Raw genomic sequence first — 140560 nt, forward strand, 5'->3', positions numbered from 1 at the left:
AATAATGGCCCTTGGGACACAACTAGGCAAAACAAACATTGCTGCTTGGGCTAGCAAAGAAGAGGAGGATAAGGATGCATCGACTTCACTGAAAAATAAAACAGCTGAACCTAGTAGGAATGTTGTTGAAGCACGAGCAGCAGCATGGGAGGAGGCTGAGAAGGCCAAGTATATGGCCAGGTCTTTATTTATTCAGTTTTTGGTTTCGGTTATATAAACTCTATTGCTGTTGGATATAAAATCATTAATATTTCTTTATTAGCTTATGGTTTGAGGATAGCTGGTATGACATGACAATCAACTGGTTAGGAGTTTAATCCTAGTTGGTTCTGTGGATTTGTTTCTTATATGTCAGAAGTGTATTTTGTTTTTTATTTTTCACCCAAAATTTTCTCTGAAAGAAGTGTGTGATGTTATACACACAGGTTTAGGCGTGAGGAGATGAAAATTCAAGCATGGGAAAATCATCAGAAAGCAAAAACAGAAGCCAAGATGAGGAAAATTGAGGTATTTACGGTCTGTTATTACTGCAACTTTTTTTTTCTACATGAATCTTTTACTTAGCTTTTTGGGGTAACATTATGGATGTTATCCTTTAATCTTCACTAGTTCCGAATGGAACTACAAAACCTTTTCCTAGGGCCTGCTACATAGATGATACGACAATATTGTAAACCATGTCTACAGATAAGTTATTTAAATCTAAGTCCTTTATGCTATTAATAGTTTGTCTTGATTCTTCTCTACTGTATGAATAAGCTTTAGTAAAATTTCAATGAGTGGTTGGAGTCTTGGAGATGCCATGTGCTGTTGTTCTCTGTTTGGTTAAGGGAGCCTTTGAATTTTGATTGTCCAAACATCAAAATCTCAAGGGCTCTTGCATGCGAGGGCATGTTAAAAATAAAGGACATAACAAGTACATTAGAACCGGAAAATAAAGATGTTAGTGTTTTAGAGCAATGGCTACACATCATGTAATAAAAACAATACTCTGGTTGCAGGTAGAGGTTGAAAGAATAAGGAGCAAAGCACATGATAAGCTCATGAATAAACTAGCAACTGTAAGGCACAAGGCTGAGGAAAAGCGAGCATCGGCGGAAGCCAATAGAAATCGTGAAGCTGCGAAAACTGAAGAACAAGCATCATATATACGAAGAACCGGCCATGTTCCTTCCTCATATTTACCCTTTTCTTGCTGCAGATGGTGCTCTTAAAAGAAAGCAAGCACAGAGTTTCATTGTTCTGTTGGTATGCAATGTGTTTTTGCTGCTTACTTCTAAGCATGTTAATTATGCCTCTTGTATTACCCTCATGGGGTAAGATGACACAATGGTTTTCTTGTTGATATACCTACTTTTTATTTTCCATATTTCTTCTAAAACTAGCTCATAGTAAAGATATAGCTTCCAAAAAATGTTCTGATCATAATCCTGAATATTTAATAAAGTAAAAGTTAAATGTGATCAACTATAGTCTAGTAGTTAAGAATTGTTCATAAACAACCTTCATAAAAATACCAGATTTGATTCTCTACTATATAGAGGTATAGACTAGCAATGAAGAGAGTCTTTAGGAGTGTATCTATTCGAGGAAAGTTAAATCATTCTTTAAATAAGGCACCCACTCTCATTATAGACCTTCCAAAAAAGGAGTCATATATCGTGTTTATGTAAATATTCGTTAGTGGTTTATTAATAGGATGTGGGGTTTATAACTTTATATGATCAGGCCTGCGATATATATAAGTTTTTTTGGCACATAAATTTATATAAGTTGGTATAAATTTAACAAAAATAATCATCAGTTTAGATTGCGTGTAGATACACATTTTTCCTATTCTTGAATAGCGCAAAAACCATTATGACAAACGATTTTTCTCCCTCAATCAAATTATGACAAACGATTCTTCTCCCTCAATCAAAACTGCAAGTCTGCAACACTCAAAATTTAAACAAGCATCAAAATCTCTCAAAATCGTCACGAAAAGTGAATTCAAAAATAATTACGAGAAAATGAAATAAGATGAGGAGGAGGAAGATGAAGAGTTTTGAATTATGCAGAACTTATCAGTACAAAAATACCGAAAATTCTTAAACAAAACACATAAATATCTTAGTTTTACACCGAAATTTGTTACAAATACACAAAAATGTTTCTTTTAATGCTGCATTTTTTTCTTCTTCTTTTTATATTTATTTCTTTGTTTCTTTTAGTTGAATGAATGTAAGTTCATCCTCTTCCAAATAATTTTGCAGTATTATGTGTTTTTTCTTTTTTTCTGCTTAATCTTGTTGTTTTTATTCTTATTGATAAAGTAAAACAAGAAGAAACTTGAGAAGGTAAAATAAGAAGGAAAAGATGAATAAGAAAAAAAAGATGGTGATAATGATTAAAAAAAAAGAAGAAGAAGCAGAAGATGAGGAGGAGGAAGATGAAGAGTCTTGAATGATGCAGAACTTATCAGTACAAAAACACCGAAAATTCTTAAATAATACACATAAATATCTTAGTTTACACCGAAATTTGATACACAAAAATATTTTCTTTGATGCTGTATTTTTTTCTTATTTCTTTCTTTTTTTTTAGTTGAATGAATGTAGGTTCATCATCTTCCAAGTAATTTTGTAGTATTATGTGTTTCTTCTTCTTTTTTGTTTGATTTTTTTGTTTTTATTCTTGTTATGAGAATAAAACAAGAAGAAACTTGAGAATGTAAAATAAGAAGGAAAAGATGAATAAGGAAAAAAAGAAAATGGTGATGATGATGAAAAAAAAGAAGAAGAAACCGCAGAAGATGAGGAGAAGTGAGAAGAAAAGTTTTGAATTATGCAGAACTTATCAGTACACATACACCGAAAATTCTTAACAATACACAAAAATATCTTATTTTTATACCGAAATTTGCTACAAATACACAAAAATATTTTCTTTAATGCAGAAATCCTACATTAAATTCAATTTAAACCATCAACGATGAACAACAACTTTCACAAACAAAAACAACATTATTCACCTACAGAATCATAAACTACTACGAAAAGATTAACTAGAATCGAACCACACATCAGCCACTTGATTGAATTCAAAACAATAATCCACTTTGCTCTGATTCAATTGACTATTTGAACTTGAATCATTCATTATCTTCAATAACGAGATAAAAGGGCAACCCGGTGCACAAGCGTCCCGCGTTTAACGCAGGGTCCGGGAAAGGGCCGCAACCAAGGTTGTAATGTACGCAGCCTAACCTGATAATTATATCAGTGGCTGTTTCCACGGCTTGAACCCGTGACCTTGAGGTCACGTGGAGACAACTCATCCGCTGCTCCGAGGCTCCCCTTCAATAACGAGATAACTGTTCAAAACTGATTTCATAGCTTAATTTAAAAAACGTAGAAAACAAAGAAAAAGAACGCAAAGAACGAACGAAAAGAAACACAAAGAACATAGAGATGAAAGAGAACGTAGATCGAAAACACTGAAAAAAATCGAAAACGGAAATGAAATCCTTTCAAAAAGGACCGTTATATATTCGTGCGTTAATTGAAAAGTTTGTTAGATAGTGACATGTGAAGTAAATTATGTTAAAAAAACTTGTATAAATTTATATCAAAAAATAACTTGGACACAAAAAATATTTGTTATGTGATACATTGTTGATCTAATTAGATCTAATTAACAATATTATGAAACCATGTAATAAACACCCAAATCTTGCAAATATTTTTAACATAGAAGTACCTACATAGTGGATAAAGTATTTACTTATAAGTGATACTATTTGAATAAAATCTTAAGCATTATTATTAACTTTTTTTTAAGGGGTTAAAAAGGAAACTTTGGAATTGAATATGTATTCAATTCTACTGCGTATATTGACTAAAATTTCTCTTTTTTCTACAAGACAGTTCAGCATAATAAAGTCAAATGACAGATAAATAGAACAAAATATAAAATAACAAAAATACAAAAAAATAATAAAAAGAATTCATATCATTTTATTCTTTGTAATTCTGAATTGATTTGTTGATAATTTCTTTCATTTTTATTTTCTTGTTTTAAATAATTTTTCTATTTCTTTTAATCCAAACAATTTTGGATAATTACAAAAAAGTACACCAAACATTTCTTGTGTACCTCTTTTTTATTGTGAACTCTTTTTTAACTCTCAAAATGTTTCTTTAATATTTTTGAGAAGGGCCATAGTATGTGAAAAATCAAATAACTATTCGCACCACACGTAAATTCGCATTCAAAAAATAAGTAGTGAATATATTTTACATTTTTTTTACATAAAGCACAAACATTATCCTGCTTATTAACAACTCTGTTTATCAAGACAAACCAAGCAAGCAACTCTATTTTTAAAGGAACTAAATCTTTTCAAATAGTTATAGTGAAACTATAACTTGTGACCTCTTTCGAGAGTGTTTTTACTTGCATAAAAGAGCTAGTAGTTTAATTAATCTTAAAGTATCATGTAATTGATTCACTAATTCTAACTCCTGGTGGTGTAACTCTCATCTTTATTGAAAATTCTAAAATCCACTCTAACACATTCCAAAATCTACAATTTCCTATAATAGATCTTTTTTTATTTAAAACAGAAAAGAGTCTCCAAAAACAATCTTTCAAAACCTCATATTATAATCGACATTTTTCCCGAATTGAATCCTTCTTCCATCATCTATCTTTATAGACAATCTAATAATCATCTTATCTCTCACATGTTATTTCTTAATCTAACAAATATCATTTTAAAGATCTTCTCTAATTAATAATGTCTAATTGAATAACATCTCAATAAAATTCAAATTGTTACAAGAGTATTTCATATTTTTTCATAATGAATAATTTTTTTATTTTAAATAAAGTCATAGTACTAGAGTTTAAAAACAAAAAAATCTTGTCACCTACTTAATTAATATATTTATAGATTTATATAGAAAAAAAATCTATTTCACATAATCATTTTATCAATATATAGATTTTCCTAGAGCAGAATGTATAGTTTGGTTTAAAGAACATTACAACGATAGTAGTTAAATTTTTTATTTAATTTAGACTAAATCTGACCATTTTTTAATTTAAATTTTTTATGATTGTATTTAATTTATTTTTTTATTTTTTTAGGTAAAACCTCATTTTTCTCATCCTTGAATTCAGACAGTTAAATCGGAATTGAATTTTTATTAGGAAACGAGATGCCATGGCTTTTACGATAAGTTGACCAAGTTAATAAAATTAACTTAGATGAGTTAGATCCGTTATATCAACCCTCTTATTATTATTGGATTTTTTTATTTAAATTAAATATAGTATTTATCGAAATAAATAAACGTTGAAAAATTTACCAAAATACATCGTTAATCACATCTCAAATACAGAAGGTTTTTAGTTAAAATGACCACATCTCGAGTGTGCTAACCCCGTACTGTGATATGGCATTTGCGAATCATATCTCGGATGCAACCGTGATATGAACATAAGCATATATCGAATATACTGCATCTAAGATATGTGTGTTTTCTGATTTGAACCAGTGTATCTGAGATACGCGCGATGTTACGGGCCCATTTTTTATATATAACATTAGAATATTTTCGTAAAAGAAGCATATATCAAAATGGATAAACAAGTAGAGTCATACACGAGTAATGCACTAAAAAGAATCATACATGTGATGGAGGTCTAAAAACATAAGTAATGAACAAAAGACATAGTAATAATGGTAACTAACGTCGTCCGGCGGCAGGATCCAAATAGTGTCCAATCCCACATCCACGAGGACGAGACACCCTGGGAGGACGGTATGGACAAGGACGAACAACTGGCTAGCTGGCAGTGGGTGGTGGCCGCTAGTGTGGTGGTGGAGGAGGAGCTGCTACAATCATGAGAGGAAGCGTAAGAGGTGGTGGCCAGACAGAATCGGACAGAGGTGGCTGTGGTGGCAAGAATAGAGTCTAATAGTATGGTGACATAGCAGAACCAGACTGGTGCGGTAGTGGAGGAGGAGTCAGATAACACCCTAGAGGAGTTGAACCAAGCCGGGTGGATACACCACTCGATGTCCCAGGTATGTCGGTATCGTCTCTCTAGTGGCGATAACAGCTGGTCAAGTCATCCATCGCATCACCAGTCGCCCCAATGATTTGGAACATATCATCGATGTTTATCTCAACATTGGATCCAATGTCGAACTAGGGCTGGCCTGGTCCCAAGCGGTGTCATCAGCCGGGTGGTGACTGGGGATGGAGGTACCCAGCATAAGCCTCGTCGCCACGTCAGCCTCATGGTCAGCAAAGAATGCATCGGACGGCTGCCCTGCATGTGCATCGAGAATGTAAACCTCAGGGATATCCTCCTGTCGTGCGTACTCAGCCTCCTCGTCTAACAACCGCTAGTCTCCGTCACCATGTTAAGGATCCCCACCGTCCCTACGGGTGCGCTGACCGCGTGCCTGCCATGCCAGTCTTCAGATATCATCGCGAGGTCGCCTCCTCGCCCGTCGCCTCCGATCTGGGGCATCCCGTGGTAACTGTATCTCATCTCTGTGACTAGAGGCTGCAGGAAGGATATCAGCTGGTGGAGCTGCTGCTCTGGGATCAGCCAGGATGTCATCACCGAAGAGATGTCACCACCTGCTTCCCTCCCTCCGGCTGTGGTGGCGGCCTGACGCTCAATAAATCCTCAACCCACTCCTATGTCGGGTGCCCGTGCCACTACTGGAAGTCTCTGGTACAACCCCCAACAAGCTCTCCAGCAGTGCGCAGTTCAATGTGGTATGCAACATCCTGGAGTGTAATGCTGGCCTCACCCCACGGAAGGTGCAACGTATGGGTCTCCGGCCTCCACAGCTCGACAAATGCAGAGATTAAAAAATTGTCAAACATAAAATCCTTCAACTCTACTGCATGCCTAAATCCAGCCTCCCTTATATAGGCAAACAGGATGGGCGGCGGAAAACCGAGTGTCACACGGTGTGGCGAAAGTAACCATGGTCTCTGCAATTCCCAAAATAGATAACTAGCGCATATTAATTACATCTAAACCATTAATTGTCTCTAAACATTACTAAAACTTATAACACACCTACATAAGCATTTACATTAAATTTAACAGATATACACATTCTAAGTCACTAAAGACTAAGAATCTAAACCTATTAGAAAATAACTAAAAATCTACAAAATTAAACCTATTATTAACTAACAATTAAAAAGATTAAACTACTAATCTCAAAGTTCAACGCTCCAGCTACATGCCAAGTGTTATTCAGTCTATTGATGTCTCATTCGCGGACATATTGTCGGAAAGCCATATCTCGTGAAGGAGCTCGCTTTCGCACGTCCAAAAACTCAAAAATTTGGAAAAACTTTCTCTAATCCACGTTCTTCCTGAATGTTGTGCCTTATATACGTCAACGGGCGTATCTCGGATGCTGTGCCACCGTCTTGGATCATCGCTATAATCTCGAATGTACTAGTCCAAATAAAAAAATACACGTATCTCGAATACAGTGTATCCAATATATACCTATGTTCAAATCACGGTTACATTCGAAATATAATTCAGACGCTGTATCACAGCACGAAATCAATTCACTTGAGATGTAGCCTTTTGGCCAAAAATCCGCTGTATCTAAAATCTGACTGACGATGTATTTTAATAAATTTTTTAACGTTTATTTATTTCGATAAATACTATATTTATTTAATTTAAATAAAAAAATTCTTATTATTTCATGTAATTTTTATATTTCCTGATTTCTCTTTCATTCACAAATTCTAGGCTATCCTTGCAATTTGGTCAAATTATATTAAATTGAATGTACTATCGTGTCTTCAAAAATGCTGAAAGCGTGGAGTGAATACCAACCGTTAGTTTGGGACTTCAGGTCATCAAATTTACATTGTAATTTATAACGAAACACTTACCTTACGAGGGGACAAATTTCCTACATGAAAAACAACCCCTTTTTTTTTTGGCTTAGCTAATATCATGATAAATTTATTATTAATAAAAAATATTTATTAAAAATATAAAAAATTGAATTTTTTTATATATTTATTTTATTTTTATTAAATAAAATATTTAAAATTTGTTATTAATAATAAATTTATTATGTATCTTAAAATATATATTAGTTAATTTTTTAATAATAATTTATTTTATTTAATATTTATTAATTTTAATAATAATTAATAAATATTAAAAAAATAACTTTTGAATATTTTTAATTTTTTAATATTATATATATATATATATATATATATATATATATATATATATATATATATATATATACTGTGGATTTTAGTATAGTAATATTAAAAAAAATTAGTTAAAATTTATTTTATTTAATATTTATTTATTATATGATGCATTAAATAAAATAAAAAAGAATAAGTTTGGCTGTCTTTTACTAAAAAGTTGTTTCTTAAAACTTTTCGATGTTTGGTGTGTTTATACTATAATAATTATTGACTTATTATGATGATGGAAGTGTTATTAAAATTAAAATTATATCTTTTATATTTTGATCATTTTTTTAGCAATATTTTTTAAAAAATATTGTTAAATAATAAAAAATATTATTTTAATTTTAATAATATTTTTTAAAATATTATAATCACCATGGTACAAATATACTAAAATGATTATATATAATAAATTACCAAATCAATTATTTTATATTTATATATATTTATACATATTGGTCTATATATTTTTTAATTAAATAATTAATAACTAAAATGATCAAATTTATAATAGAAAATAATCAAATTTAGTTTATAATAGGATAATAATTTTTTTTTATAAAATATCAAATACATATTTTTATATATAATAATTAATTTGAGGCTAATTTTTAGTATATACAAATTTGATTATATATACTCTGTACTCAAGAAGAATGAGAGAAGGAAAAACGGGAGCAGAGTATTTGAGGGTGAAACATGGTGAAAAAAATGACTATGTCATCAGAAGAGATAAGGGAAAGAGCATGTGAGGGTTTGTATCAAGTGTGAAAGAGGGATCAAGTAAGGGCAACCCTAGTTCTAGGTGACAAGGTTATTGGTTCTTTGATAGCCTTGGGGATAGACCAGTTGAGGCTTTAGATAAGGATTCCATGACAGTGGTCACCGAAAAATAAGAGGTTAGAGACATCATTTCTGAACTATACAAGAAGGCAATTGTGATTAAGGTTATTGGAAAAAAACTTTATTAGTTACCCGGCCATGGTTCACAAACTAAAAGGGGTATGGAGGATCACTGGCGGATATGAGATCTTGCATGTCGGTTTTGGGTACTTTCTCGTTAAATTTGATCGCATGGACGATCGAGAGAAGGTTTTACTAAGGGGTCATGGATGATCTTCGGTCACTATATTGCGATCAAGTCGTGGCCACCGGATTTTAAACCTTGTGAGGACACTTTTGGGGAGACTATGATTTGGATTCGAATAGCTGGTTTGAGCATATGGTACTACCAGAATAAAGACATGATGAGAATTGCTTCAGCGGAGACCAGTCAGGGGTGGATTTGGCTACTAAGTCGGCGGAGCAGAAAAAATTTGCTTGGGCTTGCGCATAAATTAATCTTGGTCTTTCAATGGTCCGGAATGTGATTGTCGATGAGTTTGAAAATAAGATGGAGTATAAATGTTTACACTTTATTTGTGACAAGTGCAATTATTTCGGGCATCTAACAAGCAACTGAAGAGTGACTCCGATAGAGTCGGAAGAGATGGATTGAAAGGGAACATCAGTGATCGAGATAGCAACTTAGGTGGTGCAGCCACAGGAAGCTTTGAAGGAGAAAATTTTTAAATTTGGATGCAATCCCAAATATTCAGTGATAGTTGCGGATATTGGGGAGGAATTGGCTGGTACGTTGCATGAGAAGGAAGTGTGGTCCTAACATTTGGGATATGAGGCTAGTTGGACCAAAATCAGCGATAAAGGAAAAGAGAAATTGGGCCAATCAAACAAAGCCCAACAAACCTCTAAAGGCAAAATGTTGTTGCACTCAAATCAGAAATTGAGCTAGAACCGTGACTTTGGGCCGCGCATGATAGGAGCTGGATCAGGGGTGAAGACTGGATCGGTTGGCAGATCTCTTTCTTCCTTTCAAGCATGCACGGTGTCTTCCAAACAGTAAGGGGTGAAGGGCAAAGCTGTCTCCATTGCGGTGCCGACTTTCACTACCATTATAAAAAATGAGCACAAGAGGTTGCGCCCTTCTTCTTTACAGAATTCGCCGTTGACTTCAGACTGCCTTGGCGACGCCAGCAAGCACCAAATCAGCAAATTAAAAGGATTGCTGGTGGAGGGACACAGACAAACCAGACAACAACTGGGTAAGAACAAGCAAGTCTCAGCGGGATATGATGGTAGAACTTCGTCTAAAATGGTTATTTAGAAAGATTTAGATTTTTAAGGATTTTATAATTTGATTTTTCCAGTTATTAAGAAAAGGTTACGTTTTGGAGTTTGATTTATTTAGAAAAGAATGAATTATGTTTTGAATCTGAATTATTGAAGAAAGTAATAAGAGACATGATGAGAATGAGTGTGAGAATGAAGATTGATTTTTTAGTATAATTTTTGAATAATTGAATGATAATGAGAATGAATGTGAAAATGAAATTGAATTTGATTGAGATACTTGGGTAGTAGCAAGGATTGGGGTTCGTCCCGCTTGCTCCAGGACAATGCTTGAGATTTGATAAAAATGATGATTGATTAAGACTGAATGAATGTATGTTTGAGATACCTGGACAGTAGCAAAGATTGTGGTTCGTTCCGCTTGTTTTAGGTCAGTGATTGTGACGCCTGGGTAGTAGTAGCAGTAGTGGATTATTCCACTTGCTTCAGGTTAAGCTTTTAAACACCCACCTGGGTAGTAGCGGTAGTAGTGGTTCTTCCACACTCTCTGGGTTAAGCGGATAGTAGCAAGGGGTTGTAGCTCAAACTTACTTGCTCTGCAATGGGTGTTTCTGTCCATGGTTAGCTAGCAGGACGTGTCGGGTTGGCTATATAATCGATAGATGATATCATCAGTCGTAGGACAGGCATGCATCATATGCATTTATATGTTTTGTTTGAGTTTGAATTTGTTTTGATTTGCCTAATTATTTATCTATTATTAACTGGTAATTGTAATACTTGCTATAACTGCTCCTTAAATATGTTTGTCTTGTATTGTTTGTGTCTATGTTTGGTTCTGTTTTGAGATTGAGTATTGGTAAATGAATTGATGCCTTAGATAATAGTGTGGTTAATTATGTTTGGGCTGGAGGCCGAGGTTGATTAAATTAGTGGTAAGTATTGGTTAAATTTTTTTTTTACTTGAATTTTTTTTAAGAGAAATATGAATTTTAGATTTGAATAATAAATTGATAATCACTATGTTTTGAAAATAGTTTTTAATTACAATATCTTCTTACGATAACTCTTAAAAATCCTCTATTGAGAACTCTTTTGTGGATGGTGTTCTCACCCCCTATAGACTTCTCTTTTCAGGAAATGGACAAAGAAGCTTAGGAAGAATTTTTTTAGTTTAGCTTATGCGATATGGATGTATTAGTTTAGTTATTATTCTTTCCTCGCCATTAATATTATAATTTTGTAAGAGGGATAGGAGTTGTATGATTTGTATGTATATAATATGTATAAGTTACTTGAGTAAAAAGTTTTGTTTATGCACATGCTTGTTTGTTTTGAGTTAAAGGCTCATAGCTTATTATTATATATATGGAAGTTGTCGTAATATTCTCGCTATCAGAGTGACGCAACCAAAAGCGTGACATTCTGATAGCAAGGATGTTACACTTCTGAAAAATCTGGTATGTGATTCTCTAAATAATAGCGAGAAGTTGTGGGTGCATGTTCTGAAGCATAAACATCTCAGGAATTAGTCTGGTATGAGCAAAAACAGTAGAAATTCTTCATCGGCTACCCGGAAGAACATTGTTAGTACCTATGAGCATCTCAAGGAAGTGCTTCATTAGAATATTAGGGATGTTCACAAATCAGTTTGGTATGATGAGTGAACTTCTTTTGGTAAGCTTTACAATCTTGTTCCTTATGTGCATATTTTCGAATCAGATTTCATAGTGGTTGACTTGTGGAAAAGGATATCTTAGGAGGTTGATAGTTTTGCCACGCCTATTCCGCATGAGATTAAGCAGTTTATTTGTGGTTTGAGATATCCTAGTTTGATTGAGTTGGAGCCACAGTGGGAGTGGTGGTCTGCAGCAACAAAAAAGTATAGTGCAAGGGAGGTTTATAGATGGTTATTAGAGAAAACCTTGAATTGGAATGCCAATAGCAACTAAACTAGTTGTGGAATACTAACATTCTAGAGAAGTTCAAATCTACTATGTGGCTTGGCTTACATGATGCTCTATCGACTGAGACCTTTCAATTCAAGCGTCATTTAACTTCTTCAGATATGTGTAAGAGATGTAACAAGATGCAAGAAACAATGGAACATTGTCTTAGAGACTGTGAACTATCAAAGGCAATTTGGCATATGTTGGATCCTAGTATCTTGGACTTGACGACAGGTACTGCTCTTGAAGAGTGGTTTCGGAAGGCCTTGGCTGACAATGAGGCATCTTTTGGTGCAGGACTTTGGTGGTATGGAGACATAGGTGCAATGACATATTCAATGTTGATAACCCTTGGACAGACCACAAAGTTTTTGCCCTAGCCATAATTATCGCCAAGGACTTATAGGTTTACAGGAATCGAAACAATGTCTTTAGGTCTCTTTAAAATCACCTGTGGGCAGGCAACAGTTTTAAAGTTAATTGTGATGCAAGCTTGTATCTGGATTTAAATATAGTGGGGTTCGGGTGTATTATTAAAGATTCTAAGGGAGGTTGGATCTCGGGCTGCTCTGGAAGCATTCTCCCCCGGTCTATCATCATATGTGAATTATTTGTTGCTTGGAGGGGGTTAATTTTAGCTTGGAATTGCGGTTTGAGGGATATTATATGTGAAACGGATTGCCTTGATATTCTACCCATCATGCATGATCTTACAAGTGGGTATTCATTTGAAGTAACATATTTGGTTCACAAGATTCAGGAACTTTTATCTCGTCCTTGGCTTGTTTACGTTGAGTGAGTGTCCCGGGAAGCAAATAGAGCTGCGGATTGGATGGCTAGATATGGTGCTAAGAGTAACTCTAATAATGTTATTTGGTCTGAGTCTTGTGTTGATTCCAATAAATCATCCACTCGGATATAGAATAGTATTTGCTTTATTTCTTTGCATGTTTATACACAAAAAAATTGATTATATATATTTCGAATTTTAATGTGTCAAACTTGTTTGATTGACAAAGTGCAACTGCTTTGGCTTGGTCAAACAAATTGCGAATAGGAACTTAACAAAATTTGGTTTCAAACTAAAAAATGTAGCATAAACCCGAAACGGAACTGAAACTTCTTACTTTTTACTCAGAGTTTACTTTCTAATTTTCACACTCTCTTCACGGGTAAATAGTCATTTCTGATTATGAAAGATGAAAAATTGAAACTAAAGTTATACCCATATAAGATATATTTTGTTTGATAAAAATGACCAATCTTTAAATTTTTGTTGATAATTTCATAAATACCTTTCTTCTTTCATCTTCTTTTTTCATTTTCCTTCCACAACCACCACCACTTCTACTACTCCAGAAATCCTAATTTATCTTTTCATCAGAATGCCAATCTTAATCTCAATTTTTGACCAATTCCTCAATTTCTCTTAACCACTACTTCACTAATCTTTCCTTCTTCGAATTCAATTCAAAGCCTAAAGTGATCAATCTTGAATCCGACCTCAAAGCACCCAAAACCCTGCCTTAAAATAACCTCCAAATCAAGACGAACAAGGCTCATCGCCTTAATAAAAAACTGTCGTTGCAAATCTTGCTTCTGAGGCTGTGGAACTGTTCGTCCAGTAGCAACAACAACAATAACAACCGGAGCCAGAGAATAAGAGAATAAGCGCTAAAGAGGCGTTCGTGGAAAATCGTGACCCAAACTCGATACCCAACTCAGTCCCCAGCTCAAAAACTCTCGTCCCTTCCGGCTCCGTCGCCGATGAAGAAGACGCCGATGGAACCATGAACGAATTCCTGTCCCGATTCATGTGGATGATGCGGAAGAAGGTTCGAGAATCGTATCCTAATTCCGACAAGGAAACCATTGAAACCATGCTCCTCGTGATCATCGACAGCGTTGCGAAGCCAATGGTTCTTGTAGACGAAGAGCCAGGTGGTAGTGGCTGAGACAGAACTGTAGCGGCTAACGAAGGCGTCGTCGGAAATGATTTAGGAACATTTGAATGAGCTCTTGAACTTCGATGATCTTCCATTCAAGGTAACAAAAAAGAGAGTGAGTAAGTGAGTAAGCGGGGGAAGATATGGTTGGAAGGGAAGGGTGGAGAAGGAAATGGAGCAGTGGTGGTATTGGAGTTGGTGATGGTTGAAGGGGATAGAAGGGTAAGGGGAATGGTGGTGGTGGAAGGGAGTTGTGGTGGCGGAGAAAGGTGAAGGGTAGAGGCACAGGAGGAGGGAGCGACAGTTATATTGTAGGGTTAGGAATTGAGTTTGGAGATGAAGGAAGATGAAAGATGAGGATATTTATGAAATTATCAACAAAAATTTAAAAATTAATTATTTTTATTAAATAAAATGTATCTTATATGAATATAATTTTAGTTTTAATTTTTTATAGTCAATATTATCAGCGTCTGAATCTTTTATGGTCATAAATAACTATTTACTTATTTCTCCACTTCTCCACTATTAGAGTATTAGTAGTTTAGTGTTACTATTTTATTTTATTTTATTTTGTAATTTTATATATAAAAAAATAAATAAAAGAAGTAAAAACACCAATAAATTAGCTCTAGAGGAGAGAGAGAAAATCAACCAGCCAATAGAAAAAAAGGTAAGTGTTCCGTTACACCTTTTTGTTGAGAACATCGAAATCGAATCATTAACCCCCAACTGAAACAAAATCGTAAAAAATATAAGAGAGAAACACAATCCATAATAATAAAAGCAGATACAACTGTACAAACTACAAAGGGGTAACAACTAATAACAAAACTACAAAAGCACAAACATAGACACAAACACAAACCCAAGACGCAAACCAAACCAGGCCAAACCCATACCTCACCACTTTAGCTTAAAGCCCATCACATTCTCTCTCTCTCTCTCTCTTCCTCTCTCTCTGTTTCAGTGTTTCTTTCTCTCTCTCTCTAGTTCCTTCTCTCTCCACCCCAATTTTGTGTGGCGGCTCTCTCTCTAGTTCTCTTTGTGAGATTTGGATTGGATCCGTCTCTTCGCTCGAAAGAGTATCCGAATCTACCTCCTTTTCTCGTATTCGGTTCGATCTCTTCACTTTCTTCCCACGATCTCTGTTGGGGTGCTTTGCGACCCTCAAATTCAGCCACCACCACCGCGATGGTTGCTCAACACCCTCAGCCTCAGCCTCAGCCACAGCCACAGCCACAGCCACAGCCACAGCAACCTCCTTCGTCTGCACAAGACGAGGCTTTGAAGAGGAACACCGATTGCGTCTACTTTCTCGCATCTCCTTTGACATGCAAAAAGGTCCTCTTTCACACCCCTTCCTTTTAATTTCTAATTCAAAACTAGAGGGAAAGAAAAAGAAAAGGAAAAGAATTTTTTTTGTTTACCTTCTTCTCTCACTGGGAACAGGTTCCTCTTCTCCAAATTCTGCCTTTTTAGGGTTTCAGATTCGTGCAGTGTTTAGCGATTTTTATTTTCTTATGAATCTCGATAAAAAAAAAAGGAGTCTTTAAATTTTGTTACTTTATTGGAAATTTGTTTGGGAAATTCCCAAAAGTCGTTATTGTTGTTGGCAGGTATAAAGAATTCTGTTATGTTATGTTACATGTTTGAGAAAATAAATTCTGTTAATTTTTTTCTCTTTTTTTCTTAAAAAAAAATATCAGATTAGATGAATTGTGGGGATCCAGGTGGAAAGGTATAAGAAACATATACGATTGGTTCAAATAAAACTTTGCTGTTTTAGTTTCCTCTGGCCTTTGTGACAATATATGGGATTATGTTCTGATAGCATTTGAAAGCAAGCATTTATTAGCTTAGTGGTTGAACCTTTTAATTAAAGTAAAAGTATGAAACACAATTACCTGGCAGTGACAAGAGTACATGTGAGTCATGATGATAGATTAGTCTGCAAAAGTGTCCTGTTAGTAAGGTTGTTGTTCACTGGAGTAGCTGGGCTTTGCCTTTTGAGATATTTTTGAAGTTGTTATCGTTAATTCCGTTAGTCAAAGTAATTAATTGCCCACGCTTATGATTATTTGGTTAAATCCTTATTTGTATTTGTGCAAATTATGACTTTTATTGGAATGTCTGCGTGACTGTGATCTTTTTATGCTTTATCTTATGTTAACAGACAAAGTAGCAGTTATCTAGAATCCATGATTTTGATTTGCTATTTTCTTCATTTGAACAGGGAAATGAATGTGAGTACCGCCATAGTGAGTATGCTCGGGTAAATCCTAGAGATTGCTGGTATTGGTTGAATGGAAATTGCTTGAACCCCAAATGTGCTTTCCGTCATCCGGTGAGTGTCTATGTAGACAATCATATAATGCTTGTTAATATATGTGCTATTTTCATTTTTCTCTGTTATTTTTTTTTTATTATGCTTCTGATAACTCTTTTGTTTTGACGTGCAGCCACTTGATGGCTTGTTAGGTTCACCGGCAGCCACTGCTGCTGGGCCATCTGTTCCCTCGTCACAGATTGCAGCGACACCTGCAGCACCTGCAGGGCCTTATAATTCTACTAAACAAGCTGTCCCTTGTATTTTCTTTCAGAAGGGTCTTTGCTTAAAAGGTGACAGATGTGCTTTCTTGCATGGACCAAATCCTACTGCTGGTAACAAAGCTGTTAATCAGGTCCCAGTGTCTAACCAGGGAACTGAGACTCCAAATCTTAAGAAGCCATTTGGCAGCAGAGATAAAAATGCACAAGAAAGGAGAAGCTCCCAAGGAAACATTCCAAAATTAGTTGGAGGTCTTGAAATTAAACCTTCCCCAAAGGTCGAAACTGCTCCACAAAGAAATAATTTTGAATTGCTGAAGGAGAAGCATGTGGCACCACCACCTGCAGGATTTGATGATGAGGCTTCAAGATTTAAAATGAGAAGTATTTCCCCAGTGGCTAACGGGCCTACTGCTGCCCGTTCAAATCGACTGCATCAAGTCCGTATGCCAGATGATAATAGTTTCCACAATGGTAAGGACAGTGATGAATTCCTCAGAGAATCCTCTCCTGGATTTGATGTTCTTGTAGCTGACGAGCTTAGAAATTCTGATTACTATCATGGGGAAGATGAATTTGGTAATGCAAGAGGTCCAGATGAAAGGAACTTGGACTCTTTGAATGATTATGACTTGGGGCATTCTGCTGATTATGGTTTAGCGCGTGATATTGATCAAGAAAGATTTCGTGTTCCTCAATCCTACGACTCATATGATCACATGCAGGAGCCATACGCTTGGGAGCAGCATAGAAAGGCCCCAGGCCATTTAGAAAGAAGGTCTCACCGCAGATCTGATAGTCCTGACAATGTAGAGGTCTCAGATCTCCGACATCGTTTATCTAAGCGCAGGAGGGTTAACGGTTTGAAATCTGTTGTCTCTAATGACTTTGACAGCCATGGTGATCAACAAAGTCACCACTCTAGGAAGGATTCGCATCAGTTACCTTTGAATGATCGCTTCCGAGGCAGAATAAAACTTCCAGCAAGTGGTGCCGACGATAACCCAGAGAGGGAATCAGACAGAGGAAGAATTAGGAGCAGATTATCAACTGGAAGGTTGCCAACCCCGCACCAAGGAAGGCTCCAAGACAGAATTAGAGGAAGGGTGCAGGATGATGAGAGGAGAAATTTCAGGGAACGATCAATAGGGAGAGAAGTAATGGGGGACAGAAGTGATTTTTCCGGACCCAAAAGCCTTGCTGAACTTAAGAATGGGAGGAGCTCTGATTATAAGGAGCATCAATCACTGGGAAAGAGGAAGAGTCTAAGGGAACAGTCACAATCAGAAGGTGATTTTCAGTTTGATGGTCCAAAACCTCTGAGTGAAATTCTGAAGGAGAAGAGAAGAGTTGGAGCTGGTGTATCCTCACAGAGTGAAATTGTTCATAGCTCTGATGATACAGCTGTCACAAACATGCAAAATGGAGCATTGCCTGAGGCCAAGGAAGGTGCCAAGAACCACTCACTAATTAATGAAGAAGAAACCAAGCTTCAGGACACTGATACAGCTGGAAGGGAGATAGATAATAATGAGGGGAATCGTGATCAGTCGTATGAGGATGGAATGATCTATGATGAAGCCGCAGAGGAACAGGAGTATGAAGGCGATGATCAGAGGGATGGAGAGTATGATTATGAGCAAGTTGACGAGGGGGAATATGATTATGAACAAGTTGATGAGGGAGAAAATCCAGAGCAAGAATACATGGAGGATGAAGATGGGGATGACTTTGCTAAGAAGATTGGTGTGATGACTACATAATTATGGAAATGCTGAGGAACTGATGGAAAATCTGCACTTTGATATGAATATGGTTCTGGTGGATCTCAACTTATCTAGGTCTCTCCCTCTCTGACTGAGCAGCATTTCTGCTTAATATTTGCTTGTAGAAGTGGGGTATCATTATCGTTTTTGTTTTGGTTTTTCTTCCTTGTATTCATCATTAATCTTTTTTTTTTTTCTATTTTTTCACTGTGTTATCATCTGATTGAGTGGACACTTCTATTTAAGCAGTGGGCATTTTGCTTATGCTCTCTGCATACAAGTGTCATGCAGAGTGCAAGCCTGTAACTTAGAAAGTTAATAATAATATTCGAATTCACGCCACAGTTTTTCCTGTATCTTTGTTGTATTGTTACACATAGTGCTGTTACGACCTGGACCTGGGAGAGAAACCCGAAGCGGGTAACAAAGCAAAAAATGTGAGTCAGCTGTAATACATTGCAGCCAAGATTGAAGCTTATTTTAGCGGATACAAGCCCCTTAAGATCTTCAAATTGATTTGTTAATTGGGATAATCCATGCGATTAGACCTTGGTCCACAGTATTCGGCCCTAACCAACTCAGAAATGGGTCTAAAACGTCCTATTAAAGGGTACTTTGGGGTTTGGAATACCAACGCATGGATGAGGGTCTAGCTCTTAACTATTTCTCCCGGGTTTGATACTCAATGGAAAATGGAATTGGAGTTTGCTTGGGAGGATCCCCACTTTGTACCTCTGCAATACCCGAAGGAGTAGTCATTGGACTTCCGACCTGATAGATACCTAGTACAAACCAAAACAAAAAAAGAAGGGTACTTAGGAATTCACCAAAAAAAAAAGATGCACCTATGATCCATTGGCAGTATAAAATATCCAACTAGACTCACAATATGACTTTAAGCTGTGAAGGTTAAAGCTCACCAGTCACCAGTAATGAGAGTTTTTTTATTGAATGAAAATCCAACAGTATTATCGTATAAATCCTGTTACGCTAATCTTGGAATTTGTCAGCAAAAATATATATTCAATTTGAACAGCTAATCTTGGAATTTGTCAGCAAAAATATATATTCAATTTGAACAGAGATTACGTTTTATCAAATATACAAAAATCATGGACCACTCACTCAACTCTCTTTAGAATACACAAAGCTGCCTCTAGTAAGTAATTTGTTTGTTGTAGATGGGTTACGTGCTTTCCCCGTGGACGGTGCTGTATACGAAGGTATAGAGGTTCAGTTAGAAAAAGAACAACCTAAGATGAGTTTGATTAGGAAAACACACTTATTTATGCACCAATAATTTTCGAACTAAGTGTGGCAGCAACTTTAACCTCGATTTCTGTTAGTGTCCACTAAGTAACCAATAACATTTATCCACATTGTTTCGTAACAATTAGAACCGAATCTTATTCATGACATATAACATAACTCGTAGGATTTTCAAACCTACCATTCCTAGGTTAACCAAGTCAAACCAAACATTTAAGTTTGGACTGGTTGATCTTCGATATTAATACTAATTGAAGATGGAATCATAGGCCATGTTCCAATTTCACTGGAACACAGTGATTCCTCGTCAAGCTATGGCCTCAGGATCACGCGACCAAGAGCATGCTTCCAATTCATGGCATCATCAAATTCCGGCAAAATATGAATCCCGGTATGAATTCTTCGATCTCCTTTTGTTCTTATACACACAGAAATCCTTCTGTTCCATATGGTATGAAATATGTTGAATGTTGAGATTCTTGTGGCTACTATTAATCATTCAAACATGTATAGTAATTTCGAAAAGGAAATCTTCATTATGCTCACGCCTTGTTAAGCCCTTGCCCAAAGTAAGATTAAACTTTCATACAAGTAAGGAAAGAAAGGTTGACTAAAAAATCAGAGGAACAATTAATTTCAACAACTGGAGGCAGTTACAAGACTTGAACTCTATTATACAATACATCAGCGTTCCCTTCTCCCCAAATGGTTGCTCATTAATGTTAAATCTCCGAACCTCAACGAGCAACCAAATTCACCTAGAGACAACAAATATCACATATGTAACACAGCTCAACACGTTCACCGACCCATAAAATGTCACTTCAAAATCTACAAACCTCATGGGAGAACTATAAAGTACATGATATTAGCTTTGTCATTCAACATAGAAAAGATTGAACGCCCTCAGGAAGTTATCCTTCTAGTGTGAGAAACATCCAGAGAGCCACTAATGATGGCCTGACTAGGTTTTATCCGTATTTTCAAACTTTTCAACGAATTGGGTGGTACTGTGTGATACCACGCTTGGGTGGCAACTTCCTCAAAATGAAAAGGACCAAGGAAGAAGGTAATATTTCCACCAACTGCAGCAAAATTGTGAAAAAGACAAAGGGGTGTTAGTTGAAAGACCAATATTACAAATACCCGTTCAATAGATTAAAACCCTACGAGACCAAGTTTCCCATTTTTCACAAGTATTTCAAAAGCATGGGGAAAACTGCAATCATTAATACAAACGGGCATCAGGGTAACAATCAATGCTCTCAATAAATAAAAATAAAAAATAGAGGGGAAGGGGAGGGGGAGGGGGGGGGGGATCAGTCTTTTGTGGATTATCTGCTTTCAAAAATCAAATGGGATTTTTGGCGAAATTGCAATTACTTTATTTTGCCCCTTGCCAATTAGGTTTATTTGAAAACAATCTTCCCACGAGTGAGCTCAAAACTCGGGTAGATTAACCAGAAATGCATCAGTCTGACAAACTCAGGCAGGAAATATGTCCAACCTTTCAAAAAATGAGCTCAAAACAAGAGTGTCCAGAGGCATAAAAAATGGATCCACATATATAGTGAGTTGCAAGCACAAAAACAAGGAATAATTAGAAACATGGCAATTTAAGGACCACAATGAAATATAAACATACTAACCAGGTAATAGATGAAGTTTAGGATGGGATGGTACAGGACATCAAGGTCAGCATCTTCGTCAAATGCATCAAAGCACATCTAACACAATAAAAAAAAAGTTATCAAAGCCAATTTGAAGATGAAATCAACAAGGTACATAAAAGAAAAAAAAAAAGGAACTGACCATAACACATCTGACAAGGAAACATGAAAAACATATTGTGGTCACATAGCCAACCTGCATTAGAAAGATCAGGTAGATTAAAATCCTGGAGAATGGAGAGAGGGATGGAGGAAAGGGAAGAGCTTAGTGGATCTAGGAAAATTTTCATTGAAAAACTGCATACCTCTTGCAGCTTCTTCCGTCGACCTTTGGATTCAACAGGAAAGCGTTGCAGCATCAAGAATAGTCTGTCAAAGAACAAAATCAGAAATAGGATACAAAAACTGGATGGAAAACAAGAAAATTTAAAGTTGTATACACACAATGCAAATACACAGATGATGTGTAAAATATAATCCATGATAAGTGTCTTATTTGGGCAAAATAACTTTTTATGGTTAATTTTCTTCTAAATCCCTTCTTCCTGTTCATTTTCCAAACAATCAAATCTTCATCCTCAACAAAACCATTGGGAAATTGAAAGCCCCTCTATAGTTAAACATTTTTATTAGAACAACATCTGTTGTGAAACTTAGTTTTAGTCTCAACATCTGAATCCATTTATCACTTATTTCTGTATTGCAAAGCAACTACTTCCTGAAGGAACAATTGTATGCGTTAATTAGCAAAGGGCATCCAACTTCATAGCTTTGGTCAAAGAAAGGAAGAAGTTTCTGAAGCAGATCCTTTATTTCTTTTTATTTAGGTTAATGTCCAGTTTATCCAGTGTTTTGGCATATTTGGTTGGGAAAAAGGCACTCATATTAACAGGTTAAACGGCCAGTTTTCTTTTGAAAACATCAGTTATAATGATCCCAAAATCCTTACCACGTCACATCCAGTTGAAAATTGGAACAAATGGTTTACCTTCCACCATAGAGAAGAAAGCCAAGGGCTGCAAACAATGAGACTCCTGTTGCAAAATATATGCACCCAAGAATATTAAATCATGATCGATAAAATACTAAATTTTATTCTTTTTGGAGGTGGAGAACTCTTAACAACTAACCTGCAAAGAACACCTTAGACAGGATGAGCAGCACCCTAATAGGTTTCCACCATAATAACAACCATAAAGCAAGCTGAAACACAAGAAGGGGGAAGAGTTATCAGTAGCTTCAGAACCTAGTCAACCTGAGAGTAGCACCTATTTAAAACCTCAAATCAATGTTGATCGAGCATCAAAACTGATGACACAAAGTTCAAAACATTTAAATCTCAAAGGTTATTAATTTTAAACCTTTCAGTTGCAAAGATTTACGTGCATTACTGTTAGATAGTTCAACTAGCCGACTTACAACACATTTTAACTACAGCCATCCCTAATGCCATTCATCCATAGGGCTAAACTCCTAATTTTCCTCCAATGATTTTTATAAGAGAGAGAAATAATGGGGGCGAGGAATAACAGGTAACTTGAGGGATGGCGAGCTTATATTTTGTCAAACAGGAGTCGGCACATTTTTTTATCTATTGAGAAAAAGTTTGGGACAGGTCACGCTGAGGATAGGGCAGACTGACCAATCTTAACAGCTAAAACTGTAGCTTTCATGTCAATTCTATTCTTTACTTCCACTGAGAAATAGAAGCAGAAAAAGGAATAGGGCCGTATAAAACCATGGCCCTCCTATAATAAAAGCCAAACCTAGTGCACTGAGCAGATAGAAAATCTTGAGCAAGAGTTTTCACCTGAATAACATAAACTACAGCATTAATTGAATAGAAACTTGGTCTGAGTCCATCAGTAGATACTGCACGTGCCTACAAAACATTCATCAAAGCAGGTAAACACCAATCAGGTCATTGAAATAGCAAAACACAACGCCATTTAAAAAGGGCAATCAACGTCAAATCAAACTTGCCTGGTAATAAATTTCCGCCCAGAAGAGAACTAAAAGTGCATAAGTTGTGAAGAAAGCAAGACTTGGCATGTCTAGTAAGATATGTTGAACAATCTATACACCAAAAGCCTGACCCATTATTAGATGCTATAATTATGAGAATTCACATTATGTGATTATGAAAACAGCTGAAATAATTCATTCACCTCTGGCTGAAACTTCTGCACATTCCGACGGAAGACGAAAACTAAACATCGAACTGCAGAACCAGAAAATAGCATGCATTAGCCCACATAATAAAAACTAATCAAACTAAAAAGAGAAAAGAGATTTTCAGAATTGAATGATACAAACCCCCATTCACCAAAAAATTGAGAAAGTGAAAGACCTTCTGCGTCGTCCATCCATATTCCGGCACCCTCAATTGTATCCGAACGAGTTGAACCTAATAATTACAAACAAAACAAAAAAAGTAACTACGATAATTAATAAATAATTTAATAAATCTTATATCTGAAGGAAAACCCTAACCTAACCGATCAAAAATCGAGGAACCAAAAAGGAATAGGTTGTTTCGTGCGCGTGTGTGTATGAGAGAGAGAGAGAGAGAGAGAGAGAGAGAGAGAGAGGAATACCAGCGCGACGGCGCCTACGATGCCGTAGAGGACGGCGAGGATGTGGAATATACGATCCTGCCAGACAGAGGATGCGTTGATGTCGTGCCACCAGTTCGACGACGACGACAACGACGATTTGGTCAGGTTAAGGGCGGCGGCCACCGAGAACACCGCCGTGGTCGCCACCTCCGCCGGCACGCCTCTGGCCACCATCGGGACGGAATAGAATCTTCTGTACGCGGAATCGGAAGGGGCGCTGGATTCAATCTCTTTTCTATGATGAATGAAGAAGAAACCAGAATGGCACAACCTAATCAAATTATTCAAATTGTATTTTTCTTTTTCTTTTTTGTTTTTTAATAATTGATTTTTATTTTGCTTTGTGGACAGAGCCGGCGGGAGCCGAGAGGGAAATAAAGGGAGAGGGCGCACCTATGATGGATTGGTTTTGGTGGTGACCGGAGGTAGCCGGTTTGAGGTCACTGTTCCCTATGTAAGAGAAACCGATATCCTAGCATAGCGGTGCCCACACGTAATCATTTATGCAACTCTCGCCATTTGCTATTATTATTGTTATTTTTGGGTATATTATTACTAGTATTATTTTATTTTATTTATTTTATAATGACAAACACGTGGTTATCCTGTACCCAGTTTTATTTTTGTTTGCTTTATCTACCTGTCTATGTATAAAAATAAAACAAAATTGAAAATGCTACACGTATAATTTTTTTATTTTTTAAATGAAGATTGGATAATGACTTTTTTCCCCCTAAAAAGTGAAACTTGATCAACTAGATTTTGGGCAAGTTGAAGGTAATCATGAAAGGAATTACGCATGTAATGTAATCGTGCTTAAACCCATGATTGTTGAAATGTGGTCAATTGTTGAACTTGTATGAATGGAAAATTTTATCATTAGAAAGGTAGACTCCCAAAAATGACTCGAACAGAAATTAAAAACAGTGATATGAGTATGACTGATTTGGTAAGGCAAAAAGGTATAATTTGCCGAGCAAGAAGATCAACTGAAAGCTATAGTTTAGATTTTAGAATCTCATGAGACATTAAATGAGCTTGTCCAAATTTCCTCATCTGCATAACTGCATTGGTTATGCGATTCAAATCAAATTGATTATTTAGCTTGAATAGTGACTCAAACAATTAATCTTCATGGATAGCATAGTCAGAATATATTGATAGATAAAGAGTCATTACAAACTAGTACTATTTTAAGCATTTATTATTTGAATAAATTCAATAGTGTATCAGAAATTATTTTCAATATGAACAATATTTACGCAGTTATATTCTATCATGGTGTGTTATGCCATAATATAGAATTATAATATTGTCTGAGTCAACACGCATGTAATGTGTTATCTGCAGTGGAAACATCAGCGAAGCGAAATATATATCGAGTTAACTTCAACACAGAATCAGCATGTTGCAGTAGGTGGTGTAGAGATTTCTTCTACACAACTTTTTTAAAATTTTCTTTGTTTTTTGGCCAACACGATTGATGTGTGTTGTCAGTGTTGGTATGCAGGGACCATGGCTACTCTGGAAACACGCAACGTAACAAAAGATGGCTTTAAAATCCTCCCACCCAAGCTCCCTCCTCAGTCGTTACAACTCCACGCTGTGAAGAGAGTTGAGAAAGGGTTGAGTTTAGAGAGTTTAAAAAGTGAAGAGTCCAGCGTTTTATTGAGCGTATTTAATGTATTTAGCGTGATTATACGTCGAAAATAGAATATATTATCAACTATTTGGGCCAATATAATTTTATAAGTTTATTATTTTCTCTAATTTAGAATTTATTGTTTAGTTAATATCTTGGTTAATATTATTATTAGCAATACTAGTATTAATTATTTGATTTACTTTTTTTTAGATTTTCTGTGATTATTTTTTTATTTTTTGTTATAATTATTTTAATTTTTGTTATTATTTTAATAATTAATTATTAATAAATTTGTTTTTTAGATATGCTGTAATTTTTTTATTTTCTATTATAATATAATATTTTAAATTTCTTTTAATTATTAAAATTAAAAAATAATATACATATAAAAAAGAACATTTTTGAAATTCTCTGTAGTAATTTTTTATTTTATATTTTAAGATTATTATGTTATTTTAATTTTTAATCATTAAAATTAATAAATAATATAAATATTAATAAAAAGGTTCGAATTTTTTATAATTATTTTTATTTTATTCTCTGTTAATATTTTATTCTAATTTACATTTGTGTGTACTAAAAATAATAAAAAATATAAATATTTCGAGAGTTATTTGAAACTGGTTGTATTTGGGCCTGACCGTGAGGTTCAGGCTCCTATGCCGTAAGCATATGCCCATAAGACTTGAGGGAGCTCGTCTGCCCAAGCTCCATGGCACCTTGTAGTCGGCATTTCAGCTCCGCCAATACGACTTCATTTGCAGCTTCTGCTTGTCTATTAGCTTTAGGGTGTTCTACCGACATGAACTGTTGCTTAATTTTGAGGCTTGCCACTAAATTTTTAAAGGTTGAGTCAGTAAACTGAGTTTCATTGTCCGTGGTAATGTAATGTGGAACTCAAAACCGGGTAACTATTGAGAAACTTCCGACTTCTTTGAGTTGTGATGGTTGCCAAGGGTTTTGCCTCAATCTACTTGGTGAAATAATCAATCCCAACTATGAGGTACTTTACCTGCCCAGGTGCCTGTGGAAATGGACCAAAGAGGTCTAGACCTCATTTTGCAAACGACCACGGTAAAATGACGCTGATGAGTTCTTCGGGAGGTGCTACGTGGAAATTGGCATGCTTTTAACAAGGTGGACACTTTTTAACGAAGTCGGTCGCCTCCCTTTGCAAGGTTGGCCAAAAGAAGCCGGCTCGGATCAGTTTATTGGCTTGCGATTGTGCTCCTAAATGATTTCCACATATGTCATTATGAACTTCTTCTAAGACCCCCTTAGTCTTAGAAATCGGGACACACTTCAATAGATGTGTGGATACTCTTCTTTTGTAGAGAACATTGTGAACCAACGTATAGTTTTGTGATTTCCTTATGAGCTTCCTTGCTTCCCTTTCTTCTTCAAGAATGATATCAAATTTAAGATATTCGATTATGGGGGTCATATATCCTAAACTTTGATTGGATATGGCAATTGTGCCTGACTTGTCGTCTTCCTTTACTACTGAAGGTGTGTGGAGAGTTTTTTGGATCAGGCTTCTATTGTTGCCCCTAACTTGGTGCTGGCTGGTTTGGAGAGGGCTTCAGCTCATATGTTGGATTCTCGAGCCATATGTCTAACCTCTATCTCTGAGAATTGAGCTAAATGTTCCTGTGCTTCTTCCAAATATTTCTTCATGTTGGGATCTTTAGCCTGATAAGTCTCGTTAACTTGGGAGGTTATTATTTGAGAATCACTAAACACGATCAATCTTTTTGTCTCGAATTCTTTGGCCAGCTTTAAGCCAGCAAATAGGGCTTCGTATTCTGCTTGATTGTTAGAAGCAAAAAACTCAAACTTTAATGAGAGTTCAACCCGAGTTCCTTCTTCATTCTCTAGAATCACTCCTGCTCTGCTTCTAGCTTTATTGGATGATCCATCTACATATAAATTCTAGGTTGTAGGACTTCCCTGTGCTTCAGTATATTCTACCACAAAATCGAACAAATACTGGAATTTGATTATTGTCCGAGTTTCATACCTTTATTTGAATTCGACAGTTCTATTGCCCATTGTAACATCCTTCCTGCAATGCCAGTCTTCTATAGAATATGTCTCATGGGTTAGTTAGTTCAAAATTTTATAGTGTGAGCATGAAAATAAGGTCAGAGCCTTCTGAAAGTGATAACAAGGGAATATAAAAACTTTTCTATCTTTTGATAGTTTAGTTCTGTCCCTGCAGTACTTTGCTGACAAAGTAGATAAGTTGTTGTCTGTGTTCATCTTCTCAGACTAATGCCAAGGCTATAGCCCAGCTTGCAACTGCTCGATAGAGGATGAGCTCTTCCCCTAGAACAGGTCGGGTAAGTATTAGAGGTTTGCTCAAAAAAAATTTAAAGTTTTAGAAGGCTTGTTCGCATTCCTGAATCCATTCAAATTGGTTCCCTTTTTTGAGTATTGAGAACAAAGGTAAAGACTTCAAGGATGATCCTGCCAAGAATCTAGATAAATCTGTCAACCTTCCATTTAGTTGTTGGACTTCTTTGAGGCAAGTTAGGCTTTTCATCTCCAATATTATTGTGCATTTGTCCGGGTTGACCTCAATACCCCTTTGAGTGAGTATAAAGCCTAAGAAATTCTCAGTCTCTACCACAAATGTGCACTTTGAAAGATTTAATCTCATCTCGTGTTTTCTTATTGTGGTAAATACTTCAGCTAAGTCGGACAAGAGGTTGAGGTCGTCTCTGGTCTTTAGAAGCATGTTGTCCATATATACTTCCATCAATTTTTCAAGGTGAGATGAAAACACCTTGTTTATCAATCATTGATATGTGGCCCCAACATTTCTCAATCCAAAAGGAATTACCATGGTTCTGAAAATCGGACTGGCCAATCAGACCGGCACAACTGCAAACCGATGGCATAAACGGTCCGATCAGATAGACAAAACCATCAAAAATGAAAACTAGTGGAAAATTAGTGAACCGACTGGAAATCGGCTAGTTGGACTAGACAAAAAACCGGACTGATCGGAAAAAAATGACGTCATTTTTTTGCTTATTCCAACCAACCCTAGTTGCACATCTCACTCTTCACTCTTCCCATCTCACTCTTTCACTGAAGTTGCAAACCTCTGAATCACTTTCCCTTCTCCAACCCTAGCTGCTGTCGCCGCCGGTCCGTCGATCCACTCTCCTTCCTCAATCCTCACAGCTCATGCCACAAATTAGAAGACGCCCATAGGCCAAAGTTCTGTGCTCCTACTCGGGTCTCTCACTCTCACTCTCTACCGCCGTCGCTCTCGCTTGGAGGAAGACATGTCGCTATGCTCGCACAGAGGAAGACACGTCGCCGTCGCGCTCACATAGAGGAAGAATCATCGCAAGCGCCGTTGTTTCTTCCTCCTCTCGGTCAAGTCGTCATCCACTTCTCAAGTGCGCTGCTGTCTACTTCTCAGCCATCCTACTCGCCGCGATCCTTGTCGTCCATGACCCTCAGTCACGCTGCATCCTCTATCTTAGATTTTGTAGCTTTCTTCTTTTAATTTCTTTGTGTGTTTTGGTAATTTCTGATGTGTTAAATTTATTTCTCTGCTTGGTTCTGCTATGCTGCTATTTTGTGTGTGTTGTAATTTTATTATTTTAATTTATTGATTATTGAATGTTTTGTGATTATTGCTTAACTTTGGTTCTTCTATGCTGTTGTTTTGTGTATCACTGTGTTACTGATTGTTCTTGATTTTGTGTTGCTATGCTGTTACTGTTGTTTGTTTTATTTTTTTGCTAATTGTTCTTGATTTCTGAATGTAAAATTATTAATTTTGTGTTGTTATGCTACTATTGTTGTTTTGTTAGGGTGATTATTTGTTACTATTTTTTAATTTTTGTTGCTGATTTTTCTTGACATTAAAGTTTGTGAAGTTGTTGAAGACTTGAAGCTTGACTTTTTGGTAATGGGTAATAGAGGCATAGGTTCCATTCAGAGGTATTAACTTTACTATTTATTGAAAATCTTCATGCTTAACACTGTTTTGTTTTCAACGAGAACAAATTACTGATAAACATGTTGATTGTAGGGTATTGCTGAGGAATGTTACAAATTATGTAACTACAAATGCAACTTGTCCTATAACAATTGTCAAAGACTCTGTCCCTTCTATCACTTGATCATGTTGTTGTCCTCTGTTGATAGTGTTTTTAGTTTATATAAATAAATAAATTTTGTGCTGAAAATGCACAGACATGATTCAGTGTGTCTTGTTAGAGCCAGAATTTTGTTCCTAGTATGATGTGCAATGTCTTTAGTTTATTATTATAAAGTGACCACCATTCACATGAATTACTATCTAAGGTTCTCAATTATCCCCTTATTAAAGTTATTATAATTTTTTGGTTTCAGGACATTCTCTTGTCTTGTTTACTATTTAACTTTTGGGTTTGTATTTTGATAAGATCATGTAGCTTTAGTTGATGATATTTCATGTACTATTTTAAATTTGGAAGATATTTTAAGATTTATATTAGGCTATAATTGTATATTAGGATGTTTATTTAAAATTTTTTATTATTTTATTCTAAAACGATTTTTCGGTTGAACCACGGTTAGACTGGTTGGATCAGTAAACCAATGAACCAGTTACTAGAGCGGTTCGATGACTGATCCGGTTCTCAAAACCTTAGACATTACTGCATAATAATAGTTAGCTTTTGGAGTGATGAAAGAGGTATTCTCTTAATCCAATTTATACATCGAAATTTGATTGTATCCCGAATATGCATCTATGAAGGAAGATATCTATATTCTGAAGCTAAGTCAACCAAGGCATCAATGTTGGAAAGAGGATATGGATCATTAGGACAAGCTTTATTGAGATCGGTATAATCAACACATATTCTCCATTTTCCATTTTGCTTTTTTCACATGGACCACATTGGCCAATCACAAAGAGTATTTTACCTCCTAACGCTGGGACGTCGCTTGGGTCACCAATCTTACCGAGATTAACAACCCCACTATGGTGAAATTAGCCAAGAACCCACTTTGGTTAGCTAAGCCAAGGATGCACCTCTTACTCTCGGAGAGCCTAGAAGAAAATAAGCACACAACTTATTTAATATATATAACTCAATCAATTCAACTCATAAGCAAAAGCGGTACATATGCATATTTATAGGAGGAACCTTCATGACTTGGGCGATGTGGGACCAACTCATAAAACAATATAATAATATATACTAAACTAGACTACTTTAGTTAACGACACAAACATAAGGATACATGCTCCTGCATCATTCTCCCTGGGTTGGAAAGGGCTCCTGCATTATCCTCCCTGGGTTGAAAAAGGCTCATATTGTATTGGCAAAAGATTCCATTGGTTAGTGCATTTTGGTCTTGAAAGATGTGAAACGACACAGCTCAGCTTGATTCTTTTGACTATCTACATGTCGTAATGAAGTTAATACGATTTTCTTGCAATCTTTGATAAAAGATTATGTATTTTTGAACCCATCATGAATAGCTCGACGATAATATTGCCAAGAATGTCCTAATAGGAAGCGACATGCGTCCATCGGGATGACGTCACACCACACTTTATCCTTGTATTTGCTTCCCATAGAAAATTGGACTAAACATCGCTTTGCGACTTTAACTTCATTCTCCTTTTTTAACCAATGCAACTTGTAAGGATGAGGATGTAACTCGGTTGGAAGTTTTAATTTGTCTACTATATAATTTGAGACAACATTCTCACAACTTTCGCTGTCTATGATGACCTTGTAAACCTTCTTTTCAATAGTGCATCTTGTGTGAAAGATATTGTGGCGTTGCCAACTCTTGTTTTCTATTACCCTTACAGTATTCAAGCTTCGACAAACTACTAAAACTTCTCCACAATCGGTCGAAACTTCTTCAATAGCAAAGTCAACCTCACCTTCCTCCTCTTGCTCTTGAATTGGTTCTTCATTAACCTCTTCCTCGAGAAGAGTGATAACCCTTTTGTTTGGATAATCAGTAGCAATATGCCCAAAACCTTGACATTTGAAACATTTTTTACCTGATGATCCACGTTGCTTGTTGCTTTTAAAAGATCCTGTCTTCATTTCTTGTTGAACATCAAGGATGACTTCTTTGTCCTTCGGCAATTGAGTGTTATTCCTTTGTGTTCTTTGCTTTCCAATCTTTAATAGCAGGCTAATAACATCATCTAAGGTCCAATACAGTTGCAGTTGAACGGTATTAGAAATTCTTGTATTCAGTCCTCCAAGATAACGAGCAATTATTTGTTCTTCAGGCTCTTAAACATCACATTTCATAAGCAACTCTTCAAAGTCCATTGTATATTCTTCTATAGATAATGACTCTTGCCTCAAATTATGAAATTTGATGAAGGTGTCTTGCCTGTAATGTTTAGGAAGGAACTTGCGCTTGAGCTCACGGCGCATTTTATCCCATGTTTTGATCTTTCTTTTTCCTTCTCTTTCTCGCTGACGCTTTAGATTCTCCCACCATACTGACGTATGCTTCTTCAACTTGATTGCTACAAGCTTCACGCGCTTGTCATCTGGAATGTCTTTTAACTCGAACACTTTTTTCACTGTGTAAAGCCAGTCGATGAAATCATTAGGTTGGAGCCTCCCTTCAAACTCAGAAATATCAATTTTGATTCTTAAGTCTTTAACTTTCGTGTTGTTGTATCGTGCTCTTCATGTGGACAAATATTCAGACGAAGAAGAATAATGAAATGAATTTTCGTTATCATTTTTGCTAGAAGAACCGTCATCACTCTACTTGCCATGATTCTTTTGAAAAGCTTCATATTTTTTAAGTTGCTCTTGCAACTCCTTAGCTTGACAGCGTAATCACTCTGCTTTGGAGCCATCTTTTACAATTATACAATGAGACTGATGCTTGAATGTTGATGTTGTGATGATGATGAGAATGCACCAATGATGATAATGATGGAAATGAATAAAGATAATCACTAACAGAAAAGGCACGAAAAGAAGAGAAAAGAATGATATTACCCAAAACATCGCAGCAGACAATTTGTACTGACGACGACTTGTACCAATAGCGAGAGAACCGCATAAAGACCGTACCCACGAATGAAACAAAATTTTACTGGAGTAAGTCGAGGACCGACCTTGCTCTGATACCAAACTGACGCCAGGACATCGCTTGGGTCACCAATCTTGGCGAGGTTAATAACCCCATTATGGTATATATATAATTCAAATCATAAGCAAAAGGGGTACATATGCATATTTATACTAGTAGGAGAGGAGGAACCTATCAAGGCATTATAGGCTAATGCCACGTTGAATACAATATAATCGACGCTTAAGGTTCTAGATTTCAGTCCCTTACCAAAAGTAGCATATAACGAGATGAAACCAAGAGGCCAGATTGGCGTATCTCCTAACCCAAAAATGTTATCTGGATAAGCCTTCAGTTCCTTTTCTTCTAACCCGAGTTTATCAAAAAGGGGTTTGAATAACATGTCGGTCGAGCTCCCCTAATCCACCAAAGTTCTATGGAGGTTTGCATTAGCAAGGATCATTATGATTACTACGGGGTCATCGTGACCAGGTGTCACCCCTTGAGCATCTTCTTTAGAAAATGAGATTGTGGGTAAGTCAGGAACTCAGCAATCTTCCCTGACTCGATATACTTCCTTAAGATGCTTTTTACTTGAGGACTTAGTAATTTTCCCTCTTGCAAATCCTCCATTTACCATGTGTATGTGTCTATCAGAGGTTGATGATGGCCAATCTTGTCGTCCTCCATCTTCATCACCTCTCTTCTTTTTCCCTGGGTCGTCTGACCTTTTAGTGAGATATCCTTCTAGCCGACCTTTTAGTCATCTTCTTTTTTCAGATCATAACAATCATTGGTAGAATGCCCATATAATTTGTGATACTCGCAGTATTCTGTCCGACTTTCAGCCTTTTTGTGTTTAATGGGACAGGGAGGTGAAAGTTATTCAGTGTGACAGATCTCCATATAGATATCAACAAGAGAGACTCAGAGTGGAGTGTAGTTGTGGTATCTTCGAGGTTTTTCTGAGTTGTATTCCTATTTTTTCTTTGTCTCTTTAACCTTATCCCGAGCTTGATAGGAGGTTTGGCCTTGGGATTGGATCTCTAAGTCAAGAGTTCTCCTCCATGTTGATATACTTCTCTACCCGCTCTTGTACTTTATATAAAGAGGTCGGATGCTACTTTAATATGGATTGAGAAAATAGCCTTTCTCTAAGACCATTAACTTACCCCATTATTACTTCTTCGGGAGGTAAATTCTGTATTTCTAAACAGACTTTGTTGAACCTCTTTATATAAGCTCAGAGAGTCTCTTCGACTTCTTGTTTCATCCCTACGAGACTTGGAACATGTTTGACTTTGTCCTTCTAAATTGAAAATTGGGTGAGAAACTTCATTGTCAAGTCATCAAAGCAAGTTACTGACCTAGGTGGTAAGCTATCAAACCACTTCATTGCTACTTTGGTTAATGTTGTCGGAAAAGCCTTGCAATGAGTCGCATCGGATGCGTCGGCCAAATACATCCTACTTTTGGAATCGCTGAGATGATGTCTTGGGACGGTCGTGCCATCATAGATATCTATGTCGGGGCTTTTAAAATTTTCTGGAACCCTAGCCCGCATGATCTATTCTATGAATGGATCTTCTCCCCCAAAAGGGCTTTCTTCTCGTTCAGCGATGTTAGTCCGATTTCATAGATCAGCTTTTAATTTTAAAAGATTTTTCTCGAGTTTCCTTCTGTGTCATACCTCCCTTGGCAGATTTCTTTCGACTTCTCTTTGTCGGTCGATCTCTTGTTCAAGTTATTCCAACCGGCCTTGATGTCTGTGTACGAGTCCCATGATCTTGGTTGTGTGTGAGGACTCTTCGTCCTCAGGTGGATGTACTTCTGACTATGGTCGTCAGGTGTGAGGATTTCATGATGTTCCTTTCCAATTAGGATTACTTGTTCCTTCTTGTCATGAAAGTATCATAAGGGCGCGGTCATCGTTACGAGGCTCTGGTTCAAATTTGAATGTAGTGTGTCTGTCTTCAAATTGTTCGTCCGCCATGGTTGGATGTAAATTTTCAGCTTTCTAGCAACGACGCCAATGTTCTGAGAATTAAATGAAACTAGGTTGTATTTGGACCTGAACGTGAGATTTAGACTCCTTCTTTGACAACATCCAACTTTTATAGGAGCCGAGGTGCTGCCGTCCGAGTTCCTCGTGAGGAGGTGAAGATGATACCTGTAAGAGACTTCGATGCTTAAGTTAGCAAGGGTTCAAAGCAGGTTTTTTAGCAGATTGAGCTTGAAGGATACCTGAGGGTATCAGTATAGTTATAGTAGAATAGATAACCACCTTTTAGAGTAGTTCTACCTTTTGAGGGAGGATAACCGTTCTCTTTTGTTAGGAAAGTTATTGAGATCTTCCTTCTAGATAAGTGAGAGATATCTTAGGAGTTAGTTACTTATTCACATAAGTAGAGTTGAACTGCCATCATCGCTCCCGACTTCTATAAGGTCGAGTAGGTGTAGTAGTTGGATCTCTTGAGTGAGCTTCTATTTATTTTGGGCTTGGCTATGTTTTTTGGGTTAGGGTATGAACAATTAATATAAAAAATATTGTTTGAATTTATTATAATTATATTTTATTTTTGTTTTAATATTATTTTTGTTTTATTTTAATTTGTAATTATTAAAACTAATATTTTTATAAATATTAATAAAGATTTGAATTTTTTGTAATTATTTTTTATTTTATTTTCTGTTAAAATATTATTACTTTATTTTAATTGCCATTTATTAAAATTAATAATAATACAAATATAAAAATTAAAATTTTTTGAATTTATATATTTTTTATTTTCTATTTTAATATGATTAATTTATTTATTATAATTATTAAAATTAATTAATAATATAAAATTTAATATTAATTATTTTTTGTATTTTGATTATACCAAGTTTACCGGACCTTTTGCCCCCGTAAACTTGATCTACCGAAGATGTAGCATTCTGCGATTGATCAGGTCTTACAAACAACAAAATTCTACCACATCTCAAGAATTAGGAAGATCAGAGGGCATTCCACGTTGCTAGATGCTCTTATTGGTAGAAGTCGAATACTCACACCTTCGCATTGCTAGTCGGTGAGGTTACGATGACACTAAAAAATGTGGCACATATATATGTCCTAGGTTCTCCATATCAGAAACAGACAGCCTATAGACCCTTGGAAGTCTGTTAAGTGTATGTTAGATGTCACATCTTCTGTCGGTTAGGTACCACCCTCTTCGCAGATAAATTGACGATTTATACTCACATGAAGTATCTACCACATCTTCAAAATTTTGAGTAGATTCGCATTTATAGTTGGGGTCAGCAACTTTTGCACATCTTTACAAGTCACTATGTTATACATCATGGTACGATTGCAAAGCAATAGATGGTCCATTTAATCTGTTGTTTATTTAGGCGCGAGAGTGAATGTCGTGGCTTGCACTCATTCCAAAACAGTAGCTCGCACCAACTTGCTTCCGATTTGCACATCTTTACAAGTTACTATGTTATACATCATGGGACAATTGCAAAGAGATAGATGGTCCACTTAATCTGTTGTTTATTTGGGCGCGAAATTGAATGTCGTAGCTTGCACTCATTCCAAAATAGCAGCTTGCACCAACTTACTTCCCATGCTTGCCACATGTCCATCACACTTCATGCGTGCTGAGTCAGCACATTACCTACCTGTGTGTTCAGCCTACAATACCTACAAACTCTACCTGTGTGTTCAGCCTACAATACCTACAAACTCTAACATCCACTTACCTGTATATACACCAAAAATGTCTATTTCCAACAAAAATCTACATATCTTTTTTGTATAGAAAAAAATGAACCACAATGTACACCTAAGTTGAAATGTTCAATAAAATTTAAGAGAGTTTAAATTTATCTTATTTAAAATTTATTAATTATTACTAAAATAATTATGTATTTTTAGTTGTAATAAATATGTAATTATGAATTTTACCGTACATGTTATATAAAATTTGTTTAGCTACTGTCGTAAAAGGTTATACGCTTTCCTTATCACAAAAAACAAATCGTACAGTTTTGGAATAATCATTTAAGTTAATTCAACCTCTCATTTAAAATTAAACTTTTAATTAACAAATAGTTAAATAAGTATAACTATAACGTCTATAATATATGGAATTCAATCTATTTACAACTCACTCGCATGTGTCACGTGGTCATAATAATATTTTTCTATCCATACAAACTAGCTGATTCTTTTACTCATGTTGTTGCCTCTCTGGCTGTACAGCTTTTCGTCCAAGACTTATCAATAATTTCTTATTCTTAATGAATGGATGTCTCAATCTTCACCCCTTATTCCTGTTTTGAGGATGGCCATTCTATGTTACATAGATGATATATTGTAAGGGTGGCGTGCAAGTCTCCCCCCCCCCCCCCCCTTTTTTCTCTTTTTTTTTTTTTCTCTCTATTTCATAAAGCCATGAAAACCTATCACGCGACACTCGATGCTTATCCCAAAGATGTATATGACAAAGTGTGAAAGGAATTTCTTATCTATCATATATCTTATCAGATAGGAGTATGCTATGGAGAGAAGAGTGTCCAAAGGTACATTGTTGTTTGCAAACGGAGCCAGACCTTAAATCCTGGGGTACTATAATTGAGCCAATCCAAGGTCCAGCCAGATACATGAAGTAGAACTGAAAATCATGCACCACCATTGTGACATTAGAGTAGATAATGACATATAATCAAACATTGAAGAAAAAGAAAATTCAATTACCAAAGAAGCTAGTCAGAATCTTCGTCTTCTGAAGCAGGCATTCTTCGGAAGCGGGCATATGGCCTAAAATTTGTATGTACACTTTTGTCTGGCACCATTGATCTCTTCTGCTTAAGCGAAAAACCACAACCAGAAACTGAATCATACAAGATCCCCATGGCCATTTGCTTTCTATTGTTAGCATTTTCCTCTGCAAACCTGCAAAAGAAAAAATATGTTGATTGAAAATCAACTAGCCAACAATCAATTCCGATACCTACTTTCCACAAGATTATCTAAGCAATACCAAGATAAAAGTACAAAAACATGCAAGTTGCCCACTATTATGATCAGCTAGGGTAGCCCCTAGAATATTATTTAATAAGCAACATATTTGATTGATATTGCCATGCGAAAACATTATTTAGCTTTCCCATCACTGTATGAATAGATTTCATGCATACTGGAAAACAAAAAGCAATAAATAAATTGAGGTAAAATCCAAATAAAGAAAATATTGAGCAAAAATTTTCCATTCCTCTTAAGATGCCATGTGTGCTTATTTATTGCTTTTGATGTCTTACTAAGTATTAAACTTTCAGAATGAACTAGCTAGCGATCGTCTTTCTATGGAATACAAGACCAAATCATCCGAGGAGGGGGAAAAAAGGGAAAAAGAGATGAGCCAAAAACAAAAAAAAAATCCTTCAGAAATTTACTTTAGTCTCAAACTTTTGCACACATGTAAACTTAAAAAAAGAACAAATTGAAATATATAATGCTGAAAATTTGAAAAAGGAGAATTGGCAAAATTGTACATTCATTGAGAAAGATGTGTAACCAATAATAGTCATACCGTTGTCGGATTTCTTTAAAAGCTTCTTTAGTGGCATATGGCAGCCCTGTCTTTGGATCACGGTACCTGCATTATTCCAGGGAGAATTCTTTAGCAACATGAGGAATGTAGTGGCAAAAGGCTCAGAAAAATATTTCTAGTGACCTACTGATAATGCATGACAATTACAGCAGTGGTTACGTTCACATTTTCCCAGTTGAGTTTGGCATAATGGAATTAGAAAATCCAAGCAATAATCAGCTAGGGTTTAACAAGAAAGTATAATGCTTGCTGGAGGGAATTCAAGTTTCCAGGAGAGAAGGAAACTGAAGAAGAATACACCAGAAGTTCAGAAGATGAAGAAAACGTAACCTAGGGCATAACACCTGAGATTTTATTACAACAAACAAACTGGAAGAAAGCAATTTGGTGTAATTCATAGAACTGATCATTCCATGTAAAAAACACACTGATGAGCTTTCAGAAGACCATCTCGTCTTATACTAAATCAATTTTTCAAGTTAAACAACAAATCCTATTAGAGGGAGAAAAACACACCCAGGGACTTTATAGATGAACCCACAGACAAGCAAGGGTAAAACCTAAAACAATGTCCAGTAGATGTCGTATGAAGAACCACTATACTTGCAGTTCCAAATGGCACACATATGCTTCTGTCATCCCCACCAGGATAGTAAAGAAATAACATAGTAACCATCAAACTCGGAAATGAGGTCTTACTTGGCAGGCAAACCAGTAATTGCACAAAGAGGTTGCTCTGGATCTGAAAACAAATATAAATAGAATCATATAGATAAAAGGATACCTTCGAAATAACAGTATTTTGGCAATGTTTGTTTATCAGAATAGATATTAAAAAATAAAAATAAAAAAGAAAGAGAAAAACAAACAAACAAACAACGAAACTTATGTGAACCCCCCCCCCCCCTCTTCCTTTCCTCTTCCTTTTTCCCCCCTCTACACCCAAAAGATGAGACAAATTCCTTGCTAAACAAAACAATTCAGATGCAACTCCAAGCAATTCAATCTTAGCATTAACTATTACTAATCCAGTGAAACAATATCCCCAACAAAAGGAATGCACCAAGACCCATCATAACGAATATGTCCTCAACAACAATTTCTAAGGGAAACAGCTTATGTAAACTTATTTAACAAAAAATGAACTGAACTGTCAAACTCATGTAATCTTTTACTGTTAGCATATAAGGAACTCACATTGTACAGGTGTCGTGGCAATATCAGAGTGAAATGAGGATCCCTTAATGAACTCTAAATATGTATAACCTGAAAAATTAACAGATTACTATATGAAGTGAAACGCGTATAAAATGCAGTGTCCAAGGTGGAAGTTGTTATGCATTGAATCATTCTTACCATCCTTTGAAATGTATCGTATCTGTGGTCCATTATAGACAGTTTTATGCACAATTGCTTTTCTCTTAACTTCTTCCTCCCTAGCTAAAACACGCTCCAAATTTCTCAGGTTCATAATTTCTGCAAAGTAAAAAATTACAATTGAGAATTGTGCTGGGCCTTTAGAAGGTCAAGATAGAAAACTAACATTAAAACAACCAATATATGTTAAATGATATAATCTCGACCTGTTTGAGCAGCTTCTAAAAGCATTTCCTCTTGTGTCATTCTCTTCTCCTCACCTTCCTTCTTTTTTTTGACTGTCTGTGGCTGGAAAATGAATAGCAATTCAAACCAAGAACATATAAGCACAAGCCTCACTGCCTTGGAGTCAATATTATAGGCCAGGTAATACCCCTAATACAGATTACAGAATTTGCGAAATATAATTGCCAGACCATTGAGCATAACGTACAATGTTTACACCATAAATTAATCGAATTTCTCTTGGAAACTATCCTAGTATTACTAGGCTCTAAAGTGAAAAAATGCCACAGCATGCCTGAAACTATAATTGAAAAGGAGAAAACAAATACCAAACAAAAAACAGGGAACGCATTGATTAATAAGAAGCACAATTGCCAACCTTCATGGATGCTTGCAGAGCACGTATGGCATCTCTCTCTGCCTGCCGAACAATCACGGCAGTTCTAGTGGACTTCCTGATTATCTTTTCCCCTCCATCATCGCGTGTATCATGGTGTTCCTCAGGAACTGGCTCCTTGTCTGGTTTATCATCATCATCATCGTCATTGTCCTCATCGTCATCATCATCATCATCATTGGGAGAACGTTCCAACTTAGACAAAACCTTCTGCTTCTTTTTACTCTTCTTCGGCTTTGGCAACTTCTTCCCGGGAAATATTAGCCGCTTCTTTTTATGTACCCTAAAAATGCGAATATTTGGGGTTAAAAGACCTTTAGAATTTCAAAATGCTATTGTTTAAAAGAACCCTAATCATGATGAGAAACAGGACAGAACCTTTCATCAGCAATATCATTATCAGGCTGATCATCAGGTTCAGATTCCTACGAATGAGCAACAGCTGGGTGAGAACAAAAGTCATTGCAGAAAGCGTTAGCTCCTAATTCTAAACTGAGAGTTCCTACTTCCTAACAATTTATAGAACCACAATCGTTGAAATTAAGTGAGTGAGTGTGTGTGTGTGTGTGTGTGTGTGTGTGTGTGTGTGTGAGAGAGAGAGAGAGAGAGGCATACCTCGTCATTGAAGTCGCTATCGAATTCGTCGGCAACCTCAGCTTCCTCGACGTAGTTGTCGTCTTCCTCTTCGTCTTTGAGGGCGTCCTGGTTCCAGAAGAGATCGTCCTGCTGAATCTCGTCGTCGAGAAGCTTCGTCATCCTCTTGCCTCTGGTGGCGCGTGACGCACGATCCAGAAGCACAACCGGTGGCGCCGGCTCCGAGCTCTCCATGGCTCGCCGGAGACGGAAGGGACTCGATGGCTGGGGGTTCGCAACACTTCTCTGGTAATTCGGGGATTGGGACTCGAATCAAAATGGCACGCTCAAGTCTGCTAAACCTGTCCTAGTACTAGTAGTGGAGCTCCACAACTTTTTTTTTGGGTCGGTATTATTGGTTGAAGTTTGAACCGGTGGATTGCAGGCTTGGAGCCTCACAAACATGTTGGGCTTTGGGCCCGTTCAATTTACCAAAAGTTTACTCAAATACTGTGGTTGCCAAAAACATAACTGAAAATTTGTGGCTGAGGACAGTTGCAACCAAAGGTTAGGTAATAGGTACAGTCACTACAGTGCTAAAAGAAAATGATATCCTATTTAAAATTTTAATTAGTTCTTAACTTGTTAAATTGAAGAATATTGTAGACAAAAATAAAATATATTCTAGTTGATATGTAAATACATGTTATTTAGTTAAATAGTTAAATATATTAAATTATCTACTGAATTTCAAATATTATTTTCATACAAAGATATTTTCATTTGAATATTTTTTATTAGGATTTCTTTGTCAGAATTTATTTTTATTATGGAAAAGCAAGTGGTGTTTTGGGAGAATATTGGAGGCTGGGGTGATTTACCGGATGGTGGGATAGCCAGTCAACACGCAGCGGCGTGGTGATCCTGCAGCAGACCAACGTGTCACCACCACGCAGGGGCGTGGTGACGCGACAACCAACGAGGCTTCTGACACCACGCAGGGGCGTGGTGGAGCTGGCGGACTTCGTGTCACCACCACGCGGGGGCGAGGTGACGCGGCGACCATGCATGCGTCTGACACCACGCAGGGGCGAGGTGCAGCTGGCGTCGCGGAGTTCCAAGGCTCCTTCACCTCGGGGGGGCGTGCTGCAGGTGCTGGCATGCAGGGGACAGGTTCCCCGGTAAACAGCAAAGCGTGGCCTCTTCAAGCTCTATATAAAGAGCATTCCCCTCCCTCCATCATTCATATACAAGAGAGTTTCGAAGTTACTTTGTGAGAGAGCTCCGAAAGGGTATTAGTGAGAGGGAAGAAGGGGTTGTAGAAGAAGGGGTTGCTGTTAGTGGATAGAGTGAAAAAATAAGAGTCAATAAAAAAATATTATTTTGTATTTATTTTGAAAAATGGTTCGTAATTATAATGCTCGGGAGGATCATATAATAAATTATTTGGATCATTCTATATATGTAAGTTGGTAAATTATATTTTTGTTGTATATTTTATCTGTTATTTTTTGTTATTTAATATGTTAAATAATAATTTATTGTTAATTTTAAATTAATTTTCTAATATAAAAATACTAAAATAAAATATTATATTATACAATACAATACTATACTATAATATACTATACTATACGATATAGTAAAAATTTTTTTAAAAAATATATTTCTCTACGATATAAATATAAACTCTAATAAAATAAAAAAATATATATGCTGTAAGTAAATAAATAAATATGTATATTTTGAACATATTCAAAAGTTTAACATGTAAATGTGGTAATGTTAAAGTAATAAATAAATATTAAAAATATATATAAGTTGTTATTTATAATATTAAAATATTAGAAAAAATATTTTAATTATGTTAATAGTACTGCAATCTACGTTAATAATTTTAATAAATAAAATATTAAAATAAATAAATATGTAAATAATATTATTAATTGAAGTGATTACATGCATTTTATAAATAGATATGGTAATATTTGTTTATTAATAAATGAATAGTTATAACTAATATAACAAATATATTTTTGTTGATGCAGCCTTACAGAAATTTGTTGGTGCGTAAATTGGATCCGCCACAGAGTTGGAATCCGAGGGTCGAAAACTACTTACGCGCCACTGGATTCTACCACGTATCTAGGATTGGGATGATAAGAGGATTTCACCCGTTGTTAGCTGCTCTGGTTGAAAGGTGGAGGCCGGAGACTCACACTTTTGTGTTGCCGGTGTGTGAGGTTACAGTGACATTGGAAGATGTTGCACATATATTTGGGTTACCAATTGATGGAGAGCCTGTAAGTGGATGGACTGATAGTAGTAGTGATTTCGTTCAGAGTCAGAGCATGGCAATATTCGGACGTCAACCGGTGCTCAGTCGTAATTCGAAATCCTATATAAAGCTTGGTTGGGTTCGAAGTATCAGAGATGAAGAGCCGTTGGATACTGAAGAGTCCATAATGAGATACGTGAGATGTCAGATTTTCTGTCTGTTAGGGTCGACCCTATTCACAGATAAGTCGACCGCATACGCCCATGCGAAGTATCTACCGTTGCTTCGCGATTTCGACCGGATCCATACTTATAGTTGGGGTTCAGCATGTCTTGCACATCTTTACAGAGCACTATGCCGTGCATCACGATATGATACGAAGGAGATGGATGGCCCTCTTAATCTGTTGTTTGTTTGGGCGTGGGAGCGAATGCCGTGTATTGCGCCTGTACCGAGACATATCCTTCCACCTGCTGAGATACCAGTTGCCATGAGGTAAATATTTATGGTTCTTGTCAGAGATTATATTCATTATGCATGTTTCAATTAGGGGTATTAACGTAAATACACATGTTTCAGGTGGAGTCATTCGGAACGGAGCGCAGCATGGTTAGAAAAGACCATTGAGACATTTAGGCATAACATAGACTACATGCAGGAGGTAAATATTTATGGTTCTAATGAATCCTAGTTCCATACATTACTGTTAGGGTTTTGACATTGGAATTATCTGTGGCAGTTTGAGTGGCGGCCGTACGAAGGAATGATCGTACCCGGCGAGTTACATGTACATCTTGATGTGTGTGATATCGTTGCTCCGTTGTTGTCATTCGAGTGTATCGAGTGGCACCCTGCGAACCGAGTTATGCGTCAGTTTGGGTTCGCACAGCCCCCCCCCCCCCCCCCCGCGAACACCAAGGGTCATTCCACTGGAGCAGCATTGCATGGCTCTTCGCGGAGTGCAGCTTCATGACTGGACAGTTTTGCATGGGGGTTGGATAGAGGAGTGGGGCAATAGGCGAAACGCTCGACTGCGGGATCTGCACCCCCTTCCGACCTGGGATTTCATACCCACACCGGAGTATCGGGATTGGTACATGCGCTCATACGGACATATGCTGAGATTGACGGCGTATGTTCCTCAGCCAGCTGCACCGCAGCCACCTGCACCTCAGGTCCCACCTCAGTTTGCAGTGTTTGAGCCAGCTCCTTATTATGTACCACAGCCACCACAGCCACCACAGCCACAGGACCAGAGTGCGTCCAGCCACCACTCTCATCACTCTCATCACAGCCACCATTCCCAGCACTCTCAGCCGATGTTGACGATTCCAGTCGGTCATGATTGGTTTGACTTCTCCATGGGCGGTCACGGAGATCAGCAACTACAAAATTGGGCCAATGCTAGTTTGGGTGGTTGGTCAGATTTTAGTGCTATGCATTCACCGTCAGCCTCAGCTGATCCACGTGGGGCATCGGTCGGTATGAGCCATGGTTTGCAGCGTCCTGCTTCCGACCACACGTCAGAGGGTGCATCTTGTGATAGTGGGTTCCTTCGGCGGACATACACACTTGTTGACGAGTTCAACCCCGGTCCATCCGCTCCAGCAGAGGCAGGTGGGTCGGCAGTGCCGGCAGAGGCGGGTGGGTCGGCACCTGGGGATGAGGCAGGTGGGTCGGCCGCTGCAGGTATGGGTGGCGCAGCTCTCGGTCACCCATATGACCTACGGACGGAGCGAAATCCACCCGATAGGTATACTCCGTCAAAGCCAGGTCTAAGCATGATGGGTAAGGCACTGAGTTGGATGGGCCGTAAGAAGTGAGCATCGGGTTGGGGTTTTTAGATTTCATACTAGGGTATCAATGTAATACGTATTTAATGTTCTGTATGTTGGCCAATGTTATTAGTAGTTAAAAATTTGTATGTTTGCTTCAGTAAGGCAGTAAATGTTAACATTATCATGGTCTTAAACATCAATGGATAACCTCAAATTTAAAATTACAAATACGACTAAGACAAAAAAGAAAATCTATTATAAAAATGCAAATTCAAAGATACAATCACACTGAAAATAAAAGTCATTCCCCCCCACCACTTGATCCAGCACGCTGAGGACATCGACTCCGACTATGTCCTTGAGCACCACAGAGACGGCATATCCGAGGACCACGCATGTCGCGTGAGTCCATTTCGTTCAAGTATCTGGTCAATTTTGGGCGACCTTTCGACGTTCGCCTCAAGGCGGGATTAGCGACCAATGTGGGTCCCTCATACGCAGGCCATGTCTCGGCATCACCTAACGGTGAGAACTCGAATCTATATACCTTACGGACCTCTGTCATCTTGTACACGTCATGCATATACATGTGCCAATCGATTCGCTGGTTAGCACAGCAAGCAATAACATGGCGACATGGTATTCGTTCCACCTGAAAGTGCCCACAATCACACGTACGTCGAGCAAGATCGACGACTAACACCTTTCCGCTAGTCATTTCGCGCACCTCAAATACTTCATTCCGTCTGTCAAAACGGTGCACAACTATATTCCCAGCCTGTTGCATACTTGCCTCTATCCGCTGTTGTGCGAATACGGAGTAAGTATATCCAGCATGTTTGCGTTCGTGAGACTCAGCACTCTTCCGTGTGAAAAGTTCATTCAACCGATAATACGTTGCTCGGACTAGCGCCAACACAGGTAGATTACGGGCACCCTTCAACACTGAGTTAATGCACTCGACAAGGTTCGTCGTCATATGGCCCCATCGATGTCCCTCGTCGAATGCCAATACCCAATGTCTAAGTCCAATGGCATCGCACCACCTGGCGTATGCCTCGCCTCGCTCTTCCAACCTCTTATAGTTGATGTTATACTCCTCCATCGTTCTTGAATACCCAATATTGACCACAAGCTTTTGCAAGTGAGGGACTTTGAATGCTCGTAGGAAGTTGCTACCGATGTGCCTTATACAAAACATCCACCATGCTCTTGGAGGTTGCCAGTCACCTCCGGAATGATTTACTGCTGCTCGAATTGACTCATGCCGGTCCGAGATCATACCCACACCATCTTTTCTGACAACATGCATTCGCAGATTCCTTAGAAAGAAGTGCCACGCATCAGCTGTCTCCCCTTCCACCAAGGCAAAAGCTATAGGCACAATGTTTTGGTTCCCATCCTGTGCAACAGCTACCAGAAGTGTACCTTTGTACTTTCCATATATGTGTGTTCCATCTACCTGAACTAGGGGCTTGCAATGCCTGAATGCCCTAACGCATGGATTGAAACTCCAAAATACGCGATGAAGTATTTTTACCCCTTGCGCCTCTTCATTCCCATTGTAGAGTGGGCGTGTTTCTATCTGGACAACTGACACAGGCATCTTCTGAACCATAACCGAGAGCCACCACGGCAAGGCTTGGTAACTCTCCTCCCAATCACCGAAAACTTTCGCTATGGACTTCTGCTTTGCCAACCAAGCCTTTCGGTAACTGATGGTATAGTTGAACCTTGACTGGACTTCGGCTATTATAGTTTTCACCTTTATGGATGGATCAGTCTCGACCAATGGCCTTATAGCCTCAGCAACTGTGTCCGAGTCCAACTTGGAATGATCCTGTGAAATCACTCCCATCGTGCACGTGTGCCTACCGTTGTATCTGCGTATCTCCCAACACCCTTTTTTTCGTATCAAGCTGGCTCGGATAAGCCAGTCGCACCCGCGCCCATACATCTTGCACTTTGCATAGAACGTCTGTGGCTCAGACTCATACACGTCGTAGTCAACTCCTCTAGCAATAGTGTAACTTCTAATTGCTGCCACGACCGACTTTCTAGAACTGTATTCCACTCCAATCCGGAACTCTCCGTCCTCGGGATCAGCAACGCCTACAGAAAGTGCCCATTATCGTTTGTTAATCAATCCAAAGTATATATTAAAGATAACAAATTATTCGGTCATCACGTACCTATGTTTGAATATTCCGGAAACTCCGGTGCATGCATGGCGTCGAGATCCAACTCACGCATAAAAGGTGGCACGTTCATCGGTTGACTGATCGATGGGTGAACCACTACATTATCAGCTGCTGTCTCAACTCCCACATCACCATCCTCGTCTTCGTCGCCGGCTTCATAAGTGGCTTCGAAGTCCTCTTCGCTGTCACTATTCATTTCCTCGTACACTGCAGCTCTATCATCCTCCACCTCTAAGTCATTTTGAATCCCTTCCGCCACTTCGGTTTCAAACTCAACATACAGCTCAATATGTGGCTGTCGCATCTGAGTCTGCCGGTGAATTTGAAACATATTATGCATAGTCACTTCGTCAGTGATTGGCATGGTATCAAACTGTATTAGGCCACCAAAAACTACAATCGGATTACGGTACAGAATTCTGCTGACTCTCATTATCGTACCGTTCTCCATGCTTTGACAGAGACCATTCCGAAGTTCCATAAACGTCATGGTACATGGAACCACAAACGAAAATGGATTCTGGCACACAAACCTCACTCCCTCATGAGTATTACGTATTATCTCACCGTCGCGATACACTACCAAGTTTGCAGTACCCTCCATTACCCCAGAAACACCCTCAAAGAACACTCACACACTTCCTTAGAATGAAAATGAATCCGTGCACTGCCTTATATAGAGAGTAGCATTCACCACGCCCCCACGTTTTGATTGCGCCAGGCGAATCACGTTCTGCCACGTGTCACGACGCTCCCACATGATACGACATCACGCCCCCCGTGATGCATAGGTGGACCAACCACGTGCCGCCACGTCAGCAACACGCCCCCACGTGATGCCTACGTGGCATTTTCTTCCAACGCCACGTCATCAACACGCCCCCACGTGATACTTGCGTGGCCCATTCACCTTTCGCCACGTCATCACCACGCCCCCACGTGCTAGGTTAGCACGCCCCCACGTGCTGCCACCGTGTCCCAATCATCCTGCGCCACGTCAACTCACCTTACACTTGTCGCAGCCACCACGCCCCTGCGTGTTGAACTTGAATCCATCATTGGGTAAAACACCCTATTCCCCCATTTCTAACCAAAACTCCACTTTACTTCCCATATTAAAATTTTTGAGCCTTTCTTTGTTTGGTTTTTAATTAAATAATATATGGATAAAAATACACATGAATAAGTTTGGGATAGATAAAAATACATATCAAAGTTCATAAATATTAAAATACATTTAATAAATTGATTTTGATAAATAAAAATACACACTAGTTTTACAAATCTACTAAGGGAATATTGCTTTTGTCTATGAAAAATAATTTTTAGGATGTACTCTGATATTTATGATCTTTTGAGTGTATTTTTATTCACTTTAAATTTTTTTATGTTTATTTTTGTCTATTTACTTTTATTTAAAATATGTATTTGATAGATATTTTAAATTTTAATGCATTATAAATTTAAATAATTTTTAAATACTAAAATTACAAATTAATTATATATAACAATATTGTAATTAATTGTTTGTATAAAATACTTTTTGATCTAGTGTAACAAATTAAATTCATGTTTATGTCTTGGTTAACTTCTTAGAATATATTTTTTTGATTGTCCACAATATCTTTTAATAGATTAAAAGTTAGTTTATTATAGATCTAAATAAAATTTAAGTATTTGTTATTGGTCAATAATTATTATATACACAATCCAATGTTTGAATTTATAATACTTATTTGAATGGACGAGTGAGTTAATTATTTAGTCAATTTAAATTAATTTATTCTTAGAATATATATTTTATCAAATTAAAATTGACATTAAACTAATATCACGTGAAATATAAAAAATAGTTAATTGTTTAATAATTGTTAGTTAAACTTTTCATTTTACAGATTACAGAGCTTTTGAAATATGGTCTTACAGTATAGTTAAGCAAAACCCATAATTTTTTATTAGTACAGAACCCATCATATTATATATCAATCCTTTCAAAAAGAATCTTTAGAAACGTGAAAACAAATTTAAAAATAGAAAGAAATACTAAAATAACGGGGGAAAAGAAAATCAATTGTAAACAAAATCAACGGCCACTAAAACCAACTATTAAAATAAAATATATATTAAAATATAAAATATAAATTAAATTATATATATTTATGAATAAATTATAAATATAAAGTAATTAATTTTATAATTAAATATAAAAATGGTCCTTAAGAACTTCAAAAGTCGTCTCTCAAGTTGTAAGTGCCCCATGTTTCTCTCTGAACTTAGCAATGTTAGTTCGTTGTCGTCCCTGAAATACTTTGTGATGACGAAAAGATGACATGAACGGACGGAGGCCACATTGAAAACCATGTTGGACTGCAAAAACGATGTCGTTTCATTTTTGGTGTAACGACTCAACTTCTAGTACGTCATGATCAATGCTAGCTGCCAGACGTTACTACACAACTTTTTCTAGAGACTCTAGACCTTATATTAAAAATATACCTATGAGTCTGGAACACTAGTCGAGATCACGTATCAGATATATAGATACCACGAAATAAGTAATGGTTAAATAGATAATATCCACATGAAACATAGAAAATACAGAAAACATAGTAATATCATACATATATGTCCGAAGGCTCATTTAGTACATCATAATTCACACCGGGTTACGTCGTTGCTTATTAATGAAAATATTTACGGACTCCATATTTATATCATCAGGTCTCGACTCACAAGATTCACTCTATTCTGGAACTCATTCTAACTTGTTTATATAGGTATTTATAAAAGTACATAACCCTCTAAAAATCTATACAGAGCGAGGGCAAAGACGACAACTACTACTTCTACTATTATAACTATTACTGGACATCGATTCCTGGTAGCTGAAGAAATACAAAAGTACTGTATAGAAGTAAAAGAAGTCACTCTGAGCCTCTGATCCTCTAATAATGCTACTGCTCCTTGCTAGTCCCAAGGCTGAAAACTCAAAGAATATTTCACCGGTTTGCATCTGCAGAAACGGGGACATAAGGGATGAGAACTTAAGGTTCCCAACAGGGTACTACACAGGAATCCTAAGAAATTCTGCAGCCTAAGTCTAAGACTTCGCGCAGTTAGGTTGGTAAGTCACACAAACAAGTACAAGCACAAGTATATAGCAGAATAGTAAACAAACATAAAGAACAAGAAGTAGAGAAAAATCATAATCACAAATAAATGCAGCAATCAAGTATGATGCATGCATGGTTCTATGCAGGCCATGAGCTCATGCGTCGGTTGATTACCCGCAATCCGATGTTATTTAGGAACTAGTCATAGATATGGTTTTCTGATTACGTCCGTCCGTGCATATGTGTCGATGTGGTCAAGAATACCACCAATCCGTGACACAGGCAATCGTCGCAAAACTTGACGCCATAATATGTGCACAAAAAGAAAAATAGAATTTTAACAGTCAGTGATAATATCCGCCTCGAAACAACATCTGGCACCTTGAGATTTATAATTCTTTTTCCGCGGCACATCTCAAATAAAATTTATCACACCATCATGAAGAATATCAATATGTGCCTCCACCATGTTAGAAAAATTGATAAATGAAATCTGTAGCTTAGATTTCGCGATTATTTTCATATCGAGGTATTCAAGAAGTGGCGTATCTATCACACGATGGCTAATGTCATTACACACGGTACTGTTATCTTCAAAGATTAAACTTTTCAATGTGCGAGACATCTGGATTGTGAGTACATAAAAAACAAAAGAAAAATCGTGGCTATGTAGAAAGAGTTTTAGATTTTCAAGAACAGTCGGATAAAAGTTTGCTGGGGTCCACATTGAGGGTATCCAACTCTAGGTTCTTGAGGGATAGCAGATAAACATTTGAAAACTCTCGAATACAAAGAAGACTCTCATTTCAAAGCAAGGGATTTAAGTGATGGACAAGTGAGTATGGCTTCAGGCAAGTTAATTCTAAACATTAGATCAATTTTGAGATGCAGTTCTTGAAGATAGGGACCAATGACAGCATTAAGCCATGTTAATATGAGACTCTCTGAAATTTGATAGCAAGTGAGGCGAAATTTTTCAATGGGATAATCTGTGTTCCGCTGAACTAGAATAGTATTCATATACGAATCAAATCGATCTTCCCATTCCAGAAAGGACCAAAAGGGTGTATCATCTATGTCAAGGACTTGAAGATCCTTTCAAATATGGCGCCACTTGCGAGAGAGGATGCTGGTGGTCACAACTTGTTTTGTTGAGAGGTGTAAGAGAGTGTCGCAAAGGATAGAGTTCGGTAACAAACTGATCCTATCCGTCTTCGTGGTTGATGGTTTCGCTTTCTTTTTGTCTGAGAGAGGGTAACACTCAAGACGAAGGGTTTATGGTGTTTCTTTGTTTTATTTGATTATATAGATTTGATTAAGATGATTATAAATGGTATTATATGATTTGAATTTATTTTTTAATTTATTACATTTAAATAATTATATTTTATTTTGACTCGATTTATTTGGATTTGAAAAATCAATCAAATGATTTAGAATTTTTTAACTATAAATTTTTTGAAAGTTAAAATTTGAATTGGAAATATTTGGTAACTAACAAAATTTAATCAAAATCAGTTAGAACTTGTCAATTTAATTTTTATTAATTACTGCAGCAATTAATGAAAGTTAAATAAGACAAGTTTTGCCTATTTTTTTTGGGACCTGCTACACATACAAGTAAAAAGGCCGTACAAGTTTTACAAGTTATCAGCCCAAACTTCATTAACACGCGCATTAACTCATTTTGAATGGAGCGTAACTACACGCGCCCCACTCAAACGGTTCCTCTTCGTCTTCTTCTTCTTCGTCTTCCTCTTCCTCTTCCTCTTCTTCGTTTTTTTTTTCGATTTTCATGGTTTCTGAAATTCTTCTTCTTCTTCTTGCTGCACGTTCTTCTTCCTCTTACTCTTCTTCTTCTCCTTTTCTTTCGTTTCTGCACGTTCTTCTTCCTCGTTTTCCTCTTCTTCTTCTTCTTCTTCATTTACGTCTTTTCTCTCTGTTTTCTCTTTTTTTTTTCGATTTTTCATGGTAAAATCGTTTTTGAAGAAGAAGAAGCAGCAGAAGATGAGGAGGAGAAAGAGAAAGAGTTCTGAATTATGCATAAGATGTACTTCAACAAATTTTGGGTGTATTTTTTTTAAATCCTTTGGGTGTATTTTCTGTAACCCTTTGGGTGTATTCCTATAATCGTTTAGGTGAATTTTTGTAACCGTTTTGGTGTATTTTCTGTAATCCTTTGGGTGCATTTCTGTAATCATTTGGGTGTATTTGAGTGATATCTGACTGATATCTATGGGTGTATCTGACTCATATCTATGGGTGTATCTTACTGATATTTATGGGTGTATTTTTCATTTCAGAAAAAATGGCAAGCATTACATAAATATACCCAAACGATTACATAAAATACACCCAAGAGATTACAAAAATACACCCAAACGATTACATAAAATACACCCAAGAGATTACAGAAATACACCCAAATGGTTACAGGAATTCACCCAAACGATTATAGAAATACACCCAAAAGATTACAGAAAATACACCCAAAGGATTTAAGAAATACACCCAAAATCATGCATAATTCAGAACTCTTTCTCTTTCTCCTCCTCATCTTCTGCTACTTCTTCTTCTTCAAAAACGATTTCAGAGCTTGATGTCAAAAAACAATAGAAATCGAGAATAACGAAAAAAGAAAACAGAGAGAAAATCACGTAAATGAAGAAGGAGAACGAGAAGGCAAGAAACAAAAGAAAAGAAGAAGAAGAAGAGGAAGAGGAAGAAGAACGTGCAGCAAGAAGAAGAAGGTGCAATGAAAACGTGCCGTAACAGTATGTGGAGGAACTAACGTCAACGACGAAGAACAAACCAGTGAGAAAGGAGGAGAAAAGAACGATCGAAAAAGAAGGAGAAGAAGAAGGGATGTAGCGCGTGTAAGGAACGTAGCACTTGCAGCGAATTTTGGGGATTAGAGTTTAATTGGCTTGTAATACTTACAAGCCCTAATCGCTTGTACGCAGAGTTTTTCCCTTTTTTTTTGTCTCTCTAACATTACCAATTTGAATCGGATGTAATTCAATTCTAGAAATGAACTACTAATAAAAAATCATAAAATTTAAAAGAATATAAAATAATCAAATCAAATCACAATAATTTGAATTAGATTGGATAAAAAAAAAATTTAAATTGATATAATGTAATTATGTAAATTATAACTTTTTTTTTGTTTTCCACAATATTTTTAATGTGATATATTAAGAATTAATCTGTCGTAAATTAAAGCTCTATATAAAAATTATTATTGGCTAATAAATTATAATAAATTATCATATGCAAAATTTAACATGCAAATTATAACTATTTGAATTAAATTAGATATATTAAAGAATTAAATTAAATTGACATAATTCAAATTAAAATAAATTATATCTATTTTAATTGTCAAATAGTATCATCTTATAACTATAAACAAGATACGTATTTTATTTATGTTATAATTAAATTATATGTATATTTATTTTATTGTTAGTGCAAATGAGATAAATAAAATAAAAAATATAAATAATTTAAAAAATATATAATTATAAATATAGTATTTAATTTATTAATTTAAAATAAAATCCTTAAAATTTTTGCGTTAGACTTAAAGAAATGTGTTAAATAAACCTCTAAAAATTGCAATAATAAAAGATGAATGATAATATTATAAGCTACAAATCTTTATGGATAATTCTGGCATGTTAATTTTCTGACAACTTATATGATATTTTCTTTTTCACTTATTCAGTCTTTTTCAAAAATTTTTTAGATTTGTTTAATATTTTATTTTCTAGAAAAATGTATGAATTTATTATAAAACTTTTTCAGAGATTTATATATGGAGAATGGATCATCTAATTTTTTTAATTTTTTTTAATTATTTAGTAAAATGTGACCTCTTATCTTATATTCTTTAAGTAAGACAAAATATTATAAAAACTATTAAATAATAAAAAATCACATTTTATTAAACAATTTAAATTTTTTAAAAAAAACCACTTCCATCCCATTATATATATGTGCCATATTTCCAAACAAAAGATATTAATTATATTTAAATTTAATCATATTATACGCATAAAAAATTAATAATTAATCAATTATTATATATAAAAAAATATATTTTACATCTTATAAAAATATTATTATATTATTATAAATAAGATTGTCTATTGCATATTTGATTATTCAGATAATTGATAATTTAACGAAAAATATGTGTAAATCAATATATATGTATAAATATAGATAAATATATATTTTTATAGTATTTTTTGTGTCTACACATAAAAAAAAGAAATAAATAGAAAAAATAAAAAAACTAAATTAATTGGCTTAATTTATATTTAGGCAAATGAAATGATGAAGATTATTTTTAAGCTAAAGTCATTCCTCCAAATTTAAAGCAGTATTTTTAGTCATAAAATCAGTTATGTAATTAGATATTTTTTAAATTAAGGTGATGTAAGTCTTTTAATTTTAATTCAGAGATTCTTGAATCTTTTTTATTAATTTTTTTTTAGAATAATATCCTCAATCTTCTTCTTATACACCATAAAAAACATCTAAACAATTAGTCTCACAAAAAATTATCATAAAAATGACATTTTTAAATAAAAATTAAACACTTTAAAATAATATAAAATTCAACCAGAAAAATATATACTTTTTTAAATTTTTCAGAACAACCTTTCATTCAACACTTATCCAAATTGTTAATAAGATAACTAAAATCTACTGATCCACTAGGAGAATTTTGACTAAGATCACAGTTTACTTTAACTTTGAATTTTAATATGTAAATAACACCCTTGAAAGAAGAATGTTGACGCCATGAAATAGCAATTTTGAATAGCAATAGAAGACAAGTCGTTGCTAGAGTTTGTTGTTCCACTTGCGATTTTATAGGCAGAAAAAATATTGCGATTTTAGAAAAAAAGGATGTCCTCTGACGTCAAAATTTGGGAACCTGGGTTTGCTTGCTTTCTCGGTTTGCTCACCTTCACAGCCCCCACCAAACCTTTCCCTTTCTCACTCTTTCCATTCAATTTCAGTTATTTATTGTTTTCTTTATCATTTATCCAACTTGCTTTCCTCAATCCTTTGATTTTTCTCTCTTTCTGTGTGTGTCTGACACACCCCATTTCCAATAACAAGAAAACAAATTCGGCGTTTTTTAGCATTCCGAGGTCATTCGGTTATTTCCTCATCCATAAGAATTAAGGATTTGCTCTCTGTATTCTCATTCTCTGTCCTCCAAGGAAAGAGGGCTGAACTGTGAAGGAGAGAGATAGAAAGAGGCTTCTTCTCAACCAGATATGGGTTCTGTAGATGATGATTCGTCGCTTGTGGAACAGGGTCTTCTTCAGGTTCTTCCTTTCTCTTCTCTTTTCCCCCAAAATACCACGTATTCTGGCTAAACATGGGAACTTGAAGTTGTATCATTAATTTTTTAGGTTTCTTAACGGATCATTTAGCTTGTAAATGGAGTTTGACCTGGCCTAGATTCTCAAAAAAAAAAAAAGGTGTTTTTATCTTTAAATTTTTGTTGTTGAGGTTTGTTTTAAGGAAATTTGAGATTGTGAGTGCAAAAGAGTTAATGAGGATCCTGGTTGCTTTTAATATTTTTTGATGTTGATTGTTAAATCTTCGGATTGGCTTTGCTGAAAATCCCTTCTCTGTTTATTAGTGTTCATTTTGATCGGTGTGATGAGTTGACCTGCTTTACATTCCAGATCTAAAATATCGATATACTTCATGTTTGTGAAGAGGAATTAAGGATAAGAAATTAAGAACTATTAAAGAAAACCAGAAGTACTATGTTTTCTTTTGTCTGCAGTTTGGTAGTATCCAAAACAGTGCTTAGGTCACGTCACTATATCTTTCTTTTTTCCTTTTTGTCGGTGAGTGCTGTACTAGAAAGTGGTTTTATGTTGTGACTTTTTGAGGTTATAACTTCTAACTGTTTATTTCATATCTGAAGGATGAAGAGAGCAGAAGATACACTGGAGATGGCTCAGTTGACTTTAAAGGGAGGCGTGTACTTAAGGAGAATACTGGCAATTGGAGAGCTTGCCCATTTATCCTAGGTAAACATTTTTTTTCCCATTTATTTTCTTATGCATTACATAATCTATTTTGTTCATTGCATATCTATGTAATATGGATTACAGGCAACGAGTGCTGTGAACGTTTGGCTTACTATGGCATTGCAACAAATCTTGTTACCTACCTTACCACCAAACTACATGAAGGAAATGTCTCTGCTGCAAGAAATGTCACCACCTGGCAAGGCACTTGTTATCTTACACCTCTCATTGGAGCTGTTCTGGCTGATGCTTATTGGGGAAGATACTGGACAATTGCTGGTTTCTCCATGATTTACTTCATTGTAATTACAAACCAATATAGCTTTGTTCTCTTTAATCAATTAATATTCCACCTACAGATGTCTTGATATACTGCTGAACCTTCCGAACTTCTTAGATAGCTGAAGCAAATGCATACATGCATTATGCCAATATTGCAATGCATAAGCATAATTGAGGCATATGCATTTTACAGTTTTTTTTTTTTTTGTTACATAATGAAATTTGTAATTGTGATGTGATGTCATTGGATTACATCCAGGTCTTGTTTCTATGTGAAATATGAATCCTTTTTAGACATGTTTTAGTAAATGATTGGAAAACGGTGAAGGATAACAAAGTTTGTGGAAATTATTCCCCTTCTATACGGTAAAAAGGATTCCACTTTAACACTGTTTAACACTGACTGTAGTGCTTAAGTTCATCATTCATCCTTGCTTTCAGGAAGCTATAGGTAACAGGAAATATGGTGTTTATATCGACCTTTTGGTATTCTTTGGCATAATTTGTTTTCCTTGGATGAGTTGCTTCTACATGCTTCCTTGTTCAATTATCATTGCATGTTGTAATCTCTTATCTTTCTTTCATGCAGGGGATGTGTACATTGACTCTCTCTGCTTCTGTCCCAGCATTGAAGCCTGCTGAGTGTGTGGGTTCGATATGCCCTTCAGCTACTCCTGCCCAATATGCTGTGTTCTTCTTTGGTCTCTACATGATTGCACTTGGGACTGGTGGAATAAAACCATGTGTATCTTCTTTTGGGGCAGATCAGTTTGATGATACTGATTCCCAAGAAAGGATTAAAAAGGGATCCTTTTTCAACTGGTTTTACTTTTCTATCAACATTGGTGCCCTCGTATCAAGCAGTTTAATCGTGTGGATTCAAGAAAATAGAGGCTGGGGACTTGGATTTGGCATTCCTGCATTATTTATGGGTTTAGCTATTGGAAGCTTCTTTATCGGCACACCCCTCTACAGGTTTCAAAAGCCAGGAGGAAGCCCTATTACAAGAATGTGCCAGGTTGTGGTAGCATCATTCCAGAAAAGGAATTTGGCTGTCCCCGAGGATAGTAGTCTGCTGTATGAGACACCTGAGAAGACCTCTGCAATTGAAGGAAGTCGGAAGCTGGGGCATAGCGATGAACTGAGGTAATTGACTGATTTGACTTGGTATTTCCGTTCTAGTGCTATAAACATAACACAGAAAAATAGGGAAAAAAAATACATTATTGCACATGGTAACTTTCTAAAGTTCTTGTTAAATATAGTTTGTCTTTTTGCCAAATTAAAATTGTTAATGGTAGTTTGAAACATTAGGACTGATCAATATAGAAATAAAAGTTGTAACGAGAGGTTCTCACTGGCAAGTACCTTAAGATGGCACACCAGATAAGGCCTGACAGGATATGATAAATAATGTTATACGGCTATACATGGTGTCTGGAGTGCATGACAGACTGCAAATTGCTATCTGCTTTCATCAGATGGTTAGCCATGACTCTCTTGACGGAATATGAACTGTGGTTGCTGTAAATGTAAAATTGTGGATTATCTAATTTTTCGTTATTTTCTGTATGAATTTATGTGAGGATTTTGTTTAATTGTTTACATAGGTAAATATGGTAAATTAGAGTCCAGTTAGCATATTATGTGGAGCAAAACCTATCATTTAAATTACTTTATATTAATGGGTTATATATCTGGCTTGGCTAAGTGGAATCCAGTGATGTTGTTCTGACTGAGCTGTATGAGAAGCCATTGACTATGATCTACTTAAGGCATCTGTAGTGAATTACTGGGATGTTCATCTTACATTGATTAGAGTTTTTCTATTTTGCGTTTCAGCTTTGTCAAATTAAGTCAACACTTAAATGAAACTCTTCAACTTAATTCATTTACCTCTCTTGACCATATGCCTACCGTTCTGCCCTCTAAAATGTCATTCTCTTGTTTAAATGAAGGTGCCTTGATAGAGCTGCTGTAGTGTCTGAGGCTGAGAGCAAAACTGGCAACTATTCTAATCCATGGAGACTTTGCACTGTGACACAGGTGGAAGAACTGAAAATCTTGATCCGCATGTTCCCAGTTTGGGCTACTGGAATCATTTTTGCAGCCGTTTATGCCCAGATGTCAACATTGTTTGTGGAACAAGGAACAATGATGGACACCACTATTGGCTCCTTCAGCATTCCTCCAGCTTCCCTCTCAACTTTTGACGTCATTAGCGTCATTTTCTGGGTCCCAGTCTATGACAGGGTAATCGTTCCCATTGCAAGGAAATTTACAGGCAAGGAAAGGGGCTTTACAGAGTTGCAAAGAATGGGAATTGGCCTTTTCATTTCAATCCTGTGCATGTCAGCAGCAGCCGTGGTGGAGATTGTGCGTCTGCAGCTTGCAAAAGAGCTTGACCTTGTTGATAAACCTGTTGCTGTACCCCTCAGTATATTCTGGCAAATCCCTCAGTATTTCTTGTTGGGTGCAGCTGAGGTATTCACCTTTGTAGGGCAGCTAGAGTTCTTCTATGATCAATCTCCGGATGCCATGCGCAGTTTATGCAGCGCACTCTCACTCTTGACTACTTCATTAGGAAATTATTTGAGCTCCTTCATTCTTACTGTAGTCACTTACTTAACTACGCAAGGCGGAAAGCCCGGTTGGATTCCAAATAACTTGAATGAAGGTCATCTTGATAACTTCTTCTGGCTCTTAGCTGGACTTAGCTTGTTAAACATGTTAGTGTACATAGTTGCGGCCAAAAGGTACAAGCAGAAGAAGGCTACTTAAAGATTTCCCAGACATTTCATCTGGAGTTGGAGCATCTTCTGATGTTTGTTTCTGTCACTGCTGTGGTTGTTTTTTATGTACACTTCTTAGTTCTTCCACTAATAGCTGGAAATTTGTATACCTAGTAGGGCAAACATTGCTTACTAGTTACTACAATGCTTAGGTGAAATTGTATTCAGTTGATGTCAACTTCCTCTGCATGTTAAAGCTGTGTAATATAGTGAAGGTGGTTCAACCTTTTTAGTGTTTCATCAATCTGGCATTTGCAGTGTTTGGCTATGGCTAATGTGTGTTCATAGCGAGAAGCCAAGGAGATTGAACTACAACCCTACAAGCACAAGAGTAGATGTAGATGTTACCTAACATAACACACTTGTGGGTAAAGAGAAATGTTTGTGACAGCTTTTTACGTGGGACATGGTCATAAATGAGACCAACATGATGTTTCATGTGCCACCAACTAGCCATGCATAATGCATATTATCAGAGCTAGTTGTTTACTTAGTATTTTTGTTTTTCAATTAAAATATAACGCTGAGAATAAATGGGAATAATCAAACATAATCGGTGATGTGAAAGGGGTTAATAATCGTGAATACAATCAATACATGTTAATACAAATTAGGAACAGAACACACCTAACCATGTGTATGGCGTTGTTGATCTCTTAAGGTCCCATGTAACCATGTGTTCACGCTGAAATCATATCTCGTGTTGAGGCTATACAATCTTTTTCAGAGAAAGATTGTCTTTTTCACCTTAAAATTTTTTTGTTCAACAATAATTTATTTTCATTCCGTTTAGAATTACAACTTTACAAGTTAATCCCTATCTTTATTTAAAATATATAAATTTAGTACATTTGCGAATCCTGTCTGTTAGTTAATAAATAATGGAGATGATAATATAGAATAAATTAGAGGTTGGTGTGTTTATCCAACTATGGAGGTCAACTACAAAGACATCAGAGGGTCAGATTAGTGAAACTGAAATCAGACGGTCAGTTTTCGAGTGAAATCGGAGCCTCATTTTGTGGTTGCAAGGGACATGCGTGCAACAATCGGATGCTCAGAATTTTAATATAACGTGAATAAATTATTATTTTTCAGAATTATTACTTTAGTAATTGCAAAAAAAAAAAAGAAGAATGAATTTGATATAATAGTGAGAAAATTGAATGATTGTATAATACTCCTATCCTTTAATGAAGAGGCATAAGCTATAAATTTTCTTAGTTTGTTAGTCACACCCTGAGATTTTGCGCTTTACTGTTGCTACTTGCTTCTTTATCAAAGAAAGGTCGGCGTCTCATTCACATTTAACCACGTGACACCATTTCATTTTTTATATACTTTTCTCAATTATCACTATTATCAGATATAATTACACCTTTTATTTTTTTCATTTTTGGTTGGTACTTTGTATTCGTTCGTTTTTATCAATATATTATTATTATTATTATTATTGTAAAGGAATATTTTATTCTTATAAATATTACACATTCTTGTACTCATTTCAATATTTCATAATCCCTTTCATTCTCCAATTTTCTGTGACGAAAACAAAACAGAGGGTTCTGTTCTGAAACAACAAACCGTTGACATGGGTTCCTTTGAGGAAACGGGTTCCTCTGGGAGTATGGGTTCTTTTGATGATGCAGCACTAATCGAAGAAGGACCTCTTCTTCAGGTTCCTCTCTCTGTCTCTCTCTCAAACTTCATATCTTTTTGCCTTGTCTATGATGTTAGTTGCTACTTTGGCTTTTTTGTTTTTCCGATAACAACAAACACAACTATGGTAACCCTAATCATGATAAGAAGTAATTATGGATTGAAAAGGAGGGTAAAAAACAAGGAAATTGAAACTTGCTGTGGGGGAGGAGAATCCTAAATATTTGTGATTTGATGGCTGATTAAGGGAGTCTCTTTTGAAAACTTGTTTGCTCACAATTTACCTAATCTGGTTTTTACCCCTGCATATGCCCTCTTTCTGGTTTCTGAATATTACTTGTGGTTATTCACGGCAAAACAAAATTATCCTTAGTGTGTGGACTCACCTCAAGATAGAATAAGGATTTTTGGGGTCCAGTGGATTTCAAATAGTAGATAGTTTAGGGAGGAAAAAAAAATCTTTCAATTATTATTACAGGAAAACATGTAAATTGTTTCTGATTGTTATTGCTCCCGTTTGATTGTCTTTTTCTATTTTTCCAAAATTGGATTTTTTTTTTAATATGTGACATGATTGTTTATTTTATTCCGAAGGATCCATTGGAGAGGCAATATACAGGAGATGGCACAGTTGACTATGAAGGCAACCCAGTTCCTAAGGAGAATACTGGCGGGTGGAGAGCATGTGCATTTATCCTTGGTAAGCTTTTACATTACCCTTATGTAACAACTAATCTATCATCTATTTTGTTTATAACATTTTTATCTAATATAAATCACAGGAAATGAGTGCTGTGAACGTTTGGCTTTCTTTGGTATTTTAACAAATCTTGTTACCTATCTTACCAACAAACTACATCAAGGAAATGCCTCTGCTGCAAAAAATGTTACCATCTGGCAAGGCACTTGTTATCTTACAACTCTGATTGGAGCTGTTCTAGCAGATACATATTGGGGAAGATATTGGACAATTGGTGTTTTTTCCACTATTTATTTCTTGGTAATAGGATGAAACAGCTTTCTTCTTCTAGTCATATATCCATTTTGAAACTTTCTTCTCTTCACAGACATTATTAAACGAGTTCATTCTTATGATAAGTTTCTTCTTCTCTAGTACTAGTAGTACTTCCGTGGCTTTGACGGAAGATTAGTATTGTTGGCATGTTATTCTCGCTATATTCTGATTTCGACATGCTATAAATTATACAAAAATACATGTTATCATCTTCGTTGCTAGTAGAAAGCATGATGATTGTTTAACAGGGATCTGGAGCAAAATTGGTGAATAGAAGATAGTAATTTTCAGTGTGTTGAATAATTCAAGTTTTCATAAATGGATTTTATCTATGAAAGATATATCCTTGCATAAGAATTGTAAGTGCAGTCAAGGCATGTGCACTGCACAGTATTTTGCACAAGTAAATTTGTAATGTGTATAGGATGATATTAGGTGATTTCTAGGTGCTCTTTTTCGGCTCTTTGCATTGAGTGCGAATTCTCCTATGTCATTGTACATGGTTAGGAAAAGGTGAAAGATGTGGAAGAAAGACAAATATTATGCCCTCAAAGAAACTTCAAAAACAAGGATCAGAATATCAGTTTTAGGTGCATTGCGATCTAAACTTTTTCATTCTTTTAAACTGCTTTTACTTCAAATCTAGGTTTCTCACCATGGAAGAACATCGCTTTAATCCCACTTTAGAATAGGGGAATTCCACATTGAGCACAGAATATACTCTCAAATGTTTCACACTGGAAAAAGTTATAAGTTTTATTATTAGGAAAAAATCAGTTCTTATATCATATTGTTATAAATCAGTTCTTTGTTATTATGTCTTTTTACTACGGCTTTGCATGTTGCTGTTAATTGTCTTTTCATATTTGTAATATGTGAATGGTTGTTTCATGCAGGGGCTGTGTATATTGACTCTTTCTGCATCAGTTCCTGCTTTGAAGCCTCCTGAATGCTTGGGTTCTCATTGTCCTCCAGCTACTCCTGCACAATATTTTGTGTTCTACTTTGGTCTCTATGTGGTTGCCCTTGGAACTGGAGGTGTAAAAACATGTGTGTCATCTTTTGGGGCAGATCAGTTTGATGATACTGATCCTAAGGAAAGAATTACTAAAGCATCCTTTTTCAACTGGTATTACTTTTCTATTTACCTAGGTGCTCTTGCGTCAAGCACCTTCATTGTGTGGATTCAAGACAATGCAGGATGGGCTCTTGGTTTTGGCATTCCCGCTTTATTTATGGGAGTATCGATTGTAAGCTTCTTTTTAGGCACACCAATCTATAGGTTTCTAAAACCAGGGGGGAGCCCCATTAAAAGAATTTGCCAGGTTTTGGTAGCATCTGCCCGAAAGCAGGAGTTGGCTGTCCCCGAGGATAGCAGTCTCCTGTATGAGACAGCAGACAAGAAATCTGCTATCGAAGGGAGCCGCAAACTGGAGCATAGTGATGACATGAGGTGATTTTTATATACCTTTGAGTTCTCCTGTCGGAGTTAATAGCTTTTTTCATTGTCACAGCATTGGGGCTAGTTTTGACTTTTCTCCAGCTGTTACTTCTTCATAGGCAACATTTTTTGTGAAAAATATCCTGGAGTTGCAATTTACTCACTGAATATTACGTAAAATCTTTAAACCCATAACAAGTTAAGTCTTTTGTTATCTCTCATTAACCGAAATAAATAGTGTAACCCTGATGTGGCATGTTAAGTGTCTGTGTACTGTCAACTCAAGCTATATGCAGGTTATATTTCTCATGCACACCCCTGCCCCTGTACTTCTGCCATGTTCTTTAGGTAGGAATTTTCAAACGCTATGCCCCTTAAGCTGATTATGCAAAATTTTCCTTTTTATTTTACTCCTTCAAATTGATGTCACTGTTTTGTCCCCTAGATGCATGATTAGAAGGAGGAATTTGGAGTGAAAGAAGGTAAGGATTAATTTCTCATTTAAATGTTAGAGTAGTACAAGAAGAAAAAATGAACGGATATCAGAATGTTACGTGATAATCTTTCACTTCACCATTAACTCGGATGAGAATTAGCGGCATGTGTTAAGGAGCTAAGACCGTTAGTCTATATTAATATTTGGTTTTTTTGGACTATCTGAACCATCTTTCTTGAAAGTTGTTGTGTATAGCTCATGTAGTATTGTTATCACCGATACTTTTGCTGTGAAGATTTGCTGCATCCTGCAGATAGGCATCAACTTGGGAATTGTGATACAAATTCAGCATCAAATTGGAATTTTAACCCTAGCAAAATATTGTTTTTGATGTAGTACTACAAGATGTTAAGCCCATAATTGATACTGCAATCTAAACATTGTAGAAAAATAAATGTATATGCTGAAGAAAAATAAAATAGACAGACCAAGCATTTTCTTCTAATTAGTCCTTCCCAAATTCTATTTGTCCTTTATGTACTGCAGATTCCTTAGTTGATCCTTTTGCTAAATCATTCCAGACAGTGTACCTTTTACCAGGCTCTATGTGTTGATTATTTGTGCAATATCAGCCGTAATGATAGGTTTTTCAGGTAAGGGTTTGCTACCTTCCTATCTTTCTTTTGCTGTATGCTACCTCCCTGATGGCTTCTGTGATCTGTCCCTTGTTTGCAGTTGAGAAATGAATGGGGGTTCAAGTGTCCTATCTAAAAAGCTTCATGGCTGAGGGGCACATGGCTAGGCAGGTGCAGTTACCTGTCCTGAGGAATTAAATGTCCAAGTAGACACTTACAATGCAACATCAGGGGTTACCAATTAATCTCCTAAAAGAAAATATAAAGGAATCATTAGTTTGCTATGCACATAATAAATTCAGAGACTAAATAAATCAAGGACTTAAGTTTTTTATTTACTTACTGCTTCCTTCATTGCTAGAACTGCTTTGCTATCACAACTATCCTCAATGTATGGCAGATATAAAAACTTGAACAATGTCATACCTAACCTACCCCATGTAGGCTAATGGAAGGTTTCATTTTCTTTCTTGCTTTTCGTTTACCTTGTTTTTTTAATCTTGTCGGTTGACAGTTTTGTATGTTAACATTTTTCTTTTCCTTTTAAAATTTTTATTGCATCAGAAAATTGTATGCTAAAATTTGAAGATTGTGACATTCTTTTTGAGTAACTTCTGATCAAGAATATGCAATTGATAATGGCTCAAGTGTTCCAAGCTGCTTTAGAATTCTTCCTTTTTACCCTTTTTATTTTTCACAGGCCAATTAACTTCAGAACAGGTTTTCCTGCTCAGCACCTTCTATAACTCCAATTGATTTTTGTTTTGAATACAATGTAGGGGCCTCGATAAAGCAGCTATAGTGTCTGATGCTGAGAGCAAAATTGATTATTTTCCTGATCCATGGAGACTCTGCACTGTGACACAAGTTGAGGAACTGAAGATCTTGCTCCGCATGTTCCCAATTTGGGCTTCAGGAATCATTTTTGCTGCTGTCTATGCCCAGATGGCAACCTTGTTTGTGGAACAAGGAACGATGATGAACACAACTATCGGTTCCTTCAAGATGCCTCCAGCTTCCCTCTCATGTTTTGATGTGATAAGTGTTGTTGTGTGGGTCCCCATCTATGACAAGATACTTGTTCCACTTGCCAAGAAAATTAACGGCACGGAGAGGGGAATTTCTGTGTTTTATAGAATGGGAATTGGCCTTCTTATTTCGGTTGCATGCATGTCGGCCGCAGCTGTGGTGGAGATCATGCGTCTGCAGCGTGCGAGAGAGCTCGACCTTATTGACAAACATGTTGCTGTACCCATTAGTGTGCTCTGGCAAATACCTCAATACTTCTTATTGGGTGCATCCGAGGTATTCATGTTCGCCGGACAGGTTGAGTTCTTCTACGATCAATCTCCGGATGCTATGCGGTCTTTATGCACAGCACTGCCACTTGTGAGTTTTGCACTGGGGAACTACTTGAGCTCTTTCATTCTTACCGTGGTAATTCACTTTACGACACAAGGCGGAAAACCAGGATGGATACCGGATAACTTGAACGAAGGTCATCTTGATTACTTTTTCTGGCTTTTAGCTGGACTTAGTTTCTTAAATTTGTTGGTGTACATTGTCACTGCCAAAAAGTACAAGAAGAAGAAGGCTATTGCTATTTTTTAAGGCCTTCAGGCATATCTATCTAGGGTGGAAGCATGTTATGACATTTCATTTTTTTTTTCTTTTGGTGATTATTCTTTATGTGAGAACGAGCTCAGAAGCACAGCCTAAATCATCTAATATATTATTCTTTATTATTAAAGTTTAAGGGACAGAACATCTTTTAGTTAATAATATCTTTTACATAGTGCTAAAACTATGTGGACCACTGGTAACGGTTTAAATTTTACAGGATAGTTATTTAATCATGCATAGTTGTTTTCACAATTATGATAGGTTAAGGTCGTTACTCGTATGCCAAGGGACATAGAGACTGTTGATAAGCGTGCTATACCTTCAAATTATAGATTCTCCTAACGTCAATTAATTTAAAAGCTGCACTCAACCCATGAGTTATGAGAATGGTGGACCTAACAGTTTGCCTACCATTCTTTGTAGGATTGTAGGTTACAAAAGTAAAGTAAAATGATGATAGTGACAATGAGGAGCTTTCATACGACACGAAAAATGTATCAATCATCCATGTGGCCATTGGATAAGAAACGATGATGATGTCTTTAAATTCATCAACGGCTGGTTTTGATTATTAGTCACCGATTACTTGAAGCATGGGTCAAGCCCTGTAAAAAATAGACATTTTATGGTTGGTCCTAAACTATGAAGAACTTAGTTCTATGTTCAGAAATTGTGGAATTTATTTATGGTGGATCAAAAGCTATAAATGATTCATCAAGATAGCAATGAGATTACAATTTTATCAAGTAGAACTTCCCTCTCCTTGGGAGGAGTTTGAGAATAGTCTTAAGCGATGGCTCTCTGTTTAAGCAGTTATTGACCTTTGTTTTCTTGTTTTTTGTTTTGCTTATTTAAGTCACTAAAAAAAAAACCTATAAATGATTCGTTGGTCGAGGGTACGTGCCTATGATATATCATTAAACGAATTACGGATCAACTAATATAAGTCAACGACAAAAATAGGTAGCTAGAATAACTAGATTCTCCGCACTTGAGTCATATATGTTTGGCTCTGGTGTGTTTACTGTTTAGCCATTAGAGAACAAGAAATGGAACATTTGGAGGAATCCATAACACTTTTGGAAGATGGTCTTTTGCAGGTTCATGCCTACTTAGTTACCAACCATTATATATATATATATATATATATATATATATCTTGCCCTATGTCATTTGCATATCATAATTCATATTGCATCAAGTAGTGAGTAAGGTTCAGAAAACATATTAACGTGAAAAAACTTGCACATATTAGCATTCATCATATCAAACATGGTACGTGCACATATGATATTTGAAATATGTAGAAGCTACAGGAGCCATGCTTGCTCTCCATTTCACTTCCATGTTCATTAATTAAAGTTAATTTTGCAGAATGAAGACTCTATTCACACTGGAGATGGGACAGTGAACATCAAGGGAGAGGTTGCCATCAAGAGCGAAGGCGGGACATGGAAAGCATGCCCCTTTGTTCTAGGTGATCATTTATGAAAACTTGTGTTGCTCTCACTGTTTTACATACATGGTGCTTTTTTATACTTATTTTTTTCCATGTACCAACCACATTTATCTTTGTATATATGGTTCTATAATTTATGCAGGTACTTTCTTCTGCGAACGGTTGGCCTATTATGGAATTGCCAGTAATCTTGTCACCTATCTAACAACCAGACTTCATGAAGGGCCTGTTTCTGCAGCAAGAAATGTTACCACCTTTCAGGGAACATGCTACCTTACACCTCTGCTTGGATCCTTCCTTGCTGATGCATACTGGGGAAGATATTGGACAATTCTTGTGTTCTATGGAATTTATCTCTTTGTAAACTCAACTAAGCCTTATTATCATGGCCTAATATCATTGCCTATATGTGTCATTATATTATTTTTTTTCTTTAGTTAGTTGATTATTGAGGTTTTTTTTTACAGGGAATCTGCACATTGACCCTTTCAGCAATCTTTTCAGCTCAAAGTGCTGTATTCTTCCTTGGAATCTATTTGATTGCAGTAGGGACTGGTGGGATCAAGCCATGTATATGGCCCTTTGGAGCAGACCAGTTTGATGATACAGATCATAAGGAAAGAGCAAGTAAAGCATTATTCTTCAATTGGAACTACTTCACTAGCAACATTGGTGCACTCATAGCAACCACCATATTGGTATGGACCGAAGAAAATATAGGATGGGGACTTGGATATGGAATTGCAGCGTCGTTTATTGGCATTGGAATGATAGTGTTCTTTCTCGGTACACGTACCTACCGGTTTCTTAGGCCAGGGGGAAGTCCTATTACAAGAATCTGCCAAGTGGTTGTTGCTTCTTTACATAAGAGGAAATTGGAGGTACCTCAAGATACCTCTCTCCTCTATGAAACTGTGGCAGAGAATTCATCTGTTGAAGGAAGTCTTAAACTCGAGCATACCAATGGATTGAGGCATGTCAAAGCTTCAAATATCCTTTATTTAACACTGAATTGAACTGTTCTTATGTTCATCTGAATAATCATTGATAGTACTACTTATGCCTCTTCGAAATTGTGTTACATCCTACAGTGCTAAGCTTTGCTTTTGTCTTCAGGTGCCTTGACAAAGCTGCAGTGAAATCAGATATAGAAAAAGGGAGTGAGGAAGTAACTAAACCTTGGAGGCTTTGCACTGTGACACAGGTGGAAGAGCTGAAGATTCTAATCCGCATGATTCCAATCTGGGCAACAGGAATCATCTTCAGTTCTGTCTATGCTCAAATGTCCTCGCTGTTCATTGAACAAGGGAAAATGATGGACAGGACTATTGGTTCTTTCACAATTCCCGCGGCATCTCTTTCAACTTTTAATATAGTTGGTGTCATCATTTGGGTTCTCATCTATGATAGAGTGATTGTTAAAGTTGCAAGACACTTCACTGGCAATGCAAGAGGCTTCACAGTGTTGCAGAGAATGGGAATTGGCCTGTTTCTCTCCATGACTTGCATGTCAGCTGCAGCTATATTAGAGAGCAAGAGATTACAAATAGCAAGAGAACATGGATTGGTAGATGAAGATGTTTCTATTCCACTTAGCATACTGTGGCAAATACCTCAGTATTTTTTGCTAGGTGCTGCAGAGGTGTTCAACTTTATAGGACAGCATGAGTTCTTCTATGAGGAAGCGCCAGATAGGATGCGAAGTTTCTGCAGCGCATTGGCGCTTCTGACGAATTCACTGGGAAATTACCTGAGTTCTTTTGTTGTCACAATTGTTGCTAGACTCACAAGAAAGGATGGAAGTCATGGATGGCTACCAGATAATTTGAATGAGGGCCATCTTGATTACTTTTTCTGGCTTCTAGCTGCACTTAGTTTCTTAAATATGTTGGTTTACATTGTCTATGCTAGAATGTACAAACAGAAGACATATTGCAGGAACCTTTCTCAAAGGCTTAATTAATTTCTGTCTGGTAGAATTCTAAAGAGATGTTCTGATCCTAGTCTTAGAAGAGCTGTTTGAGATTTTGGTCACTAATTCAAGAACTAGTAAGAAGTGAACCACTGTACTCACTACAAGAGAATGAAACGGAATGAGAGGATCTTGTATCCCCACTGCTGAATTTGTTGTTATTGTCTAGGTTGTCAAAATCGTGAGTCTAAGTAAACTCGTGGAGCTGATCTAGACTCGACTCGCGAGTTAACTCGTAGACTCGTACGAGTTTACCTGTTATGAAGTTTATATACATATAATACATAATGTATATTTACTCAATTCTAGTCCTTCAAAATTAATAATATCAATCTTAAAACACATAATAAATTAAAGGTTTAATTACTCTATTGGTCCCTATAGTTTCGCGAAATTTTCAATTAGGTTCCTATACTTTTTTTCTTTTTAATTGGGTCCCTGCATCAATTTTTTTTTCAATTAGGTCCCTCTTAGTAGTAATTGGCTTAATTGTATAGGGACCTAACTAAAAAAAAATTGGTGCAAGGACTCAAATAAAAGGAAAAAAAGTATAGGAACTCAATTGAAAAAAAAATTGGTGCAGGGATCCAATTAAAAGGAAAAAAAATATAAGGACCTAATTAAAAATTTCGTAAAACTATAGGAACCAACAGAATAATTAAACCTAAATTAAAATAATAGCATACATTATAACAAATACTTTAAAATACACATTCAAATCCTCTATAATTATTCCTATACAAATACAATATAGAACACACAAAATTAAAAATTCTAAATCTGTAATACTAAATTTTTAATTGAACATTGAACAATATCAAATAATTAAATTAACTCTAATCAAAATAATTAATTACTAATCAGACATGAAGGGATGAACCATTTGGCCATCTAACATAAACCATAAGCAATAGGCTAAAATTAGAAGCAATAAAATTTAAAAAGTAAAAAAAAAAAAACTAAATCAAGAAGCAAAGGCGGAAAGAAACGACAAAAGACATACAAAAAATAGAGGATACAAAAGAAAAGAAGGGTCAAAGTCCCAGCAACAGCAGATTGAAGACAATTGCTGCAAACAGCAGTGGTGAGGGTGCAGCAGCAGTACAAAACGACGGACAAATAGTCATGGATTTCACGACGGTGCAAACCAGAGTAGAGATAGGACTGTAGGAGAAGAAGTCGAACTCGTGAATGGTGGTAGCACGATAGAGTTGCAGATAGTGGAGATGTGAAGAAATACAAAGCAGAGGGCAACATAGGTAAAATTCACAAAGATAATGACGCAAATCAGAACAGAGGTAGCAGACGCAGGCAAACAACGGCAGCTCGATGGGGAACGGCAACTGCGGCAGATGAGTGAGTTGTGAGTGAGTTTTCTTTCATTATTTGGGAATATTATTGTAACTCTAATAAAAAAAAGTGTTTTTTTTCAAAATGACGTTTTTTTTAGCAAAAATGAAGAAAACACACTCACTAACTCGGTCTTAGACTCACGAATTTGTCTGAGTTTGACCGAGTCTAGCCTTCTCAAGATAGAGTCTATGCCCGAGTCAACTCGATTCCATATCTAAACTCGTATGAATTTACGAGTTAACTCGAAAATTTGACAACAATTTGTTGTTATCAGGTTGAATCTAACTTAGGTTTCAAGTAGTCATCCCATAGCCAGTTCCCTAAACATTTTCCTGGATTGCTTTTAGTTTATCATCAATACGTTTAATTCATAAATTTATGTTACATTCGTCTCACTGCAGTCTATATTTCGATACACACTGAAATGCAGAGTAACCTCCATTCATTCTTTCTTTTCTTTCTTTACACTGGCTTGATAGTATACAAGGTCCCCACTTGCGGTATTGAACTTTCGACATATCCCCAAGAATGTCCTCGTCTTTATGAAATAAAGTTACAATACCATTATACTCATATTTCAAGTCTCATATTACTAGGATCCTTGTGTGCTTAACTTTATTATATTTGGTTCAAAGGCAGTGTATGCATTGATGGCTGGGTTACTAGATTAAGTATATCATTCTGAGACTTGAACTGTGTTATAAGGGCATTAAATAATAAAAGGCTCGTCGAAACACTATTTTAAAAAATAATAATACTAAAACCGGATTTTGGCTGAATTCCACATAGGGACATCTAATAATTTGGTGATTAACCGAAACAAGAACTTTGATCAAAATCACTTACGCCAAGCATATGATGACACTGAAAAACTTGCACAAGATTTTTCATAACTCTTAATTTTAGTGTAATAATCAAAACATGGATCAAAATTTAAAGTATATCTTCATTACAATGGATGGGCTTTCGAAACCACATTGCCATTTTAATTGCTATGAAAGCAATTGAAGGCTAAATTCTACTATCCGCAGCCAATATAAAAAATTACTCTTGTGAAGCCTATATTTTGATATTGAAATAATCTGGGTCAAAGTGATGCAACCGAACATAACCGTCTTCACCTCCGCTTGAAAAACTACAAAACACACGATATATCAGATGCCCATTAAAATAAATGAAAGAAACAATTCAAAAGTAATCCGGAACCATGTATCACACTATACATGAAGGATAGCAAGTTAAAACAATTTACTAAACACTGATGAAACAAAAATATTAACTACTCCCCCATTATCAAAACAAGTTACTTTGTAGGTGCATTGAAAAATTCATATATAATTGTCTAAATACGTTAATTTTTCAAAAATACACTTATTTTGAGGGAGTAACTTGAAATATATGAATATTTTAAAAAAAAAAAAAAGCAACAGACTACCTACATCCATTCTTACAAATCCAATGCTACATATTATATGAAATCAAGTTTGAGTTGTTCACCTGAACAATTGCTACATGCATTTGAAGGAACTTCACTTGGATAAAACGGTCATAATATCTAAGAATGTTGCACTTACAAACTAACCTATTACAATGCAATAGAGGTATATAATCCAAGCCAACAGTAAATTTTAATATATGCTACCAAATGTTGAGGCTTACATATTATATATCATTTATCAAGTCATCATATATATATGGCATTAGAATAAGATTAGAAATGCCAACAATATTTAAATAGCGTAATGCTAGGCTTCAACACTATCACCATTATACGAATGATGATATTTCGCATATACGCACTATAGATATCTAAACCAATTCCCACGGTTGGGTACATGTATTAAGTAATCATATTACATTCTATATATCACGAATCATTTTCAACAATTAACCATTAAAATGGTAAGGGTAATATAATCATGGCCATAGTTTTCAACATTGGAAGTGCTAACTAGCATAACTAAGTTGTGGTAAAGTTCCAATAACGAAAGAATACTAGCATTCCATGAATCCATGTTGCAACATGAAAATTTGAAACGGGAAGGGGAGGGGAAGGAAGAACAGCGGTCATACCTTTTCCCATCAGGGTTAAAGGCTAATGCATTAATTGGTCCAAAATGCCCTTTAACACCACCAATTTCTTCTTGAAGAATCTAGGTAAACAGAAAAGGAATACATCATACAAATAATAAGCAGGATAATTGGATAATCATGCAGCTCAGGTCATTATGGAACTGAAACAGACAATAAGAGAGAGAACTAAATATACCTTATCAAAGAATTTGGCTTCAAATTTCCCAGCTCTATGATCAGTAGTTGTAACAGCTGATGCATCCTGACCACCTCCAATTACCACCTTTAAGATACAGAGGACAAAATATTTAGAAGACCATATAAGTAGCTCCCAAGCAAAATCAATTGGAATGGGAGATAGAATACATACATGATCAAGAAGAGGTGACATTGCAACTGCATTCACTGGGCGTTCAGTCACATAAGTTTTGATAAGTGTCAACGTTCTTGTATCCCAGAGCTAAACACACGGGTAAATGATGTTAGGTGATAAAAAAATAATATCTAGTGCAGATTAAAAAACAGCAATCAGTATTAACGAGGATAGAAAATAAGAACAAAGATTTAAAATGTTGAATACCTTGGCAGACTTGTCGAGGGAGCCAGTGAGAAAATGTGAACCATCAACAGATCTGACAAGTGATGTTATCGTCTTCTTATGTCCGGATTCCTTATCCGACTCTTTGAGCAGTTTTCCAGTCTAAAAAGTTCAGAAAACAATTTGGGTTCAAAAACATAATCAATAACCAATTTCTCCTCTTCTAGACAAAACCCTAAAGTACTCTAAATCAAGCACAATACAACAAAATCCATAACAACAAATTAAAGATCCATGCATAAACCAATCACAAGAAGCACCATAATCAGTTGGCTAATTTACTTTACCTCAGAATCCCAAATGCGAATAATGGCATCTTCTCCGCCGCTAATAATGGTCTTATTCAACGGTCCCCATAGAGCTCTGTTGATCCTTCCCTGAGGCCCCTTAAGAACAAGCAAAGACTCCGCAGTCTCTGGAAACAAAAATTAAAAGAAAAAAAAAATCAGATCACAAGACATCACCAAAACTAATTAGACCAAACCTTCCAAAACCCCTAATTAGGCAAAACAAAGAGCACAGAAACTCACGATCGGAGATGTCCCTGGCAATGCGCTTGACATGAAGAGCGGATGTGAGCTCCATGAAGGGGTCGGTGGTGATGACGGCGAGCTTGTCACCGACGGAGAAGTCAACGGACCTGGCCGGGGAATCGAAGTTGAATGTAAAGAGCTGCTGGCCGGTCTGAACATTCCAGAGCTTGGCGGTCTGGTCAGCGCTGCCTGTAATAAGACGCGTGGAGTCACGTGAAACGTCGCAGCACCAGACGGCGCCGTTGTGGCCACGGTAGGTTCCCAATCTCTCTCCGTTATCGGCGAACCAGACGGTGGGATTGTGGTCCTTGGCGCAAGAGAAGAGGAGGTCGCCGTCCCTATTATATTTTAGGAAAGTCAATGGCCTCTCGTGGCCCTTCATCAAAATCGGCCTCATCTTGTGTTGTGAGCTTCTGTAACTGTTTTTCGCTTCTGGCGACCTCTTCCTCTGTTAGGGTTAGGACTTAGGGTTCTGCTTATGCTTCTGGTTGCTTTTTCCTTTTGCCACTGGCACTGATGGCGGTGGTGGTTATGTTTGTTTCCTGCTATCGGATCTTGGGCTTATCATTTTGTTTAGGCCCAAATGTTGTTGTTACTAGGGTTTATGGGCCCAAATGGAAAGCGTCTGGCCCATATATTTACTGGGCCTTTATAGCAGTAGTAATGAAGGAATGTAGCAAAACCCTGCCGGGAAATGCGCGATTGCAGGGAAGGGAGTTGGCAACTGCAACTTGTTCTTGTTGTGCAAGGTGAGTCCAATGTTTAATCTCGCATGCCAAGTGTTTGATGATTTGGGTGACAGAAATGTAAGCAGTTAAGCACGTATTCACATTTTCACACTCACCTCCACTTTCTTTTTCGCAATATTACCAGTGCCATGCTTAGGAAGAAAGAAGGACATAGTCTTAATTATGTTGATGGAGAAATCACTTTATATGCTTGAGCTTAGGGTATATACAAAGTGACTCGTGTAGGAAATCATTCTGTTCTCTTTGTGGCAGAAAAGTAACCTCGTCTATGGATGCTATCATCTCCTGAGCTGAACTGGACCTTCAGGGTAAAATTTTTTTAAAAGAATGAAAAAAGAAGACTTGCTTTGTCTTTTACATGTTCTCTGGATATGATTGTGCTAAGCTCTAAGCTCAACATTAGTTTCTTTCTGGGTCACTCTCAGTTAAAAATGAACTACTAGATTCTTATGATGTTTACGTTACTCTTGAACAACAGTATACCTGAATCCTAAACCAGTTAATTTTATTTATTTATTTTACTTGCAAGGGTATGATCAATAGAAGAATATTTGAGTAAATTAAAACATTTAACTGATTCAGTTATGATTTCTGGAATTTTAGTTTCCTGGTTCAAATTGTGTTGTGTGGACTTCTTTGCACTTCATTTGGGAAAGGAAAACAAGAGGAAGAGGAGAGAGGGGGGGGGGTATTTACTCGTCTAAATATGAACTGGCATAGTGATTTCATATGTATGATAACTCACGATGAAATCCTTGCTACCTTTGTTTCTCGCCTTGCAGATACTTTGACTTCTCGGAACATACAAAGAACGTGGAATAAAAACGGTGTAGCCTCCCGTAGCTTACCTAATCTAATTTGGAAATCAGAAATCAAAATTACTTGCAAATGTCTGTGGCTGCTCCAAGTTCCCTTCTGAAGGTGGAGGAGATACAAGGAAGAGGGAGGGGAATGGTTGCATCACAACCTCTTAAAGCCGGCCAAATTGTCCTTAGAGATTCTCCTATCCTGCTCTATTCTGCTTTGCCATTGATCCCGCAGTCTTTATCTTCGTCCTCCTCTACCCTAGCCTCCTCCTTCTGTGATCACTGCTTTAGAACCTTACCATCCTCTTTACAGGGCGATTCTTCATCTTCTGCAGTTTTGTGCCCTTCATGTAGACATTATCGTTTTTGCAGCTCTAATTGTCTCTCAAAGGCATTGAATTCATCTCATTCTTCTTGGGTATGTCAAGCATTGTCTCACTTCCAAGCCAACTCTCCTCTTATTGGACATCCCCTTGAGCTTCAAGTCCAGGCTCAATTTCTCATTGCTTCGTACAATCTTGCCAATATCTCCCCCTCAGACTTTCAAATCTTGCTTTCTCTTCATGGTTCTCCTGATGACGCTACAATTTCTGCAGCTCAATTCCTACACCCTCTTATTTCATCCCTCTGCTCAATTGCTCCCATTGGTCTTCAGAATGTATTTTCTTTGGAACTCACCTCTGCGCTTCTGGCCAAGGACAAGTACAATGCCTTTGGCTTAATGCAGCCTGTTTCTGTTGATGATGGCCAGAGGTCTGTTAGAGCTTATGGTATATACCCCTATGCCTCCTTTTTTAACCACGATTGCCTTCCCAATGCCTGCAGATTTGATTATGTGGATAGTAATCCACCAGATGGCAGTAATAATACTGACATTATTGTTAGGATGATTCATGATGTTCCTCAAGGCAGGGAGATCTGTTTGAGCTATTTCCCTGTCAATGAAAACTATGCTAGCAGGCAGAAGAGATTGATGGAAGACTATGGCTTCACCTGTAATTGTGATCGGTGTAATGTCGAATCAAATTGGTCAGATAATGATGACACTATCGAAGAAGATAATGCAGAGGATGGAGAAGAGGTTATGGATGAGGAGGACCAATATGAAAACATGGCAGCGTCAGATACAGACAATAATAATGATTTCCCACATGCATATTTCTTTTTAAGGTACATGTGTGATAGACCAAATTGCGGGGGAACTTTGGCTCCTCTACCCCCACAAGTTGATAGTACATCTAATGTCATGGAATGTAATGTCTGTGGCAAATTGAAAAGTGATGATGAGCAAGATGAAGCTCCCATGGAGGACTGAGTCACCAGGTTCCTACTGTTGTAAGTATCCTACATTCCATAATTTATTTATTTATTTATTTTAAATTCCCCTTTTGTGATGTGTTCATTGATCTCAGTGCCTCGCATTTTCCAAGTATGTATTATCTTGCTTATAAGTTCTTCGAGTCCTAAAAACCTTCTCTATGGACCTTTTGTCGCATTGGTTATCTCAGTCTTCATATATGAAACCGAGACTCAGCCTGTTCTTTCTGGCAAAACGAGTATTGAGACTGAATCCTTTTTCCTCCACAATTTTTTTGCTATCAACAATTTAGACTGATATACAATTCTTTCTGGTTTGATAAAGCATGTCTTAATAAATTACTGCCAATTTATAACTCTTTAGTCTCACTCAAGTTGTGTCTCTAGTGAAAGATGTTGTAACTTATATATGAGAATGTCAGGCTTAATAACCGTTAACAAATCTAGAATTGGATTTCAAGACTTGTGAAAAATTTGAAACCCTTTTGTTTAAGAGTTGCCTTAGTGAGAGTTTAGTCACTAGTCAGTATTCAGTTCAAATTGAAAGTTTTCATTTCCTTTCCCTTTTTTATTTTTGAAATAAAATGTCTACTTTTCATCAAACCCCCTTTTGGAAGGTAACTTATTCATCACGCCTACCAACCCTTTTCTTGTGTCATTATACTTGGAAATTTGAAAAATATTGCTTGTTGCCCAGTTGAAGCATTCTATTAATTCTTTATTACTATTATTAATCTTCTCACATTCAACATTCCTATTTGAATTTGATATATTCCATTAGTTTCTTCCATCCAATTATACATTCGACATTGTCTTATTTGAGTATGGGATTATTCACTAGATTACGTCATTGTAGGCATTGTTGCATGTGGATTGAGGGACTTCTACAATCTACCTATGCTAGATTTTTGCTCAAGTTACACTCTATAAACGGAGATTAATGCTCACAACTCAGGAACCAATGACAGTTCTTTGGGCTGTTTTTAAGATTGCTTGTTGCTTTATTTTAAATCTGCTTTAAATTTGCCAGAAACATACTACTAGCACCTCTCTTTTTTAAATATGCTTTTTTGATATTTAAAGTCGTTTCCATGGGAAAAATGAAGCCAGATCAAACCCAAAATATAATTCATGCAAGAGAAATCACCTCTTTTTTTTTTAATCTAAAAGTAGGGAATCACATTATTCTCATTAATGCCTACCAACAAGGAAATCCACCAACTCCTGTGGTCTCACATGCATATTGATTGTTGGCTTGAATTAATTTCAATATAGCCGTTCTATGTTAATGTAAAGCATATGAGATTTTTTTTTTCATTTTTTGGTACTAATTGAATTTCTTGTATCTGAATCTTATTGACGAAAATTTGACTAATTTTTGTCCAATAATACATAAAGCATGTAAGATTAAATATAATATTAGTTGGAGACATTAATCAAATATAAATTATTTAATTTTGAAATCACATCTCAGTTAGGTCACTTAACCTGCTATCTCTATCCGTAATAGGCCACGATTTCCTTAGAAAATAAGAAAATTATCTATAAATTATATATAAGGTTTATGCATTTGTTGTTTGAATGTGAATTTTTAAAAATAAGGTTTTCAAAAGCTGATTTCATGGCGTTCTCGTCAAAGCTCTAGATAGAATCCAATTTATCTTTTGAGGGTTCAGTATATGCTATTTTTTTTTGTTAACCACGGTATTTTTTAACTCGACAGACTAAAAAATTAATCTGTCGCGGGTTTGTCGTTAGGTCAATAGGTTGATGGATGCACAAAGCGGAATTTGAATTTCCGACACTTGTTTAAATAGACGAGTTAACTGATCACTTGACCAATCCAAATTAGTTATATGCTAGTTAGTCTTGGTTTTTTCCGTTTCTTGGTTACATACGAAGAGACTAGTCTATTTTAAAAAAAAAAAAGGGAAACAAATTGGTAGAAAGAAATCATTGTTTTGTCGACACCCGAAAGAAAAAAATAGAAATCATTGTTTTGTCCCCCCTTTTTAACCCCTTTGAATGGTAAGCAATTAAATAGTCCGTGCAATCCTTAAGTTTTGATTCAACTCCTTGGATTCTAGTATCATCTAAATCTCCAATTCCCATTCATGCCTCAGCCTAAGTATTAAATTTAATTTTGTTGGCATCATAATTGTTTCCCCCAATTCATCTGATACTCAAGTTGTTATAGTACTCAGAAAATTTGTTGCTGGGAATTTAAATGGAAAATGAACTTTTTTGTGCAAATGGATTCAAATTTCTTTTATCCTTCGCACCGTCTCGGACATTAAAAATTCAAGTACAATTAACTTTATACATAGAAAATTGATAAATGAAAATCGTTAAATAATTTAATAAATTTAACTAAATTATTATATAATAACTCTTTAAGTCTTAACTATTAACTTTATATGAAATTAACTGTACTTAAATTTCTAACTTCTAATTCTAATGTTCATGGACTAAGATGATTTCCTTTTTTTTTCTTTATTTTTTCCTTTTTTTTTTGAAAAATATTGTAGCTTGCTTTTGGCACATTGACAATACTAAATATTAAATATAAAATCTTATATATATTGTCAAAATATCTCATTTTTAGACTACTCTTAAAGTGGTTTGCTGTAGCTTGCTTATTTATACGCATAGATGAAGGTGTAGAAACAAATATAATTGATGATACGTTAGGTAATATATTAGGTGAAAATTCAGTTACAGTTGATTTTACGTGGAGTTGATAGTTGAGAACTATTAGATATAAATTTAGTCAAATTAATCAAATTATTTCATAATTTTCAATTATTAACTTCACGTAAATTCAACTGCACTTGAGTTTTTACCAATATATTATCAGAAAATTGTGACCGGAATTCAATCAAATTTGACACACAGAGATAGAGACTTTGGTTGCCGTTTGATATTTTGTGTAGAACAATCAATATCCACACAAACTACAATGTCTATGACAACCAAAATTCGACATATAATTGAGGCCATTCAAACCCTAGGATCAAAAAGTTGGTCCACAACACCAAACCCATGATTTCTTCCTTCTTCTTCTTCTACTCCCTTTTTTTTTATACATGGGCCCCTCTCCAGCATGCCATCCTGGTGGGTCCCCATTTTGTTATATGTATCACCCACCAAGGCTATTTTCCAAGTGGTGGCAGAAGATATGACTGATACGACCCCCACAATAGACGAAAGATTGTGTAAGAAAAGGGCAAAAAATGAAAAATAAAAGAATGCTAGACATTCAAATTCCAACTCACAATCTTTTATAGTCAAAGTATATGATTTGTATATTTTAAGATATTCATAATTCAATTCAATTATGTCAAATTATATATGATGTTCGCGTAAAAATATTTTGTGTATTATTTAATGATCCAGATACTATAATTAGATTTAGTATATTTAATTCTATAGAAACTCAGTTACAGTTAATTTTATCTGAAGTTAATAGTTAAATTTTTTTAAATAATTTAATAAGTTTGATTAAATTATTATTTAACCGCTCTTAAATGTCATCTTCACATAGACATAGAGTTAACTTTATTTAAATTTTTATCATATTTAAATGTTTTAAAAGAAAAAGAAAAATAAAGGAAGAAAAGAAAAAAGTTGAAAAAAGAGGAACGGCTGGTAACCATAGGTGAGAGGCAGAGGGTCCAGGAAGAAAAACACAAAAAGAAAAAGCTGAAATTTGAATTATGTCCCTATGGGTTTGGGGGCATGTCTTTTAATTTAAGAGCAGAGAAGCAAGCAATGCAACACACAATATGATAACCTTTGCAATTATTTAGTCCCCCACACATAAAATAAAAATGAAATTATTTCAAACCAAAATCCTAAAGTGGACACATTTTGAGAATCCCAAGAAACATATATCCACTTTTTCCTTGTTAGCCTGCGTTGACTGACTCACACATACACATACTTGCATAGTGTTTCTCTTCAATTCTCCCCCATAACATAACCCTTTTTTCCCACATTTTCTTCCACAAACTTGTACATAAATACACCCATTATTTCCCATCATTTTGTTGTGACTACATACACTCACACACACTACAAAACCATGAATGATCTTCATTATTCTTCCCTTCTCCTTGATAGTAGTAGTTTGGATTATCACAACCTTAACCTTGGAGTTATCAACGCGGACAAATTCTCTTTAAGTACTTCTCTTTCTTTCTTTCTTTATTATTATTATTATTTATATTCCTTGGTGTGTAATTGCAATGATTATTGTTGAACATGCAGTGATGCCAGCAATGTATGAATATGGGAGTAGTAGTGAACCATCATTCTCAACTGCTACTCAGGATTCTTCTGCTGATCATCATTTCTCAACAGGGTATCTTCAAGATGCTTTGCTTGAATTCGGGGATCGTTCCAAACGTAGGCGCTTCCTGCCAAATGCTGACAATCATCATGATCAACAATATTCCAACACTAGTAGTAGTGATCTTGAAAAGGTATATTATATTTTATTTTCATCTTAATTATCATCAGTTTCAATAATTATATGATGTCTTCTTATATATTATTATTCTTCTTGTTCCTCAGAGCTTGTGGAACTTGAACCCCACATACTGCATGAACCAGAATATAGAAAGCATTTTTGAACTTTCAGGTACTGCATGCTAAGCTACAATGTTTATTATATTATTGCAAAGAACACAAATAAAAGAGCACTAATAATACTGATATAATTATATACTTTTTTTCTGATTGTTAATTAGATGAGGACATAATAAGCACATTTTGGAGCAGAATAATGAGAGAGGAAGCAAAGATTCTTGTAGAAGAAGAGACAACAACAACAACAACTACTAATACTACCATATTATCAGGCTCTGAAGAAGAATCTCCTAATTCATCCTCATCTTCCAAACTAGAACTTGTTACCAAGAATGATGAAGAAGTGGTGATGAGAAACAAGAAGAAGAAGGAGGAGGAGGAGGAGATGAAGAAGTCAAGAAGTAGTAGAAGAAGAGTGGTGTATCCATTTGCAATGGTGAAGCCAGGAGGAAGAGAAGGAGATGTGACACTGAATGAGATAAACGAGAGGATACTAATGGCGCCAACAAGGCCAGTGAGGCACCCAGTTGGAGACTATGCATGTCGGCCATGCGTGTCTGCGGTTCAAGGTAGCCCAGGCCTTTCAGGGAAAGCTGTGGTGGCCCTTACCAGAATCCACACTCTTGGAAGAAGAGGCACCATCACCATTATCAGAACCAAAGGCTGATACTATAGTTATTAGTACCTTAGCTTCAAATAATTCAATTGTAAATTAAAGTAGTATCCATTTGTATCATATATAATATAATATAATATAATATAATATCATGTGGTTGCTTAGCTTGCATTGTATTTGTATGTGTTAATATATAAAGCTGCTATCCTATGCTGTTGTTTTCTGAGATTGAGGTCCCAACATTATTTAACAATTATTTGAAGATGAGTTAACTGATTTGAGTGTTTGTCTGTGGCTAAAAGAAAGAAAGAAGAAGATCAGAACAGCAACACATGGTAAAGCACATACATAGAAATAGAGTTAGAGGTTTTTTTGCACTCTTGTGTTAAGGACTTTATGTGTTGGACAAGGACACACCAATACTTATGGCACGGCATTGCATTCTTTCTTTCTGCACCACCCACCACTCTTTCTATCTCCTTCAATTAGCTAAAGGAAAAGTACTACCAGAAGTTTATAGAATATTAGAGATATAATTATTAGTATTAGATATAATTATTAGTATTACCTTTTTTCATCAGCTGAAATTTTTGAGATAAGTGGTATCATGACATGGTATTAGAGCGTTAGATCCGAAAGGTTAAGAGTTCGATCTTTGGTGAACCCCAAAGTCAGTTTAAACTTTTGGGAAGATGTTTATTATCTCTAGTACTTAGATAATTATTCTAGATATTTTAAGGATATTCATTTTATAACTTAATAATCCATTATATACATCGTACAATTAATCCATTTTTTTTCTAGCGAGATCCTTAGCTAAATGCTTCACTCATTAATATTCAATAATGTCACATATTAACAAAATATATATTTTAAGAATTTTATAATAAAGCATTGCTTTGTATCTAGGAACAAATTTAATGCATGTGTGGAAGCAAATATATATTCTCTCTCTTTTCTCTTTCTCTTTACTGTTATTGTGATATACAGACAGATCAGACTAGATTAAAGAGAGAAAAGATATATACTCAATTACCAATTTCAAAGGTTTAAATAATTGACTTTTGGTAATTTAATCAATTAAAGGCGACCTATATGTCCCCAAGGTTTCTTAGCTTTCTTATTAAGAATTAATAAAGCAATAACTTTGCAATCAGTAGTTGGATTATTGTCTGCCTAATTATTCCTAACAAACTCCACGTAGTAATGTAAGTTTACTTTCTTCTTTACCTAATTAAATTATTATTAACTTAGATATAATAATAATTAAGTGCTAATAAGTAACAAGACAAATGGGGAGAATAGTCTCTAGCTAGTGATTCTAAGTTTCTAACATCATCAGTAGTGCGCTGCAGAAACTTAATTATATATAATTAATTAATATTATATAATGTATGTAGTTGTTAACACTTAATTAGCACTAAAACGGCCTAAATTCTTCATGCGCTAGCTGTTGTGACATTATGCATCATAGGTCAAACGCAGATCAATATAATAATATTTTAGACACTTTCTAACATCACGGGACCCATATAATTAATAAACTAATTAAATTAAATGCTACTAATTTCAAAACTAAATTTCTTCGCATTGGTCACTTTGATATTCTCTTCTTTTAACAATATCATGAATATAGTGTAAAATGTTTGTGCTGCTGAAAAATTGAATTCATCATTATATTATTAGTGGTATATTATTTGATTTGAAGAAGAGAAGGGAACACTGCTACAGCTGTACGGCAAAAGTGTTTAACATTATCTCGAACCATTGATGTGATGAATGTGAGATGTCTATATGTGCATGCATATGGTTTTGTCTCATACACCACCTTTTTTCTTGTCTCATTATTTAGAAATAAGTCCACTCTTATTACTTTTCAGTTTTCAACTATTTTAAATATTTTCTTTCAATTTGGAGCATTATATTTGTCATCTACCGTTACATGCATTACTATTATTATTCAGTGCTGCGATTATTTATAACACTATCTATACTTCTTAAGCATGTTTAGTTTATTATAAGTTGATGATGATCAACTTTAAACGCTAATTAAGGACATGTAAGATTGGTGCTAGGGTTGCACACGAACTGGATCCTATCGAATATAATCAAAATCTTCATTCAATTCAAATTTAACTCAATAAATAAGATCATATACAATATTTGCAATTCTTTTATATTCGAATTTAATCCAATCCACACATTTGTTGATTGGATATCGGATATATTCACAAAATAAAAAATATTTTATAAAATTTATTTCTAATAAATTTAGAACATAAAAAACAAAAAAATAATTATACAAAATATAAATATAGAATCAGAAAAAAATTTTCATCACTTAAAATTAAATAGATATTTTGTTAGAAATTATTTTAACAAATGATTTTTATAAATAAAATATGCTATTAAATAATTATGTATTATTAATTTATTATACTATATATTAATTTTTTAGGGAGTGGAGTATGTGAGATACTACGTTGGAAGAAAAATAACTTTTTTAAATTTCTAAAAGAGAAAGACTAAACTACTTAACTATATATACTATTTAATTATATATATATACACTACGAATTTGCGGATACATATCTGATATCTGTAATCCAATTTTATTAGAGTGTGAATCAAATTCTGATTCGATAATTCTGTGGATCGGATAATATTTATAATTTATAGATCAAATGCGAATAAATAGATAGATTTGCGGATATTATCCGATCTATTTTCATCCCTAATTAGTGTGGTGGCCGACCTACTTATCATCATCATCATCATCATCATATTTTTGGTGACTTACAAGAAAATAAAAAATAAGAAAGAAAAAATAAACAAGAAACTGCTTAAGAAAGACAGTCGCGTTGAATACTACTCTCAAACTCCTTCCAAGGCAACGGAAGCTCCACTTGGGGAGAAAGGGTCCTCATTACAGTCTTTGTCATGATGTCTGCTACTGTATTTGTATCTCTCAAGATCAACTGAAGATCAGTACGCCATTTCTAAGACATGATATCTCGAATTTTTAACACCAAAGGATCAATAAACCCAGAGCAATCCTGTAAATTATTGAGCATAGTAAAAGCCTCTACACAGTCTGTCTCATATATAATGTCTCTTTATCCTGAGTTCCATGCTAAAAGAAAGCCTCTCCAAATAGCAAACAACTCTCCTTGCAAAATGCTACGACTCTCAATTGTTCCCAAACAGCCTCGTTGCCACCTTCTCTTCCAATCTCTACTAACACAAGCAAAACCAACTCGAGCACCATTGTTAGAATAGCTAGCATCACAATTAATCTTAACATCATATATATATATATATATATATATATATATATATATATATATATGTTGGGTAATTATGATTAAGAAGATGACAAAATTTTAATTGTGTTTTGATTTCAAGGCATGATTAGATCGCTTTTTTTAGAGAGATATTTGTCTTCACACTTAGTTGCTATAAGGTTGATGACAATACTCTCCCAAGATACAATAAAACCTATGAATTTCTTAATTAGCAATAATAAAAAATTTGGTTTTGTTAGGTAGACAATTACTTTTGTAAACAATGTGAATAATGAGCTTTAAAATTGGCCCAATAAAGTAAAAACACATTATACTCTTACGGAAATCACAAGTGGAGAAGGGAGGTTACAGTATGTGTAACTGCATTGTTCACTAAACTCATTGTCTCCCTATACTTTTCCTCAAAAATTCTCAACTCTCTTGAACAAGAAAATCTCTCAATAGTTAAAATACACACTTGATTAGTGTATTTTAAATAGTAGACAAGGGTATATTTATATATATTGCACACAGCAGTTATAAATAAATTGTTGTGACTCTTCTATTGTCATCAATAGATATAGTGTTTCAAACATACACAATTCTTAAAGAGTTATGTCCCTTTTACTAAAGGTATAATGTTTCAAACATATATCATTTTTAAAGGGTTGTGTCCCTTTAGTCAAATGATACTATGTACCGTTATTATAATTGACAATATATGAACGATTGGTAACCGTTTATTAATATTAATAATAATATTAATTAATTAAATTCGTAAATAACTTTTAATCTCTCCTATTTACAGAATTTAAATATCATACAAGTATATAAATAAAGAATGTGTCACTAAGATTAAATATTTTTTTGTATAAAATTTAAAATTCTAACGAAGTAATAGATGTCTAATTGATTAAACATATACTCCATATGTTAGTACCAAAAATTACACACATCACTTATATCCTCCAAGTTCAAAAAGTTTATAATTTTAAGCACTTATATGACTTGTATGTACTCATCTTGGTTTCATGAATATTTACAAGAATAAAATCTCTAAAATTCTCGATTAGAGCGGCACCACTCCTATATTCATATAAGTGGAGATCTTTGATAAATAATATTACCATTCTATTAAAAGTTTTAACTCACCCTCCTATTTATTGTACATAGCACTAAATTCACTATCACAGAAGATTGAAATGGTTGTCGTCTGCTGTCGTTACTGCTTATATCATATAACAAATTGTTTAACCATTTTGCTTTTTTATCTGCGGCTAATAAAGCTACAAACTCAGCCTCCATAGTAAAATCTGTAATATATGTTTGTTTCTTTGAGGCTCAACTTATTGCTCCACCACTTAGAGTGAAAATTCATCCTGAAGTGGATTTGTTATCACTAAAATTTGTAATCCAACTTACGTCAGAATAACCTTCTAAAACTGCGGGATAATCTATCACTATATATAATGTGATCCTAAGTTTATAATTTCTTGAGATAACCCAGAATTCTTGTAATGGCTTTCTAATGTTGATTGCTATATTTTTTTGTAAACTTTGATAATTTACACACAATAAATGCTATACCAGGTCTGGTATAATGCATTGTATACATTAAACTTCCTATAATGTTAGTATATTCTAATTGTGCTATAGGTCTTCCCATATTTTTTTCTAATTTAAAATTAGGATCATAGGGTATATTGAATTCTTTAATTGTAAGATGATCAAATTTTTCAATATTTTTTGATATAATGAGATTGACTTAAAATAAAGCCAACTTCATTCTTATGCACCTTTATACCTAATACTGTATCAACTTCATTCAAATTCTTCATCTTGAATTTAGAAGTTAGATATTCCTTCGTTACATGAATTCCTTCTAAATAATTTGTTCCGATAATTAATATATCATCAATATATAGACGAATGATTACTCCATAATCTTTTTGAATAAATACATTTATCCGCACTATTATGTAAAAATCCATTTCATAACACTACTAAATCAAACTTCTCATGTCATTGTTTAGGCGTTTGTTTTAGGCCATACGAAGACTTCATTAATTTACAAACTTTCTTTTATTTTTCAGATAGCGCATAGCCTTCCAGTTACTACATATAAATTTCTTCATTAAGATCTCTATTTAGAAAAGCTGTTTTAACTTTTAACATCCATTCAATGTATATGAAACTTGTGAATGGATGCTAATGTTATAAGAGTCCTAATAGAAGTCATTTTTGTCACAGGTGCGTAGGTGTCAAAATAGTCTGACCTTGTTGTCTAATTCCCTTAGCATTAACCTTACTTTAAAGGTTTGTAATGAACCATCAATGTTATACTTTCTTCTAAATATTCACTTACATTCTATAAGTTTTAATCCTGGAGGCAAATCAACCAAGACCCAATTATTGTTTGATAATTTTAAGAACTTTCTTTTCTTCTTATTGATTTTTCTTCACCAATGTGATTTATTTTAGAACTTTGAGAGAGATACACATCACGTTTTCGAGTTTCCTCTTCTATATGTATATGCCTTAGTAATTTCTCAATTGTGAAATCCTCGCCAAAATGTAAAAGTTTCTTCCTATAATCATTCTAAGATGATGACAATTTTAAAATAATTGCTCCAACTTATAATGATTCAGAAATTGCCACTTGTAGATCATAAAGTCTACTTACAAGGATTTGTAATTCGTGAATTTGATCCATAAATTCAAAATATTTCATCATAATAAACTTATTTGTTTCTTATCGTTTAGTATTGTACTTTTCTTTCAAAAACTTCCAAATCTTCAATGGTAATTGAATTGACATGTAGAGATCATAGAATTGGTCGGATAAAGTGTTGAGAATATGACCTCGACATGCAAAAGTATATTCTTCATGTTTTTTCTTTAATTGAGTAACATTTTTTTCTTCTAGTGTGGCATTTTCAGCGGCATCCGCAATTAGTGTAGTCTTTGGGTCAATCACATATGCAAGATTGAGAATGAAAAGAAGATACATCATCTTGTCCTTCCAACAATTGAAATTCGTTCTATCAAAGTGATCCAACTTGACAAACTCTTGATTCATGACCTTGAACATGGTGTTTTAATTTGATCTTGAGCCATCTTCAAAATATCTTTGTAAAATTGTTGGGTAATTATGATTAAGAAGATGACAAAATTTTAATTGTGTTTTGGTTTTAAGACACGATTAGATCGTTTTCTTTAGAGAGATATTTGTCTTTACACTTAATTGTTATAGGGTTAATGACAATACTCTCCCATAATATAATGAAACTTAAGAATTTCTTAATCAACAAATAATAAGAAATTATCAACTTTTTTGAATAAAAAAATCTCTCAATAGTTAAAATACACACTTAATTAGTGTATTTTAAATAGTGGACAATAATAAATTATACATAACAATTATAATTTGTCACGTACGCAAATTGTCGTGACTTTTTTATTATTAATAGGTAAAATATTTTAAATATACATAATTCTTAAAGAATGTATCTTTTTAGCCAAAAATATAATATTTTAAATATATACTATTTTTAAAAAATTATATCTCTTTAGTCAAATAGTTCTATATACCGTTATTATAATTGATAATATATGAATGGTTGATAACCATTTATTAATATTAATAATAATATTCATTAACTAAATTTGTGAATACCTTTTAATATAAACAACTAATAATTATGGTATTTTTAAAATTATTTATTATACTAGTGAATAGTAGTGAAACTCCAAATTATAAATGATGTTTATAATTAAAAAAAAGTTTTGGGAACTACCTATAGTATAAGTCAATTAAGTCAATTTTTTTTATTTTTTATGTTAAAATTTAAAAAATTAGAATAATATTTTTTAACTAATTAAATAGTTGCAGTTAGTTGATTCCTAATAAAATTATTATAATTAAAATGATGAAAAGCACTCCTTGTGCATTACGTTGGATTATCACACGCACGTGACAACAGTACAAAATTATATAATTAGGCCTCCTTTCTCAACGGTTAAGTTAATAATATATATGCTTTATATGATTTTGAAAACATATGTAATTAATTAGATAATTTGTTTTAAATTTTGCTATTATTCCAAATAGTAAGATTGGAAAGAATAAAGATGTGATTTTAATTTGTTCTAGTCCCATTCATGATTACTCTACCATGCATCAAATTCACTGGTGGGTGAAAAGTGATGATTCATTATTCTTTTGACACAAGTAGATCGAGAAGACAATTTAATAACCAATTTATATATTTAAGCTACATTTTCTAATATAACAATTTTAATTTTATAGGAAATGAGAAATGAGAAAGAATGCACTAAAGTTCCACGTAGTATGTAGTAAGGGAGAAATATTATATCAATTCGATTGTATTATGATTAATGATTTACTTTGTCCAAAATCAAAGACAAAAGAGTGTTATGTATGTTGCAATATTAATGGTCCAAGTGAGGGGTCGTCTCATCATCTCAATTCATATTAAAGAGACACAATGCAATATGAATAATGAAAGTGGGTTCCATGCTAAAGAAAAAATAATGATTCATGATTGTCTACTCAAGAATAGATAGATTGTAGGGTCGACCAACACATGATTTAAGTTCAAATTGTATCACAATTTTGTAAAGTATGTTTGATTTCATATTCGTTCCTTGTACAACTCGATTATTCAATTATATATTATATGATCTGTGGGTTCATTATAAATAATGCATGGATCGGATGACATTAATTAATTCATTAATGCATGTTAATTAGATCTCATTAAATTGAACAAGCTAAGTCTTTAAATTTTAAAACTTTAATTTAATTGGTTACTACTGAAGGATTTTATTGTAACTCGGCTTTGTTAAATGATTTTTTTATTATTAATTCGTCACTTTTTAGCACACATGACATAATTTTGTTGCCGCAACAACACTATAAGATTTTCTTTGCTGGGGTTCCCACCCTCCTTCAAGAACCAAAAACTTGTATTCTCTAATATTTTAGTCAAATTTCACTTTTGTTTCTGGTATGTCCGTTATAATTTGACGAGCGAGACACTCGAGTTATGAGCTATAATAATTCGACTTATTAATGCATTGTCTGATTATAAATATTTATTCATTATCTTAAACTCCAAATTATAGTATTACGATTCATTTTATAACTGATTAATATCACGATTCATCTCATCATTTATATACACTAATTAAAATGTCTTTTGTAGATATTTTTCTCACCTTAAAGATGGTGTTTGAAGTACTGAAGGTTTTCTGTTAAGGTTTTCTGTTTTTATAAAGTTTTATACTTTTTAGTGAGTTAATAGTCAAAATCGTCTTTGAAAGATACATTGATCTCCATTTTAGTTCCTGAAAGATAAATTTAATCAAAATAGTCCCTCAAAGATATGCGAGTTAATCACGTTCGTCCTTCCGTCATTTCCCTCACTGAATTGGTTAACGTCCGTTGACGTGTGACGTTAACTGCCACCGTGGTAGACACCTACGTATTCTCTGTTATTGCTGATAAGGTAACTATGTTAAAACAGTTCAATTCAGTCCCTTAGTTTTTGAACCCTAATCCTAAATTGGACGATAAATAAGTCGCGTTCAACAATCAGAGGGCCATATGCCTGACTAGACCTTGAAATTGCTGGTTTGCGGCGAGGATGGAGGCAGGAAATGGAGGTTGTGGCGGTGGTGTATCGTTTCCGTTGAACAGCAGTAATGGTTCTAGCGCTTCAATGCGAACCAGGAGGAAAACTCATAAGGAATCGTGTTTCTGTGGGTTGAAGGTTGTGATAAAAAAATTTGGGACAGCAGAGAACCCAGATAGACTATTCCATGCATGTCCAAGGTACCAGATGAGTGTTGTGGAAAAAGCTAAATGTTTTCCATCTTGTTTTGTGTTGTTGGGTATTTTTCAATTTTTTGTTTTTTGTTTTGTTTTTGAATTTGCAGAAGGGTAGTCACTGCAATTACTTTAAGTGGGTCGATGATGATGACTATCAAGGGGTGGCTGAAGGTGGAACAAAGAAAGATTATGGGACTGATTTGCAGGTTGAAAGTGACTATGATGAATGGAGGTTGAAGGTGGCATGGAGATTGGGCAGTTTAGAAGCTGAAGTTAAAGCATTGAAACTGATAATAATTTTCATGTTTGTGGTAGTTGTAATTAATATGATTCTTTGTTATTTGTTATGTAGTTCCAAGTAAACCAAATTCTGTTGATATGTCATGGTATAATGAATTAAATGCCTTGAATGAGAAAAGATGTTTGCATTTTTTTTTAAGATTAAGACCAAAATATCCATCAAATGTTCCAAACTAATTAGAATGACTGTTACAGTAAGATATATTAAGCCATGAACATAATCAGTAGTCAAAATATTCTTAATCATTATGTTGCCATAGAAGGTTAAATGTCACATTGTCTTAAGGATAAACACCACAGCAAAGTCATAAGGTTTTACATGAGGATACAACCCTAAAAAGAAGGCTAGACCATAATAAAAGGGCATAATACAACTTTTAATTACATAGATAACCACAATGTTTATAATGGAACTTCAATTGTCCTGTGCAAAAATAAATAAATAAAGTATCTCCACAAAAAAGTCTAGCAGAATACATTTCTTTCTAATCAAAGTCATTTATCAGTCTTTCTTGGGGGCTTGAAGCCTGGAGTAAGCACGAAGGTTATAAAGTTGGCCAGCTTTTTAGTAGTGGCTAAACTAGTCCCCTTGATTGTCTCAACAAAAATAGCCACTAGTGCAACTATAGTAGGTTTAGGAGAGGACCTCAATCTGGCATTCCCTTTAATGACATGTAATTTAGGTGGTCTATCTACCTATGACTTGTTCCTACATAATTTAATACCAGATGTATTTGTTAAATTATAAAAGAAAGCACATATGTTTTATAGTTGAGTAGTGATTATACAACCTGTTGTATATTTTGGGTTGGTGGAATGCTTTCAGATTGGCTAATGCTAATCACTGTTGGAGGATGTCTTGGTGATGGAAGTGCAGGCAATGGTGCTACTTCTCCTAGAGCTGGATCATGTTCATCTGGGACACAGTTTACTTCAGGCTCAGCCCCATTTGCACTAAGGGCAACAACAGCTAGTTGCAGCTGCATCTGCTTGGCATGCTCTTCAGCTTCCATAGCTTTCTTCGATGCACAGTTTCTCTTGTTGTGTCCTATCTCACCACAATACATGCATATGATAGGGTTATACTTCCTCTTCATCTTTGTCTTTGACCCAGTTGGTTGCTCGTCTTTGTCCCTTCTCCTTTTCTTTGTTGGTCATCCAGGCTTGGGCTTAATGGGGGTGGGACTGGAGCTGAGTGTGGAGTTTTTTTCCATAGATCCTGTCTTTTCACTGGATTGACATTGAAACAATAAGTCCTCCTGTACGCTTCCATTTTGAACTAGTCATGACAATACTCTTCAACCCTTTTGTCATTCTTATCCTGTATCGCTGATATTACATGCATACACGGCATCTCTTACAAAGACAATTAAAAGATTAATTAAAAATCGTGCTTGAATGTAGATGACGCATAAGTAAGTGTTGAACTTGTTACTTGTGAGTTGCCAAAAGCGACAGCTGCATGTGTGCTTTCCCAGGTCAACCACCATATTGGTTGGCCAGCCATGAACTTCATAGAGTTCTTCTTTTTAATCGTCGGACCATTGAAGAGCCCAGTGGCTAGACAACATTGTCATTGCTTCAAGTCTACTCTGCTGCACAGGGGCGAGAATTCTTTGGTAGTTATGTAACTTCTTTCTGTTGTCAATCATACTCTTCATGATGATTATTCTAACTTCCTCAGCTAAGGTCAGGATGGGCTTGCTCCTTTCGTACTTGATTTTCGCATTGAACGACTCACAAGTATTATTGCATATGTTATCCACTTTTGGAGCTTCACTGAAATGCGCCTTTGACCATGCATCTTTCGGCCATTTGTCGAGATATTTCCAAGCTCTTTGATTGATCACCTTAACTCTGTTTATGTTTCTGTTGAATTCATTTGTTGTCCTTAATCGAGCACATTCCCATACCAAGTCTTTTAGCTCAGTGCTTGCCCACTATTTTGAAAAATTGCACCACAAATGTCACACGCAGAATTGATAGTGTACCTTGGGAAACACTTCCTAAACAGCAGGTATTAAACCTTGCAACCGAATAAACATATGAAAAAATGTTAAATCAAAATAGTCCCTCAAATATTTTCATTAAATCAGATTGGTCCTTCAAAGATATTCATTAAATCAAATTAGTCCTAACACTTTGTTATTGTGAGTCAATAACATCCTCACCTTCTGCATGTCTGAGATGAAGCACCATTTGTTCTCTCTGTAGTCTCCTAGATCGTTGTGTAGTAACTCAAGGAACCACTTCTAGTTGTCTTTATTTTCGACGCTAACAATTGCATATGCAATCACAAAGATGTGATTGTTAGCATTCTGTCCACACGCTATCAAAATTTGACCCCCATGTAATGTCTTTAAAACGCTCTATCAAGCCCAATTAAAGGTCTACAACCTACCTTAAACTCCCTCTTGCAAGCATCAAGGCAAACATAGAAACGATCAAATAGGGAAGGACTATCAAGCATGGGGATAACACCTACTTGTATTGTGGATCCAAGGTTGCTATTCAGCAACTCATTGGCATAGTCCTACACCAACCCATATTGAGCTATCTCATCACCCTCCACAACTTTTCTAGCAGCTTTCAGAGCTCTTGTAATGCATGTGCTATTCAAATACACATTGCACTTTCTGAGAAACCAGTCATAGACCTCTCGATGCTTCATCGTAGGATGTTTTCTAAGCTTAGGTACTAATTTACTAAGTGTTCAAGTTTGGGTTGCAGCTCTGTTTTTCCTCCTTCTTGAACAAGTGTGAGTATCAACTAGAGTCTTAATTTGCCAAGATCCGTCTTGTTTTTTACATGCACATATACTACCTATGGACAATCTTTTATCTTACAAACAGTTCTAACTCTAACCTTGTTATTCTTTGTAAATAAAATATTTCTACCCCACTGGATTGTATAATCCCTTATTGCTTGCATAAATTCAGATTTTGACTTAAATATCATAATCACCTCAAATTTCAACAGTCCAAACTTTGTTTTTTCATTGAACTGAGGATATACAGCTGGTGATTCCTCATCAGACTCCAATACTTTATCAAAATTCTCTGAATGCCATGAGTCAGCATCCGAGGCACCATCACTGCCACCTAAATCTGCCGATAAAAAATTTAACACATAAGCTATCCTAACATTTGCCAAATATACCAATACACAAGTAACCCTAAGAAAATTAACATACCAGACTCAGAGCTTTATTCTTCTTCAGAACCCTTATAGCTAGAGTCATCAGTGTCTATTTCTTTATCACCTAATCTGGCCTTAAGAGGCTTGTGCTTCTCTCTGACATCAGACTTGCTGTTCCTTTTTGCACTTTTTTTCTGTTACTAGAGTCACTATTACTGCTATACAGATTGTCTCCTAGAACTTTAGGAGACCTGTACATTTCATCTTCAGCACTCTCATAAGAGTCATGAGAGTCACTGTCATCTTCCTAAATGGGAGCTTCTTTCACTTGTCTTTCAGATCTTGTGACTCTATAACTACTGCTACTTTCTTTACTCTTATTTTCTTGTGAGTTCTTGACTATTTGTGATTATGCATTAGATAATTGAGGTGGGACTGTATTGGCCTGATGGGTGGTCTTCTTGGCCTGAGGGTCAGGTTTCATGGGCTGAGATGTTGTCTTCTTGGGTTGAGATGTTGTCTTCTGGGCTTATGAAATGGGTTATTGGGCTGAGAAATGGGTTTCATAGTTGGTTTGTTGGGCTCAAATTTGGGCTTCATTATTGGTTTGTTGGGCTGTGAGGTTCGTCTATTGGGCTAAGAGGTTTGCTTCTTGGACTGAGGAACCATTGTTATGGGCATCTTGGCAGGTTGAGAACTACACTTCTTAGCTTGAGAAGATTTCTTCTGTTTAAAGCTTTCTGGTTTCACATTCACTATATCCGCCTTCATGTTGTCTACTATAACAGGCTGTGAAATACAATGCTCAAGGTAGATATTGATTACATGTTGGTTTTTCCTACAATCCTTACACATTACAAGCAAGTCTGCATCTGTGATTAACCTTCTCAACCCGGATGAAAGGAGAACTCCAGGATATTTCCACCAACAGTTTCCAACTTCAATGTAACCTAACTCCTGATAGTAACCCCTTACAAAGAACACATCAAGCGTGTCTCCTTCAACACCCATCAACACCTCTGTATTATCCAGTTCATATATCATATCTCCTTCCACATTCTTTTTAAACAATCCACCATGGTAAAAAACAAAAGTTATCGGATGACCTTCCATCTACAATAACAAAAACGAAAATACTCTTAGCCCACAAATTGTCATTAGCTATTTTCAATTATAAGAAAACAAACCCTAATCCCAAAATGAACATCAACAACGAAAAAGAACCATCATTAAAATAAAATACCCATAACTAAAAATTATCACAACAGCTTAGAGTTGCTTTACTTTTATTTTATTAGCATTGGGCTTAATCTTGGTTTCACTTTGCATTTAACTGCCTTGTGATCTCTTTATTTTAATTTTTTTTTTGTCAAGTGAATTAGATAATTTTTAATTCTAAGTATTACATTCATATTTTACACACCCACACAACACACTCACATACTATATAAGTACTATAAATTCTTAAATAACATTTAACCCCATCTGAGATTTGAACTCGAATGCAACTTATAAGAGGCATATAAGTATGTCGTGTGTTAGGCTTCCGCTGCCCTTATTTCAATTGTTTGAGCTGCAATAATATTCATTTGGGCTTGCATATCTAGTCCACATAATAAAAAATTCACTCGATTCATTAATTCAATTAACATGTTTATCAATTATCATCGTCAAAATGTTATTTATTTTCTTAACTCAACAGATGTTAACCATTTATTAAAACCTGCATAGTCATAATGCTATTTTCCTTTCTACTAGCTACTTAATCAACACGAACCGTTTGTCATCGAGAAAAACAATTATACATGAAGGCACGGGTAAAAAACATAATATAATAATAATAATAATAATAATAATAATAATAATAATAATAATAATAATAATAATCTGGTAATTAAGTCTTGTTACTAATTATATTAATTAGTCTTTGGTTGGAAGATACAGTATAAATTTAAACATATATGTCGGTAGAGTAGAGTAATGAAGAAAGGAGGTGCAAGCTAAGAGATCGAAGAGGATATGAAATATATGTGAGGGAACTGACACGACATATATGGATCATTTTTTCCATCGTTATAGTTTTTTAAAAATTATTTATATACTAAAATCACCTATTAAAATTAATTATTATATATTTTTATGTAGATATATATAATTTAATTTATTTTTAATATGTATTTTATATTTTATTATGTATCTTATACTAATGACTTAATTTTAGTATACATCTAACAGAGTTAATAATTTTTAGTTGTTCCTTCATAAAATAATATTCAAAATAATGAACATAATTGTTATTTAATTAGTACATATATATAATCTGGCAGTGATCATATTAATCAGATATTGAATTGCAGTTATCATGTGATCACAAATTTGTTAGTATCTAAAATGACTTTTAATTAATTTCTTCAATTAACATGAAAATAATTTTTTTTTTATTTTTTATATAAACATAAAAGTGTAAAACACTTGTATGTAAAGAACTTAATTTCATTATATATGCTATATATGTTGTAACATTCTAACAAGTAATCTACTCCCATAAACGATGCGCAGAGTGAGTGATATTTGATAAACTGAAATTAGAGCAAAAGAATTGGTTGTTGTGGTCGTAGTGTCATTGTCAAATCTTTGCGTGCTTGTTGCGTAGCTTTTCTTCGTTACTGTGATTGATTAGTGTTTACATCTCAGCACATGGATCATGGAAGCTGCTTCTTATTTCTTTTCTTTTCTTTTATGTTACGTTGAGCACTCTCTGCTATGGTTGGTAAATGGTAAGATTGAAAAACATAAAAAAGACATAACTGTGAAGAAAAATCCAAAATATACGTGACAATATCTTAAGCTTTTGCTTTTTCAGATCCTTTCCGGTGGAAATTAGATTCGCACTTTTATTTTAATAATAATAATAATTCTCAATATTGTAAAAATGTTTCAATGACTACATAAATTAAACATCACCTTGACGTCAGAAGGCCACTATTTTTTTTTCCTTGTTGCCATGCTTTATCAACAATTTGCTCTTCAAGTCAAAGGTTCGGGCTGGGCCCATTGTGTACTGTTTTAATGTTGTTGCCGATCCTGAATCCAAAGATTAGTTTAGAGTAAAACCTGAGCAACTTCCAGTCCAAAAAAAAAAAAAAAACGGAACTAAAGACCTGAACAACTTCCAATCCTGGCTTCAAACCAAAATGCTTCAACTTAATTGGCAAGATCATCACAGACAAAGAGCTCAAGACAGCATACAAAAGTTGGGTTGGAAGCTTTCAATTGATGGGGATTTTACAGTTAACACAACATATAAAAGTCTCTCAAATTAGCTAGAAAAGATTAAAACTATATTTGGACAGAGCTATAGAGTTGGAAGAGATCTCAGCGAGCAAAAATATTCGTTTGGAGAGTTATGCATAATAGAGTCATGACAAATCATAGAAAGATAAAATTATTTGGAGAAAATGAGGAATGTTAATTATGTAAGAGGGGTCAAAAAGATCTGATGCACGCTTTAAGGGATTGTCCTAAAGTTTCTACCATATGGATAAAACTTATTAAAACACCAGAAACTTCAAGATTTTTCCATCTCAATTGAAAAGCTGGATTGAAGTCAATTTTAGAAAATAGATAGGTAATAATCAGAATTTTGAGTGGAGGGACATCTTCATTCTAACTACCTGAGGACTATGATATTGGCGCAATAGAGAAATTCACGAACAAAACTATAAGAGATCACCCAACCTACAAACAAAAATCATCAAACAAGCGACTGAAATTAAAGAAGCTATGGAGAGGTCTTACCAGGTTGGCCGCCAAGGAAGGAGAATAGAGAAGCGTGTCAATTGGAAGCCGCCTCCAGAGGGATGGGTGAAGTTGAACTCAAACGGGGCTGCACAGATGAACCCAGGCAGAAGTGGATGTGGCGGTCTTCTAAGGAATAATGAAGGATGGTGGATCGCTGGTTTTTTGCATCGAACTGGAGAAGCGACGACGTTCACAGCAGAATTATGGGGAGTGGTTAAGGGATTAGAGCTTGCATGGACGATGGGCTTCAGAAAAGTGGTAGTGGAAGTAGATGCTGCAGCGGTGGTTTAGAGACTCAACGGAGGAAAGAAATTGGCCTCCCATCCAAATCCTGTAATTAGCAAAGTGAATGAGTGAAAAAGAAAGGATTGGAGTTTACGTTTTGTACAAATTTATAGAGAATGCAATAGATGTACTGATTGCCTAGCAAAAAAGAGTTTAAGTTTAGATGATGATTTTGTGTTTTGGGATTTACCTCCTTTAGATTTAGTTAGTATCCTAAGTGATGATGAAACAGGGGCTACTTTACCCCGTTTAGTTTGTATTTAGGTCTTTGTTTCTTGGGTTTTCATAACCCCGTTTCAATACCAAAAAAAAAAAGAGCTCAAGTTCAAAACCATAAAAAATTCAATATTGGGCATGTGGGGTAATTCCAGAGATGTCTCTATCTCAGAAGTGGGAAGGAATAAAATTCTGATTAACTTCAAGGACAGCAGAACGGGAAAGAGATTTCTCAACAATGATATGTGAAATACAATAGAGGGAATCTGCTAAACCTACAACAATGGCTCTATGGAGAATTCATCTTGGATGTGAGCCATGATCACATGGAGTTCTGGGTGCAAGTCCATGGTATCCCTATTGAACACCTAAAGGCTGAAACGGCAAAGACCATCGAAGAGTTGATCGGAATGGTAGGAGAAGTGAAAAATCCAACAAAAGATGGAACTTTAAAAAGAAATTTTCTAAACTTCAGAGTTGCCATCAACATTACCCAACCTATTCAAACCGGATTCTGGTTTAACAAGGGCAACAAACCTAAAATGGATGAGTTTCAAATATGAAAGGTTACAAGATTGCTTCTGTTTTAAGTGCGAAATTGTTGGCTTTAAAAAGAAAATTTGCAGCAAGCCTCAAGCCATGGCATACTGGGATCCATCAAAGCCTATATACACTAGTGAGTTAGGAACAAAGTGATTAGAGTGGTTCAATGACTGGTCTGATTTTCAGAGCCTTGATTTTTGGTTCCTCTTTGTACTTTTGCTTCTATTTTTTTAATATTTTCCTACAATAATCATGAAACTAAGGAAATCAAAGTACTAATAAAATAACCTTGAAAATCATATAATTATTCAGCAAAAGTCATAACTTTTCTATAAAAAATGTCAATGAAAAGTGCTTAAGATGCTCATGCATTACAACACCAAACTTAAGCTCTTGCTTGTTTTCAAGCAAGCAAAGAATCATGACTTAGCCATCAAATTTTTCAACCTTAAAATACAAGGATAAATGGTTGCAATTCATATGAGTTTGGTTAGCCGTTTCACTTATGCACAATTCAACACAATTGGTTATAATCTTTCAAGACCTCTATCCGGATTAGATTATAGAATCCTTCCTTGAATCATCACCTTGAAGCAAACTTATTTACTTTTGTTCCACAATTTATTTTCATTGGGTGCTTTGCACCTTGAGCCTAGTTGTGACTCTAAATGTTTTGTCTTAAGTTTTGTCCGACACAGAAATACCACAAGCACTTAATTGAGGAGCTCTTTGAGCTTACCATGTTCTTTTAACATTCTCCGTCATTGGTACTCGGAGCCTTTGGCCTTCTCTTCTTTTTTGGGGGGGGGGTGCTTTGCACCTTGAGCCTAGTCGTGACTCTAAATACTTTGTTTTCAAACTTATGCTTGATACATAAGCACTACAAGTACTTGACTCGGATCCTTAGTCAATGGTACTCAGAGCCTTTGGATTTATTTTTAACCCCTTTCTTTTTTTTACATGTTACTCCTTCAAAATTTTGTCAAGTATAAAGATCGATCCCATAATAGTCCTTTAGACTAAGGTCTTAAGCAATTTGTCTCAACTTGTGTTGAACATTCTTAGTTAGTTTGGCCTTCCAAACTCACATTATCATGTTCTTTATGATCAATCCCTTTTTCTTTTTGTTCTTTCTTGGCACATGATCATTGCCTACATTTAAGAGCAATAATTATAATTGTAGGTTGTGATGGACAAGTAATGATATGCACTTGACTAACAAGACTCATAAATGCGTTATATAGGATAGAACAGGATAACATATGTATATAATTAAAAAGAAAGGAAGCAATTAGAATTCAACAACCTTAGTTCTCATTGCGCTCATTTTCATCATCTTTCTCTCATCATCCTTTTAGGCTATGTAGAGCATAGCCTCCAACACTAAACTTAGAATGGTTGCTTGTCCTCAAGCAATAAAGAAAAATAATGGTGATGGAAATAGGAATAATCATGATTGTCTAGTGGATATAAGGAAGCAAGGCGGAACTAACGTTAGGTTGCCTCTCAACAAGTGCTTCTTTAGCGTCACTAACTTGATGGTTGATTCTTGCTTTTTCTTCCTTTTCTTCCAGTTAGTTAAGAGAAATGACTTCAGTGGACATGAGGAGAAAAATGATACCCACAAAAAAAAACCTGCATACAACTCTCTAATTCACTAGGACTAAGAAAAGCATATTCAAGTGTTGGGGGAGAAGACTTCAATTCAAATGTGGGTAGTGCATTTAGATTTTTCTTATCAGAAGTTTGCATGTATATATTTGAAGGGACTTGTATGGTTTTTCGCTTAATTATTGGAACGTGCAAGCATGGAGTGTGCATGTCTTCCTCCTTTATTTGTGCATCTTCCTCTCCTTCTATGTGTGAGGGTGGAGAGTTCTCTAATTCACTGGAGTATGAACTCCTTTACTTGATTTTCTCACATTCTTTCGTAGGATCTTTTATTGCTTCTCTTGGAAAAGAAGTTGTGTGTTCCTTGGTCACCTCTTGTAGCCTCTGAGGATATGGAATCTTAGACTTGTATTCCTCCACTACTTCGGTCTTCATTGGAATTTCACTTAGTACAGACGTCTCTTAATTTTGCTTTTGCACTTCTAGCTTCTCTTTTGTAGCCTCAGTTTGATTTTCATTATTCTTGCTCACTACTCTTCTACTCTTTCAGTTGATAGTATTGTGTTCTTCCTGTAAGAATTGAAATTAATTCATTATTTAATTAAAATAAAATAAAAATATAATTTAATTGACCAGAATAGATTAAAAATAATAAAAAAGATTAAAAGTAAAATTTAACCATACTTTACAATTATTCTTCCATTTTTGTTTTCTGTTTTTGTTTTTATTCTTGTCATATTATCATGGACCATAATTGTTTTTATTTCCAACCCAGCTTCATAAAAAACCACACAACCCATGTCCAATAAGAACAAAAACTAACAAAAAAATGTGTTACATTAACAAGTAACAATTCTTTAATGCTTTCATATTACGGAATTTTATACCGTAATTAACCCATCCAAATTTCTGCCACCACTGTATCTTTCAATTTATGTCTGTTACTGCAATAACACTACATCACACGTTAAGATTTGCTTACCTCTACTTCGTTTTGGTAGGTGCTGAAAAATTTTTACTTCAGCACCATAATCAAATCCTTGTCTTAAATGAGAACTAGTAGATAGAGAATTTCTTCCGTTGCACAAAATTTTTTTGGGACAGCGGTAGAAATTTCTGTCTCATTTTCCGTGATCCAAATAATACAAACTTACTTAATTATCTTTAATATTTTAAGTGTTAGTATAAGCAGGGGCGGAGCTAGGCTAACTATTTAGGGGGGGCGATATTTAATAATTTACTACAAATATTTTATATTACTATTTCTATTGATAAAATTAAAAAAAAATATAAATATATAATCTCAATCAAAGTAAGACAATAATATATAAAAATTACCACTTACAGTTTTGTATCATGAAAAAGCTATTCGACGTTTTTTTCTATTTTTAAAATCATCTATAATTGAATTTGTGTCGAAAATAGCTGCTAATTCTTTTTCTATATAGATGACCAAATTGTCTGCAAGAAATTCATCAGCCATCTTACTTCGGAGTCTTGTCTTAACAATTTTCATTGCTGAAAAAGCTCTTTCTGTTGTTGCTGTAGACACTGGTAGAGTCAAAACAAGACGTATTAATCTATCAACCATGTGATAAGTTCTTGATTTTCCTGTTTCTTGCAACTTGTTGCACAATTCAGAAAGTGTACCAATGCCTTTCAAATGATTTGGTATATCATGCTGATAATGTTGCAACTGAGATTTCAAAATATTTAGCTCATTAGAAGGAAAGTCAATGGGATAAAACTTCTCTGCTAATTTGCTAATTTCTTCAATATTAAATGATTTGAAATTGTCCTTAGGATCCAAGGCACAACTCAAAGTTAAAAGCTCTATTGTTTGCTCATTAAATATGCTATTCAACTCTTGTATTTGAGAGTCAATTGTTGCCAAGAATACATCTATTCGATAATGATGCTCAACTGTCACACTTGGTTGACGAGATCGACCTCTTCCAAAAACATATTGTGCACTCATATTAGGGACTTCAATTTCGTGCTTTTCACAAAAATCTTTAACATTTTCAAAAGAGCACATTCTTTTTCACTATTCACTTTCTTCCAATTCCTGAAACCATTCTCAATAAAAGCATTTGAACCCGTATTGATTGAAGGTTCCTTAGCAAAAAGAAAGTACGGAAAACAATATATAGCATCATCTTCTATAGAATATTCTAACCAAGATGGGAACAATTTAAACCATGAAACTTGAAAGCGACGATGACTTTTATCACTAGAAAATGGATAATTATCAAGAATTGGTTGATTTGGCCCAACTTTAATATAAGCCCGACGGATTTCATCTCTTTTATTTGGAGGAAACTTCCAAATCATTGGTCGCATTCCAGGATCTCTTTCTAAACGAAAAACATCCAGTTGATTTGGAAGAAGTCGTGGACGCTTTGAGCTATTCAATAGAGAACTTGAAGTAATGAAATTTGATGACTCCTCAAGTATTGGAGTAGTAATAGTAGAAGCATCTTCATTCTCTTGATCTTTTCTTTTAAAAAATGTATCAATGGTTTTGAACTTACTCATAATTCAAATGGCCAAATAAGTTCCTATAATTAAAAATATATTTAGCAAAAAGTGTAAATTACAGTCTAAATCTTTATAAAATATAAAAATTATATTTTAATTTAAAATAAAATATTAAAATTCAGAACAATAATACTAACATCCTAGTACAAATAATATAAAATTGTAATTAAATAATTAATTAATAAAAAAAACTAAATATACATACTAACATATAATAACATAAACTTAATTAACAAATAATAATAAATTAACTAATTAAGTAAATAACTAAATATATAAAAAAGAATAAAAATAGAACCTTTTTTGAGAAAGAGGAGTGAAGAATCACTTGTTGAACTATTATCCTTTTTTTTTAATCTGCAAAAAATAAAAAAAATAAGAGTCAAAGAGGTAAAAGATAAGAAGATTAAAGAGATAAAAAAGAAGAAGAATAGGAAAAGTTGTTACCTGAAATTTTGGAAAGTGAAGGAGAGAAAGGGAAGAGAGAGACTGGCGCTGGGAATTAGGATTTAGGAAATAAAAAAAGGGGATGACCGGATAGAAAGAAAACTGGTTATATACTGGAAAATTAAAAAAGGGGATGGGGAATGAGTTATTAGGCTATTTGTAGAAATTAAAATGGGCCAATGGAGTTGGGAAAATTATGAAATAAAAAGGGAGGGGGCTGGGAAATAAAGAAAACGGGGAGTAGAGTTTTTTTTTTTAAATAAAACTAAAATTTTGGGGGCCATTGCCCCCCTTTTTTTATATGTACCTGCGCCCCTGAGTATAAGTATTTTAATAATTTTATTTATTATATATATTTTTTGTATTAAAATTTATTTTATTTTTTTATATTATATTGTGTTATTTTATTTTTTTTGACTTAAATGTTAAATTTTAATTAATTTATTATTTTAAAATTTAGACAAAATATATTTGTATGTTGTTTTAATGTATTATATTTTTATTTTTTAAAATATTTTTTATTATAAATTTTTATAAAAATATGGAGAGAGAGAGAGAGAATGCAAATCAGCAAATCCTCCTAGGGACTGCAGGGATACGGAGAATGAGAAATGAGGCTTATTTATTTCTCAGTTCTCACGGCGAAAACGGAAAAGATTTTGGAGTTCATGGACGAAGAGCGGGGGCCGGGTCTCTAATTGTATGAACAACAAATTTTTGGTGGTGGTTCGGTATTTTATTTTTTTATCTTTTGTATACGTTGTGGTGCTGGAAATCTCACATATCTTTTTTTTTCCAGGCCTGTCCATAGCCTGTGGGCTTCAGGCTGTGTGGCCTTGAAGTTGCTATTCATTAAGAAGACCAAAAAAGGATAAAGAAAAGGGCAGAAAGAGAGAGAGAGAGAGAGAGAGGATGCTGACATGCTGTCATGCATAATTAATTATGAAAGGCTGAGCAACAAAAAATATTTAGAAGAAAAAAAAATGGTAGTAAGCAAGACGAAAAGAATATATTACAGTAAGGTAATAGTAATAACTAATAAGGTTGATAGTTGAATTAGATGGGAACAATTCTACACGAAAAAGGAAATAAACAAAAGATGGGTAATATGATTATGAAGTATGAATAACTACTTAACCATGGCGTTGGCTCAGAATTTTGAAGCGTAAAGTGCGTGGTGGTGACAACTGACAAAAGACTCAAACTTGTTCATGTGTCGTTTACCAATCATTGAACTCACTCCCACGTGCATCTGCACGTGCGCTTCTTTAATCCTATCGGAACTCCCTCAATCCCTTCAAATATTATTTTCTATTCACCTTGGATCAATCAATATAAGGGGTAATCAAATGCCTTTTTATTTCCCATTAAAATTACCAATTAACTAACCTGTATTTTTAAGTCGTTAATTAAAAATACTAAAAATTTTTTTTTATATCTTTAATGTTTTAAAAATTATTTAAATTATAAAAATTTAACCGAGTCTTTTAAATTATTTACCCTTTTTAGCTTACGTAAGGGGAACATCAATTTCACATTTCAAGATGTACTTCCAGTCCATCACATTAATTAATTTCCTCCAACTTCTTATAGTGATGAGTACAAAAATGGTGGGGAGGGATTAAAAAAAAAAAGAAAACAAAGAAAAAGAAACAACAAAATTGTGGTGTTAACAGAGAAGATACAGACAAAATTGAAAAAAAAAAAAAGGATGGCGGTGTTAACAAGAGAATAGATACAAAATTGTGAGGAATGTGGGACTGTTGGGCAGTGACATATAATTGGAGATTATTGTTTGTAGGGACTAATTGAAGGAAACAACGTTGGATGTGTCACAAGGAAAGAAGCTAAGCCAATAATGCTCCCTATTCATTTCTCATTGGCGTAGTTAGTTGAAATTAATGCGAAGAAAAAGAGCTCATGCTGGTGCCGGAAACACTACAGGTCTTGTCTTTTTAGGATAATGCGAGTTGGTTGGTGAAGAAGCAGAACAACAAAAACAAGAGGAAGCAGGAATGAGCAGCATTTTGAGTATCCTTTTAAGAACTTGACCCCTCTTTGGGATCAACCGAGGCTCCGAAGCTGCACCGGCCATTTAATTGGTTATGGTTGGTTGTGGTGATGAAATTGAAATGAGAAATAAGAAAGTGGTTAGTGACGAGTGCCGACGTTGGTTTTTATACAACAAGTGTTGACACCGCGTGAACCGAGTAATAACATAAATCCGCGTATTATTGGAGTGTTTATAATTTATATTCTCATCTGTGAACATTACTAACTCCAAAGTCCCGAGACCCATTCTAAACTTCTAACAGAAAAGTTACATTTTCTTCTTACTACGTACTTTATATTTTTGGTATTTAAACATGCAAAGAAAAAAAAAAAACAAACAAACACTATCTTATATACGAGTTCATAATTTATTGAAAATCTAACACAAAATTCGGATCAAATAACATAATTGAAGTTATTTTTGACACTATATTTATTCTAATTATCCAATTTACAGTTTTATTTACTTCTGAAAACATCCACTCAAGTACTCAACTTAAAAAAGCCAAAAATAAAATAATAAAAACTCTTAAATATTGTGAATTGAATCTGTTATTTTAGATAAATATTCACTTATAAAATTATGCATGACAGAATATGAAAACAATCCATTTTACATATAATATTTTTCAAACTATAATTTTAAACTAAAATCAACCATTTTCAAAAAGCAAATATTAATATAAAACATCCGCCCACCATCACAACCCCCAAAAAATGGGAAAAGTGCCCGAATGTATACTGTTCTTATTGCTCTCTGCCTGCGGTTATTATAACATAAAAAATGTTATTTTTATATTAAAAATAGTTATTAAAATATTATTTAATTATTTTTAAAGTATATTTTATACCAATTTTAGTATATATTTAATATAATTGGTAAAACATTGCATGTAACTCCTTTTACATTTTGAATAAGGAGTAAAGGGTTAATTCGATTTCTGTTTATTCTTTTGAAAGGCAAGATAGTATTTGTTCCAAAAAAATATATATATATATTTTGGTCCTTAATAAAATAATTTTAGGATAATACGATTCATTTAAAATTTCATTAAATAATTAAAAAAACTAGTATGATGAGAGTTGTATTTATAATTTGTGAAAAGTTTTAAACTCTCATTCTTCTACAAAATTATTTTTAATAATAGAATCAATTATCATCACTATTATTATTATTATTTTTATTATTATTGTTATAATAACTTCTACCTCTAATATTTTAATTGTGCAATCATATCTTATCATTATTATTTATTTTTCTACTACTATCAACACCACTACTAACACTATCAACATCACTATTTTCTTCTCCCGTTTCTTGTACCACCGTCAATTTTTTTTAATTTTTTATATTGTAATTTTTTTATCTTATGATATTATTTTTTACAAAAATCCTTCTCCACTTAATTATTATTGGTGAATAAGGTATTTAAAATATTTTATTAATAGTTTGCAAAAAATTTAAATTCTCATAAATTATAAATAATTTTTTTATAAAGTTAATTGTTATTTTTTAACAAATTTTTAATAAAAAATCATATTTTTTTAAATAATTTTATTAAAAGTTGAAATGTCTTTTATTTTTTTACAAAAATCACCTTATTTTTCAAATAAATGGATAGAAATTGAAATTTGTATTTACTCTTGAATAAGTCATGGCTCTTTTTGCTTTAATGTAAGCTTCCGATTCAGGGACACGGTTGCTTTAATCATCTACATACATGTATGTAATGTAATTAATTAGACATGGTCTAGTCTACGGTTAAAAACATAATAATCCATGGGTAGCCAAAACGAATATTGATACCATAGGGGCACTACTAGAAATTTGTTCGTATTGAATTAGTCAACGCTCCTGGCCTACCCATCTAAATTCTGATCTTCTTCTTTCCCTCCCCCTCCAGGGCAACTTTTTTAAATTGTATGCTCATTCACTAGCAGCTGAAAAGTCCAGAACATTTGTTTGAGTAAATTATGATTTTTGAATTAATATTCGGGATAAATTGTGATATTGTTTTAAATATTCGTGATATAAAGAAATTATATATTATTTAAAAGTTATTAGTTTATTTTAATATATTTTAATTTTTATTTATTTAGTTATTAAATTGAATTTTATATTCGTGGGTTTTAGAGTTTTTTTGTTTTAATCTAATAAGAGATTATAAATACTTCTTTAGCTATTATAGTCATAATACTCAGTGATTAGATGTTTGAAAATTTCCGTTTGATTTCGTGGTAAAATTATAATGTGGACAAATGAGGTTGAGTAAGTCTCTCTTTTATTGCATCGGAGAATTGGATAGAAAGTTGAGGAATCCGTTCGATTCAATTTTCAAACTATGGTATGAATAAGTTAGATTTAGGAGTCCCTTGTTGCATCAAGAAATTCGATAAAAAATAAAATAATTCACTTTGTATCCAATTTCAATCTATCCCTTTTATTTTCTATTTCAATTTTAATATATCTTTCTTATTCAATTTCAATTCAAGTTATTTTGTCTATTTTTTCGTATTATTTGGTATCAGGTATTAGATTAGTTCTTATTAATATATGTATATTCTTCTTATATCCAAAAAAATAATAAAAAAATTCAATGTCTTTCACGTCCCTTTTTATATTTTTGTCTTTTTTATTTGTATTTTATTATCTTATCGTTCTTGTTAATTTTATATTTACAAAAAAAATAAAAAACATACAGTAAAAAAAATAAAAACACAAAAATATAAAAAGAAAAAAAGAAATTATCTTCATTATATTTGTCTCTTTTTATATATTATTTTTTTAGCTACAAAATTTGAAGACAAATCTTTTTGGAAGAGGAGGAGAATAATATGTGTTTCAAATGTTCATGATATAAAAGAATCAAATATTATTTAAAAGTTATTAGCTTATTTTGATGTATTTTTATTTTTATTTATTTAGTTATTAGATTGAGCTTTATGTTTATACATTTTAGGGTTTTCTTTATTTTAACCTTATAAGAGATTATAAATATCTCCTTAGCTAACCAACTTGGGTTAAAACAAAGAAAATCCTAAAATCCATAAACATAAAACTCAATCTAGTAACTAAATAAACAAAAATAAAAATACATCAAAATAAACTAATAACTTTTAAATAATATTTGATTTCTTCATATCACGAATATTTGAAGCACATATAATTTTAAATAAATTTTAATTTTATTATTCAATAATATTAATTCTTTATCGTCATAATATTCAATTTTTTTAATCACATCTAAATAAATTATTTTTAATCACATTACTTTCATTCTAAATATATTTTTTAATTTTACTATTAAAGATTTGTACTCATTATGTAATGCTTGTAGAATAATTAATACATAAACTTGTAGAAAAATAAAAATTATGGTATATATATAATGAATTATAAATTATATCTTTTTGTCTCTAATAATGTATCAAATTTTTTTAATATTTAATTTAAATAAATTTAATTTTTAACTTTAAGATAAATTTAATTTTATCCTTCAATAATATCAATATTTTACGGTAAATAATTATTTATTTTTTAATTAATCTAAATAAATTACTCTTAATCACATCACTTTTATTTTAAATAAATTTTTTTTAAGTTTACTCTTAATCATGTTACTTCATTCTAAGTAAATTTATCTTTCATTAAGATAAAATTTAAAAAGTAAATTAAATTAAATATTAAAGAAGTTTTATATTTATACTTTATTATATATATATTATACTCTTTTTTTAAGTTTATCTACTAATTATTTTACATTATTGAATAAAATTTTAAATTTATAATATAATTCATTTGGTTAAATTCTCTATCATTTTACTTTATTTAATAATTTTTCTAAGAGTATTTTATTGTTTTTGCCACCTACATTTTTTTTATTTAAATTTCTATTGTGTTAAAATTGTTTCAATATTTTTTGTCATATCAATTATGTTAATAAATTACTAATAATGACCATACAATATTGAGATTATTTTAAAATATTAGAAATTTAAATAAAATAATTTAAATATTAAAAATAATTTTGAGATTTATTCTAAAAGAAAAGTCTAGGGGGTCAGCAATTTTATTACATTTTGGCCAGCATGTAACCAGCAGAGAAAGGTGAGTTATTGGATGAAATCTCACACCAATCTCACACCATCAAATCATCATTGATGGCTAGTTGATGGCTACCAATCACAAATATTGCTGCCCCCTAGCATTGCTCTATTCTAAATATTAAGAACAAAAATAATATTGATCTATACACCATAAAAGTTGTAAAATTCATTTTAAAAGAGTTAGACTTCAAATAAATGTGATCGAAAACCGAGAAAAAGATTGAAGAAAATAGATCATAGTGTAAAACTCATATAATTGTGATTTTAATCATGTTAAGAGTATATTAAAATTAATTATTAATATAAATAATATACATTAAAATAAAAAATATATATTAAAAATAAATTAAATTACACATATATTTATATATAAATACATAATTATTGATTTCAATACGCACATAATATTTTTGCTGTCCTTTTTATGAATTAAGTCTCATAATAAATTCTGAAATTGCATTCAAGACTCTAAATAATCTCTCAAATTTATAATTACCTAATTTTATTCTTAAAATTGTATTTTGGAATTCATAGTAATCTCTTAGCAATTTTTGTCTAATAGCCATCAAAAAGCTGAAGTGGCCTAATACCTACCACATTAACATACCAAAGACTAGTTGATGTGGCGAAAAAAACTCTTTCTTTTGTAATGTGGTCTTTATCCCTATTTTAAAAGGTGATTGCTATGGTACGATAATAAATTTATACGTATCGATACGTTTAAAATATGGACAAATAACAATAAAATATGTGGAATTTATTTTCCACGTCAATATTTAAGTTTTTCTTTTTTAAATATATAGTATATCACCACTTTTACTAAAAGACCCTTTTAATTAAATAAAAATAAAAAATATTTATTTATTTAATTTTATAAAAAGACTTAAACATCTTTCCTTTATTTGATTAGACAAAAATACTCTTTTAAATTAATCAAATTTTAAAATTCAATTAATCCTAATTTTATAATTTCAAATAATTAAAACAACAAAACAAAAACACATTAAAAAAATAAAAAATTAAAATTATTCTTTTCATCTATGTTAAACATATTAAAAAAATAAAAAATCAAAATTGTTCATCATCTGCCTTCAGAAACCTTCTCGTTCAGCTATGAAGGTTTCAGTGTTCCTCGTCTTCTCTCCTCTTCCTATCCTCTCTCTCTGTCTCTGTCTGCTCATCGATCTCTCTCATCTGTCTCTCCTGGTCAGGGTTCACCGCCAATGGCACGAGGCCCGCCACCTCCGATGTCGCCTGGGCAATTTGCACCACTCAGGCCCAGTGGTGGGCCTCCACAGCCTTTCCCTGTTCCGCCACAGTTTGGGCAGCAGCCTATGGGTCCTCCACCACCTGGTCAGATGGTGAGAGGGCCTCCTGCTCCGCCATGGCCGGGGATTCCCGCCCCGTCTCCGCCTCATCCTGGGATGCCTCCTCCACCTGGCAGCGGCGTTCCGGTGTTCGAACCTCCTCGCCCAGACATGCCTCCTCCACCGAATCCACAAAACCAGCAACAGCAGTAGTGGTAATGAACTAGGTAATTTCTTTTTTTTTCTTCTTATATTTTGATTTGTTTCTGATAACTAATATAGCTTGTGTCTTATGGTTATCTAGCATAATTTGTGTAGGATTATATTTTTCTTTTTGTTTTTGTCTAAGATTGTGATGTCTTGATGGACGAAGAGTGGTCATAGAAGTTCATGAAATTAAGATACGATGGAAATTTGCAGTTTTGAAATAAAAATAAAATTGTTCATTATGTATTTTGGTATTATGATTTGTAGATATGTTAGAATGCTATCACTAGAAGCAATTAGCTGCAGACAAAGAAGACAGTATTTGGCATATCATAGTCATACTCATAAACAGTTTATGAGTTTACTTTTGGATATAGGGTATAATCCTAATAAATCATTTTGTTAGTTTATGATTGAGTAACAGAAGGAAATCAGTTAGTTGGTATGAAGTTTATTAGTATAATGGTAGCAGCAACTTACATGAGTTTTGTGATAAACCTTTTGTCTTTCACTTGTACCTTTTTATATGTGGGTTTATTTATAGGGAATTTCTATGGATTTTCTTCCTTTGTGTTTGTGATTTGATTGTGAATCCTGCTAATTGAATTAGGTAGCCTTCATTGTCAAACAATTTTGGTTTATTTAAATAATAATGTAGCTAATTTGAACTATCTATGGATGACTTTACTATGAATAAACTATCTATAGATGCTTTTGTTCTCCCCCAAAATGAAATACACTGTCTCTCACTTTTCATAGTTGAGCTGAACCCGTGACCATGTATCTTAGATTTCAGTTTTCATTTTATTCTCTTATTCACTTATCCATAGTCATTGAAGTTGTTATTAATTCCAAGGTCAAACTCGATACCTCCTGCTGAAGATTCTCGTTTATCCTCAAGTCTGGATTCATTCCGTGGTTTTCATGCAGGATTGTAGTCAGCACAACTGTTTAGCTTTATTTTGGGCATTTCAATGCTAGTCAATGGTATTTTGCTAATAAATAACGGAATAAAATTTACTTGGTTAATATTTTTGTCTCTCTGTGGATGACAAATAACAGGAATTTGGATTCTCTAAAGTTTAAATTTCACTTTAGAGGGTAAAGTGTGATCTCTCACTATTTATTTCATAAGTGGGGCCAAGAAAAAAATATAAGAGAGAAACCATTCAATAATGAGAGATTACACTTTACTCTCTAAAGTGAAAATTGAAAATTCAGAGGATCCAAATTCAATAACAAAATCAAAAGAGAAGGAGAGGGAGGGGGGTGGGGGGGAAGATAATTAGAATAACTTAGTATACTTCTGTCACATATGTTCCCGTTTTCTGTCGAATATATTTCATTCCCTTGCATAAAACAGATTTTCAGAACAAGCATGTTTTGTAGGATGTGATTAAATTTGTCACATCTATTTGGTATAAAGCTAATGTTCTTTTTAGAGGACTTTCCCACTTAAACATGTTGAGATTTGTAAGCTACACGTCATAGAAAGCACTTTAAATCCCCCTCTCTCCCTCTCCTTTTTTTTCCCATGATCTTCCATAGAGGATCTCTTACCATCCATTTCCTTTTATTATCTTCTCTCGTTCTTAATCATATTCTTTTTTATAGAAAAATGCATTTCATTAATCAAATAATAGAAATTATTGAAGCTGAATTAACTGATTGACCCCTTAGACTATATATTTGGAATATAAATTAAAGAGTGATTCTAGGTAACCAACTTTTTTGGCCAACATCAGCCAACTTTTTTAAAATTATTTTGTTTATCTTAAAATCTAGACGCTAACTCGTAAATCTTTAACCTTAAATCCTAAATTATAAACCTAAACACTAATGTTGGCTAACTAAAAGGTGGTTCTCTATACTTTCGTTAAATTAAAACATGATACATATTGTATATATCGTATGTTTTGTTTATCTCATTTTGGTTGGGTACTTTTACATGAGCTGAATAATTTGGTATTAATATTATTATACGAGTAGTACATTATATTCATTCTATATACCAAAAGTATTAACCACTAGTTAGAAGTGGGGCTGTCACCTGGTGTTCTCCGTGACCAATCTGTTCTTTAATTGTACGGTCATATCCATTGAATTATGTGCCTCTGATTTTTTCTATCTGCATTTTTAGCAACCTTTATTTTTTGCTGACATGTTAACGTTACTTTCAGCCAGTTCACTGGTTATTGTAGAATCTGTGGGCTAAATTTTTTATGAAGAAATCCATTTTTTTGTATGGTCACTAGTTACAACTAATTTATTAAATCTTTAACTTGGATTTGTATTAGCATCTTGTAGTTCATTTTTGTCTTATCTGCTCTGACCTATGGTTAACTAGCATCCCTCATTTTTTCTCTACTAAACAGAGATGTTTAAATTACTGTGCAGCTAAATTCGAGTTGTTATTGTTGGTGCTCTGAAGAATTGAAGATTTGGACCTTGGACATGTGCATGTTGCAAACCATCTTGTAGTTAAGCGGTGATTGTTGCTTGTACAACCTAGATCATTCTCTTGTTAGGGAATTTTTTAAAATGTGTTGATGAGAAGTTATATGTTAGAAAATCATGTTTTCGGGGAGGTTATGCTATTGCAGCCTGAGCATTAGACTTATAAATCAATTGTGTAGATTGTCAAGAAAGGAACAAAAATATGATGCTGGATTGCAAAGACAGTGTACTGATTTGTGAGTGTAGGACCGATCTGTGACCCCCATATATTTTCGATTACATAATATACTTATGACTTGGGTAATGTTGAGCAATCTTTTTAGCTATCTACAATTATTAGATAAAGGATAGCTAGTGGTTCAAATAAAACGTTCCATGGATAATTTAAATGGAACAGTAAATGTGCTATTTGTTTCACCAAACATTTTCCCCCATTTTACTGGAAAACATTCATAACTGAAAAATTTTGTAATCAGAACTTGCTTATTCTGTATGTAAGAGATCTCAACTAACATAATTATACAACTTTCCTTTACAAGATTAACAACTCTAATACATATACAATTTTTCATCAAGCTGTGTCAGCCATGGATGGTATTTTAAAATCTACTTGGAATATCTTTCTTCTGATTTGAGCTGTTGGATTCTTTGCCGTAGTCTACGCCGGTGGTCATGAATTTTCCAAAGGCCATGTCCCAATATAACCGTTGAGTATATGCCATGTGTGATAATGGGAGCTAGAATGTTATTTGTCTGTCACATAACCATTGCCAATTAGTTTATCCTTGAAACTATTACACAAAACCGAAAAATATTTTCAGAAGATTATATAAAATGTAAAGCTAAGAAGATTACTTGAATCCATTCAAAACCCAAGTAGAGGGCAAGAAGTCCTTCAAGAAGAGGGGAATATATCTTTTTCATTTGGCGCTTCTCATACCATGCTGCAAACCGAAAGCAGATAGTGCAATCAGACTCATGAAACAGATATAATAAGTAGAAACTTCTTAATCAATGACTAGTAGATATTATATCATAGAGAAACTTTATAACTTTATGACTTTATTCCACCACTTTCTGAACCAAATGAAACTTTGTTCAATCTATGAATCTATGAACTGATTCTAATGCTTTGCTGCAGGGATTAGTAATTGAACCTTCAAACAGCTTTTTCAAATCTTGACAGCCCGAGCGAGATTGCAAAACAGGTGCCACAACATAAGTGGGATCTGAAAGAAGTAAACAAATAAGCAAGAGATCGTTAAGCAAGCTTAAAAACAAAATAAGTCAATACAAAAGGAAAACATGTTGAAGGGCAATAAGAAGAGGACCTTTGGGCGAGGCAGCCACATAATAGAGAGAACCAGTAAGAACAGCTGTGAGTACAGCTGCAAATGCTTGCGCAAAAGGTACAAACGGAGGCAATATCCCTGTCTACAATTTTGCAAATATATCACCATTTAGCCACTGGAATGAAAACTTTTGCTTTGGATACTTGTAATAAGTAGCCCTTGTCAGATGGTATAACTGAAAAAGGAATAGTAACTTGAGCAATAGGTTCTTGGTAGGAACTCGCGTCAACAACTTCTGTAAATCCAAAAGCTTTTGCTGCGGCAACAACAAACACAATAACAAATAATGAACCAAGGATTGTGCTAGGTGAAAAAACAATATTCAGATCGATTTCAGGACTGATTTTGGCACCTTTTTCACACTTATATGGATTCTTATCCACGCCAATTATTCGAGATGCTCCCCTTAGTTTTGCACCTTGTGCAACCTAATTAAAGGAGAATTTATAAATTATCTTGTAGTTTGGAAATGATAATTAGTAATCAATTGAGAACTGAAAAGTTAAGATAGACAGAGTTGTTCGCTGCACTTACAGAAAGGCCAACAGTTCCGAGACCAAATATCATCCCAGTTGATCCTTTTGTCACATTAGCAACATTCCATGCTGCGCCTAGACCTTCCATGAGTGACATAATCAATCAGAAACCAAGAATTTATCAATGGAATTAAGAGTTATGAATTCATCGAAGCAAGGCAGCAACTAGAGTTTAGTGGGCACTCTAATATTACTTTTAGATCAAGACTATACTCTAAGAAAATGCATGAAATGCCACTTTGATTCTAGACATATTATGTTTCAATACATGAAATGCCACATATAAGAACCATTCCCAACCCAAGCAAAATGTGAACTTCTAAGTTTAAGTTAAGCAATCATTATTTCAGGCATTCAATAAGCCCAACAACACATGAAGTCAGTATTTTGTATTAACAACTTCTGAAGAGGCAGCAGCTATGTATGAGCGTGAGAATCCATCAACCCAGTTAAATAGTTTCCAGTAAGTATCAGAACAAGAAAATTACAAATACAAGAAATAGAAAGCCTAAGATCATTATGAAACTATACTTACTTTTAAATCATGTGAAAGTTTTAAATTTTCTTCAAGATCGCTTTTTCTTTTGGCCAACTCATTAGATGCAGCTGTGATGGCTTCATTTTGCTTGTCATTGACTGCCTAATAAACAAAAAATATGTGAATTTGGGAATTGTAGTTCAACAAACTGCTGAAAGATAACCATAAATAACAAAGACATCGATAGTGATTTACTGAGTGAAACATAATAGAATAGTGAAAGACACACATATGAGCTGAGTAACTTTACCTTTTTTCCCTGATCAGGCAGCATATTCAAAACTGAGCATAAATGAACTTTTAATTATTTAAACAAAAGCTGCATCAACCAGCCCCTTCTCTCGGGTATAATCCAAATCACTCGAACTCCCACTTCCACTACAAAATCCCAGAACAAAGGGAAAACCCCACTTGCACTAGAACTCCCACATCAAGAGGGAATGATCAAAATGTAAAGAAATATCCCTCAGAGCTAATAAATAAATAAGATAAAATATAAGCACATGAATCCAAAAATTGCAATTAACATGAGAAAAGCATGGATTGCATGTACAGAGCCAGCATCAAACTTAATTTCACAAGTACAGTTCAACAGGGCAGCAGGTAGAATCAGGTCACATGAAACAGAAACAGCACAGCAATGATCACACCAACATCATTCAGCAAACAAGCAGTATTAAGCCATGTTGGATAATCAAGAACGGAGCAATTATCAGGCCTAGAATCCTCTAACCACAACCTAGCTACCTAACAGCATATATATCTATCTATCCTAACAAACATAATTAATCCGCAATCTAACTAAAAATAACAACAGAATTAATAAAAGAAAGTAAAGAAACAGAGCAGGAAGCAGGGATGAGGCAGGGACCTGGAATGTAGCAGAGACAGACTGGGAAATGGAAAGGGGAAGAAGAGCAGAAGTAGTTCCGCCCAGAGTTGGTGGTGGCCGGCTGAGCTCGCGGCGGCGCATAGAGCGGCGCGAACGGCGGAACGATGCAGGGCAGAGAGATTCAGCTTCTCTCTGTGGCAGTGACGAGAGCTGGGGGGGCAGAAGCGTTCGATGGGAAGAGGAGAGGCGAGAAGAGAAGAGGGAAGGTAAGAATGGTGGTCAGCTTGCCGGACGGTGGGTCGCCGGACGGAGAGCACGGAGAGAGAGGAGCGGTGAGAGGGGGTGAGAAGAGGGAAGAAAAATAGGTAGAGAGGGAGGTGACTAATTTAGGGTTCAGCAGCTTCGTTTAGTTTAGTCATTCCTTCTTTTTTCTTCTTTTCTTCTTTTTTTTTTTAAAGAGACAAAACGACGCAGTTTAGGGGTATTACTTTCAAACCAAAAATCCGCTAAAAAATCGGAAGGTTCTGTCGGTTCACCGGTTAACCGTCGGTTCGACCGGTTTTTATTGATTTTTTGTCAAGCGGTTTCTGACCTTATTCGAACCGGTTAGGTGATCGGATCTCGGTTATTCTGGTTGAACCGGTTGGTCCGGTTCGGTTTTTTAGAACCATGGTTACGTTCCTCTAACCAACGACACCGTTTTGAGCAAATTTTAGAAAATCGGTCGGGTCCTGGTTCGGTTCGACTGGCCGGTTCTTGACCGATTCAACGGTCCAACGACGGTTTCTGAATCTTTCGGTTTTGATATATGACCGATTCGTTTTTTATACCGGTTCACAGTTCGAACTGGTTTTCAGAATTTTGGTCCGGACCGCTTTTTCCCTCGGTTCACGATTTGACCGGTTCGACCAGTCGATTTGAACCGTTTTCAAAACTGCGTTTTTTCCTTATTCCAAAAATCTGGCCAGGTGACGGTTCGGTTCGACCGACCAGTTCTTGGCCGGTTCGACGGTTCAATTGCGGTTTTTGAAATTGGGGGTGTTAACATTTGTCCGAGTTGTTTTTTGTAGCGGTTCAAGGTTCAACCAGTTCAACCGGCCGGTCCAAACCGATTTTCAGAAGATAGATTATAACCATTCTCTCCTATTGTTTTTATTTTAAAATGCTTAATATATTTTAGTATCAAATTTTCAATTCAGCTTACAATACAGAAGTGGTTCAAGGAATCTAAATGCTAGAGTGAAAATTAAGTTTCATCTAAATTCAACTAAAATCGAACGAAAGACAGAAACATTAATTTTCAACAAGAGTCCATAAAAAATATAGTGCATAATAATTTTTTAAGTAAAAGAGATGAAACTAACAAGTCTTAGTAGTTAATATAAACTAAACATGACTACATGACAATTACAATTATTTAATTTTTGTTTGACTCATCTTGTTTATACTTATTGTAATTCCTAGTAGCAGATTCAATGACATTACGCAGCATCAAGTTGTGGGGCCTTAGAATCAAATCCAACGCAAGTCGCATCCTTATACCATCATTAACCTGAAAAATATAAATATTTTAGGTTACCAACAAAACCATACACATTAGCAATTGAAGTAGTATTTTTTTTTTAGCAAAAGAAAATTACATTTATTGTATAACTACAAAGAAGCAGAGCAATGTGACATAAGTTAATGAAATATTCATCATTCATTATTCAGTAACAATGTGTGCCAAAGACATCGGTTTGGTTGACAAGTATACAAGTTAAATACATGGCGCAATTGGCAAAGACCAAGCATGATTTCTATGAGAGTTAAATGTTCATCTGTCTTTTGGTTTTAAGCTTTATTTATATAATTTCTTTTATTTAAAAAAACACTTCTTGGTAGAATTTCTGCTGCTTGTAAGTTTTAAATATATCCTCAGAAAGGGGTCTATAGAATACAGAATTGAATATATTCTATTTCTATCGTACTTTTCAAGCTATCATTTCCAGCAAACTAACTCCTCCTCCACAACCTATACCAAACATATATGCCAATTCATAGCCATTGAAATCATTTGATAAAATGTGTATGCAAGCACCAATCCGAAATACCAATTAACAAAATACTCACCAACAAACTCAACAGGGAAAACAGAACATTTCTTTGCTATGGTAACATTAGGATCAGGAGTGGACACAACGGCATTAGCAGTTATATGCTGGGTTCTCTCAAACCACCACAAGCTTGTCTGGTTAAGAACCTGCAAGTGGGAATAAAGAACATCGAGTGTGATCCATGATCAACCAAGTAAACTGTTCATACAAAGAACAAGGTTAGAGAATAAGAACACAAAACCTGTCCCTTGAAGGGAATTGAAGCAAGGATTCTATCAAATGCACTATGGCGATCAGTAGTAACCAAAACAAGGTACTCTCCACTATCATATATGTCTCTAACCTGTGCCATAAGACCACATGTAACCAAATTCATCAATTTTTCAAATGATTTTTTTTAGTACAATGTTTTCTGCTTTTATATTACTGTTGCAATTTTACTAGAAATCTCGACTTCCATTCATTTGTATTAATGAGTAGATAAATTGGAGAGGGATTAAAGAAGGAAATATGCACCTTTCCCCTGGTTTTGGAGGTGAGGGCGAGAACCGTATGGTGAAGATTTGTTTCGGAGAGGCAGTTGAAGGGGGAGGTGGTTCTGATGGATTGGAGCACTTGGTTCTTGCGTGTGCTGTTGCGAAGAGTGTCGAGCAGAGCGGCGTGTTCTTGTTGTTGTGGTTGTGCGGCGGCGGAGAGTGTGGGGAAGTTGTTGTTTGGTTTGAAAGTGAGTGCGGAGGAGGTTGGGGGAGGCGGAAGAACGGGTGTGAGGTTGATTTTGAAGGGGGTTTTGGGAGGGTTTAACGCAGCAGCCATAAACATGGATTCACTCATCGCACTGCAGGCTTCAGGTACCGTTTATTGTAAAGAATAATGCCACTTTTTCAACACATAAGCAACAAAAACTAAATTGAATCCAATTCCAAACTCAGAATGAAAATTAAATTGAATTTAGAATCGCACCAGCATTCAACAAATTAAATAAATTAACCATCAATAAAATTAACTCATGAAATTAGAAATCAGAAATCCAGCAACAATATTATTTCAGAAAATAAGCAACTCAGAATAAGCAAAAATTAACAAAATCATTAATTCAGTATCATTATCTCAGCAACTCAGAATCAGCATTATTACAAAACAAGCAAAAATATATTGAAGCAGCAGTGCTTACCGGCGGCGAGGGAGGAAGGGAAGTGGCGGCGACGGAAGAATGAGAAGTGATGGCGACAACGACAGTTCCACCCGGCGGCAAGGGTTCGGCGATGAAAGTGGGATGGTGGCTGGGTATCGAAGAGGGTTTAGGGTTGGGTTTTTGAGTTCTATACTTCTTTCCAAGTTTTCAGAGGGAGAAAGGGCCAAAGGGTATCTATCGAAGAGGGGTTTTGATTTCTGAATCTGTTTTTTTTTTTTTAATGAAGAAATAAAAACGACGGCGTTTGGAGGCCTTTCGTTTTGAACCGGTAACACTCCAAAAGCCGGGCTGGTCTAACAACTGTTAATTACTGGCATAGGACTGGTCTAACAATTGTTGTTTTATACTTGTAAATAAGGTTCTAAAAATCGGATCGATCATCAAACCGCTCTAGTCACTGGTTTATTGGTTTATTGATCCAACCGGTCCAACCGATGATTCAACCGGAAAAACTGCTATAGAATAAAATAATAAATAAATTATAAATAAACATCTTAAAATATCTTCCAAATTTAAAACACTACACAAAAAATCATCAACCAAATTCATATGATCTTATCAAAATACAAACTCAAAAGTTAAATAGTAAAAAGAAATATCTAAATATTAAATTTTGACTTTGAGGGTTAACATGATCACTTAACACCTCAGATTCTAATTTAAGAATGTCAGGAGATAAAGGATTATCAATTTCAAAAAAATGTTGAGATAGAAAATGTTGATCATTCTGTGGTATTATGCTAACTGAACATGAACCTGAACCTTGCAAGATGACCTTTTCGGTTTAATCTTAGGCAGCGTTGCGTTCATCTATTGTAAAAGAGCTCTCTTAGCAACCGATTCTTCTTACTGAGCAAGCCATAAACGGGATCTAGTGTTGTTTCCAAGTTGAGGTATCAACATAATAAGTAGTCATTGAATAAGAAAGCATAACATATCACCAACTACCTATACACTTTGGCATTTATCTTTATGAACTGATCTATACCTTTTATTTAAAAAAAATTTGTATCTAGTACTATTCTAATACGTGAAAGTTTGTGCTAGATTTTTTTACTTGTCAACGAGAACAACACACATTGGTATCTGGTTGTTTTTTATTTGTGCAATCATCAAACAATTCTGCTAGACTCCCTACCGATTGCTACAGATAAAGAGCAAAAGAGATCGAGTATAGTAAAGCTGGTAAATTAACTTTTCCCATTTTCACTTTTATGACATTTTTTAGGTTTCAAATATCGTCCTTTATTTAATTTTTTTCCTATATAAATAGGCAAAATATCTGGAAGATATGCTCAAGTATGACTCGTTCTATAAATACAACACTCCGTTCAAGTCAAGGATACTTGATTTTGCATTTGTGGATATACTAGAAATAGGAGAACAAGCTCGTGGCTCGTAAGGAATATCTGTATTTGTGTTTTCCTCTTTTAAATTTTTATCTGCATAAGCTAACCGCGTCTTATTTAACACAGTAATGATTGTGGGGTATGGATGGCAACCTGGATGACAAACTATAGGAAGACATATAGTTATACAATAAATGTAATTTTCTTTTACTGAAAAAAAATAGTACTTCAATTGCTAATGTGTATGGTTTTGTTGGTAACCTAAAATATTTATATTTTTCAGGTTAATGATGGTACAAGAATGCGACTTGCGTTGGATTTGATTCTAAGGCCCCACAACTTGATGCTGCGTAATGTCATTGAATCTGCTACTAGGAATTACAATAAGTATAAACAAGATGAGTCAAACAAAAATTAAATAATTGTAATTGTCATGTAGTCATGTTTAGTTTATATTAACTACTAAGACTTGTTAGTTTCATCTCTTTTACTTAAAAAATTATTATGCACTATATTTTTTATGGACTCTTGTTGAAAATTAATGTTTCTGTCTTTCGTTCGATTTTAGTTGAATTTAGATGAAACTTAATTTTCACTCTAGCATTTAGATTCCTTGAACCACTTCTGTATTGTAAGCTGAATTGAAAATTTGATACTAAAATATATTAAGCATTTTAAAATAAAAACAATAGGAGAGAATGGTTATAATCTATCTTCTGAAAATTGGTTTGGACCGGCCGGTTGAACTGGTTGAACCTTGAACCGCTACAAAAAACAACTCGGACAAATGTTAACACCCCCAATTTCAAAAACCGCAATTGAACCGTCGAACCGGCCAAGAACTGGTCGGTCGAACCGAACCGTCACCTGGCCAGATTTTTGGAATAAGGAAAAAACGCAGTTTTGAAAACGGTTCAAATCGACTGGTCGAACCGGTCAAATCGTGAACCGAGGGGAAAAGCGGTCCGGACCAAAATTCTGAAAACCAGTTCGAACTGTGAACCGGTATAAAAAACGAATCGGTCATATATCAAAACCGAAAGATTCAGAAACCGTCGTTGGACCGTTGAATCGGTCAAGAACCGGCCAGTCGAACCGAACCAGGACCCGACCGATTTTCTAAAATTTGCTCAAAACGGTGTCGTTGGTTAGAGGAACGTAACCATGGTTCTAAAAAACCGAACCGGACCAACCGGTTCAACCAGAATAACCGAGATCCGATCACCTAACCGGTTCGAATAAGGTCAGAAACCGCTTGACAAAAAATCAATAAAAACCGGTCGAACCGACGGTTAACCGGTGAACCGACAGAACCTTCCGATTTTTTAGCGGATTTTTGGTTTGAAAGTAATACCCCTAAACTGCGTCGTTTTGTCTCTTTAAAAAAAAAAAGAAGAAAATAAGAAAAAAGAAGGAATGACTAAACTAAACGAAGCTGCTGAACCCTAAATTAGTCACCTCCCTCTCTACCTATTTTTCTTCCCTCTTCTCACCCCCTCTCACCGCTCCTCTCTCTCCGTGCTCTCCGTCCGGCGACCCACCGTCCGGCAAGCTGACCACCATTCTTACCTTCCCTCTTCTCTTCTCGCCTCTCCTCTTCCCTTCGAACGCTTCTGCCCCCCCAGCTCTCGTCACTGCCACAGAGAGAAGCTGAATCTCTCTGCCCTGCATCGTTCCGCCGTTCGCGCCGCTCTATGCGCCGCCGCGAGCTCAGCCGGCCACCACCAACTCTGGGCGGCACTACTTCTGCTCTTCTTCCCCTTTCCATTTCCCAGTCTGTCTCTGCTACATTCCAGGTCCCTGCCTCATCCCTGCTTCCTGCTCTGTTTCTTTACTTTCTTTTATTAATTCTGTTGTTATTTTTAGTTAGATTGCGGATTAATTATGTTTGTTAGGATAGATAGATATATATGTTGTTAGGTAGCTAGGTTGTGGTTAGAGGATTCTAGGCCTGATAATTGCTCCGTTCTTGATTATCCAACATGGCTTAATACTGCTTGTTTGCTGAATGATGTTGGTGTGATCATTGCTGTGCTGTTTCTGTTTCATGTGACCTGATTCTACCTGCTGCCCTGCTGAACTGTACTTGTGAAATTAAGTTTGATGCTGGCTCTGTACATGCAATCCATGCTTTTCTCATGTTAATTGCAATTTTTGGATTCATGTGCTTATATTTTATCTTATTTATTTATTAGCTCTGAGGGATATTTCTTTACATTTTGATCATTCCCTCTTGATGTGGGAGTTCTAGTGCAAGTGGGGTTTTCCCTTTTTTCTGGGATTTTGTAGTGGAAGTGGGAGTTCGAGTGATTTGGATTATACCCGAGAGAAGGGGCTGGTTGATGCAGCTTTTGTTTAAATAATTAAAAGTTCATTTATGCTCAGTTTTGAATATGCTGCCTGATCAGGGAAAAAAGGTAAAGTTACTCAGCTCATATGTGTGTCTTTCACTATTCTATTATGTTTCACTCAGTAAATCACTATTGATGTCTTTGTTATTTATGGTTATCTTTCAGCAGTTTGTTGAACTACAATTCCCAAATTCACATATTTTTTGTTTATTAGGCAGTCAATGACAAGCAAAATGAAGCCATCACAGCTGCATCTAATGAGTTGGCCAAAAGAAAAAGCGATCTTGAAGAAAATTTAAAACTTTCACATGATTTAAAAGTAAGTATAGTTTCATAATGATCTTAGGCTTTCTATTTCTTGTATTTGTAATTTTCTTGTTCTGATACTTACTGGAAACTATTTAACTGGGTTGATGGATTCTCACGCTCATACATAGCTGCTGCCTCTTCAGAAGTTGTTAATACAAAATACTGACTTCATGTGTTGTTGGGCTTATTGAATGCCTGAAATAATGATTGCTTAACTTAAACTTAGAAGTTCACATTTTGCTTGGGTTGGGAATGGTTCTTATATGTGGCATTTCATGTATTGAAACATAATATGTCTAGAATCAAAGTGGCATTTCATGCATTTTCTTAGAGTATAGTCTTGATCTAAAAGTAATATTAGAGTGCCCACTAAACTCTAGTTGCTGCCTTGCTTCGATGAATTCATAACTCTTAATTCCATTGATAAATTCTTGGTTTCTGATTGATTATGTCACTCATGGAAGGTCTAGGCGCAGCATGGAATGTTGCTAATGTGACAAAAGGATCAACTGGGGTGATATTTGGTCTCGGAACTGTTGGCCTTTCTGTAAGTGCAGCGAACAACTCTGTCTATCTTAACTTTTCAGTTCTCAATTGATTACTAATTATCATTTCCAAACTACAAGATAATTTATGAATTCTCCTTTAATTAGGTTGCACAAGGTGCAAAACTAAGGGGAGCATCTCGAATAATTGGCGTGGATAAGAATCCATATAAGTGTGAAAAAGGTGCCAAAATCAGTCCTGAAATCGATCTGAATATTGTTTTTTCACCTAGCACAATCCTTGGTTCATTATTTGTTATTGTGTTTGTTGTTGCCGCAGCAAAAGCTTTTGGATTTACAGAAGTTGTTGACGCGAGTTCCTACCAAGAACCTATTACTCAAGTTACTATTCCTTTTTCAGTTATACCATCTGACAAGGGCTACTTATTACAAGTATCCAAAGCAAAAGTTTTCATTCCAGTGGCTAAATGGTGATTTATTTGCAAAATTGTAGACAGGGTTATTGCCTCCGTTTGTACCTTTTGCGCAAGCATTTGCAGCTGTACTCACAGCTGTTCTTACTGGTTCTCTCTATTATGTGGCTGCCTCGCCCAAAGGTCCTCTTCTTATTGCCCTTCAACATGTTTTCCCTTTGTATTGACTTATTTTGTTTTTAAGCTTGCTTAACGATCTCTTGCTTATTTGTTTACTTCTTTCAGATCCCACTTATGTTGTGGCACCTGTTTTGCAATCTCGCTTGGGCTGTCAAGATTTGAAAAAGCTATTTGAAGGTTCAATTACTAATCCCTGCAGCAAAGCATTAGAATCAGTTCATAGATTCATAGATTGAACAAAGTTTCATTTGGTTCAGAAAGTGGTGGAATAAAGTCATAAAGTTATAAAGTTTCTCTATGATATAATATCTACTAGTCATTGATTAAGAAGTTTCTACTTATTATATCTGTTTCATGAGTCTGATTGCACTATCTGCTTTCGGTTTGCAGCATGGTATGAGAAGCGCCAAATGAAAAAGATATATTCCCCTCTTCTTGAAGGACTTCTTGCCCTCTACTTGGGTTTTGAATGGATTCAAGTAATCTTCTTAGCTTTACATTTTATATAATCTTCTGAAAATATTTTTCGGTTTTGTGTAATAGTTTCAAGGATAAACTAATTGGCAATGGTTATGTGACAGACAAATAACATTCTAGCTCCCATTATCACACATGGCATATACTCAACGGTTATATTGGGACATGGCCTTTGGAAAATTCATGACCACCGGCGTAGACTACGGCAAAGAATCCAACAGCTCAAATCAGAAGAAAGATATTCCAAGTAGATTTTAAAATACCATCCATGGCTGACACAGCTTGATGAAAAATTGTATATGTATTAGAGTTGTTAATCTTGTAAAGGAAAGTTGTATAATTATGTTAGTTGAGATCTCTTACATACAGAATAAGCAAGTTCTGATTACAAAATTTTTCAGTTATGAATGTTTTCCAGTAAAATGGGGGAAAATGTTTGGTGAAACAAATAGCACATTTACTGTTCCATTTAAATTATCCATGGAACGTTTTATTTGAACCACTAGCTATCCTTTATCTAATAATTGTAGATAGCTAAAAAGATTGCTCAACATTACCCAAGTCATAAGTATATTATGTAATCGAAAATATATGGGGGTCACAGATCGGTCCTACACTCACAAATCAGTACACTGTCTTTGCAATCCAGCATCATATTTTTGTTCCTTTCTTGACAATCTACACAATTGATTTATAAGTCTAATGCTCAGGCTGCAATAGCATAACCTCCCCGAAAACATGATTTTCTAACATATAACTTCTCATCAACACATTTTAAAAAATTCCCTAACAAGAGAATGATCTAGGTTGTACAAGCAACAATCACCGCTTAACTACAAGATGGTTTGCAACATGCACATGTCCAAGGTCCAAATCTTCAATTCTTCAGAGCACCAACAATAACAACTCGAATTTAGCTGCACAGTAATTTAAACATCTCTGTTTAGTAGAGAAAAAATGAGGGATGCTAGTTAACCATAGGTCAGAGCAGATAAGACAAAAATGAACTACAAGATGCTAATACAAATCCAAGTTAAAGATTTAATAAATTAGTTGTAACTAGTGACCATACAAAAAAATGGATTTCTTCATAAAAAATTTAGCCCACAGATTCTACAATAACCAGTGAACTGGCTGAAAGTAACGTTAACATGTCAGCAAAAAATAAAGGTTGCTAAAAATGCAGATAGAAAAAATCAGAGGCACATAATTCAATGGATATGACCGTACAATTAAAGAACAGATTGGTCACGGAGAACACCAGGTGACAGCCCCACTTCTAACTAGTGGTTAATACTTTTGGTATATAGAATGAATATAATGTACTACTCGTATAATAATATTAATACCAAATTATTCAGCTCATGTAAAAGTACCCAACCAAAATGAGATAAACAAAACATACGATATATACAATATGTATCATGTTTTAATTTAACGAAAGTATAGAGAACCACCTTTTAGTTAGCCAACATTAGTGTTTAGGTTTATAATTTAGGATTTAAGGTTAAAGATTTACGAGTTAGCGTCTAGATTTTAAGATAAACAAAATAATTTTAAAAAAGTTGGCTGATGTTGGCCAAAAAAGTTGGTTACCTAGAATCACTCTTTAATTTATATTCCAAATATATAGTCTAAGGGGTCAATCAGTTAATTCAGCTTCAATAATTTCTATTATTTGATTAATGAAATGCATTTTTCTATAAAAAAGAATATGATTAAGAACGAGAGAAGATAATAAAAGGAAATGGATGGTAAGAGATCCTCTATGGAAGATCATGGGAAAAAAAAGGAGAGGGAGAGAGGGGGATTTAAAGTGCTTTCTATGACGTGTAGCTTACAAATCTCAACATGTTTAAGTGGGAAAGTCCTCTAAAAAGAACATTAGCTTTATACCAAATAGATGTGACAAATTTAATCACATCCTACAAAACATGCTTGTTCTGAAAATCTGTTTTATGCAAGGGAATGAAATATATTCGACAGAAAACGGGAACATATGTGACAGAAGTATACTAAGTTATTCTAATTATCTTCCCCCCCACCCCCCTCCCTCTCCTTCTCTTTTGATTTTGTTATTGAATTTGGATCCTCTGAATTTTCAATTTTCACTTTAGAGAGTAAAGTGTAATCTCTCATTATTGAATGGTTTCTCTCTTATATTTTTTTCTTGGCCCCACTTATGAAATAAATAGTGAGAGATCACACTTTACCCTCTAAAGTGAAATTTAAACTTTAGAGAATCCAAATTCCTGTTATTTGTCATCCACAGAGAGACAAAAATATTAACCAAGTAAATTTTATTCCGTTATTTATTAGCAAAATACCATTGACTAGCATTGAAATGCCCAAAATAAAGCTAAACAGTTGTGCTGACTACAATCCTGCATGAAAACCACGGAATGAATCCAGACTTGAGGATAAACGAGAATCTTCAGCAGGAGGTATCGAGTTTGACCTTGGAATTAATAACAACTTCAATGACTATGGATAAGTGAATAAGAGAATAAAATGAAAACTGAAATCTAAGATACATGGTCACGGGTTCAGCTCAACTATGAAAAGTGAGAGACAGTGTATTTCATTTTGGGGGAGAACAAAAGCATCTATAGATAGTTTATTCATAGTAAAGTCATCCATAGATAGTTCAAATTAGCTACATTATTATTTAAATAAACCAAAATTGTTTGACAATGAAGGCTACCTAATTCAATTAGCAGGATTCACAATCAAATCACAAACACAAAGGAAGAAAATCCATAGAAATTCCCTATAAATAAACCCACATATAAAAAGGTACAAGTGAAAGACAAAAGGTTTATCACAAAACTCATGTAAGTTGCTGCTACCATTATACTAATAAACTTCATACCAACTAACTGATTTCCTTCTGTTACTCAATCATAAACTAACAAAATGATTTATTAGGATTATACCCTATATCCAAAAGTAAACTCATAAACTGTTTATGAGTATGACTATGATATGCCAAATACTGTCTTCTTTGTCTGCAGCTAATTGCTTCTAGTGATAGCATTCTAACATATCTACAAATCATAATACCAAAATACATAATGAACAATTTTATTTTTATTTCAAAACTGCAAATTTCCATCGTATCTTAATTTCATGAACTTCTATGACCACTCTTCGTCCATCAAGACATCACAATCTTAGACAAAAACAAAAAGAAAAATATAATCCTACACAAATTATGCTAGATAACCATAAGACACAAGCTATATTAGTTATCAGAAACAAATCAAAATATAAGAAGAAAAAAAAAGAAATTACCTAGTTCATTACCACTACTGCTGTTGCTGGTTTTGTGGATTCGGTGGAGGAGGCATGTCTGGGCGAGGAGGTTCGAACACCGGAACGCCGCTGCCAGGTGGAGGAGGCATCCCAGGATGAGGCGGAGACGGGGCGGGAATCCCCGGCCATGGCGGAGCAGGAGGCCCTCTCACCATCTGACCAGGTGGTGGAGGACCCATAGGCTGCTGCCCAAACTGTGGCGGAACAGGGAAAGGCTGTGGAGGCCCACCACTGGGCCTGAGTGGTGCAAATTGCCCAGGCGACATCGGAGGTGGCGGGCCTCGTGCCATTGGCGGTGAACCCTGACCAGGAGAGACAGATGAGAGAGATCGATGAGCAGACAGAGACAGAGAGAGAGGATAGGAAGAGGAGAGAAGACGAGGAACACTGAAACCTTCATAGCTGAACGAGAAGGTTTCTGAAGGCAGATGATGAACAATTTTGATTTTTTATTTTTTTAATATGTTTAACATAGATGAAAAGAATAATTTTAATTTTTTATTTTTTTAATGTGTTTTTGTTTTGTTGTTTTAATTATTTGAAATTATAAAATTAGGATTAATTGAATTTTAAAATTTGATTAATTTAAAAGAGTATTTTTGTCTAATCAAATAAAGGAAAGATGTTTAAGTCTTTTTATAAAATTAAATAAATAAATATTTTTTATTTTTATTTAATTAAAAGGGTCTTTTAGTAAAAGTGGTGATATACTATATATTTAAAAAAGAAAAACTTAAATATTGACGTGGAAAATAAATTCCACATGTTTTATTGTTATTTGTCCATATTTTAAACGTATCGGTACGTATAAATTTATCATCGTACCGTAATTGCTACGGTACGATGATAAATTTATACGTACCGATACGTTTAAAATATAGACAAATAACAATAAAACATGTGGAATTTATTTTCCACGTCAATATTTAAGTTTAATCACCATTTTAAAATTCTAATCCCTAATTTATATTCACAATAGCAGAGTTTTTTTTTCTTCTTCTCTTTTGGTCTGTTGGTTAAAATAAAGTACGAGATACTTTATACCAACTCGATGAACTGCTACTGCAGATCCTGATCGCCATTAGTTTTATTGCAGATCTGCATCCACTTTTGAAGATATTCAAGGATCAAATCCTTAATACCTTCTGGAATTTAGAATTTTTGGTGCAACAGATTGATATATCTTTGGCTTAACTGTTGAACCTATTATAAATAGGTAGATAAAATTTAATAGAAGTTTGTATTCAATTTTTAGTGTGTTAGATAAGTATCCAAAGGATGAGTTTTTTTGGAAGAAATAATGCAGAATTGGAATCTATTTTGACTTACCTTATCAACCATTATTGAAGGTAAACATTTTTGGAGGGGCATTTTTTATTTATTTTATTTTTTATTTTCAAGTAAAATTATTTTATTGTCTTCGTCCCTGATTGTATACGTAACATTTGGCAAATATTTTCTCCAATAAAAAGTGATTAACTGAGGCAAAAAGATTCTACCATTATTGCATAATGAGGTGGAGTGAATGAAAATAAATCTGCAAAATATATATGCGGTGGTAGTGGTCAAAGTCAAGTAGTGCTCATTTGACACTTTTATTCATTTTTTCACAATAACCAACCATAATATCATAGAAAAATTTTAAGGTTATATATATATAATGATGACAAATTGTACCAATAATTTGGCTTTGTTTATTATAGCAGTGGCGCTCTTGTTTTCCACCACAACCTCTTATGTGATATTTTAAAAGGAAAAGAGAAAGGAGAGTTTTGCAATTGATGAACTTAAATTGGAGATTAGAGTTTTAAATTGGAGATAGGGACCACATTAAAAAAAAAAAATAGTTTACTTCACTATGTCCGTTAATCATTGGCATATTAACGTAGCAGGTATTAGGCCATTTCAGTTTTTCGATGACCAATATTAGATAAAAACTGGTTGAAAGATTAGTATAAATTTCAAAATGCAATTTTAAAAATAAAATTAGATAATTATAAACTTGATAAATCACTTTGAATCGAATGTAATTTCATGGATCTTTGAGGTATATTTCTTTTTTATTCTATTTTTTACTATAACAAGTTCCTATATATTTTTTATTTTACTTTTTTAAGAAGTTTCTACTATTTTTACACCTAAATTGCAACATTTTTTTAACTAATAAATTACAAACTTGTTTGACGAAGTTAATCACATGCAATATGTTCTCGCAATAAGAAATTACATTCTTTTTAGGAATTGAAATTACTATTTTTTTTTTACACGATTATAGTTTTTTTTTTTTTGTCATTTACACAAGAAGTAGGAAAAAAATTGTCATTTTTTATATGGCGGCCAAACTTGATCATTAATAATTTGGATTGTGCCCTACCTATGCTGCAGAAAAAACAAACGTAGCTTGCTCTGAACTTCTTCAAGAACAATCATCCTTTAATAATTGACCTCCAAGTCAATTTAATATAGAATAAAGCATGCAGACTTGCACTTATTTTTTATGAACCAAACTAATTGACCTTTATTCCTTTAATTACTTTGAGCTAATAATCTTGAAAGATGACTTACTTTATATTTATGTTAAAGATGGCTAGAGCTGAAAGTGAGTCAAGCCAGCTCATGAGCCAACTCGAGTTTGACTGGTTAACAGCTTGATAAGCTAAGTTCGTGAGCTAGTGAGCCAAGTTTGAGTCTGGAATTGAACTCATAAATTAAATGAATCGAGCTTAAGTTTGGATAAGCTCAGCTCATTAGTTCGTGAGTTGACTCAATTATATATATATTATAACAATCTTAATTATTTAATATTTATCTTTATTTTTTACATATAATTTTAATATAGGACATAAATAAAAAATTTATAATTTATTGATACATAAACAATATATAAAATTGATTTTTTCAAATATTATTTAAAATATATAAGTTATAATTTACTGATATAGAATTATAGATTATGTATTTATGTTTCTCTTATTTGAGCTAGCTCGTGAGCTCGAGCCAACTCGTGAGCTTTCGGTGAGTCGAGTTTGAGTTTAAGAATAAGCTCGATTGTTAATGAACCAAACCGTGAACCAAACTCAATTTTTGTGAGTCGAGCTTGAACTTGGTCTAGCTCGACTCAGCTCGGCTCACTTTCACCCTAAAATGGCCAATACTTGAGTGCAATTCTTATTTTCAAATTTTAATTAAAGGCTCCACCGGTCCTATTTGTAGTGCATGTGTGTCTTTCGTTCTGCACTCAAGAGTTCCATTAGGTAGTGAAAATGATGTTTATTAAAAGTATTTAACATCAAATATTTTGTTTTATTATAGTTTACCAAACTTTTATTGACTAATAAAAAATACTACATACACGATGATCAAAATTTATTAAATTTAACCATTAATTAATTATTAATATTTAAAATATAGAACAAAATATATTGTTAAATTAATAGACTAAAAGAATTAAACTAAAAAATTAAATTAATAATTAAAAATAATAAATTTTTATGGGCCATAGGATTTTTCTTGTCTAAAATGGGATTTGGAAGCGAGAGCAATTTTCTTGAGACATAAAAAATGGGATCTTTGATTAACTCCACACATATAACTCTCCAATAATGTAACCTTATCAAAACAATAATTACGGGTAATATAAGATCCACTAACTAAGATATGTTTAATTTAAGGCGACTAACCATTCAAACGAAAGTTTGACTAATGTGATACAGTAGTGGAGAAGGCATTAAGAGAAGTTAGTAATAAGAAGCTTTGGTAGCTTAGCTTGTAGTTCGAATTTTTAAAGAATAAGTAGGTCGTTAATTAACTTTTTTATTCTTTTTAAGTTATACAATTTAAACTTTTAATGTATTATATGCATTTAAATTTCATTATCACCTTTATTATAATCGATCTATACATCAATGCAAAAATAATTATTTTTATTTTAGAAATTATCTAAAAATTGTTTTAAGGTTATTGATTAAGAAAGTTAAAATAAAAAAATGTAATACTTTTAATGTATTGAAAACTTTAAAAGTTTATGATTTTTATTCATAATTTTTTATTTATGGTATGCTTAAAGAATGTTTTTAATGCATTTCCTATAAAAAAAATTTCGATTTAATATTTTTTTGTTTAAATTTAAACATATTCAATACATTAAAAATATAATAAATTTATATTTTTAATAACTTTAAAAAAAATTATAGTACTCTTAATTAGCATCTATAGAATATATATATTAGTAAAATCTAATTATAAAACTAAACTAAATTTAAAATCTAGGTAGTAAAATAATTAGATTTTACTAACTCTCGAATTAAGATAAACCCCTTTTTATTTTTCGTGGACTTAATATGATAAGTGCGAGAAGTTGAGGACGATAAATTAATGGTGAAAATTTAGATGCAGTTAACTTTACGTAAAATTAATAGTTGAGAGTCATTAAATAATTTGATTAATTTGACTAAATTTTTATTTAACTACTCTCAATTATCAATTTTACGTAAAATTAATTATACTTGAATTTTTACCAAAATTAATATTATATTCAAAGAAGTTAATGCTACACAGCGAAATAAACAAGAAAGACATTTCAGGAGAAAAATAGAGAAGTAACCAAGATAGAAGATTGACCAATCAAAAAAAAAAGTAAGATTCATGATTGAAGTAGTAGAAGGTTACTCGAGCCACCAATCCACCATATAGTCTTGTCTTGTGATTGATGGAATTTTTGTTTTCATCCTAAGCTATTTGGATTTTTTTTTTTGGATGAATGATAAGGTACTATCAGCATAGCTAGATTATTCACTAAAGTTAGTTAGAGCAATTGTATTTAGTTAGAATTCAGTTACTGTTCTGTGTTTATATATATATACCACCGGCTAGAGTTTAAATCAATACAATTAATTCATTTTTTTTTCTCAATTTTTCGTTCTCTTTTACATTCTAACATAATATTAGAAGACATTTCTTTTTATAACATTCTTTCGTAAACTCCATTCTCTTATGGACATTCATTTTTTCATAAATTCACACAACAAAGTTGGATGAGAGTTTAATTACTTCACCATTTACAATTATCTGTAATGAATGTAAGAAGTTCCAATCAACGAATTTAGAGAAGACGTTCTGAATCTTACTACCCCAAAATTCATTGATCATAAAATGGTGGATCCATTTGCACTCTTCAAGACAAATCAACTGGATTTGATCCTCGTCACTCAGTAATTCACTGAGAAAAACTACCACTTTTGAAGTCGCGCCATGAAAAAAGCCCTAAATGCCAAGAGAAAGCTTTGATTTATCAAGGGCACAATTTCAAGTATAGATCCAACTATAGATCCTGATTAATTTGAAAATTGGCAATGTGTCAGTGATGTAGTGAGCACTTAGATCCTCAATTCAATTTCAAAGGAAATTACAACGTCACTCGTTTATGCAGATTTGGCTGAAGAACTTTAGCATTACGGGTGGCAAAACGGGTCGAGCCCGCCGGGCCGATCCACTAAACCCGCTAAAAAAGGCGGGTCGGGCTAGAATTTGGAGCCCGCCAAATTATAAAAACCCGCCAAACCCGCACCGCCAAATTGACGGGTTTTGGCGGGGCGGGGCGGGCGGTCCGCCGGGCCGAAACTTTTTATTTTTCTTTTTTTTATTAAATAAAAGTGTAGTTACTATTATAAAATTAATAATTATAGAATTTTTAAACACTTTTTTTCATTTTTTTATTCTTCTTTTAGTTATTAACTTTATTTATTTTATTTTACAGCTTCGTATATATGCTCAAATTATGTGACTTATTTTTTAAAATAAAGATGATTTTATTGACAAATATTATTTTGAACAATTTTATTGAAGTTAAAAATTAAAAAAAATAGTAAAAAAATTATATTATAATTTGACTATTGTTTATTTTTTAATTATTATTTTTTAGTTAATTTTAATGAATTTTATTTTTCAAAAAAAAAAAAGAGTCAAGCGGGCTAGCCCGCCAACCCGCCAATCCGCCATAAAGCGGGGCGGGCTAACATTTTGAACCCATTTTAGTTGGCGGGGCGGGCCGGTCCGCCCCGTTTATGAGGCGGGCCTAGGTGGGGCGGACCGACCCGCTTTGCCACCCCTATTTAGCATGACCTCAAAGAAAGGTTCGAGCATGGTGATCCAACTACTCCACTTTTGCTTCCTCCTCCACGTAGCTACAGTAGCTACCTTATGTGATGGATGAACAAAAAGTAGAAACGAGCTTCACCCAAGGGATCTTCATCTCTGACCGAGTTGGATTGCAACCATTTATGACATGGTGATCTTGAGGCTTCTTTCCCACTTCTTACCTTTAGTAGAAAAGATCTCAGCCACGCCATACTGTAAATCTTTCTTTTGCAAGGGCCATCATCACCTTGGCCGCTTGCTTCTTCCTAGTTTCTGTTCTTCTTCCTCTGATAGCTTGCATCTTCTTCTTTCGTGTCAGTGAAGTGACCGAAACCAAAGAAAGAGGGGAGAGAGAAGAGAGAAAAGCTTTAACGTGTAATGCATTAATGACAATCAAATCAATGTAAACTTTCTCTTTCATGTTACCAGTGCATTTAAACCAAGTTAAATGAATTTAAATTCCATTCATTAGTGGGAGTAGGTAATCGTAAAAAGCATGCAACCTTTGCTTTCTCTCTTCTAATTTCGGACCCATGATAATATTAGACCAAGACAATTTTATCTTGGACTTTGTATCAGTTTTCATAACCCAATCAACACAAAAATAATTCAACCATAATACTTGAATATTTTTGTACCACATGCTGAATATTTTTCCAACTTATTGGGCTATTTGTTGCATATGCCCATTGATTAAAATACTGCATACAAAACAGAAGTTATTAATAAAATAATATAAAGCTTCAAATCAAATTAATGTCTAATTAGTATTTTTAACAATGTTTGATCATCACAATAATTTAAAGTTTTCTAAACTCAACACTTGCTACAGATTACTAAAAATTATAAACCACCTAAATAAACAATTATATTAAATGTAACAGATACCTATTAATTAGACTAACATGTTAATTGAAAGTTACTTATTTTATTTATTTAACTTAACTCACAATTTTTTATCTATTTTATTTATTTAACTTAAGTAACAATTACTTACAATCAATTATGCACATTATAAAACATACTAGGTATATCAATGAAACTAATATATATCTTTTAACTTAATTTACTCACCATACCTACCTCATTAACCATTAACTAAGTTATTAAATATTAAATATCTGAACTTATTATTCACTAAAAATAAAATAAAAAAAATACTAACATCAAAGTCTAAAGCTTCAGCTACATGCCAAGTGCCATTCATTCTGTTGATGTATTCGCAAACATATTTTCGGGAGACCATACTTCCTGAAAGAACTCGAACTAAAGCGTTGAGAACGTCACAAAAACTTAAAAAATGATGGTTATGCACAGCAATTTCGAATGTTGTGACATTATATAAGCATGCGAGTGTATCTCGGACCTTGAGATTCCAATCACTGTGCATGTACATATCTCGAGTGTTGAGACTCCATTTGCTTTTTGTGTTGTGCATATCTTGGGTGTTCAGTATCCAATCTTTGTCCTAATACATATCTTGGATATACCTAAGATATGACTCGGCGTCACTCCACCACAGAATAGACTCTCAAATGCCGAGATATATTCGTTTTTGGATTATACCCTCAACATCCGAAATGTATCTCGTAATGCAATTTTATAAATACCTCACTATTTATGTATTTTTGTAAATAAAATATTTATTTTATTTAAATAAAAAAATCCCTTATTTTCTCCCAACATGGCGGACAAATTAAAATGGGACTGCAACTAATTCATCTTTTCCTCCTACATTGTAAGTTGTAACTTGTAACTTCGAGATCGAGAGTGCTTCTAGTGAAATGAGTAAGCTACATTGTTAAACTTAAGTGGGCTGGGCAAATCTAAAATTTGTTGAGTTTTAAAAGGCAAGAATATCTCATCTCCTTCATGCTTCGTTAGATCTTGTTTAATTCACTGGCAGTAATTGTTGGGAAAAGGACCGTTATAGAGCTCCATACCTTGAAATCACTTTGGTTTGGGAGCCATGGAGTACTTTTTATTATATTAATTAATAATTAATTTAATCATAACGATTTTCAACGAACAAGTCTTTTTGAGAGTCCAGAAATCTTTGGGGACGTGGCAAACAAGACAAAACAAGAAAAACGAGGGAGGACCGGAGGAGCGCCAATACGTCTTTGCTACTGCTAACTTGAAATTCCAAGCGATCATGTCAAACGGCGTCGTACTCAACCTCCACTTCGCCGCCACTCCTCCTTCTTCTCAGGGGAAGGAGAAGGAGATAAGGGAGACACTCTTGCTGGCTTACAGGACCCTGGGAGTCGTCTTTGGAGGCCTCGTGACGTCACCGCTTTATGTTTATCCTTCAATGCCGTTGAACTCTCCAACCGAAGATGACTATCTCGGCATATACAGTATCATGTTCTGGACTCTCACTCTCGTTGCGCTTGTCAAGTACGCCACCATAGCCATCCATGCTGATGATCACGGTGAAGGTATTACTTACTACAACTCCTTTTTCATCACATCATTCAATTTTTCAATCTTAACCTATCTGAGTTCGTTACAGGTGGAACTTTTGCCTTGTATTCATTACTTTGCAGACGATTGAATATTGGAATCCTTCCATCTAATCAGGTATATTCTAATTCAAGTACTTATTCACGCATAGAAAGGGGTGTTGAAGCACAATCTTGGCTTGCCAAATTGTTTGAAAGAAGCATAGTTGCTCGACGAGTTTTGCTCTTTCTTGCTATGCTAGGAACTTGCATGATTATCGGTGATGGCATACTTACACCTGCAATTTCAGGTTTGGTCAATAATCTTTTCTAATAATTTGGTGGCTTTTCTTATTGAAAATGTTTTCATTAACTCAGCTATGTAAATTCATTCTCAGTGTTATCAGCAATGGATGGACTAAGAGCACCTTTTCCCTCAGTAAGCAAATGTAAGTTTTAAATTTATACAGTACTATTGTGACTTTGTGAGCTTAAGTTGCAGATTCCATAGTTTAGAAAGTACAATAAAACTTTGGAAGGTTTGCTTCTTTTGTCGAAATTTTGGTTTTTTTATGTGAAATACAAAGCTATAACATCTTAATGGTGCAACACAGGAAGTGATTTTTGCTTGGCAGAGTAGATTAGAGCTTTATGACATTGTCAGACAATTTGCTCTCCTGGTTTATATAACCATCATTTCTGTTTTGGCTCATGCTTCTGCAGCACTTGTGGAAGCACTCTCTGCAATTGTCTTGGTTGTTTTGTTTTTATTGCAAAAATTTGGCACATCACGCGTGAGTTTCCTCTTTTCCCCAATAATGGGTGCATGGACCTTTTGTACCCCACTTGTAGGAATTTACAGCATCATACACCATTATCCTAGTATTTTCAAGGCTATATCTCCTCACTATATTTTCCATTTCTTTTGGAGAAATGGAAAAGCTGGCTGGCTTTTACTTGGTGGTACTGTCCTCTGCATTACAGGTATGTGTGTCTCTTATCATCTTGATAATATTCATCATCATTGTCCATTGATACAGAAGTAGGAATATTATCTTTCAATTCAAGGACTTCTTTGTTTCTCTGTCAATTCATGTTATTATATTATCAACTTGGCATGCTCTGGTTTGGCTATTGACTAAATTTGCTATATGAGAATTGTGAAAAGAGAGACTTGCAACTTAATGTTTGACATGAATAAAGTGATCACTTTCTTAAATATAAAACTTGATTACTTCTAAGGGGAAATGAAAGATTTCCCTTTCTTCTGTATGTGGATGTGCAATGTGTATTTTCCTACTATCTTTCCCTTTGTTCATTCTTAATTGTTCACTTTGACAGGTTCTGAGGCAATGTTTGCTGATCTTGGTCATTTCAATCAGAGGTCTATTCAGGTTAACTTTGTTTCATTTTATTTTTTGGTATGCCTTATAAAGCTATGATTCCTTTTCAGCCAATTAACAGAATTCTCACCTTTTCTTCTTTTGTATCTGGTAACAGATAGCTTTTCTATTCACAATCTACCCATCTTTAGTCCTCACTTATGCGGGACAGACAGCATACTTGATCAAGAATCCCAATGACCATGATGATGGATTCTACAAATTTATACCAACTTCAGTGTACTGGCCTATTTTTATTATTTCTACATCAGCTGCAGTTGTTGCTAGCCAGTCATTAATCTCAGCTACATTTTCCATCATCAAGCAATCTGTGGTACTGGATTATTTTCCTCGAGTAAAGGTTGTACACACATCTCACAGTAAAGAAGGAGAGGTATACTCTCCTGAAGTGAACTACATCCTGATGGTCCTTTGTGTTGCTGTAATACTCATTTTTGGAGATGGAAAAGATATTGGAAATGCTTTTGGTATGTCAGTTTCTATTTCAGCTTTCACTATGTCACAACTTGAAAGCTGTCTTCTAATCTGTAACT

General features: G+C 34.6%; 14 protein-coding genes and 5 long non-coding RNA genes across 32 annotated transcripts in view; 12 read left to right on the forward strand and 7 right to left on the reverse strand.

Moving 5' to 3' along the window:
- LOC112792454 (uncharacterized) overlaps positions 1-1367 on the forward strand; it is a 3160-nt gene extending 1793 nt beyond the window's left edge. Inside the window, exons 4-6 of the mRNA XM_025835700.3 lie at positions 1-180; positions 426-507; positions 1002-1367. The exon at positions 1-180 is cut by the window's left edge and continues 313 nt beyond it. Of these exons, the coding sequence (XP_025691485.1) occupies positions 1-180; positions 426-507; positions 1002-1214 (475 nt within the window). The 3' untranslated portion in view covers positions 1215-1367. The remainder of the gene's footprint in view (positions 181-425; positions 508-1001) is intronic.
- A 12254-nt stretch (positions 1368-13621) lies between these two features.
- On the forward strand, positions 13622-18944 carry LOC112792455 (zinc finger CCCH domain-containing protein 17). Its single transcript, XM_025835702.3, has 3 exons — positions 13622-15630; positions 16523-16633; positions 16749-18944. The coding sequence occupies exons 1-3, from the start codon at positions 15481-15483 to the stop codon at positions 18597-18599; spliced, it is 2112 nt and encodes a 703-aa protein (XP_025691487.1). The 5' UTR covers positions 13622-15480; the 3' UTR covers positions 18600-18944.
- Positions 18945-19703: 759 nt separating this feature from the next.
- Positions 19704-24855, forward strand: LOC140178041 (uncharacterized). The gene is made up of 2 exons (XR_011870085.1): positions 19704-20262; positions 24511-24855. It is a non-coding gene; the product is annotated as an uncharacterized lncRNA (long non-coding RNA).
- On the reverse strand, positions 20478-24512 carry LOC112792456 (tobamovirus multiplication protein 3). The gene is made up of 11 exons (XM_025835703.3): positions 24139-24512; positions 23858-23948; positions 23710-23762; positions 23525-23617; positions 23352-23423; positions 22672-22744; positions 22530-22575; positions 21847-21910; positions 21684-21737; positions 21521-21598; positions 20478-20956 (listed from the first exon to the last, which is right to left on the reverse strand). The coding sequence occupies exons 1-11, from the start codon at positions 24331-24333 to the stop codon at positions 20864-20866; spliced, it is 912 nt and encodes a 303-aa protein (XP_025691488.1). The 5' UTR covers positions 24334-24512; the 3' UTR covers positions 20478-20863.
- A 12136-nt stretch (positions 24856-36991) lies between the features above and the next one.
- On the reverse strand, positions 36992-41540 carry LOC112792458 (SWR1 complex subunit 2). Its single transcript, XM_025835705.2, has 10 exons — positions 41102-41540; positions 40865-40911; positions 40469-40769; positions 40071-40152; positions 39844-39963; positions 39685-39753; positions 39187-39229; positions 38467-38532; positions 37632-37829; positions 36992-37548 (listed from the first exon to the last, which is right to left on the reverse strand). The coding sequence occupies exons 1-9, from the start codon at positions 41312-41314 to the stop codon at positions 37640-37642; spliced, it is 1131 nt and encodes a 376-aa protein (XP_025691490.1). The 5' UTR covers positions 41315-41540; the 3' UTR covers positions 36992-37548; positions 37632-37639.
- A 583-nt stretch (positions 41541-42123) lies between these two features.
- Positions 42124-44310, forward strand: LOC112783868 (serine/threonine-protein phosphatase 7 long form homolog). The gene is made up of 4 exons (XM_025826950.1): positions 42124-42240; positions 43108-43832; positions 43917-43998; positions 44077-44310. The coding sequence occupies exons 1-4, from the start codon at positions 42124-42126 to the stop codon at positions 44308-44310; spliced, it is 1158 nt and encodes a 385-aa protein (XP_025682735.1).
- A 10857-nt stretch (positions 44311-55167) lies between these two features.
- On the forward strand, positions 55168-59818 carry LOC112792461 (protein NRT1/ PTR FAMILY 8.3). The gene is made up of 5 exons (XM_025835710.3): positions 55168-55780; positions 56395-56500; positions 56585-56802; positions 57372-57928; positions 58741-59818. Exons 1-5 carry the CDS (start codon positions 55730-55732, stop codon positions 59561-59563), a joined length of 1755 nt encoding a protein of 584 aa, XP_025691495.1. The 5' UTR covers positions 55168-55729; the 3' UTR covers positions 59564-59818.
- Positions 59819-60815: 997 nt separating this feature from the next.
- Positions 60816-66510, forward strand: LOC112792459 (protein NRT1/ PTR FAMILY 8.3). Of its 8 annotated transcripts, none has more exons than XR_011870086.1 (7): positions 60816-61252; positions 61828-61933; positions 62016-62233; positions 63145-63701; positions 64707-64778; positions 64861-65215; positions 65540-66510. XR_011870086.1 is itself a non-coding variant. In XM_025835708.3 (6 exons), exons 1-6 carry the CDS (start codon positions 61166-61168, stop codon positions 64862-64864), a joined length of 1044 nt encoding a protein of 347 aa, XP_025691493.1. In that variant the 5' UTR covers positions 60816-61165; the 3' UTR covers positions 64865-65244. The 8 variants fall into 8 exon arrangements, 3 of the variants coding, with proteins under 3 accessions (XP_025691493.1, XP_025691494.1, XP_025691491.1); XR_003197429.3 differs by having other exon boundaries at positions 64861-64931; XR_003197431.3 differs by having other exon boundaries at positions 64726-64778; positions 64861-64931.
- Positions 66511-67287: 777 nt separating this feature from the next.
- LOC112792462 (protein NRT1/ PTR FAMILY 8.3-like) lies at positions 67288-69957 on the forward strand. Of its 2 annotated transcripts, none has more exons than XM_025835711.3 (5): positions 67288-67483; positions 67758-67860; positions 67985-68202; positions 68310-68815; positions 68959-69957. In XM_025835711.3, exons 1-5 carry the CDS (start codon positions 67433-67435, stop codon positions 69803-69805), a joined length of 1725 nt encoding a protein of 574 aa, XP_025691496.1. In that variant the 5' UTR covers positions 67288-67432; the 3' UTR covers positions 69806-69957. The 2 variants fall into 2 exon arrangements, with proteins under 2 accessions (XP_025691496.1, XP_025691498.1); XM_025835713.3 differs by lacking the exon at positions 67288-67483 and adding an exon at positions 67556-67658.
- A 2069-nt stretch (positions 69958-72026) lies between these two features.
- On the reverse strand, positions 72027-74768 carry LOC112792464 (eukaryotic translation initiation factor 3 subunit I). Its single transcript, XM_025835717.2, has 7 exons — positions 74369-74768; positions 74126-74253; positions 73821-73940; positions 73611-73700; positions 73437-73523; positions 73241-73320; positions 72027-72302 (listed from the first exon to the last, which is right to left on the reverse strand). The coding sequence occupies exons 1-7, from the start codon at positions 74766-74768 to the stop codon at positions 72227-72229; spliced, it is 981 nt and encodes a 326-aa protein (XP_025691502.1). The 3' UTR covers positions 72027-72226.
- A 214-nt stretch (positions 74769-74982) lies between these two features.
- On the forward strand, positions 74983-78344 carry LOC112792463 (histone-lysine N-methyltransferase ASHR2). 3 transcript variants are annotated; one of them, XM_025835716.3, is made up of 4 exons: positions 75037-75120; positions 75373-75428; positions 75903-77261; positions 78100-78344. In XM_025835716.3, the coding sequence occupies exon 3, from the start codon at positions 76009-76011 to the stop codon at positions 77239-77241; it is 1233 nt and encodes a 410-aa protein (XP_025691501.1). In that variant the 5' UTR covers positions 75037-75120; positions 75373-75428; positions 75903-76008; the 3' UTR covers positions 77242-77261; positions 78100-78344. The 3 variants fall into 3 exon arrangements, with proteins under 3 accessions (XP_025691500.1, XP_025691501.1, XP_025691499.1); XM_025835714.3 differs by having other exon boundaries at positions 75059-75120; positions 75245-75428; XM_025835715.2 differs by lacking the exon at positions 75373-75428 and having other exon boundaries at positions 74983-75120.
- A 2672-nt stretch (positions 78345-81016) lies between these two features.
- Positions 81017-82675, forward strand: LOC112792465 (uncharacterized). Its single transcript, XM_025835718.3, has 4 exons — positions 81017-81427; positions 81513-81727; positions 81819-81885; positions 81995-82675. Exons 1-4 carry the CDS (start codon positions 81328-81330, stop codon positions 82498-82500), a joined length of 888 nt encoding a protein of 295 aa, XP_025691503.1. The 5' UTR covers positions 81017-81327; the 3' UTR covers positions 82501-82675.
- A 15224-nt stretch (positions 82676-97899) lies between these two features.
- LOC140178222 (uncharacterized) lies at positions 97900-99507 on the reverse strand. The gene is made up of 3 exons (XR_011870487.1): positions 99302-99507; positions 98824-99157; positions 97900-98109 (listed from the first exon to the last, which is right to left on the reverse strand). It is a non-coding gene; the product is annotated as an uncharacterized lncRNA (long non-coding RNA).
- Positions 99508-111393: 11886 nt separating this feature from the next.
- LOC112792467 (uncharacterized) lies at positions 111394-114903 on the forward strand. Its single transcript, XR_003197432.2, has 2 exons — positions 111394-112162; positions 114540-114903. It is a non-coding gene; the product is annotated as an uncharacterized lncRNA (long non-coding RNA).
- A 104-nt stretch (positions 114904-115007) lies between these two features.
- On the reverse strand, positions 115008-118285 carry LOC112792466 (uncharacterized). 4 transcript variants are annotated; one of them, XM_072212887.1, is made up of 10 exons: positions 117897-118279; positions 117276-117497; positions 117023-117127; positions 116486-116568; positions 116304-116379; positions 116146-116207; positions 115931-116033; positions 115757-115828; positions 115455-115543; positions 115008-115352 (listed from the first exon to the last, which is right to left on the reverse strand). In XM_072212887.1, exons 4-10 carry the CDS (start codon positions 116516-116518, stop codon positions 115206-115208), a joined length of 582 nt encoding a protein of 193 aa, XP_072068988.1. In that variant the 5' UTR covers positions 116519-116568; positions 117023-117127; positions 117276-117497; positions 117897-118279; the 3' UTR covers positions 115008-115205. The 4 variants fall into 4 exon arrangements, with proteins under 4 accessions (XP_072068988.1, XP_072068990.1, XP_072068991.1 ...); XM_072212889.1 differs by lacking the exon at positions 117276-117497 and having other exon boundaries at positions 117897-118285; XM_072212890.1 differs by lacking the exon at positions 117276-117497 and having other exon boundaries at positions 117023-117123; positions 117897-118240.
- A 989-nt stretch (positions 118286-119274) lies between these two features.
- LOC112792468 (phosphoribosylaminoimidazole-succinocarboxamide synthase, chloroplastic-like) lies at positions 119275-120940 on the reverse strand. The gene is made up of 4 exons (XM_025835726.3): positions 120470-120940; positions 120195-120296; positions 119938-120099; positions 119275-119409 (listed from the first exon to the last, which is right to left on the reverse strand). The coding sequence occupies exons 1-4, from the start codon at positions 120782-120784 to the stop codon at positions 119275-119277; spliced, it is 714 nt and encodes a 237-aa protein (XP_025691511.2). The 5' UTR covers positions 120785-120940.
- Positions 120941-123904: 2964 nt separating this feature from the next.
- On the forward strand, positions 123905-125881 carry LOC112792469 (uncharacterized). Its single transcript, XR_003197434.3, has 5 exons — positions 123905-124290; positions 124690-124911; positions 125060-125164; positions 125619-125701; positions 125808-125881. It is a non-coding gene; the product is annotated as an uncharacterized lncRNA (long non-coding RNA).
- Positions 125882-127283: 1402 nt separating this feature from the next.
- LOC112792470 (uncharacterized) lies at positions 127284-130523 on the reverse strand. Its single transcript, XR_003197435.3, has 2 exons — positions 130025-130523; positions 127284-127647 (listed from the first exon to the last, which is right to left on the reverse strand). It is a non-coding gene; the product is annotated as an uncharacterized lncRNA (long non-coding RNA).
- Positions 130524-137812: 7289 nt separating this feature from the next.
- Positions 137813-140560, forward strand: part of LOC112792472 (probable potassium transporter 17) — a 3898-nt gene continuing 1150 nt past the window's right edge. The window contains exons 1-6 of the mRNA XM_025835730.3: positions 137813-138621; positions 138696-138935; positions 139023-139073; positions 139348-139608; positions 139966-140018; positions 140125-140494. Coding sequence (XP_025691515.1) covers positions 138336-138621; positions 138696-138935; positions 139023-139073; positions 139348-139608; positions 139966-140018; positions 140125-140494 — 1261 coding nt within the window. The 5' untranslated portion in view covers positions 137813-138335. The remainder of the gene's footprint in view (positions 138622-138695; positions 138936-139022; positions 139074-139347; positions 139609-139965; positions 140019-140124; positions 140495-140560) is intronic.

The sequence above is a fragment of the Arachis hypogaea genome, chromosome 13, assembly GCF_003086295.3.
Source record: "Arachis hypogaea cultivar Tifrunner chromosome 13, arahy.Tifrunner.gnm2.J5K5, whole genome shotgun sequence".
Lineage (NCBI taxonomy): Eukaryota > Viridiplantae > Streptophyta > Magnoliopsida > Fabales > Fabaceae > Arachis > Arachis hypogaea.

What these genes read in the sequence shown, in the direction of transcription:
- LOC112792455 (XM_025835702.3), top strand. Translation starts at nt 15,481, where the DNA reads ATGGTTGCTCAACACCCTCAGCCTCAGCCTCAGCCACAGCCACAGCCA. An exon ending in CTCCTTTGACATGCAAAAAG is followed by an intron (nt 15,631 to 16,522) that starts GTCCTCTTTCAC and finishes TCATTTGAACAG; the next exon opens with GGAAATGAATGTGAGTACCG. An exon ending in AATGTGCTTTCCGTCATCCG is followed by an intron (nt 16,634 to 16,748) that starts GTGAGTGTCTAT and finishes TTTGACGTGCAG; the next exon opens with CCACTTGATGGCTTGTTAGG.
- LOC112792468 (XM_025835726.3), bottom strand. Translation starts at nt 120,784, where the DNA reads ATGAGTGAATCCATGTTTATGGCTGCTGCGTTAAACCCTCCCAAAACC. An exon ending in CCTCCAAAACCAGGGGAAAG is followed by an intron (nt 120,297 to 120,469) that starts GTGCATATTTCC and finishes CTTATGGCACAG; the next exon opens with GTTAGAGACATATATGATAG. An exon ending in CAATTCCCTTCAAGGGACAG is followed by an intron (nt 120,100 to 120,194) that starts GTTTTGTGTTCT and finishes TCCCACTTGCAG; the next exon opens with GTTCTTAACCAGACAAGCTT.
- LOC112783868 (XM_025826950.1), top strand. Translation starts at nt 42,124, where the DNA reads ATGCATGCGTCTGACACCACGCAGGGGCGAGGTGCAGCTGGCGTCGCG. An exon ending in TGCAGGGGACAGGTTCCCCG is followed by an intron (nt 42,241 to 43,107) that starts GTAAACAGCAAA and finishes TTGTTGATGCAG; the next exon opens with CCTTACAGAAATTTGTTGGT. An exon ending in ACATAGACTACATGCAGGAG is followed by an intron (nt 43,999 to 44,076) that starts GTAAATATTTAT and finishes TATCTGTGGCAG; the next exon opens with TTTGAGTGGCGGCCGTACGA.
- LOC112792465 (XM_025835718.3), top strand. Translation starts at nt 81,328, where the DNA reads ATGAATGATCTTCATTATTCTTCCCTTCTCCTTGATAGTAGTAGTTTG. An exon ending in CGCGGACAAATTCTCTTTAA is followed by an intron (nt 81,428 to 81,512) that starts GTACTTCTCTTT and finishes TTGAACATGCAG; the next exon opens with TGATGCCAGCAATGTATGAA. An exon ending in GTAGTAGTGATCTTGAAAAG is followed by an intron (nt 81,728 to 81,818) that starts GTATATTATATT and finishes CTTGTTCCTCAG; the next exon opens with AGCTTGTGGAACTTGAACCC.
- LOC112792466 (XM_072212889.1), bottom strand. Translation starts at nt 116,518, where the DNA reads ATGATATTTGGTCTCGGAACTGTTGGCCTTTCT. An exon ending in TCGGAACTGTTGGCCTTTCT is followed by an intron (nt 116,380 to 116,485) that starts GTAAGTGCAGCG and finishes TCCTTTAATTAG; the next exon opens with GTTGCACAAGGTGCAAAACT. An exon ending in ACCAAGAACCTATTGCTCAA is followed by an intron (nt 116,034 to 116,145) that starts GTTACTATTCCT and finishes GCAAAATTGTAG; the next exon opens with ACAGGGATATTGCCTCCGTT.
- LOC112792456 (XM_025835703.3), bottom strand. Translation starts at nt 24,333, where the DNA reads ATGGTGGCCAGAGGCGTGCCGGCGGAGGTGGCGACCACGGCGGTGTTC. An exon ending in GGGCGGAAATTTATTACCAG is followed by an intron (nt 23,424 to 23,524) that starts GCAAGTTTGATT and finishes AATGTTTTGTAG; the next exon opens with GCACGTGCAGTATCTACTGA. An exon ending in CTGTAGTTTATGTTATTCAG is followed by an intron (nt 22,745 to 23,351) that starts GTGAAAACTCTT and finishes CTTGTGTTTCAG; the next exon opens with CTTGCTTTATGGTTGTTATT.
- LOC112792458 (XM_025835705.2), bottom strand. Translation starts at nt 41,314, where the DNA reads ATGGAGAGCTCGGAGCCGGCGCCACCGGTTGTGCTTCTGGATCGTGCG. An exon ending in TTTAGAAGCTGCTCAAACAG is followed by an intron (nt 39,964 to 40,070) that starts GTCGAGATTATA and finishes TTTACTTTGCAG; the next exon opens with AAATTATGAACCTGAGAAAT. An exon ending in ATTACTGGTTTGCCTGCCAA is followed by an intron (nt 38,533 to 39,186) that starts GTAAGACCTCAT and finishes GGAATAATGCAG; the next exon opens with GTACCGTGATCCAAAGACAG.
- LOC112792459 (XM_025835706.3), top strand. Translation starts at nt 61,166, where the DNA reads ATGGGTTCCTTTGAGGAAACGGGTTCCTCTGGGAGTATGGGTTCTTTT. An exon ending in AAGAAGGACCTCTTCTTCAG is followed by an intron (nt 61,253 to 61,827) that starts GTTCCTCTCTCT and finishes TTTATTCCGAAG; the next exon opens with GATCCATTGGAGAGGCAATA. An exon ending in TTTCCACTATTTATTTCTTG is followed by an intron (nt 62,234 to 63,144) that starts GTAATAGGATGA and finishes TGTTTCATGCAG; the next exon opens with GGGCTGTGTATATTGACTCT.
- LOC112792463 (XM_025835715.2), top strand. Translation starts at nt 76,009, where the DNA reads ATGTCTGTGGCTGCTCCAAGTTCCCTTCTGAAGGTGGAGGAGATACAA.
- LOC112792462 (XM_025835711.3), top strand. Translation starts at nt 67,433, where the DNA reads ATGGAACATTTGGAGGAATCCATAACACTTTTGGAAGATGGTCTTTTG. An exon ending in AGCATGCCCCTTTGTTCTAG is followed by an intron (nt 67,861 to 67,984) that starts GTGATCATTTAT and finishes TAATTTATGCAG; the next exon opens with GTACTTTCTTCTGCGAACGG. An exon ending in GAGCATACCAATGGATTGAG is followed by an intron (nt 68,816 to 68,958) that starts GCATGTCAAAGC and finishes TTTTGTCTTCAG; the next exon opens with GTGCCTTGACAAAGCTGCAG.
- LOC112792461 (XM_025835710.3), top strand. Translation starts at nt 55,730, where the DNA reads ATGGGTTCTGTAGATGATGATTCGTCGCTTGTGGAACAGGGTCTTCTT. An exon ending in TGGAACAGGGTCTTCTTCAG is followed by an intron (nt 55,781 to 56,394) that starts GTTCTTCCTTTC and finishes TCATATCTGAAG; the next exon opens with GATGAAGAGAGCAGAAGATA. An exon ending in TCTCCATGATTTACTTCATT is followed by an intron (nt 56,803 to 57,371) that starts GTAATTACAAAC and finishes TCTTTCATGCAG; the next exon opens with GGGATGTGTACATTGACTCT.
- LOC112792464 (XM_025835717.2), bottom strand. Translation starts at nt 74,768, where the DNA reads ATGAGGCCGATTTTGATGAAGGGCCACGAGAGGCCATTGACTTTCCTA. An exon ending in CCCTCGACAAGTCTGCCAAG is followed by an intron (nt 73,701 to 73,820) that starts GTATTCAACATT and finishes CCGTGTGTTTAG; the next exon opens with CTCTGGGATACAAGAACGTT. An exon ending in TGTCACCTCTTCTTGATCAT is followed by an intron (nt 73,524 to 73,610) that starts GTATGTATTCTA and finishes TGTATCTTAAAG; the next exon opens with GTGGTAATTGGAGGTGGTCA.